A 112,775-nucleotide genomic window follows, 5' to 3' on the forward strand; every position below is an offset into this window, starting at 1 on the left:
ATTCTTGTCTACACATTAGCCTTTCTAAGATGCATGGTCAATTAGTGAACAACAGTTCACTAACTTGTATTAGTTGTTGTAACAAATGAAGCAAAATATTAATTGTTTGTAACTGTGTTGAAACTGAAGGTGCAAGTAGAAGAATAGGAAACCCTGTTCAAGTGGTTGCTTTGTAACTTAACGCCTCTATCTTTTGGGCGTAGTGGAAGTATAAAATTATGTTTTGACTGTTGATCCTTAGACATTGTGCGGCGACACCTTGTCTCCAAAAGCTTTTGTAATAAACGGAATATACGGTACTATAATTGACCTGACTCCTGGTGTTTTATTCTCCTTTCCAATAAACCAACTCGGGGAAGTGTTAGACTTCAACAATAGCTAGGATTTACCTGGCTAAGTAACGCGAGCCGGTTCGCTAACCTTACCTCTATGTGCTTGCGGAGGTATGATCAGTTTTTGAAAGCATAGATTGGTCAGAATAAAAAGACAACATTTCATGTTGACTCTGTTGCCTATTTTAAATTTAAATCGAAACATGTCGTGCAACTGTGGCCAGGGATTGGAATTTCCCTCGTCAACGTGCTCCAGTTCACAACTTTAAATGTCGGTGTCTGTCATTTCATTAGCTACGTCCGTGCTCGCACTCCGACGCAGATTTAACGGAGCGGGTGGGAACACCCAAAATCAAATCAAGAAACTCATTTTTTGACACACGACTGAAGAAAAATTTGTTAAGAAGGAATAGATTAAATGAAACTGAGTAAAGAGTACGATTTATTTAAAAAAAAAATACTTGAGTAAGAGTAAAGAGTACAGCCCCTAGAAAGTAACTAGAAAAGTACTCGTTCCTCTGAAACTGTACTCTTTTACTCATTTGCATTATTTGTAACGCATTACTACCCACCCCTTGCTAGTGGTAACAGAAAACGTTATTTGTGCCAAAATGTTTAGCTGTTCCGCATAGGGACGTATTCCTAAAATGTGCCATGAGAGTCAGAGTGTTTGGGTTTCTCTCTAGCCATAGCTTTTTTTTTTTTTTTTAAATAAGAGAGATTTATAAATTCTTCTCCCATTTCTGTAGTGGGACTGTAAGGATTGGCACACTTAAAAAAACTAGTGACAAAAGGAAACACATTGTGCAGTTCCACAACAGAGATGGGAGAAGAATGCTGTGGACGCCTCCACCTCCCTGCACTGTATCACTGTTGAATTTTCTTGCCTTTTGTCAGAATTGTAATCTAGCTAAATCACTATGAAAAATACAACGTGGACAGATGGCGGAAATGATGGCTTATCTTTCGGAAAATTGTATTTCTGGTCGAATATACCAGAAAGAACCCACCAGAGGCCACTGGTGGCCCGCGGGCCGTACATTGAAGAACACTGTGTTAGAGCAATGAGAGAAGACAGAGGGTGAGCCTGTCCAGGGTGGTGGGCAAAAACTCAGTACACCTGAGTAGTGTCGGCTGCGGAGCCAAACCATGCAGAGGTGAAGTCTACACCCATGTTGATAAATACAGGGCAGATGCATTTCTTGTTAATTCCTCCCCATCCCATTTTTGAGTATGTTTTACAGCATGTTGTTTCAAGTCGGAGATGGTTGGTTAATGCTGTACACAGTACAGCAGCAACTTGGATTACAGTTCTGAGGTGGCGGGATGCCGTTTTCCGATTAGTCTCTCTGTGGTAGATGGCCGGTTGGTGTGACTTGGACGTTAGGATGATGATGGACCTGAACTGCCCCCCACCACAATGGAGTATTTTTGGAGGAGGGTCTGACCGGGTTGGGGTGGGGTTTGGCCGTCGTCTCCCAGAGATACCGGCTAATACTTGCTCCTCTGCAACCTTCTGCATGGACTGGTTTAAAAGAAGGCTTGTTGTTTCAGCAACAACACATGCAGGTTCCATTGCATGAATTTCAAACTAATGATCAACTCCAGTTATTTTCTGCGTGCTGTGTGAAATTCAATTGACTAGAATACATACAGTACTATATCCAATAAGACAATGGAGACACCGATTGTCGGTTTTGTATTCACGCATGTAACTATCGCGTGAATAGAAATAGCACACGATGAACTTCATCACGTGCCACTCCACTGACACATCAGGTAAATTATAAGGGATGAGGAAAACGCTCTTTGTCATTATTGTGGTGGATTATCTGGCGATTTCCTGACATCTTGGATTTCTTTTGTTTAACCTTTTATTCATCCAGGAACTTCTATTGAGCTCAGCAAACCTCATTTACAAGGAAGACTGGTCTCATGTCCTGAGAACTTCACTCTGCTTGTATGGCTGCTTTTAGTCCATATTATTATGCTGATGAGAGCTTTGCTGAGAACATCGAAGATAAGCGGTTTTGTGTTACCTCACTTCTTGTTGAATAGATCACTGAGGTTGAATGTAAGTACCCAAAATCTAAATTGACCATCCTGGGGGATTTTGACTAAACAAGCCTCTAAACTAGATCTTCATAGATAAAACTAGCTACTGTGAGGGCAAAGTGTTCAACAGGACAAGAGCCAATCCTGGACAATGTTCACAGCACTATTAAAGGGGCATACTGCCCTAACATACACAACACCCCAGGAGAACCCAGACCATGTGATGCTCCAAAACCCTCCCTGCGTACAGACACAAAACTTCAAAGCCTGTCCAACAAATGTGCTGATGAGGTCATCGGGGAGCTACAGATGGCCTCGATCCCGGATCGGCTCATACATTGCCAACGTGCAAGACTACACACACAGGGTCCCACTCTACATGGATGACTGTGCAGAAGCATCCCGTCATCAACATTTGCATCGCAGCAAGCAAAAGCCGTGGTTCACTGGGGAGCAAAGGACGTTGAAAAGCCTCTCTGGTCGAAAAGACAATGAAGAATGACTTTCTAATTATTTTTTATCAGTGGGAGGGTTTTCCGTAGTGCCACCCAGGAGAGCAGGCCTGGAAAAGCAGAAATCAGGAATTAGGCCTGCCAAACACAACTTACCCGGTAAAATAAGGGTCAAACAAACAATCAGAAGTTCATAGCTAGGCTGGGAAATGATGACTGCTTTTCTGTCTGAAAGGCACCAGACAGATTACAAAGTATAAACTAGCTGTTATTGTAGTGAGACCCGGCACGGCAAAACAGTTACTAGTGCAGATTTGACCGACAGCATTGTCAGGCCTATCTTTTGGAATGACTATCTAAAGTAACCTATAGCAGAAAGGACATGTTAACACAATGAATTCCCTTTTTAGTTTGTCCATTTGATTACAATTGATAAAAAGTTGCTTATCATAACTAACCAACTTGCTGGTTCCCAATAAATTATTTTAATAACCCCTTGGCATAAGCCCAACTTCATGTAAATGTTTCACCATGATATTTACTTTTTGGAAAAAGGAAGATATTTTAAAGAGTTTAAATTGCTCAGTGAGATTTTTTGTAAAACATGGTGCTTTATCATGTCTTTGTTTGACGCTCCTTCAAACGATGTACATTTGTTTTAATTTATTTTTTACAAATAAATAAATCCATCACTCACAGAGTTTTTAGTAAAAGCCCACTGCACTGAACATCTCACACTGACAAGGCAAAATATCTCTCATGTCTTCGGATGGGAAGAGAAAAAGCCCTCCAAAGTTTTGATTCCTGCAGTATAAGGAGCTTTACATTATACTGCATAACTGCCAGGGATATGAGCCAGTCAGTATCACTCTTGAAGTTGAATTAAGCCCCAGTTATGCAAATTAACTGTAGAGTGGTAATTAGTTTGAAGTGTGAACACGTGCGATGTCTTTTCCCCCCCATCTCGGTTCCGCTAATAAAGGTAAAGCAAAAAACAGTAGTCTCTACTGCCAAGTTATTTTCACGGTGCCTTTCAGAGCACAAAAGGCAAAATGTCTTGTACCACATCACCGCCATCTGGTGATTCAGGGGAACCTCTGGAACTAGTTTTATCCTACGACTAGTGGATAACAAACCAGTTACTGAAGGTTTAACAAGATTGGATAACGGCTGTGTGGAAAAAAGTAGCGAGACTGAGCTAGCAACCTTTATTACAATCAACCAATTACAATTAACATTTTTTTTTATTCCTAACTAATTTTGAAAATTGTTTGTTTCAGCCTGATGTATCTGGTTAAACAATGGTTAAACAAATTTAAATTCACACATCTAATTAGCCTATCATATAATTATCATTATAATTGTTTGCACCAAATAATGTTTCCCGCTGACACTAATTAAAATACAGTAATTGTTGAAAAAGTCCATATCATGCAATATGTATCAGTTTAAACAAAATCTAACAATTTACTTACTTACTATGGAGATTTTATTAATAATATATAAGCTTTAATACAAATGATCATGCTATAACGACCTAAACTCTCCATAATCTATTTAGGTTCGTTATAGATCATGGTATTGTGAAATAATATAAAAGCAATATGCTAATTATGGAATATTAGTAATAAAAATAACATTATCATTAACCTATCAACAATTATTGTTGGGCAATTGGTACTGTTAAATGAATAACGATTAAGCTACATTTGTATAACGGGGAAAGTGATTTCCTTGGGCATGCGCGGTACGAGGCTACGCGCATCCTAGAGGCATTTGAATCTCAGTGTAAAAGCTATCCGAAAGTTTACAAGCTGACATTCTTTGCAGAACGCACTTACGTCCTTTGCGTAAAAATGATAGCATGGATAGCATGGATGTTTACAACCGTTTGTGCAGGTCTTTTTGCCCTTCTGATATTCCAAAGGATGACGTACCCATTCTTTTGGAAGGATTTGATTTATTACTTAAAGATTCGGAAGGTCGGAAAGGCGATAAAGTCTCGTATGCAGAGAGGAGTAATCACTTACCTCGACTGCTTTGTAAATCAGGCTAACAAGACGCCTGACAAGGCTTTCATAGTGTTTGAGGATCAAACACTTACATACCAGGACGTTGATAAAAGAAGCAACCAATTTGCGAAAGTCTTCAGAACTGAAGGTGGCTTGAAGAAGGGTGATCATGTCGCGCTTCTGATGAGGAATGAACCTGATTTTATTTGTGTGTGGTTCGGACTGAGTAAACTGGGCTGCGAAGTCGCATTACTCAACTTCAATATAAAATCCAAAGCGCTCCTACATTGTTTTGAAAGTTGTGGAGCGGAATCACTCGTCGTAGGCGCAGGTAGTTATTGGATACCTATTGTGGGTAATTTATGTCAATCAAGATAAGATAAAGTAGTCTGCGTGTTTGAATATCTCCTTGCCTTTCCCGACTTCGTACTGATCTGAAACTATGCACGTCTTGCAAAATTTTGTTTTTTCACGTTCACATTTGAAATACATAATTTAATATTCTGCAAGGAAGCTCCTGCATGTGTTTTTTCGTCCTTTCCGTTCCGTATTTCCGCGATCGGTGTGCTGTTGTCATTTAAATTCATTTAGGTTCATAATATTCATAATATGGTCAAGGCATGCTATTGTATTCAAGGTCTTACCGTCATCTCATGAATGTAAATAGGATTCTTATTGAATATTAGGGACAATTTATTTAGGATAAAACCTGCCACTATTGCCAATGGAACCCGCAATAATAGGTCTAAATTTCAGCGCTGCTGTTGAGTTATTTTGTCATTTGACACATGCGCGTGCCCAGACACAGTACAGGTTATTTGACCTATTTTTAAAAAATATCTATTTTTTTTTAAATAATATATAAATTAGCAGAGGACATATCGTGCCTTTACCAATTATACCTAACCATATGTGGCAAAATATTGATAACTTTCCCAGCATTCCCAAATTTTCCTGAAAACCTGGATTTATCTCCAATTGATTCCTTCTTCTGACCACGAATACTGTGTAGAATGTTAGTGAAAGTTACTGACATTTGACAACCGTACCCTGAACATCCCGTGTTCCTGCCCCACACGCAGATTTGGTCGGATCGCTGGCTGAGTTGTTACCCGTCCTGAAGGAAAAGAACATTGAGGTCTGGGTCACAGACGCCAGCTGCCCCTATGACGGAGTCAACACGCTACTGGACAAGGTGGAGCAGGCCTCAGGACTGGCCTTACCTGACTACCCTAGTGTGGACCTCACATCCAACTTCTTGTTCATCTTCACATCAGGAACGACAGGTATTACACAATGTTAATAACGTCGACAGCAACTTCCTGTTCATTTTTACTTTAGTAACATCAGGTAGTACCAACTGCAAGGTCATTAAACTCCATTATCAAATTCGTCCCAAGACAAAGTTTTGACAAAAATTATCCGTATTTCAATGCAAGTGTAGCGTTTGCAGAAGGAATTGAACTAGCCAACAGTCACGGTCAGACAACTCTGACTGCCAGCTATCGTCATACAATCTAAATCCAACAATCTCCTAGTTATTAGTCTGCCAGAACATTTGAACAGAGACCAGGTTAGTGGAAACAGCTAAGGGTACCATAATTCACCCTGGCCCAAAACGCTGTTTTTCTGAACCGACTTGCCCAAGTCAGCATTTCTCCTTACCAGCATGTCATCAGCATGTTCATTAAGCCGGACAGATTTGCCCTTTATTATAGGGTGGCATGACACATGTCCATTAAAACAGCCCTGTCCAACGCAATATGTCACTGAGGAGTTGTTTCCCCAGCCAACCAGGTTCTCAAAGGAGGACTTGTAATTCAGTGTCTGAAACAATCTACTTCATTTTAATGAGAAGGAAATGTGTTCCAGATTAACACCAAGCTTTCTTTTTGCAGCATGTAGTACTAGTGAATTTGTGGTAAATGTATGTAAATGGCTGCCAACGCAACTCTACCAAAGTTTTTTTTTTTTCTCAGTAGTTCAACAAGACCACACCCTGGCGAGAGGGAACCTTTAGTTTTACTGTGGGCTTCTTGAATCTTACCGTAGGGTTCCTAGATTTTGACCGTAGACTTGATGATTTTGCTCTTTGTCTTCCAGGACTTCCTAAGGCTGCCCGGGTGGGACATCTCAAAGCCATTATGTGCATGGCCTTCCTTCAGATGTGTGGAGTCCGATCTGATGACAACGTCTACATCACATTGCCACTGTATCACATGACCTCCTCTCTTCTGGGGGTTGGTGGATGTATACAGCTTGGTGAGGAACTCTTCTACACACAGTGTATATGTATATGTGTATATATGTGGGGGTGTTCAAATAAAAGACTGTAAAATCACAATTTATTCAGATATTAACATAGGAATTGTGTTCCTGTGTATTATGTGATTGTCTCAATGTGATCATTGTACGATTCATTTTTAATGTTACTTTTTCAGTTTACAATGACGGTTTTTATTAACCGGCAGCTTCAGTGTATATTTACACACCAACTAGTGGCTCCCAAATCACTTGCCTCTTCCAGTTCCTATTTTTGGGTTGGTGTTTCCGGCTTTTCAAGTCATGACTTCGGAAAAAAAGTTTCCGTTTTGTCTGGAGGATTCAACAGGTCCCAAGTTACAGTTACAGAACCAAAGAAAATCGGGAGCTACCAAGGTTGAAGTTTACAATATTTTCCTGGATCTTTCCCAATGGGATTGGTTAGGCCAGTTACCAGCTAGCATGATGGCTTTCCCACAGTGTAACTCGAGCACAGAGGGAGATGACATGGAAGTGGAGGAATTTAAAGGAAGTTGCACAATTCCTGGATGTGCACATACAGTAATGATCTTGATGATGAGGTTAGGAGCGGGAACACATGGTCGCAGCACAGGCGTCTGTATTGTCGTAGGCATTTCAACAATGCGTAAACACTGTTTGACAGCTACTCGTGCCGGCCATCTGCCCGTGAGGGAAAACAACTGTGTGACTTTTGGTGAAACGCTAACAAGTTGTTATTTTGATGTTTCCAGGGGCGACATGTGTGCTGAAGAAGAAGTTCTCCGCCAGTCAATTCTGGAAGGACTGCGTGAAGTACAATGTGACAGCATTTCAATACGTGGGGGAGCTCTGCCGCTACCTGGTCCACCAACCTGTAGTAAGTCTGTGTTAACATCATCATTCTTGTTCATATTTTTTATTATTATATGTATTTTTTTGGGATACTACAATGTCCTATTACATTAGAAGAGTGTGTGAAGTGTGCAAACAGTATAATATATGATTTATCGATGTCCGATTATATTTATTACTAGTTAATTCTCACAGATAGCACTGTGCAAACATTCCTTGTGTTACTATTTTCTGTATTATGATCAACATACCACTGGTAGTCTAAACCTGTCACTGGCCAAGGATGTGACCGTTAGTCTTACAACATTCTCCACAGGTCCCCGAGGAGAGGGCCCACCATGTGCGAGTGGCAGCGGGCAGTGGTCTGAGGGCAGATGTCTGGCGGGAGTTCATCAGGCGCTTCGGGAAGATCAACATCCGGGAGGCCTACGGTTTAACCGAGGCCAGTGTTGGCTTTGTCAACTACACGGATGAAATAGGACCCATCGGACGAGCAGGCTATTTCAACAAGGTCAGGCAAAGTGCACATGGGCTTTCGTAGCAATACTGTGTGTGAAGTTCACACTGGTCAGGCCACTGACGACAGCAATGACAGGCCTGCAGTGCAAGACTCTTACGGTGACCTTGAATGAAAGATTAGGTCAGAGATGCTCCCGTCCATTGACACATTCTCCGTCTGTACTCTTTTGTCTCGTGTCGTGCAGCTGAATGCGTCCTTTGAGTTCTTGCGATGTGATCCCCAAACTTATGAGCCAGTGCGGACGGCTTCAGGACGTTGCGTCAGAGCAAACAAAGGTAAACAAACATTTTATAGAAGTGGCTCTGAGGAACTATTCAAATACGTCCTCACGGTATTCCACGTTAGACCAACTAGGTTTGAACCAACGTTTTTTTCTTTGTCTAATAAAGCCTAGGGACACGCTCAGAGAGCTGGGTTTTTGGACTTCAGGTGTTGTGAGTCACCATGTCCATTATACTTGTGTGTGTTTCGGTGTCTTTGTTTGTGTCTTCAGGAGAGACTGGTATCCTGGTGGCCGCGGTGTCACAGAACAGCCCTTTCCTGGGGTACGCTGGGAATAAGATTCAGTCAGAGAAGAAGCTCCTCAGAGATGTGTTCAAGGAGGGAGATGTGTACTTCAACACAGGAGACCTCATGCTCCAGGACCACAGAGACTTTGTCTACTTCCGTGACCGTGTCGGAGATACCTTCAGGTAAAGAACGTGATACGAAGAACAGCATTCCTGATTTAAGGGATGTGTCACTGCTTTTTAGAACTGGGTTCCAATTGTTTCGGTGTTAATATTTAGTTCTGTTTACTGTATGTTATGGTTTCTGGGGGTTCCTCTTTTAGGGATATTCCTTTCATTCCACTGAGCCTGATTTTGAAAGGATTTAGAAGACAACTAAATGCTGTTTGAATACCGATGATTCAGTAGGACTTGAGGTATAAACAGCAGATTTGTGAAACCAATAATGTGGAGAGAGGACACATTTTGACATAACATCAGAAATTTCACATTTGGGAGTCAGCAAAACTGACTTGTCTATCAGTAGCTGTTCAATAGTAGCTGTCAATTAACTTGGCCCACCTAGCAGTAATAATGCAAAGTTTTAGATCATTTGCTTGAACAACGATCTATCTAGCCTGGGTACCTGGCCACTTTACAGGACATTCATTGCCACGCCACAATGACTAGTTACCTAAAGCAGAGTTTGGATGGTAACCTATAAGACTCAGTAATATCACAACCTATCAATCTATACGGCACCACCAGTGTTTTTTTGTTTTTTTTTAATCAGACTAAGTTTGGGTTCCCCGCTGAGCTCAGTCTTTCACACGATCGGCAGAGGCTCGTCCATCTCTGTTGAGTCTCTCCATTCAGGCGTTAAGTCTGGTGGCAGATTGCCCCGTCATTCATTACAATGGCCGCCTCTGTCCGTGGCTGTCCTACCGGGTCCCTCAGCAGAAGGACAGCCTCTCTGTCCGTGCCTGTCCTGCCGGGTCCCTCAGCAGAAGGACAGCCTCTCTGTCCGTGCCTGTCCTGCCGGGTCCCTCAGCAGAAGGACAGCCTCTCTGTCCGTGCCTGTCCTGCCGGGTCCCTCAGCAGAAGGACAGCCTCTCTGTCCGTGCCTGTCCTGCCGGGTCCCTCAGCAGAAGGACAGCCTCTCTGTCTGTGCCTGTCCTGCCGGGTCCCTCAGCAGAAGGACAGCCTCTCATCCCAACTCTCCAGACTTGGGATCAAGTGCCATTTAAAATCAGTCTAGATAACAAACTCAGACTTTATACGACCAATGAAATGTATATAATAACTTTAGTGCCAACTCTGTCCATCTGGCAAATGCTTTTGAAGTATTTGAAAGATACCAAATGGTATTTGAAGCCAGGTCGACTACTTCAGTGTAACTCATTGGGATTTTGACACAAGACCTGCTTGAGCCTAATCCAATTTGGCAGGGGCAGAACAGAGCAGTGGCCAAAGGAGAGACACCTTGACCTCCCTCCCCCCAGCTACCACCACAATCTTTTCATAAAACCCAGCTGGTTGACGCATAGCACTCTAGATCTGATGAGGAAGAATGCCTTTCAACTAGAGATTGGTTCAAATGTTATGTGAAATCACATACTTGAAGCATTTCTAAAGGGGATTGTTTTATTTGACAGAGACGGTAAGGGATGTTGGAGGTGAGAGCTTTTGGTGAAAGAACATTGGTCATTGCTCTTCTGATAATGCAACACTAGTCCCTGATCCCCCATTGCTCATAGAATTTCTTGTTTTTAGTAGATATATATATATTTTATTTAATTTTTTTTGAGCAATTTTGCAGATGTTGTTCCGAGTGTATGGATGTAGTTAGTTAAAAAAAAGTAACTGTAGTATAATGCAACAAAGTCCAGAGTACAATCACAAATGTAGAAATATCATGGAAAAATACAAAAACGTTGTAAACTGTTGCCAAATTGGATCTGACCTAGAGGTTTCATGTGTATTGGTTTCCATGACGAGGAGACCATAGGAAAGCTTTTTAGGGACCCTATTAGCTGGTTAAAAGCTTCACTTGTGTTTCAAGGAGCAGAACACCATTGTTTGTCTCCCCGGTTTCAGTGTTTTGGCAGTTTGAGTACTCCCCGAGTGCACCAACATGACTCAGGACTAGGCTATGGTCCACGCAACCGCTCTGTTGAGACCTGAAGTCTTATGGGAGTGCATTTTTGTTTTTTTCACCGTGTTTGTGTCGCACCATCTCTTCCCTCACAATTGCAAAGTGTTTGCCTGGCAAGAGTATGCGGAGAATTGGGACATTATGCAGTTCGGTGTAATTGCTTTCTTGCAGTGTGACTGCAGTCAAGTGGGTTGAACAGATGCATGGGTAAACTCCATAAATTCTGACACTGTAACATTTTCTCAGATATGTTGTACTAAAGGGGTAGTTCGCCCAAAGACTTATTCCATACACTGAGAGTTATCAAATCACGCTTTGTGTTGATTTCGGTTTTGTATTACCCTTCAAGTTGTTGCCATCTAGTGTTTAACATTAGAAGTGCTGAATGGACATCAATACTATGACTTTGTTCTTGGCCAGTTACTCTAGTGCTGCTTGCTATATGAGCCGCCATACTTTCCCCAGTCATTTCTTTCGGATCCCCTCTAGCTACTCACGTATGCAGTAGCTACTCCCCCTGGTGTCCACACATCACCTGCCTGTTAATGTTCTGTATTAAGACAGGACTAGCGACATGGACAGTGGGGGTTCATATAGTAGTAGGATGCTTTGTATTTTCTCCCCCCAGGTGGAAAGGAGAGAATGTGTCCACCACAGAGGTTTCTGAGATCATTGGAAGTCTGCATTTTCTGAAGGAGGTGAATGTCTATGGGGTTTCTGTGCCGGGTTAGTATTAAGTCCTTGCAAACGCACAGCGCCTGTCATACTGTGTCCTTACTTAAGTCATTATAATAGCTTATAACAAGTATTGTGTTCTACGTCAATAGGAATGTACATATGACATTTATAGATACCAGCCTATCAGTAATGCATCATACGTACAGCTTATAAGTAAACTGTACATATCAACGATGAAAGTCTGACAAGCTGGTGAGAAACACGCAGGGTGTGTGGGTGTGTGTAAATGTGTCCTTCCTGTTTGTATTCAGGTTATGAAGGCCGGGCAGGAATGGCAGCCGTTGTGTTGAAGCCAGGCTATAGCCTGGATGGGGAAAAGCTCTGCAGCCATTTGGTCCAGAGCCTGCCTGCCTATTCATGGCCCTGGTTTCTAAGGATCCAGGTAGGACCGTCCTTGAGAGCACACGCGTGTCCACGAAAGTGGAAATGTGTGTTACAGTATGTACTTTACGGTGGTACTGGAATGTTCTCCCATCTATAGATAATTCGGTTAACTTTTTTTAAAATTTTCTTTTGCGGAAACTGCACTTCATGCATTTAGTACATTATTTATTTTGAACAAGAAGGGATTCAAAAATAAATATCACAAAATAACTAGATCCCTTCAACTCCAACATTAGTAAATAGCGGAGTGTTTTGAATTGAGACGACCCCCCCCCCCCCCCCCCCCCCCCCCCGTCTCCAACAGACATCCATAGACGTTACAGAGACCTTCAAGCAGCAGAAGGGGAAGTTGGTGCAGGAAGGTTTCAGCCCTGAGGCGGTTCATGAACCTCTGTACTTCCTGGACCAATCCCAGAGAGACTACATCCCTCTTACTCCATCTCTGCATAATGACATCATCTCTGGAAAGGTCCGCCTTTAGATTGATGTAGAACGGGTTGGGGTCGGTTGCATTTCAATTGCGGTCAATAAGTTTTCTTTTTGTTAAGGAATTGACCTCATTGCCCTGAAACACTTTGGTGGTGTATTCTGCAGGGCTACAGTGTAAACGTAAAAGGTACGGGTTTATTATGACAGTAGCCTATTCTTTCCTGGAAATTCCCCAGAAAGCCCCACAGACTGAGTGCTATGCATCAGATTTACGGACCAGGTTTTAATAATATGATAGCAACCAGCAGTTAGCACATGTATTTATGTAGACAGAGTCTTCACAGCCACCTACTATGACTTATATACTGGCAAATGCATTAAGAAAATGAACTGTCTTCAAGCTAAAATTAACAGAAAAGTTAGGCAACATCTATTTTTATCTACTGTAAATTTAATTTAAATTCATTTTCATGTTCATTTGATGTGTTGTGTACTAACATGTTGTTTAGTAACAAAAAAGTTACTGTCATTTATGACCTTAAGTGAAGTGACTGTTTCCTGTCCAGGTGACAACTCTGCGAAAAAATCTGGCCTATAATTGTATCCCTTATTGGATGGAAAAATAACCAGGGAATTATCATAAATACTGATAATGGGGGAAGAAAGTCTATCTATGAAAGACCTGAAAGAATTTTTTGAAGACTGACCACAATGGCTTAGATATTTATAAATGCCATAGGGGGAAGATCTTTACCAGGAAACCTTTACTTTACCATTCCACTATTTTATTGCATTGATGCTTGTTTCTTTAACAGCAGACCTTTCAAACTGTAGTAGCTGTAACTGAAGCTAACATTAATGCTATGTGACATTATCATTTCAGGGCATATTGTGTATGGAGGCAAGTAATTCTACACACCCCCCTGGACAGTGTTCAGGTTTTGCCTGAAAATGTACCTTAAGAGATTTGATTTTCCAAAAGATCTGCATAACCCAACCCAGATTTACAAATCAAAAGAACATAATATAATTTTTGTCTGAATAACTCCAGTTGTAGCTAGGGTTGCACGGTATTGGAAATAACTGACATCGCAATATTTTGTTTTTCTGAGATATAAATTGCGATATGAAGAAACAGAGGATGTATTCAGAAAGAGCTTTGGCTATCAACCCGACAGTATCCTTCATTCTTCCCCAGCCCCATCCTCTATGATTAAAATGTATGAAACTTATGAAAATGTTTATATTTCAGAATAGGTTGCTAGGTAATATGTAATAGAATAGCAACAGTAGTAAAATATAATGCGCAATTGGGCAAAATGCAGTCTGTAGCCAAAGCACTGCAATCTGGTCCACTTGTTCAGGTGCAGCCTTCACCATGTTTGCGACATTGTCTGTTGTTATACAGACTAGACGACTCTCATCTAGGCCCCAGTCAGCTAAAGCTTCTCTCATCCCTGTTGCGACGTTCTCACTTGCATGATCCTCTGGGAAAAATCCAGTTTGCAAACAGCGACTTTTCAGGAGGAAGTCCTCATTATAAAGTGTACGGTCAGACTTATGTAGGGCTCTGTTGTCCAGCTGGACCACAAGTCTGTTGTTGCTGTATAATACTCCACTTGTGACAGCTCTGTTTCAACTTGTTTTGCATTTCTTGTACAGCTCTGGGATGGCAACTTGAGAAAAATAGTTGCATGATGGCATTACATACCGCTTGTCAAGCAAATGTCATGTAAATAAGTAATGTCGCAGGCAGGGACTGTGTAGTTTATTGGGATACAATAAAAATATTAAGAGGAAAGGTGATTAGAAATGAAGGAAAATTTCCCTCAGTTATGAAAACCTAATACTGGGGTGAAGAAGATATTTTTGTGGGACGATTGCACACATTCAAATGCACTATAATGGATTTCCTGGTGTGTTCCTGAATGCTCCAGTCTTTGTCCTGCTTAAAATATCAGACAGCATTTTAATGTTGCTATCTGTCCATGCTTTGCAACCAGATTTACTGAGCTCTCACAATTTCAACAAACACTCATTTTTTACATAGATCCATTGTTTAACTCCCAAATGTTTCTAATGTTATCTCTGGGGGGTGAAAACATGCATTACTATACTACATTTTATGTATACTGGAAACCAGTAAAACATTTGCTTTAATCAGAAAATGTTTCAGGGATCGGTAGTAAGATCATTCTAATGTAATCTCTTTAGATGTAATTCAAAGGCAATAAATTAAGCTTTGGCCATGGGGTGTTAAGTTTCCCCAGTGACTGTACAGTATATATCACATTTTTAAAAAGACTACATAACATTGTGCCTCATTCACCAACCGTTCTTAAGGAATACCTTCATATAACACACTTACACAGTTTCCACCAAGATTTTCACAAATGTTTCCTTATTTGCTTATTTGTAATCTATGCACACTCGAGAACACACTTAGGCGCATTTGACTGCATGTTTGTGGCAAATAATTAGTTATTGTGTTTAGTTCAATTGTACAGTTTTATAATATATAAGATTGAAATTACAATAATATGTAATTTATAATATTTTTTAATAATAATTAACATTATTCTTCTGTGTTTGGCAGGTTTGAGATCAAAAATGTTTTTACTTCCTCAGATTCCTCAGTTTTTACACCCATCTCTGGATACAGCGTTCCATGAACCAGTAATAGCATCCCATGAATCTCTTTTGTTGTTATTTTATAAGCACTACTGATGCTACTGAATATGACAGCTCGTTTGCTGGTCACTTCCTGCAGCAGTACCTCCACTTCAGAACTACGAAGTTTTTCCAGTGCACCACAGTCTTTAGATTTTGGTTTGGGCATTCTTGACCTCTCTCAACCTTTGAATTTCTGTGTGCACACGGCCCTGCAGTCTCATGCCCTTGTATGGGGATTGGCAGAGTATTTACCTATGCTAATTAGGAACAACTGGCATGCACTTTCAATTTTAGAAGGACAATGGGATTCATCATTATAAAAACATAGGTGCCAACAATTCTGCGGTTTAAGAACACATCATGAATCTGACATACACATTTCTAAGGACCTTTCTCAAGAATAAATTTAAGGAAAAACCTAGAAAGGTATTGGTGAATGAGGCACATTACAGTCGTTTTATTGTAAGAAGTTAGTTTAGAGTATAGATTTTGTGAATATATTTGATGCTGTATACAGTTTGTATATTAATAAACATTACAATAAGCTTAATTGGTTTTGTGCTTAATGTTAAATATTAAAAGCACACCGTTTACTCCATGAAGCTCCAGAGCTTCCTCGTTATTTCAGCTAGTAGGTATCTGACTGTGTCATTCAATTCTGTACTATTGTCATCCATTTAGTAGTATGTTGCACCCTGCAATTATTAGTGTTAACGAAAAATGCATTTCAAATTGTTAAACTGAATTAATACATTTTTATAAATTTGTGCTGCTTGGGATACCAAAAGGGATCAAGTGAGTTAAGGTTAGGTGCTTGATTCAGTGAGGTTAAGGTGAGGGTTGGGAGAAGGCAAACATTTTGATATTGGGTCATCATCCTGTTTGTAACTTTTTTTACCCTGTGTTACTCCCTTCCCCATTTCAAAATTAAATCATTGGCATCAATCACACCAAGCCTTTTGGCTTTAAAAGATGGTAAGGTCACTCCCACAATTACAAGCATACATGGGACCTACTAATATTGCAGAAAGTCCTAAAGCATGTCTCGAGTATTAACCTTCAAGTAAATTTGAGAAAAATGCCAGAAATGTTTGATTGGTATGAGAATGGAGGAACATACTGTATAACCTTCCATGAATCAGACTGTGCCTAAACCTTTCCCCAGGAAATTCATTAAGTAGAATCTAGTTTCCTATCTCCCCATTTCGTGTTATTTCAACAATTTAATTCTGACATTACCTCACGCTAACTAACTAGCTAGCTAGGCACAGCACAGTAATGTCATTCTTAACTGTCTTCATAGGATTTCAGGTGTCTCACAGAGTTACACGTTATGGCTATCGCATCAGTTATTTTAGTTTTGTATACTGCTGTCATTTTCCTCCCCACCTTGTCATTGTCCTCGAATCCAAACGTTACGACTTTCAGGGCCGATCCAGATGCCATTTTATAGCTAGTTCTCTATCACGTCCGAATTGACGACCGAACGGTGAGAGCTTGACGCTAGACCTATTCCGTTTGTGGGACATTGAGAAAAGTCAAATTAGAGTTGAGTATTGTTGAGTTGTCCCCCCCATCCTTAACCACAGGATGCCTATTAAGAACATGGAACACTAGGCCTGGAAGCTTGAGGCAGCGCAAACAGACAGGCATGAGAGACGAAGCAAGGAAGTCTCTCGAGTCGTACAGCTCAAGTTATGTCACACGTTACAGGAATCAAGTCGCAGTCGAGTTGCAAATGTTTTCTGTTTTTACCAGGTTAAGTCTGCAAAATATGCGACTTGAGTGTCGTACACGACTCTGTCATGTGTCTCGAGTCCTCAACTCTAACACTTATTTATAAAATAACTAACGCTACCTTCCTCTATGCACTGCTCGATTGCCACCACTAAGAGGCACTAAAACATCATTTTCTGTCCGTTCAATATTTGAAAATGGACCAGTGAACGTGACTCATACAATGTTAGTGACACGCATATTACCAACGTATCTTAATTATAGTTCAAGAACATGTAAGATGCACAACTGTCATTCATTTAGGCTAACAAATACATAAAATAATTATTTAGCATGAATCTATGGCCCGAAGCACTCTAATGCACTGGATGTTAACGCCATTGTTACTCAGGAAATTCCAGAGTATAGTGCTTTAATTTCAGATGCCAGAGGGGGACCAAACCACCTGCATGAAAGATTGGTAAATTACAGATTGCGCGATGAGCATGCAAGAACTCATCATGGCAGACCGCCGCTCCATGACAATTTGCCCACTAACCTAACAAACAATACAATGTATATTTAAATGGAGAAAACACAGCACGTAATAAACCTAATGACTTGAACAAATTATGTTTGCAAGTAGGCTAATTATTTATAAACTGTAGGCTAAATTGTAATGACAACATCATTTTCAATGCTGCAAATAAGTCATTAACAAGCTTAGACAGAAGTGAAAATCAGAATAGGCATGTCATTTTCAGCCAGCGAATAAACCGTTGCTACATGGGCAGACTATACCGCACAGAGGAAAATTAATATTTAGATAGGTATAGCTAGCAATGCTCAAGTGTGATTGTCAAATGAATAACGTTGTGTTTTACTTTTCACATGTCCAGTCAAACTTGTGTCCATGGATGGATACGGTGACAGCTGCCAACTGAATACAAGAATGTAAACAGCGCGTGCCCCGTATTCTCAAGGGACCACTCAAGTCGCAAAAGTGGGCTACGTCTCTTGGGCTTCGGGGGGGCGTAACGCAACACACCTTCAGTTGGAAGTGTTTCTTCAACTTTCCTTCAAACCTATCTGTGGGCGCTTCTCTGATCTGTCTTTCCTGATAGGAAATTACTGGACTGGCGTTATTAATCTCGAGAAGCGAACATTTTTCGTCCTTTTACCTTTGTTTTTTATATTTTGTATTTATTTCGATCACCTTATTTCATGTATTTGTGGTTAATTTATAGGCTGAAGTGGGAAATGTGTAGATATTTGTGAGAGATTAAATCCTGCGCATTAAATTTACATAGGAAAATTAGACAAAAGTTAGTTTAGAATGTGGACCAAGAGGCTTTTTCCGTACTTGATTGGACTGGTGGCGTTGGCGGATTTTCTTGTGGTAAAAGTAGTAGGACAAGAGCCTTCAACGCCCAGGGGGAAATCGCTTATCAAGGTGGATGGAGATGAAACGCCTGCCTCAAATCGAGTGAGGCGAAGAGGAAAGCAAGAATCCCTGCGAGGGTAAGAATTAAAGATTTGAAAGAAATTATCACTGTTCTTTATGAACCCAATTCTGCTAATCTCTTAGTAATTCACAATCACCTTTCATTAGTTAAATCTGAAAGTAGAAAATGCCTACCCACACATTTTCTTATTCATGACATTGTTAAAAAGAATGTACAGATGAACATAACATGTCTAGTGTTAGATTTAGAATTTTACTATTTTCATCTGATATTAATATGCAATATACTGAAGGTTTGATTGTTAACATGCAGTGTTTTAGACCTTAGCATTTTCTATGTTGACCTAAAATATGATACATTTTTTATCTATGTCCTAATAGTAGATTTTGCAAACCTGATTAAATGCTATCTCAAAAACACTTTCTAATTAAAAGTGAGATTTGTTTCCTAGTTGAGTTACCCAGTTAATATATACTGTTGTATAGGTCTGGAATAGACATGCATATGCCAACAGGTGACACATTGAAGGAAAAACCCACATAATGTGTCTCAGTAAAGTGTTGGGCCACAAGCCGCCAGAACAGCTTTAATGTGAATTGACTGATTCTACGAGTCTCTGCACCTCTACTGGAGGGATGTAACACCATTCTCCCACAAGATATTCAGTCATACATATGTACACTCACTCACACACACATACACACATATATATGTATGATAACACACACAAAATGCCCTCTTCCTTATTATTATATATATATGTATGTTACAACCAGACAATGCCCTCTTCTATAACCCTATATAACATATATATTTTGCACAAACAAAATGCCCTCATCTCTATTACCATTTAAATATAATATATATTTTACACACACACACAATGCCCTCTTCTCTATTGCTACATGCCCCAATTGTGAAATTGACTCCTGAATCCTTAACTCCTTAATTTCCCTCTGGGACGGTTCATAATTGAGGGTGGTTAATTCATTCCAACAGTGTCCTCTTTATATGTCCGCAGGCCCAATGTTTGTGGATCCCGTTTACACTCCTACTGCTGCCCTGGCTGGAAGACTCTGCCAGGGGGCAACCAGTGTGTTGTGCGTAAGTAGTGCAACAGATGCTGCCAGTAGTAATGTCTCTGATTCCAGCATAGAGGTGGATAGATGACACCACACAAATGTAACGCCTTTTCAGGGGGTCGCATTGATCTCACCAGTTCTTACACTTAAAGAGACTTGTGCCTCTTGGGTAAAATACGTATACAATACATGTATTTATGTCTAACAAAAGCCTCTGGTCTAATACCGTAGGCCTTTCTGGGGACCCAGAGCCCTCTAACAATTTCAGTGTAACCCTGAACTGTAGCTCAGGAGACCTGGTTTCAGGTGTGCTTGGTCTGGAATACATCTCGTACGTGAAACAGCTGGCGGTCCCCAGGAGGGGATTGAGAACCACTTTGACTCTGTCTTCAAGAAAAGCTTGCTGTTGGAGCAATAACAATCAGTGCTTTATTGGTGTGTCGTTAAGCCCTAAAAGCAGGCTTTGGCCACACTTGTCCGGGAGGGACGAAAAAAACCTGTTTTCCATCTTCTCCTTCTAATCAGAAACAAATTCAGACCTGAGACACCAGGCGAGTGTGGTTAAGTAGCAAGTAGAAACAAGCCCACCGGGACCATAGGTGTCTAATCTTGCCCTAAAACCATGCAGGGTGCCTGTAAAGTTACCAAAGCATTATTGGAGAATTGTTTTCACTATGCTAGTAAGTAACCTTAGGTTCACACTGCTTCCAATGCGTGGGCTATAACATCGGAGACCCATTCACTCTCAATGAAGGGTAGCGATTTGGGCGGGGGGGTCTGATTGGAGATGCGAGTGCTTGGTGGAAAGTGAAATTGGTCCTTGGAAAGGTGAGAAACCACACTGGAAGTTTTGATTTAGCAACCGCGTGACACGGCATGACAACCTGAATGTGATTGGTTGGCCATCTGCTGGCAGGAGTGCTATACCGGCCTATATTAATTGACGTCAGTAATGTCAACCTTTTTTCCAGGTATCTTGTGAACGTCATTTTGATATTTGCTCGTAAATATGACCGGCGTATCATGTGTTATGAGCAGAGGGCGATGTTGGATTCAGTGGAGTGGACCTTCTGACTCATGCTAACTTCAGATAGTCTGAACTCCAGATAGTCTGTTGACTCTGGAGAAGGTCCAGACGGTATTATCAGAGTTTAGGTTATCCTATTATTGCCTTATCAACTTCAGTCATCAGGTTCAGTTATGTTTCGCTCTAGTTGTGTTGTCTATTTTGGTTTAATTCCTTGGAGGACATAATGTTATTTATCAGTGCTAGGGTAACGTGGGACTTTCAAACTCAAGGCGTGGGGGCCACTGCTTCTTTTGCGACCGTAAAATGATTATTTATGAAGGCCATTGCATTTTAAGTGACTTACCACAGACCAACTACGCGGGCACGACAACTGAAATAACAGATGCAACTAACCTAACCACTACCCGAGTACGTTAAGAAACCTCTTGTTCAGCCCCTTGATTCAGCTCAATGTTTGTGATACTAATGCGTTGGATAATGTGTAAGTCCCAGACGTAGCCTACAGTTTTTCTCATTGTAGTCAACTGCTTGCATGTTTAGCACATGCTCATATTCGGGTCCACTTGCTGTGCTGATTTATTAACCTTCCGTTCTCAAATTAGGTCTTACGGACAAAGTTTGTTTGCGCTAACCTCTCGTGTCCACGTCGTCTCCCAGCCATATGCCGGAACAGCTGTGGAGATGGATTTTGCTCACGTCCCAACATGTGCACGTGTCCCAGCGGCCAGATTGCACCAACCTGTGGGACCAAGACCAGTAAGTGCTTCTCCATGTACATCCATGTAGCTTCCCTGTTCCTCAGTTATAATACAGCGCGGTGGAAACCTCTGTCAGGGGTTTGTCTGGCGTACTGGGCATTTTGATTTAATGTAAACACAGAAGGCAAAGAATCCCACGTCGACAGTGACGACAACAGTAGCAAGCCTTCCGTCAGGTTGACTCTCATGGCTGTCATCTACCCCTCACGGGCTTGCGTTGACCGGCACCCTCTGCTCTTGTTACTCCCGCAGCCCAGCAGTGTGACACCCGCTGTATGAACGGCGGCCACTGTGTCCAGGACCACTGCCAGTGTCTGAAGGGATACTCTGGCTCGTACTGTGGACAGCGTGAGTGTCACCTTCTAAATCACTGAAACCGTTTCCTGGGCTACAGTAACACCCACTGCATTTTGACCCGCACTGCGTGCCCCTAGAGTACTCCAGTGTGTGTATTTCACCAGCATTCCCCCCCAAGCATAGCTGTGGCGGGCCTTAGCTGTGGTATGTTGGCCTTATACCATAAAACCTGATTTTGCCTTATTACTGTTAGAAACTGGTTTTATCACAACAATAAAATCAGCTTGCAGGGCGTGAACCAGCCAGTTTATTATTACTTATTTGCTTTAGAGTAGAAAGGGTAAATACATTTTTGCTCTGCCATAAAGCAAAGCCCTGTAAACCGGGCACAACAAGGGTTTCACCAGGGTGTAACTTGGGCATTTCGTCACCACAAAGGTTCCAGCGCCATGCAGGGTGACCTAAAGGTTTTGAGGGGCCAACATGACCGCCCTCTGACCCCGAAGCAGCGGCCCTCACCTGGAAGGCTTGTAATCCCTGCCAGGGCCCACCACAGAGCAGTCAGAAGCACTTTGCTGCTTGAGTGGGATGGAAGGAGAAGAGGAGGGATAGAGTGATGGAATTGGCTAGATAGAGAGACTTAAGGGGAGAGGGACTGCAAAGGCAGCCGAGGGCCTGTTGACATAGCCAAGCGCTCCTGGGCCGGTGCTAGAAACGTTTGAGGAGATGGTGGGAGAAAATGCATAGAATGTGCGGGTAATATTTGGTTTACCCCTTCAAAGGGAGCCACAGAAGGCCAGTTTGGGTAGAGGGGGGCGGGGCTGGTGGCGGCCCTTGTAATGTGTTCCGTTGCTCGGGCTGTGTTGAAACTACTAGCATAGTGCTGGAGTAAATGAAGGAAGCAGGGGAAATGTGCCGCGAGCAGTTTGACAGCTTGAAGACTTCTCTCTCCGCCTCCTGCCTCAGGCTTTCTGGCTTATTTTCTGGCTGACTGAGATTTGGATAGCATCAGAAATACCATTGAATGTAATGGGGATTCTAGCCATTATGCTGCTTAGCCTTCACTGCCATTAGACAATTAGGAAAATACCCACGTCCCCCAAATCCGCTTCTGCGAAGTGCCAACATAATAAGTGCGGCGTCTGTTTCAAAGAAGAGAACAGGGAGACAATTGGAAACCGGTGGAATCCGAGCCACTTGTGTAATCACAGCTTGACAAAGAGCATGGAAAAATAAAGCCTTCAGATGTGTAGTCTTGTGTGGAGAGTGTGTGTGTGTGTGTGTGTGTGTGTGTGTGTCTGTTTTAGCTGTCAGCGAATATAATGTGCAAGGTGTGTGTGCCTATCTAACCGTGAGTTCCTGTGCCTCTCTGTCAGCTGTCTGTGATGGTAAGTGCCAAAATGGTGGACGCTGCATTGGACCCGACCGCTGTGCCTGTATCTACGGCTTCACCGGGCCCCTGTGTGAACGAGGTACGGGCCAAAGCCTATGGAAACTCTGCGTCACTCTGTCCATTCTCCCTTTCTTACTTTTTTTTTTTTCCTGCGGAGGAGAGGAAGAGTCTGGTGTCGCCTGGTGAGTCTCACTCCAGCACTCTGTTCACCTCTCAGAATGTGTGGCCGGCGGGGAAAGGAAGTGTAGTGTGTCTTTGTCACACTTGTGCCTTATTTTTATCTTTGTCTTGTCTATATATTCCTTTTTTCAGTTGTCTCTCTCAGTTGCCTCTCTCTTTTGCTCTCTTATTCTTTCCTTTTATCCTCCTGCCTTATCCTCAGAAATGTCTTCTTCTAGGAACTGACAGGAGTAATATTATGAGATTCTGGGACTGGACGGCCTGTATTGGGGTTTGTAGTGCCATTGATTTGATGGTCTGCATCATAATCAGTTGAGCATGACATGACTGTTTCGCCTAATGACCAGTTATGGTGCAGGAGCATAACTCATGGCATCATGGCATCTTCATAAGATATTATTTAATTACATTTTGTGATATGCAATTGTAGTGACACCTTAACAGGCGTTTATTGGCTGAACCTAGCCGAATCTCTGTGTCCACGTGAGACAACAAGCACTAGACTGCACAGGGAATCGTTGTCCCAGCTAAATAACAGTTGTATTGTTTTTGCAGTGTTTTGAAACCGGTAGGCTGCAGATGTAGATAAAACATTCTATTGCAGGGATGAAGGAAATTCGTTTTGAATGTGAACTGTTATTGTAATTCCGCTAGCTTCCACACTGATAACCAACATACTGCGCCTTTAAAATAGACTGTGGTTTTTCCTCATGCTACAATGGCGCTGGTCGATAAAACTGTCCTGCTGGCCTCTCCGATATCTTGGGGTAGGTCCAAGGTGATGACCTACATACAGTATTTCTTAGATTTCTATTAAATACTCCTCTCTGGAAGCTAAAAGGAATGAAAAACTGTATTGGACATTAATGGAACATTTGGCTTCTGTTTGTACTTCAGTCCTCTTTCCACTCAGTCGCTCCTTGTCCCGTTTCATTGTATTCTGCACTGGGAGCGTCAGGAAAGGGAGCTGATTGGAAACGGGAGAGTTTACTTCACTTCAGGGGGTTATGCTCTTTGCTGACACCCCTTCTGTGCAACTTTACATCGATTCTGGATTTACCGTCCCTGGTGAAGTTTTCCCTGGGCACAGATCTAGGATCAGCTTCCGATCCTTCAATGATTACAGTAACATTAACACGGGGGCAATTCTAAACAAGAACAGCATCTGGGGGCAAAGTCAACACACACTGCAGGACTTGTTTGTCATAGTCACCCATTCATTATAGTCCTGAGACTGTGGGAAAGTGTCTTAAAAACGAGGGGTGCCGTGGTTTGGTGGGAGAGCGTGTCTCCTTAGAGCAGCTGTAGCCTCTCCCACAACAGCAGTCTTGGCAGTAATCACTGGCTAACTTTTAGGACATAATTGCTCACACAATAGGTACTTGTGTTCTAAATAGTAGCCATTTTAGGTTTGTGAAAATAGAAAGCCCAGTGTAAGAAAAAATTGAGAGAGCCTGGCCACATAGGACAAGTTAGTTCCTACAGTGAGGGCCACCCGAGCTGAGGTGATGGTGCTTGTTGCACACATCCTGCAAAAAAAAGTCAATTTTAGATTATGTAATGCAATGTAATGCACTCTGTTGGTTATCCCACCAAGAGCTGAGTTTATGATTTTCATCAGGCTGGACTTGATAAGTATTGTTATAAAGGTGTTATAAAGGTGCCACACACGATATGAGATGCTACATTTTTCTATGTGTTTTAAACGTGCGTTTTGATGACTGCCTATGCGTAGGTCACTCTGACCTGGACGCGTTGCAATTCTCCGGCTTGTTCCTTTTCCTCTTCCCACTCCTTTTCTCCCTGAAGTGTAGTAGATGAGCGTTGGTTTGAACAGGTGTCTGCAAGATGTCTGGCCTATCAAACGCGTGTTTGACCGCAGATTTCTTTTGTCCATCAATCAACTGCCGCATAAGGACGGGATTAGGTCAGAAAACTGGAACGCACCATGAATTCCGATCAGGAAGCCCCAGCGCCAGTGTCTGCTATCATGCCAACTTTGTGTCAGTCACTGTCATGCTGAACATACTTGATAATAAGCAAGGCTTGGTTAGCACTCTGTCCCCTGCAAAAAACATGCTCCTTTCCCAGGTCAAACAGGCATGTCTGCTTCCTCTGCTCTGACCCTCAGCTCCTGTCACTGTCCTGTCATAAAAATAAATATAATTTCAGAGCTGATTTAAAATAATCTTGTATGACATAGGGAGGCAGATGTTTTTTTTCCCAAAGATGGAGAGGGACTTGGCTGTGCTAGGATCAGGGGGAGAACCTGGTTCCACCATGGGGGTGCGAACATGAAGGGTTTTGACAGGGACCTCTCGCCTCCAGTAGGGGGCGATGATCTGTCTGGGAGCCAAACCAGCAGAAAGTTGCAGTAGTCCAGATGGGATTTGATGAGGACGGATTAAGACCTGTCCTGGTTTCTACACGAGGAAAAATCATATTCTACATTTTTTTGTGGAGCATAAACCTGCTTTGACGTTAGGGTCTTGTCTAGGGTGATGACAAATGTTGTTGCACACTGGGAGGGAATCATTGTGGATGTGCAAACAGTGATGGAGAGGTCCTGGAGTAGGCAGGTCTTTCCCGGGAGGAAGAGCAGCTGAGTCTTGTCGTGGTTGAGCTTGTGATTATGGGCAGACATTCACACTGAGATATATGCCAGGCATATAGAGATGCATGTTGTCACCTGGGTGTTGCTGTACCTGCTTGGTGGGGGGAAGTATGCAGCGCATTGTAGGAAATAGGGGTCTCAGACAGCCTACTGACCAGGAAGCTTCTTCCTCTGGCTCAGTCCCATCCACTAAAGTAGACTTACAATTTCTATATCAGGAAAATGTGTGTGTGTGTCTGTTTATTTTCAGCAGGTGTGTGCCATTTTCTTTTTATCTTGCTCCAGTTTCTTTTTCCTTGAAAGGGAATTTCCTTTCAGGTTGCTATAAGAATTAAGCTTAATGACTCACATTCACTCAGCTGAATTCCTATATACAGTGGATGTAAAAAGTCTACACACCCCTTTTAAAATGCCATGTTCTTGTGATAAATCATGTCAGACATTTTTCCACCTTTAATGTGACCCTTAACGTGAACAATTCAATTGAAAAACAAACTGAAATCTTTAATAAAATAAAGAAAAACCCACAATAACCTGGTTGCATAAGTGTGCACACCCTTAAACTAATACTTTCTATTAGCATGGCACAGCTTGACCTGGCAATATTTGCCCACTCTTCTTAACAAAAGCGCTCCAAATCTGTCAGATTGCGAGGACATCTCCTGTGCACAGCCCTCTTCAGATCACCCCACAGATGTTCAATTGGATTCAGGTCTGGGCTCTGGCTGGGCCATTCCCAAACTTTGATCTTCTTCTGAGGAAGCCATGCTTTTGTGGATTTGGATGTGTGCTTTGGGTCGTTGTCATGCTTAAAGGTGAACTTCATCTTCAGCTTTCTAACATACGCCTGAAGGTTTTGTGCCAAAATTCCAACAGAACAGCTGAACTTTATTTGTGATTAATCAGGTCACTTTAAATGATGGCAGGTGTGTAATGACCTCTATTTAACATGAGTTTGAATGTGATTGATTTAAATCTGAACACAGCCACATGCCCAGTTATAAGAGTGTGGGCACACTTATGCAACCAGGTTATTGTAGGGTTTTTATTTTTCATTTTCCCCCCTCGAAGATTTCAGTTAGTTTTTCAATCACAAAAACATGGCATTTTAAGGGGTGTGTAGACTTTTTAGGGGTTTGTAGACTTTTTATATGCTTTTTATATGCTCCTGTTGATCATCCCACATAGGCCTGCATTTAACTTCATATAATTTCATTATTGTTTGTATTTATTTCTGTAGAAACACGTTCTGTTTTGCATCGCTTTTATAAAGTTTTGGGGGGTGTCCCCTTGGTGTTATGTCCCTTTAATCCTTCTGCTTTGAATAGTCCCTCTAATTAGATGTTTATCTTAGAGCAAGCTGCACAGGCTAGAATTCACATTGACACAACAGAGGGTCTAAGGAAGCCAGAATGCGTTATTGAAGTAAAAACAAACCACTTTTGTAACCTAATCCCCAACTGAATGCAAACAAACTCTTACTTTTAGGAATACTGAAATCCGCTGAAATTGGCTGTAGCATCTCACTGACGGCGACTAACTAAACAACAAAACCTGCTGCCTAACAAAAAAAGCAGAGACCTTGCAGTTTGTGTTACGATAACTACAGTCTCCATTGAAAACACATTTCCAGAACAAGACTAATTCACTTTGAGCTGTTTCTCTCTTGGTGACTCTCTGCGTCACCACAAAAAGGCCCCGTCTCTCAATAGCAACATTTTGGTCAGAAGGTCTGTCGTGTTATCAGTAGATCTGAAGGGGATCGGCAGGATTTTCTCGTCCCGTGCGTTCCTCTTCTGGGGCTGTTCTTTGCCAACGGTGTTGTGATGTATAACAGTTTAAGATATGTGCAGGGTCATCTGGACACTAAAGGAGAATTTGGGCTCACATTGACACCAGTAACCAGTATACGCAGTTTAGTTGTGCAGAATCCCCAGTTTCAATTCGAACTGGCCGTCTCTTCTCAGTAAGCCTACCTGTGCACTGTCTAAACCACTCTAATGTGATGGGTGTTTAGTCTGAATCTCAGACAGGGAACAGCTACAGGGACGAGCAGCTCCACTCACTGCGTAGACCTGCTTTGTAAATGTTTATAACCCAGCTAAAATGTTTTGGAATGAACTAGACTCATGTTTAGATGTTTTTTTTCAGTTTTTTCTGCTCGCCTTCCCTCTCAGTTCTGTCTCTCCTCTCTTCCCTCTCTCCTCTCTGTCTCTGTCTCCCGCAGTGCTGCTGGGTTTCCTGCCATGTACAATGCTACTGAAAATGACATGTTAGAAAGTAGATCTGGTGTTATGGGCGCATGTGTGTGTGAAGGGTGTCCATTTTGAGACAGGGTAAGGATTGGGGGAAAAGATGAAGGACACTGTGGCATTGTGAATTATTCCCTATTGACGAAAACTTTTCTGGCTAAAACCGAAACCAGAAATTGTATATGGTTATATAGCGACTGTTTCTGGCATGGAAAAGTTAATCTTCAGTCTCGCTAGCAATTGCTTATGATTATTCCTAAGATGTTTGTAGATACCCGTAAGCCTATTACTGGCTAATAAGCTGTTCAAACAACCAGTGGCAAAAGCTAACTGCTCATAGACGCTACTTTCTGGTGGAGGTAAAATTCATTAGAAACGTTAGTCAGTTTAACACACTGCTCAATAGTGTTTAGTGACTGGTGAAATGTAGACAGTACCTCTCACGTGGATGGCTCAAGTTCAAATCTATCTCGCTAGTAATTTCTCAATTCCTATGATTATGATTATTATTCCAGTAAGTTATTAGAAACTGGTAAAGCCTATTACTGGCTAATAAGCTGTTCAAATGGCCAGTGGCAAAAGAGGATTTGTTCAGGATAGAGGCTATACTGACACACCTGAACGTAGAGTTCTTTGGTGTAGTGGTTAGCAACACATCCTTTCATGTGGGCGACCCGGGTTTCGAATCTCAAGAACGCAATAATTTCTATTGCGGTCCGGCTGAACTTGGCTTGCCTGGTTTGTTGTTTAACAAGAAATGCATTTTCCCCGAATATAAGTTTGAATTTTAGAGTTTTTACTCCAAAGGAATGTCTCTTGTAGAGATGATATGTTTTTCTGTCTATGCCTGAGGAAATGTGGGATAGTGTCAGGTTGGATACATGCACATGCCCTGTTCAATGTCTGTTCCACTGCTCATTTCAATTTCCCCAAATCCTACAAATAAAAAGGAGTTGGGGGACAATCCACTTTCAAAATAAACACTGCTGATTAGTTAAACAGAAGAGGGTACAGAGCCTATCCCTGAAGAACTCCCATGCTGCTATCTTAGACTGTAGACCTGGTGTTACTCCATACTGCTATCTTAGACCATAGACCTGGTGTAACTCCCATACTGCTATCTTAGACCATAGACCTGGTGTAACTCCCATACTGCTATCTTAGACCATAGACCTGGTGTAACTCCATACTGCTATCTTAGACCATAGACCTGGTGTAAATGACCTCAAATGACCTCTCTTGCTTCTGATTCGGCGCTGCCTCTCTCTCCCTCCCAGACTACCGGACCGGGCCGTGCTTCACGCAGGTTGTCAACCAGATGTGCCAGGGCCAAGTGAGTGGCATCGTGTGCACCAAGGCCCTGTGCTGCGCCACGGTGGGTCGCGCCTGGGGACACCCCTGCGAGACGTGCCCCGCCCAGCCTCAGCCGTGCCGCCGCGGCTTCGTCCCCAACATACGCACCGGCGCCTGTCAGGGTGAGTGGGGGGCCTCCCGGTTTCACTGTTGCAGCCGCGTTTCGGGCAGTGCCTTTTTTTTTGGCACGGCAAACTAAGCCGTAAAGGGGCGCTTTTAAAATGGCGGTTCATGGGATGCCGTGCAGCAGCCATCCTCTTTACATGTCTTCCTGTAGCCTTTCATGCCTTGCTGATATTCTACTGTGGTAAATACACACCACGTAGCAGTGGTCTCATGTATGTAATTAATAAACGAGGTGTGACCGCGCCCCCCCCCCCCCCCCCCCCCCGCTCCCAACCTGCCCACCCACACACCACCACTCTCCAACGCACTGAAGCCACTGAAAGGGTCAAACATGGCAGCACTCTTTTCTGACCGTATCAACCGAACAGAAGCCCCATTCATGCACTTCATGATATCCCCTTTCCAGTGGTGGAACAGATCTCTGTGTAGGGAGTGCTTGGAAGTAATAGAGGAGGGATGGACAGTGAGACATGGGGAAAAGGCTACAACTCCCTTCTCTGTCTTTCCCCACTGTCTCTATCAGTAGAGCATATACAACTGACAAATATATTTTCCTAAAGAGCAGGAGTCAGTTCGTAGATGCTGAGAGAGAACGAAAGCGAGGAGAGATGGGGAACAGAGGTCATGTGAGGTTGGGGCTATATACAGCATTATTCCTGCTGCTGTTACTGTTGTTGGTGTGAATGTACAGCATTATCCCTGCTGCTGTTACTGTTGTTGGTGTGAATGTACAGCATTATTCCTGCTGCTGTTACTGTTGTTGGTGTGAATGTACAGCATTATCCCTGCTGCTGTCACTGTTATTGGAGTGAATGTACAGCATTATTCCTGCTGCTGTTACTGTTGTTGGTGTGAATGTACAGCATTATCCCTGCTGCTGTCACTGTCAATGGAGTGAATGTACAGCATTATTCCTGCTGCTGTTACTGTTGTTGGTGTGAATGTACAGCATTATTCCTGCTGCTGTTACTGTTTTTGGTGTGAATGTACAGCATTATCCCTGCTGCTGTCACTGTTATTGGAGTGAATGTACAGCATTATTCCTGCTGCTGTCACTGTTGTTGGTGTGAATGTACAGCATTATTCCTGCTGCTGTCACTGTTGTTGGTGTGAATGTACAGCATTATTCCTGCTGCTGTTACTGTTGTTGGTGTGAATGTACAGCATTATCCTTGCTGCTGTTACTGTTATAGGAGTGAATGTACAGCGTTATCCCTGCTGCCGGCTCTGGCGCACAAGTGATTATATTCTCCCTTCAGCTGTTTCTCTGAGACGGGTGAATGTACAGCTAGGTGTTAACCGTTCCCTAAAGCCCCCGTCCACAGCCTGATGCTATGGCAACCAGCGTCCTACTGCCACAGCAACAAGAAGGTGCCTGTGAATTCCCTGTCGATCAGTGACAGGAGGCCAGAGAGGGGGAGGGAGGGGAGAGAAAGGGGGAGAGTTGGACAGGGAGGTGTGCATCAGTCTTAGGACGGAGAGAGGCCCATAGATGGATGGGGGACACACTTTATCTTGACACAGAACTACCTATTAGTCTGAATTAGTTAAACAAAAAAAACAGTTTTATAGTAATAATAATAATATACAGTTTGATCTTCAAGTATTCAGTTTAGTGTGAAGGTGATGGTTGTGGGGTGAGAGAAATAAATACTTGAATAACTGTGTCTGAATGTACACTGATACACTACATTTTACTCCTTGTAGGTCTCTCCAGTGAAGAATAAAGAACACTAAGCCCCCTAATGAAATGTGTAGTGTGTTGTCCATAAAATCTCCGTCAGCCCCCTGCCAATGTGTTGGAAATTATACCAAGCCTTTCCAGATGACACACTGATATGGCCGGACTGGGGGGGGGGGGGGGGGTTGCCACGCTGAGGACAAAGACATCCGTGATTTATCTCAGACCAGGGACCAGCATGGGTTAACGCTATAAGATGAAGGATAAGCGTGGGTTAACTCGGTCAGAACAGGGACCAGCATGGGTTAACTCAGCAGTGTGAAGACCTCCTGGTTGTGTTTGAAAGCCCTGCCAAGGATTTTATGAGGAGCATCACAGGTCGGTGGCAGTCTCTGCCTGACTGGAACATCAAAACCAAGTGCAACCTAATAGGTTCACCATAGTCATCTCTTCCTGACTGGAACATCAAAACCAAGTGGTTTCTAATGTTTACCGTAATCATCTTAAGCTGAGTGGAACATCAAAATAGTGGAGGAATTGTCAGTCACAAGAACGATTGGTGAGAGAGGGAGTGAGAATTTGAATAGAGAGACGAGTGTGCCCTGACAGTCTTGTTGGTCAGAGTACATTTAAATGTAAACCAGCGGTTTTAATGGTAATGAGAGCAGTTATGACTCTTCTCTTAGCTGACTGGTCTGATATAAATTAGCACTGTGTTTAAAATTCATTGGTGTACCGGAATCCTTGCTGACAGTTAGGAGGGAATCTGCTGTAGGGGAACCGGTTCCACCCCACAGACGAACAAGGAACCAGATGTGTAAATCTGAAGCATCGGGTCGCTGTTTCCAGTTCCCATGGGGAGAGGAAGCCCAGTGGCCAGGCACTGGAGCCTGTAGGGCGATGTTGGACCTGGGCCCACATTCTGCCGATCTTCTCATAGATGAAACATCTGAACTCAATACAGTTTTTTTTTTTTTTCTCCAAAAGTTGCATATGTTATGAATGGAGGGGACTAGGTCCTTTTTAGACTTCACTCTGTGCCAAAGTAAAAGCTTTTTTCCCCCCAGAATTATTTTTCATGTGCAGAGTAGGTGTTTCCTTGCAAAAACATGCTAGGGATCAAGCTAATTTGTTTTTGGCTCTGGTTAACTCTTTTTTTGGTTCTGTACACTTGGGCTTTACTAGCATTGTGAATAACAGATTCTGGTTAGTTATACAGTTTCTAGCTGCTTTTTGCCTCACATCTGTCTTTCATTTTTTGATTTTGTTTAAATATGACACTGGGGCAAAAGACAGAAACACTGCATGCTGTTGTCCTGTGCTGCTACTTTTGGTTTTATGTTGTGTGATGTGTCTCTGCTAAGGATTTCCGCTTTAAACGTTTAGGGAAACTTTGGGAAATGGTCTTAGAACATTTCTGTTTTAACTGTTCAATGTTCAAATGCGGTGCATTTAGATTTTGTTTTATTCCCTTTTAATAGAACCAAGAATAATGCCTCTACATAACTGTGGATTTGTTTGTATTAATTGTGTTTTTATAGAGCTTGGAGTCTTTCAATTAAGAACATATGCAGTATGGTCCAAATGTGAGACTTTTTAAAAACAGAAATAGGATACATTTGATCTTTCTTAGTCTATAGCAGTGTTGTGAACACTCGTTACACATTTGATATAAGAAATGTGGCCCATTTTTTTATTCCTACAGAATCTGTTTTGATCTGCTGGCCATGTCAGTAGTGACACACACACACACACACACACACACACACACACATCTGCCTAACTATAATTATCGACTAATCCCTTTGGGGTTTATTAAAACAGCAAAACCTCATTACCTCACACTTTTGCGAACACTCGGGCCTTTACTTGACATCCAGTTTTGAAGCACTACTGGTGCACTGCACTAACAGTCCTTTTCACGCCAGTTACATCACAATCCAAACTGTTAGGCCGCCATTTAAAGTCACTGAACTACTAGAAGGTACCAACAGATGTATGGTAAACACTTTCCTCCGTGCTCCATTCACTTTCTCATTTTTACAACTGAGCCGCTGTGATTCATGCTGCTTCAGTATTTCATGACTTCCTGTTTGTGTCACACGTGGATCGGTGCCCATTTTTACACGGTGCACTAGTGACCCCCAACCGCACGTGTTGTTGTTGTTGTTGTTGTTGTTCATGTGCTCTGTCGTCCCGTGTCTAGACGTTGATGAGTGCCAGGCCATCCCGGGACTCTGCCAGGGAGGACATTGCATCAACACGGTGGGTTCGTACCAGTGTAAATGCCCGCCTGGACACCGGCAGAACGAGGTCTCCCAGAAGTGCCAGGGTGAGTAAGTGCAGGCCAGGGGTCTCAGTTGACGCCTGGTCCCCGTTTCTCCTATTCTTCTTTTCGTCCGTTTCGTCGTGCCACTACTGGATATACACCACATTTGAGATTAAAGTGAGAGAGTGCTTTGTTGGATTGTGTTACTTCTGTAAGGTAATCAAAGGGAATTTTGCGATTTACTTTCAGGTGTAGTAGGTGGAATTAAAACATTTATTGAATAGTTAGTGTGATTGAGGGCTTAAGGCAGGGCTGCCATTGCTCCCTTGAGACTAGATTTAGTCTTCAGCAGCATCCAGAGGGGGCTGTCCTTCACTAAAACAGCCTTGCCGTCAGAATAAAAAACTAAAAACATACCGTTCCAGTGTTGGTCGGTTTGTTTTTAGTCATTTCAAATATATTTAGTTTCTCTTCTCAGCCCCTAATATACTATAAATGTGTGTAAAGTTACAAAATAGCTTTAAATTACAGGATCTGGTCACATGGTGGTTTTTAAACTGCGATAACGTTTGACGGATGATTTCATAGGAGGGTGTTGATGTTCTCACCTATTGCTCACACTGCACCTCCCAAATCCTCCTGTTTAACTGGGAATTGTAGTTCCCTGGCCTTCGGGTTGGGTAACCTTTTTATTTTTGGTAATCACATTAAACTCTATTTTATGTAGATGCTGTGCTGCCATTTTTGTCCAGTGATACTCGACCTGGTTAAATATAGTTGAAGTAAAACGTCCCTACATTTCCTGTTGTGACAACCCGGCTCAGATTAAACCCCCTGTGTCAACATGTTCTCTGTGAATATGTCCTTTCACCTCCATTTCCCCCTCCAGGTGTTTTACTACTGAATTACTACTAATTCACCCCTAATTGCATCCTAATGAACAATTACCATATTGTCTTTGTGTTTATGCTTTTGAACCACAACTTGATATGCAGTTTAACTTCAAAAAGGTTGTGTAATGTGCAGCTCTGGTGGTCTGCTGCCTGCAGTGAATATGTACAGTACTGTTTTTTTTTGTCTTTCCAGCTCTCTTCATCTGTCCGATGTAGCAGTCATATGTAAAACCTTGTTCACTTTCTTATGTGTGCCACCTACTTCAAAATCACATCCAATTGAACTCTGTCTTCGGTGATAAAAAAAACTCCATATTTTATTTTTCAAAGGATTCGTATCATGTGAAACATTTTATGTTTCGAGCATAGTAGATCAATTAGCCGGAACTACTGTAACCAATGAACGCAAAGGGCAACAAGCACGCAACAGGACTAAAAACCCCAGAATCCTGAGATGGCTCCTTCCCTTTTAAGTCTCAAAATGGGCCTTTTCTCTCCCCCGGGCGTGTTCCCCCTGAGCGCAAGGCGTCGTCTGGCATGTGAGAGCCGCTGACTCTGTGCTAGTTTGGTGAGCGACAGTTCCGACACCAAGCGTGCTGCCTTAGACACGGGGGCGAATGGAGTCATTAGTCCTGTCATGCTCTTCCTGTCCATATACTGGCCCTTCCACTAGCTTGGCATCGGTATGGTGCCATTTTCTGTACGTGAACGAGCCTGTAGATACAGGCATTAAATACTGGGCATCCGTTCATCACTGCTGTTATATATTATGATTTATTGGTATATTTGATGATATGCTATCGTATTATATGTAACAGTATATGTTATGGTATATTATTATATATCAGTATGTTATGTCATTTTATATATGTTGTATATTTTATGGTATGTTAATGTATACCATTATGCTAATATATGTTATATTATGATGTATATATCTCTTACTGAATAGGACAGAATGAAGAATGCTCCGTGTCAGTAAAATGCCATAACAGCTGATATTTCCAGTTCACTGTAAGATAATAAAATACTTGAGTGTCTTGTGAGACAGTGGTTAATAAAAGGCGTGTCTTTCCCTGTGATTTCAGATGTGGATGAGTGTAACACCATTTCCCGTGTGTGTGACAGAGGGCAGTGTGTGAACTCTGCGGGCAGTTACTCCTGCGTCTGTCCCTCAGGCTTCATTACGTCCCCAGACAAAACTCGCTGCTTTGGTAAGTTGACACCAGGTAGACAAAAATTTGACCAGATGGTGTTATTTTCTCAGATTGTGTTCATGTCAAATTGCATTTTATCCCACTAAAATCTGGTCAATCAAAGGGTCAAATACAGGTTCACTTTAAGTCCTGTTCTTTTTGGTGGAAGCATATTGGTTGGTATATTTGGACTTTCATCCTACCCTTCATGTGAAGAGTTCCAAGAGTTGGATAGGCCTAGTGTACATTAACCACCAGAAGTCCAGCTAGTTCTTCTTAGGCTCTTCAAGATAAAAAAAAATTAAATAGAACATCCAAAATAGGATCTTAAAACAGCATGAAGGTCAAGTGACAAAACACAAACTACAGAGAAATGTAATATAGGTGACAGGAACTGGTGGGCAAATGTCACACACACACAAAAGTGAGTGTATGTGCTTTTTGTTGTCGCGCGAGTGTGCGCGCGTGCGCAAGGTTTTTTGTCAGTTGTGTGTGGGTGCATATCCGAATGTCTGTGTGTTCTTGTCATCTTTGCGTGCGTGCGTGTGTGTGTGGTTTCAGGTGCTGCGTTATCCCTGTGAAATCTGCATGGTGCTGAGTCTGTTACCCACCAGATGCTCTCGGCCTCGTTCCCACACTCAGGGGCTGGGCCTGAAGCGACTGTGTCGTTCTATGTGAGCGACCTTCCTGACTCGACCACCAGTCATCTTTTGACATCTCGGCCCTTTCAGTGGCTGTACATGACTGACACAGCCACCAGCATTCATGGCGGCCATGTTTAAATTTTCTCTGTAATGACTAGATTTCCCCTGCATGCTTTAGTCTCAGTCCGTTTGTTGCCTCCTTTAGGTGTTCTGCTGACCCTTCATTTTAAACATAGTACTTGGTGTGTGTAGTATTCTAAATTATTTATATATATATATATGTTTAGTACTAATTAAAAAAATATAGCATTTATTTCAAAAAAAAATATTGCCTTTAGTTCCAGAGATCTGATGTTCTCTGAGAAAAATCATTATTTGGGTATTTTTGGGTTCACATCCAGGGCCCAGGTCCAGAGGTTCTGATATAGGCCATGAATTGATTTCCTGCCTGTTGGGCCCTGTCCGGGGCCTCCCCCGGGTAGGGCCACAGTGTCACCGGACCCCCCCGTCTCAGTTTCCAAGGTGTTACGCTGCTATATTATTGTGCTGGGGACATGGGATGTACTACTAACTTTTTCTCAGTTTCCTCCAATTTTAAATTTTAGAAGGAGATGAGGTCCTGGTCCACACCTGCGGATTACCTGGTTTGGGGGGACCGTTGCTGTTCCTGTCCTTGTCCACCTGGTCATACTTCTGACCTAGTCTAAAATCAATATACTCTGGATTTAGCCAAGAGAAATTATTTATTATTCCAATTGGACTCTTAATATCTCACCCGGCACAGCCAGAAGAGGACTGGTCACCCCTCTGAGCCTGGGTCCTCTCTAGGTTTCTTCCTAAAATTCGACCTTCTTAGGGAGTTTTTCCTAGCCACTGAAATTCAACACTACTGTTGTTTGCTCCTTGGGGTTTAAGGCCGGGTGTCTCTGTGGGTTACTGTAGGTACTGGCCGGTTGTGGTCCTGAGTGTTTGTTGAGTTTTAAACGCTTGCAGTATCAAGCAAACATTGTTTTGCTCACTGGGCTTTTCGGTTGACAATGTTTTTAAAAATCTGTGTCGAAACAGTCATCTGTACTTTAAGTTTATTTGCCAATTTCCCATCTGCATCTCATCCCATCTGTATGAATGGTTTATGTCCAGCGTACTGGGCTGGGAATGTGTGTTTTTCTGTATGTCAGATGTTTTTAGCAACAAGGTTATTTGGCTCTGAGAAGACTGAGTGAATGAGTGGAGAGTGTCTAGTGGTTTAACAGTGAATGAGTGGAGAGTGTCTGTAATCATATCTCCAAATATGTCTACTAGGCTGTGACCAAGTGATAGCAGCTTCCTCCCGTACTCCTCTCTCTCTCTCACTCTCTCTACTCTCTCTCTCTACACTCCCTCTCTCTCCCTCTACTCTCTCTCTCTTCTCTCTCCTACCACTACCCTATCTCTACCTGTCTGTCACTTTCCATCTGTGTCTGAATCTCTCCGTCTGCCTCTCTGTCCGTCTCTGCTCACTCTTCCTGTTTGCGGATGTTGGATTTGGTGTTCTCCCTGTGGAAAGGCCCTGTTGGGACCTAGTCCCAGTCATTCCATCATAAAGGCTGTATGTTATATGTTATCTATCCACTGGCCCGAGGCTGGCTCCTAGTTAACAGGGAAACACTGGTGAATGTACAATTGCACTTTAGAAACCAAAATGTACTCTTGACCAGTGACTCTTGGAGAAGCAATGTTGATTGGTCTTATCGGAATAATAATACAAAATAATCGAAAACAATCACAGGTATCGGCCCATCATGATTTCAAATGCGGTACGGTTGTGGAAATAACCCATATGTTTCTGGCCAGCCTGTAGCATGAACCAAATGGCCATCCCTAGAATGGGGAGGGACCGAACATCCCGGTCTTTCCACTTCTGGCTCAGACAGAAAGGTGCAGGTCACTGCCCTCGGGTTTCCTGTTAACAACTATTGTCATTGACCTCGTTATGCGAGATCCTGCTCCATAACCCACAGCCTGCCCCATAACCTCCTCATTCCATCAGCACCTCTGGTTTTTTTTTTTGTGTGTTACTGGGGCCTCCCGGGAGCCTTATAGTATGTCTCTCTCGCATGGTCACATGTTCTTGCGTTGTCTCTCTCTATTTATCTCTGCCTCTGGCTGTCTTTCACACTCTGTCTCTCTCTCTCTTTTCACTCAGTGACATTCTTTTTCTCTCTCTAACTCTCATCTGTGCTGGGTCTTAGCCAGTGACAAGACTTCCATTCAACTTGAATGACCCCCAGGGTGATCCAGGGTAGAAAACAACCCTAGGCCAGGCCCCCTTTTACATGAGAAGCATGCTCCAACAAGCAGAGAATGAATGTTGCTGTCCCTCACGAGAACGAGTGTGAGTGTGTGTGTGTCTGCACGCGTGTGTTTTTATTTATGTGTGTGTGTGTTGGGTAGAGATCACTCCATGTCAGCAACTTGGCCTTAACACTTACCACCTGCTTGACATTCCGCGGATGAAAAGTTGTGTGAGGAAAGGAAACAAAGATACTGTCCACTTCATCATGGGTGGTTGTTGTTGAGGTATGGTACCTTTACACTGAACTCCTTTGGCATATGTTCTCTTCTTGAGCGATTCATAGGAGTGAGTGCAATAATTTTCCAATTTTTTCCTACTCGCTCAATCAGAATTACTTTTGGCTGCTATTTCAAAATGTCTTAGTCTTGAACAATGGGCCTGGTGTTATTGGACAAGTCTTTTTGTATGTGCTCATAGTGTAAGAAGTAAATACATTAAAATATATATAATATTTAACTTACATGAATGTAACTGAAGTCACTGTGATAATAGTACGCCATTTTAGTATTTTTTTTTTTTAATTAAATAATAAATAATTCTACCTCTAACTTCTATCATATTCACATTCAGGGTGTCCAGCTACACTAGCCCTGTGGTCCAGAGATTTAGTACAATGTGAATAACTAAAAAGACATCAACGTTAAATGTAATATAATTAGCACCAAGTTGGGCGATTTCAAGCTTCAACATTACATTTCAATAGGTGTTTGAAGAGTTATTTGATCATAGCGAAGAAAGAAACTCAAGATAAAGTCCGGAAAAAAGGAGAAGAAATTATGCCAGGTTTATAAACTGCTGGAAGCCCCCTGTGGGCAAGATTGCCCCAAATTGCCCCCTTTTTCACATCCAGAGCACTGCTTGAGGCCATTCTGGTTTGGGAAGCTGCAGAACTGAAGGCATCCGAATCTCTGGCTGGCTGCCTCATCTGTTACTCCTCTGGTTCTCCAGGCCAACCTTTAGCAGGGAGCCGCTTCAGCCCCTAGATAACCAGCTGCAGAGATTAAGTACATGGCCCCGCTCTCCTCAAGCCCAAGCCCTTATCCCACTCTCCTTCAGCCCTCCAAACGACCGACCCAAGAACACCAAACAAACTCTGTTAGGTTGGATCAGGCATCGCAATCTCCTGGTGTGCTGCAGTGTTGTCTGCTATTTCTTAGCTGTGAATGTTTACCTGCAGGAAGTTTGGTGTGTTGAATTCTTAGCCAATTAATGCAAAGGACCTACAGGGAAACCTGGAGGGTAGCTGGGCTCTGGGGGGTGGTCCGTTGTGTTTTTGAGTGTTCTGGGTGGGGGTTGTAGGATTACATTGCCTTTTAAGACAACATTTTTGTTAAGAAATTACCTTGTGGATCAGGGAACTGATTGGGTGCAACAGTTTTAATAAATCTCTTGAAGCTTAAAACAATTGTGTTGTTCAGTTGTCCTTCATTTTTAAAGTTCATAAGTTGGTGTATATGCTAAGCTAATTGAACTTCCAATGTTAGCAAAGTTGTCGAGCAGGATAAAGCCATATTGTTCAAGAATTGACTTTTACCCCAGTCTTGTCTGCCTTTCCAGTTTTCTATTTCCCACGAGCATGTGAAGCCAACACTAAATCTACGCCTAGGGAATGTGTTGCAAATGAGAAAAATTGAAGGTTGAACATTTATTTGTCCGTCTCAACTTAGTGGTGAAAGGCCAAATCGTCCCTCCCAGTGGACGACCAAATGAGACGGACACCTCTGCTCTCAGCGCTACATTACTATAAGCCGGAGGCCTTTACATTGTCTCAACGTTACATTACTATAAGCCGGAGGCCTTTACATTGTCTCAACGTTACATTACTATAAGCCGGAGGCCTTTACATTGTCTCAACGTTACATTACTATAAGCCGGAGGCCTTTACATTGTCTCAACGTTACATTACTATAAGCCGGAGGCCTTTACATTGTCTCAACGTTACATTACTATAAGCCGGAGGCCTTTACATTGTCTCAACGACTGACACCTCTGCTCTCTCTTGAGGCCCGCAGGTCATAGGTTGAGACTAAGACTAAGCCTGCGTTCTAAATTACACCCTATTCCCCATGAGGTGAATTGCCCTACAGGGCTCTGGTCAAACCTAATGCACTCTATAGGGAGTAGTGGCATTTGGGACACGCCCTGGTTCTTCAGAAGTTCCCTGCTGCCCTATATCCAGCTGAGCCGGGCTACTGTCGGAAACCCAGCCCCCTCTCTCCATCTCACCACACTGTCGAAATATGCAGCCAGAAGACGTTTGTGTAAAAAAGAAAAAAGAGGGGGATTGCCAGCTTTCTCAGTTCGACCCACAAGCTAGTGTGTCTGTGTGTTTATGTGGACGTGTATTTATGGCACTTCTGCAAATATTAAAACACACTCAAACACGTCTCCATGTTGTTACCAAGTAAACACCGGTAAGAGCAGGAAGGGGCCGCCGGGAGAGCGACTGTTGTGTTTTCAGAAACCGGAGAAGCAGAAATGCCAAACGCTAAATGGGTTTACACTCAACTGACACTGACAGGTTTTCTGCCAGATGTGTGAAGTCGTCAACCACTGGGAATCCTGTGGAAACGAAGGCAAAGTGTTCACCTGTATTTTCACGGCAGAATCTGAAACGTTGCCATAAATTGCTGGATTAAATGAACTACTTGTTAGCTGTGAGAAATGTTGAGTTAAACATAGAAATGTTTAGTTAAATATTGGAAGCTTGGTCTGTCTGTCCTTGTCTTTTTGTGTTGCCACTATTGCCTGAAAGTGACTGTGTGTGATGATATGTGATTCCTTGTCCCCTCTCTCTCAGACCAGCGGCCAGGCTCGTGTTTCGGGGGCCTGCTGAATGGACGCTGTGCACAAGAGCTTCCCGGCCTTTTCAGTAAATCTGCGTGTTGCTGTGACAGCGGACGCTGCTGGGCACGAGGGGCACTGCCCGAAATGTGCCCTGTCCGAGGGTCTGGTGAGTCCAGATCGTGATTATACAGTCCTGATAAAACTGCCCTGACCCTGGTTAGGCTGTCCTGACGCTGGTTAGGCTGTCCTGACGCTGGTTTGGCTGTCCTGACGCTGGTTTGGCTGTCCTGACCCTGGTTAGGCAGTCCTGACCCTGGTTAGGCTGTCCTGACCCTGGTTAGGCTGTCCTGACCCTGGTTAGGCTGCCCTGACCCTGGTTAGGCTGTCCTGACCCTGGTAAGACAGTCCTGAACCTTTGGTTTCATACCAATGTTTCTGTACCACACTTTTGCAAGTTCTGCCTGTAAAAGCCCCCAAAACGCAAATGCTCACCAAGCATCGTGGAGAACCGCTGAATATACTGCCGAGCACAATTCAAAGCGCCTGTTAGGCGGTACCAGATAATACGGCGTTTCGGCAGGCAGAAAGAGAACAGTACCTGGGTTACGTCTTTTGCAGGTTGGAAAGTTCTTAAAGCCCCTAGCACCCACCCCAATTTCCTCTGGCTCCTTCCCCAGACGGGGCTGTCCACACAGGATGCCTGCTGTTACACCGCCCACTTCACTGGAACGTGTTGTCTCGCCTCAAGCCTTGGGATAGGATGACCATCTAGGGCGTTGGTTTTCAAGCTTCTCCTTGACCAGCAGTTTCCAACCATTTTCCCACCAGGGTCCCTGTTTTACTTTTAGATACATTTCACTCCAAGCAATAATTGTATTCGTTTCATGATGTCTGCTCTTGCTAGAAATGCTTTGCTAGAGGTAATGGTCGATTGTGTTGGCATGGCGGTCATGGCATACGTGCAAAATCTGTGGTGATGTAAGAAAACTCCCATAGATTATCTGCAGCGAAAGTGGAATGACAGCGTTTAACAACGTTTACTCACCACACATTAAGTTGTACACCCAAACACATCCTAAAATGCAGAATTCACAACTCACAACTCATCCGAGCGTCCCCTCAAAAAAAAAACCCAGCAGAAATTTTTGCGAAGAGGGCGAGATTCAAACCCAGGTTGCAGAGTGTGTGTGCGCCAGAAGCAGCGGCTTAGACTGCTGGACCGTCCTAGGACACGAGCTGTGTGTGAGCTCTCAAGGCTACCAGTGGAGGTTCTGCTTTGATGTCGAAGGGAGATTTATGTTTCAGAATTTTAAGTATACAGCTTAGTGTTCTTTGAAAGGATCTGTTTCAGCACAGTAGAGTTGAGTTCACCCTCTGTTCTGACTGCTGTCTAACACATTGATGTCTGACCTTTCAACTCTGTCTCCCCGTCATCCAGACAGTGCCGGGGGCTACGTCTCCTCGGATATGATGCAGTAGGTGCATGACCCTCTGTTTGACCTCTCCTTGCTGCTGTCTAACCATTGACCTTTGACTTATCACCCAGAGGAGTACCGCAGACTATGTGTGGAAGGAGTCCCTGTCCGGCCTTACCCAGGGTACGACCCGTCCAGGCCCAGCGGAGGGTACGACCCGTCCAGGCCCAGCGGAGGGTACGACCCATCCAGGCCCAGCGGAGGGTACGACCCGTCCAGGCCCAACGGAGGGTACGACCCGTCCAGGCCCAGCGGAGGGTACGACCCGTCCAGGCCCAGCGGAGGGTACGACCCGTCCAGGCCCAGCGGAGGGTACGACCCGTCCAGGCCCAACGGAGGGTACGACCCGTCCAGGCCCAACGGAGGGTACGACCCGTCCCTGAATGGCCAAGGGATTCCCAACGGGGACAGACACAGGCCGACCTTTGAAGGTACGAGAACCTCTACGCTCTCGTGGCTGCAGAACATAAGACATACATGTCCACAGTGTCTGTATTATATGGATGAATGGAGTGAGGGGATGAGAGATGGATGAAGAGAGGGAAGGAGGAGTAGATGGAGGAAGGGAAGGCTAGGGAGGGATGAAAGCGTGATTGGATGGAGGGATGAAAAGAGGGAGGGATGTAGGGGTGATTGGACAGAGGGGTGATTGGATGAAGGGATGTAGGGGTGGTTGGACAGAGGGATGTAGGGGTGATTGGACAGAGGGGATATTGGATGAAGGGATGTAGGGGTGGTTGGACAGAGGGGTGTAGGGGTGGTTGGACAGAGGGATGTAGGGGTGGTTGGACAGAGGGATGTAGGGGTGATTGGACAGAGGGATGTAGGGGTGATTGGACAGAGGGATGTAGGGGTGATTGGACGGAGGGATGTAGGGGTGGTTGGACAGAGGGGTGATTGGATGAAGGGATGTAGGGGTGGTTGGACAGAGGGATGTAGGGGTGATTGGACAGAGGGGATATTGGATGAAGGGATGTAGGGGTGGTTGGACAGAGGGATGTAGGGGTGGTTGGACAGAGGGATGTAGGGGTGGTTGGACAGAGGGATGTAGGGGTGATTGGACAGAGGGATGTAGGGGTGATTGGACAGAGGGATGTAGGGGTGATTGGACGGAGGGATGTAGGGGTGGTTGGACGGAGGGATGTAGGGGTGATTGGACGGAGGGATGTAGGGGTGGTTGGACAGAGGGATGTAGGGGTGGTTGGACAGAGGGATGTAGGGGTGATTGGACAGAGGGGATATTGGATGAAGGGATGTAGGGGTGGTTGGACAGAGGGATGTAGGGGTGGTTGGACAGAGGGATGTAGGGGTGGTTGGACAGAGGGATGTAGGGGTGGTTGGACAGAGGGATGTAGGGGTGATTGGACAGAGGGATGTAGGGGTGATTGGACAGAGGGATGTAGGGGTGATTGGACGGAGGGATGTAGGGGTGGTTGGACGGAGGGATGTAGGGGTGATTGGACGGAGGGATGTAGGGGTGGTTGGACAGAGGGATGTAGGGGTGGTTGGACAGAGGGATGTAGGGGTGGTTGGACAGAGGGATGTAGGGGTGGTTGGACAGAGGGATGTAGGGGTGGTTGGACAGAGGGATGTAGGGGTGATTGGACAGAGGGATGTAGGGGTGGTTGGACAGAGGGATGTAGGGGTGGTTGGACAGAGGGATGTAGGGGTGGTTGGACAGAGGGATGTAGGGGTGATTGGACAGAGGGATGTAGGGGTGATTGGACAGAGGGATGTAGGGGTGATTGGACGGAGGGATGAAAAGAGGGAGGGCTGGAGCTCATCCCGGCTGTGTTGGTGCCCGTCAGACACGGCCGCCCTCAACCAGACGGTGGATGTCTGCAGGCAGCTGCCCAACCTGTGTCTGCATGGACGCTGCATCCCCGCTGGATCCAGCTACCGCTGTCAGTGCAACGTCGGCTACGCCGTGGACGCCCGCAGAGAATGTTCCGGTACGCTAGAGTTGGCATGCAGCAGAGCGCTGGCGTTTTGGGATACGAGCACTGTGAAGTGTTCTCCATGGGTTGCCTGTTAAAGATGGAAATGAACTCAGCCTGTGTATCGCACCTCACCGTGGTTCAGCATTCTTGTGTAGGCAAATTCATCAAAATGTACATCTAAAATGTAAATCTAAATAAGTCTTCACAAAATGAAATACCAGACGTTCTTTAGCAGTCACCAATTCAACAAACGTATTACTTCGTTACTGTTTTTCTTAGGAGAGATAAACAAAATTGCATGAACGTCCTATCATCTCTCTTTGAATTTCCTCTGCCTATTTTACTGAAGAGTAAGATTCTACAAATGTATTGGGCTAAATAATTATTCACAAAAAGAAATACCAACAATCACCAAATATCAAATCAACAAACCTGTTTTCTTTTTCTATTAGGGTGTGCGTTTCTATTAGGGTGTGCGTTTCTATTAGGGTGTGCGTTTTTATTAGGGTGGGCGTTTTTATTAGGGTGTGCGTTTTTATTAGGGTGTGCGTTTTTATTAGGGTGTGCGTTTCTATTAGGGTGTGCGTTTCTATTAGGGTGTGCTTAATAGTGTTCTGGAGTGTTCTGTGAATGCGAAGCTAACAGCCGGAGGCTGGCGTGATCACGGGAATAATTTCCTTTATTTATTTATCAAATGTATCGTGTTTATCAAGCCACCGTTCTTTAGGCCTATGTATGGCTATTCATGGGGATATCCTTTGGTTGTCCCAAACTGGTCGATAATGTCTGTTGTTTTACATTGTACATCGTCAAAATATTTATTTAGTCATTTTCATTTTGTACATATGTCGGGCCTAATAAACAAATGAAAATACTATAGCCTGTGTTCTTAGAAATAGCCCTTCTATGTATCCGTATCATAAGACCTTCAAAACATACACATTCCTGTGTTAAAAAAAATTATAATCCATTAACCATTTAAAACAAACAAATTCTGTGATTTGTAATTTTTTTAGCCTTTTCTGTGTAGTTTGACAGCGACCGAGTTGATGAACTCTCTGGCTGGATGGTGATGCGCGGGCGAGAATGTGTATGCTAATAGGGCCAAATTCGTTATGATAATGACGAGAAACGGCGTTGGGCTCTGGCTGTTAATGTTGGTCTGAAAGGCACGATGGTCCTATAGTGTTGAAAGGCAGTAGACAAAGCCATGGACCCCCCCCACTGGCTGTCCTCTCAGAACGTCCGTTCTTTCCGCAGATGTGGACGAGTGCTCGTCGGACCCGTGCCCACATGGGGACTGTGTCAACACAGCCGGGTCCTTCTACTGCAAGTGCCACACGGGGTTTCTCCGAATCCCAGGGAAGCAGGCTTGCATTGGTTAGTTGTTTTTTAATTATTCAGTTTTAGTGAACTTCAGTCCGTATTCTACTTCATCAGAGCTGTGTCAATGAGTCTATATATCATTTGACAGAGCTGTGTCAATGAGTCTATATATCATTTGACAGAGCTGTGTCAATGAGTCTATATATCATTTGACAGAGCTGTGTCATTGAGTCTATATATCATTTGACAGAGCTGTGTCATTGAGTCTGTATATCATTTGACAGAGCTGTGTCGGTGAGTCTATATATCATTTGACAGAGCTGTGTCGGTGAGTCTATATATCATTTGACAGAGCTGTGTCAGTGAGTCTATATATCATTTGACAGAGATGTGTCAGTGAGTCTATATATCATTTGACAGAGCTGTGTCATTGAGTCTATATATCATTTGACAGAGCTGTGTCAGTGAGTCTATATATCATTTGACAGAGTTGTGTCAGTGAGTCTATATATCATTTGACAGAGCTGTGTCGGTGAGTCTATATATCATTTGACAGAGCTGTGTCAGTGAGTCTATATATCATTTGACAGAGTTGTGTCAGTGAGTCTATATATCATTTGACAGAGCTGTGTCAGTGAGTCTATATATCATTTGACAGAGCTGTGTCAGTGAGTCTATATATCATTTGACAGAGCTGTGTCAGTGAGTCTATATATCATTTGACAGAGCTGTGTCAGTGAGTCTATATATCATTTGACAGAGCTGTGTCTTCGAGGCTATATATAATTTGACAGAGCTGTGTCAGTGTGTCTATATATAATTTGATAGAGCTGAGTCAGTCTGTATATAACTCGACAGAGCTGCGTCAGTCTGTATATAACTCTACAGAGCTGCGTCAGTCTGTATTTAACTCGACAGAGCTGTGTCACTGAGTTTGTATATAGTAAGTTGTCTTCACAAACATTAGTAGTGGACTTCAATGGCTCAGTCAGACGGTGAAAACACCCTTTTGCTGCTACAGTGACCTGACTACCTAACTTTAACGTTTAAAAGACTGGTACAAGCAGTACAAGCAGACTGCAAGTGGTTTTGCTAAGCCATTTAACTGAGTGCCAGGTAGAGCACACAGAAGTAGAAGGACAACACCAATGTCATTCTATTTATTTTACTTCTATGGTAGACCTACCTCATTACTCACTCAGACACTGTTTGACTTTGACAAGGGACCAAGAAGAAGTCCAGGCAAGGGGCCAGGGGCCAGGAAACCATTGCAGGGGTGTTGATATCGGACTAGGCAAGCATTTCTCTATGGAGGTGGCTATGAAAATGATCCAGAATGTGATTTTCTCACCAGACATTGACGAGTGCCTGCACAATGGGCTGCTGTGTAAAAACGGCCGCTGTCTGAACACGGAAGGCACTTTCCAGTGCATCTGTAATGCAGGTTTTCAGCTCACGCCAGATGCCAGGAACTGTGTCGGTGAGATCTTTTGAAATATATATATTTTTCTTACATTTGCTTTAGCTCGCTTGCGTTGCCAGATGTGCCAGGGGTTTGTTTATTTATTTAACCGTTACTAAACCAGGTACCAAGTCGGTTCAGAATCCCATCCTGGCCAAAGGCAAAAAACAGCAGGATGGGTAGACAACACACAGAACCACATAAGTACTGTAAAAATATGAATACTCCCTTGGCAAAAATATTATACTCCCTCGGCATATTGAACAGCTGTTTTGAAATAAATTAACTTTACGTTGTATAAATATTATTTTCAGCTAGTTAATTAGCAATGTAGCTAATAAATACGACCCCCCTAATTATCGGCCCCACTCCCCAGTTATAGGACACATTACTATTTTGTTCAGTTACTTTATATATATCATGTTATTTTTGTTATAAAACACATCATGGTCTTTTCCAAAGAGTTTACTAGAAAGCTAGCTTACCTTGCTTGCCTTCCGGTAAAGAAAAAAAAGACTGGCCAACAGGATATTAAATTATGTGTTTTTTTTTTACCTTTGTACATTTCTATTAAACATTTTGGTGGTCTAGCTTCAAGGTTATAGTTAGGAGAAACATTTATCTTTTTTTCCCAGGGCATTTAAATGTTGAGCTTGAGATAATTTAGTCCTCCAACTGTTAGAAACAGCCAATTAGAGGGGCTGATCAATGTAAGGGAGTCAGGGGAATAAAAGCCAATTAGAACATTGCATAATATCAGCAGAGATAATAGAGGCAAGGCTGTCTTAGGAGAAAAGGGTCCAGATTATGAAACTCCTTTTACTAGCAGTCGCCAGTACAGGCTGAACAGAGGAACAGAGCCATGCTCTGAGAGAGATCACTGCAGGGGGAAGAAGCAGCGTAGCTGACAGGAGGAGTGGGCAGATCAGGTTAAAATGCACGTCCAGCCCTGACAAAGTGACAGTCGAATCTCCAGTCCTAGCTTTGTCAGGAATGAATAGATCGTCACATTTGGGTAGGGCAGCCGTCTGACCTTACACATTTTTATGGTGTCCCAGAACTGTTCTGGGACAGAAACACTGGCGGTACATGGTTGTTTGTAAAATCCAGACTTTGATTTTCTAATTCCCTGATTCCCATTATTTGAGATTGGATTCCATTGCATCAGTCAAGCTCAAGCAAGCCCTGATGATTCATGTCGATGTATCATTTAGAAGAGAGATGGGAAGACACTTCAAACCTAGTGTGACAACTCTCCATCACATTATAGATTATTGTTCCTTAGATTTTATACAACACCTTCACTATTTACTGTGTTATTAGTGTGTTAGCTTTCTGAACGCAAGCCACTAATGGCTGTGAACACCATTTTTTGGGCTGAACTTTCAGATGCTGAACTTAACTGTTAACCTCTGTGTCGTTGACAGAGTTGCTGTTCTCTTGTTCGCGCTCTCTGTGGCAACAGTCAGAGAAAGTCACTGTCATTTCAGCTTAATGAGTAGAAACATTGCACTAAATCATATGAATGATCAAATACTCACAGTCACATTCATTTATGTAGAGCATTAAATAATTGCATCGGTCTATTGATTGAATGTTTATCGGCATTACTGTCTATGTCCGAGCCTGTAGTAAAGGACCTTTAACCTTTCGACCTCCACAGACCACGACGAATGCGCCACCGCCAACATGTGCCTGAACGGCATGTGCATCAACGAGGACGGCAGCTTCAAGTGCGTCTGCAAACCCGGGTTCACCCTGGCCCCCACCGGCCGCTACTGCACAGGTGAGCCCGTCGGCGGACCCAACCCGGGGCGCGGTCCCGGGACCAGCTCGGCCTGGTGTTTCATGCTGGTGCCTGCGCGTTCCAGGGCTCCCGTCTGTGTTCCACTCGGAACGCCTCCCGAGGTGCGGTGGCTAACAGCTGCTAGCCACGCGACCGTATTCAGGAACGTCGCCCTGCGCCATAAGGGCACTCTCACTGTGACCCGTCTCTTCCTTTGTTCTTTTAATTTCAATTGATCTCTCTATTCATCTCTCTCTTTATTTCTCCTTCTGCCCCCCCCCCCTCCTCTGTGTTTCTCTTCCTCTCCCTTCCTCTCCCCTTCCCTCTCCCCCCTCCTGTGTCTGTCTGGTAGATGTTGATGAGTGTCTGACTCCGGGGATGTGTATGAACGGCCACTGCATCAACAGTGAGGGGTCCTTTAGGTGTGAGTGCCTGGCCGGGTTGGCGGTGGGTGTGGATGGACGCTTCTGTGCAGGTAAAGAGGACGGGGTGATTACACACACACACACACACAGTCATACACGGACGGACGCCTATTCCTGCTCACGTGCACGCAGGCAAAATCTGCCCCGGAGCCCATTCTTCCCTGCTTCCGAGGGAGACAGAGTCTGTTTTAGATTCTGGGGTCATGGAGTATTATTTAGCTTATTGCCAGATTTCCCCTCGGCCCCCCTCTCCTGCCTCCTAAAAGGGAGCCTACGCCCTACGTTGTGTAGTCATGTTAAAAGGGACCCTACATTGTCTAGTCATTTACAAAGGGACCCTACACTCTATACTACCTAGTCATTTACCAAGGGTCCCTACACTCTATATTACTTAGTCATTTACAAAGGGTCCCTATGCCCTACATTGTCAAGTTATTTAAAACGGGACCCTACAATTTAAATAGTGTAGTCTTCTAAAATGGGACCCAACACACTGTAGTAATTTTAAAAGTGCTTTGGGATTAATTCCAGATTCAGGCCTTATTGCTCATTGTGAGTCACAGCTAGCCACGTAATCTGTCTTTAGGGGTACATTTCAGGAAATATGATTTGTCCGTCTGCAGGAAATTACAGCAAAAGAGGAGCGAAAGAGAGACGCTGACATGGGCTACAGTTTGCTGACAAATAGCTGACTTTTCCAACTCCACACCTCATGTGGGTTATGAGTAAATAGCCAAAGTGACCGTCAACGCCAATATTTTCCCACGACTGATGATTCAGCACTCCCAAAATGGCCGTCAACGCCAGTGTTTTCCCATGACTGATGATTCAGCCCTCCAAGGGGTTTTTCCCGATCGTTTCTGTTGTTCAGCGATGTCATGTACAGGACCTGCGTGTGTTTCTCTCCTCCAGACACGCACATGCGCAGCACCTGCTACGGGGCCATAAAGAAGGGTTCGTGTGTGCGGCCCTTCCAGGGCGCCGTCACCAAATCGGAGTGCTGCTGTGCCAACACGGACTACGGCTTTGGGGAGCCCTGTTCATCCTGCCCGGCCAAGAACTCCGGTACACGACATGTTAAACGCCGTCTGAAGGTCTTCCCTTGAAGGTCATGATGTCAATAAAGAGTCTGCGTTGTGAACAGGCCAATTGATTCATTATCTCTGAATAATATCTGGTCGGAAACTGGCATGATTAGTCAAAAGACCCGTTGTGGAGAAAAGGATCAGAATTGTACTGTCTAAACACAGCTGTAGTCATGTTTGTGATTCTTTTTGTGTGTCCAATATGTGACGTGGACTCCAGTTAATTAAAATCATGTACAGTTTTGTCCGAAACCTGCTTCTCTATTTACCCCAAAACGTTTTGTAAACCTTCTAAACATTCTATTTTAGTCAGTGACCCAGGATCAGTTAGACAACACTTATTTAATCAAGTCCTACATTACTAGAAATACTAAAAGGGTTATTTTGTTCTCTCGGTGGGGGAACACTTAGAATAACCCTTTTTGGGTTAGTAGAACGCTCTGTCAAAAGAAACTTTTAGAATTTAGGAACCTTTCAGAAACGTCGAGAACTCCACCCTCAAATGTTCCTCAAAGGTTCCTCATAGAGCATTGTGCCTACAGCCCCAGCCAGAGCATTAAAAGTACTGACATTTTTGTCTTGTGTTTCAGCCGAGTTCCAGGCTCTGTGTGGGAGTGGAATAGGCTTCTCAGTGGACGGCACAGGTAACGCAAACGACGCAGCGCATAGTACGAAACCCCGGGATTTCAATCGTTGTGGCGTTAAACGACACTCCCTCCCATGTCCTTCTGGTTTTCCCCTGGACAGACATTAACGAGTGCGCCCTGGACCCTGATATCTGTTCCAACGGTGCGTGTGAGAACATGAGAGGTGGCTTCCGCTGTGCCTGTGACATTGGCTACGAGTCCGACGGCACCGGAAAGAACTGCGTGGGTGAGTGAGCGCCGGTCGGTTCTTCTGCGCCGTCCACCTAAACGGGGCGCGGAGAAACACACAAAGCCGTCTGTGTTTTCCCGATCTCGCTTTCCTCCCACTAATGACGGGTTCAAAGGTGGGCCGGCTAGGAACATTTCACCCACTGCTCCCTCTGTCTACTGTCTGAACTCTTGAAACATCCGCATAAGAGACCCATCTAAGACGGTTCCCTCGTTAGTACACACCGTTTGACTGGGGCCTGGGGTGTCCAAGGGGTTTCATATACTTGTGGTGTGAGATGACCTTACGTGGCGGAACCGTCTGTGCCACCTGATATCCATACAGAGTGCCCTCTGTTCTTCCACCGTGTTCAGTTGCACTACATTTCACATCAGACAAACTGCCTCTCGTGTGTTTTGAAATGACATCATGGTGTAGCTGGCAGAAAAGGGCAGACAGGAAGAGCGGACACTATGGAGGGCGCAGCGTGGCCAAAAGACCTGCGGACCGCAGGATAGAGGGATGGTGAGAGTGAAGACGGGAAGGAGAGAAGGGGGAACGGAGAAAGGACGAGACTTGGCTTCTGAAACAAGCTTTTCCACCAGTCACTGTAAACTCAGAAGATGTGGCCCTTCCAAGCAGAGTGAAAGAAAAGCTGAAGCACACGCAGTAGATGCTGTAAGAGGTCAGCGTAAGTCGACCAAAACAATGGAAATGCCATGACAACGCACGGGAAAAAGATTCCAGTTGACCTGAAAGGGACTTGGAAATGTTATTCAGCGAAGACAACCGATATATCCAAATCAGCCTTGGGAAACCACAGTGTGGCATTGTTAAGATAAATAAATGCTTGGATGTCACACAATCACTTGGAAGTAAAACATTTTGAACAATGTGATACAGTATTCCTAATGGTAGCTAAATAATCATGCGCCGTGCATCAGTACAGTCACAAGTACTTTTAAAGCTTAAATACCACATGGGGAACAAACTGTACACACTTTACATGATAATTTAACAGCACAGCAACAGGGCAGGGAACAAAACTTGCTCTAACTTTTTTTCTGCATAAATATATACAATTAATGGTTAGATGATGAATCACATGTTCCTCCTGACCATTATGATATATCCCATCTTGTCTTGGCCCCCGAAAGTAAATGACATATCACATCAGGGACAACAGGGACAAGTAAATTCTGGGAGTCTTTTCCAGACGTCGTTCCAAGTGGCAACCTATTTTCCACGAGTCCTGGTCTAAAGAAGTGCGCTACAGATGCATTGGGGTGCTGTTTGGAACACAGACGCTGCTGTTCCTGGTAGTCACGTCAGCTTGAGAGCCAAGACCCCTTTGCCCCTCCATATGTCCTGTGAAAGAGTTTTACAGGATATTATTTCCACAGTGCAATTATAGCCAGCTTCATAAGCTCTCCCACTTCCCTTTCTGTCTGACTCTGAGGCAGACTTGGGCCCCTGGCAGTCAGTGGGCCCCTTGGGTGAGGGGGGATATACAGCTAACCGGGGGCTCGTCAGGAATACATCACAGAGAACAAATTGGATCAGGTTATCTTCACGACCTTTCACTAGAGGAAATAACCGTGTTTATTCATGTTTATGGGTGCGTGAAATCTGTAGTGATCAGATAATGATTTGGGCGTGGTATACACTCTAGGATTATTCTCAAGTAAAGTACTGGGTGGCCATGCTTTCACTTCAGCCGTTTCCCATACACAATTTAAATAATCAGAATGTGTGTTTTCAGGCTGAGCCGTAAACAGAATCTGTTTCTTTATGCGTAGGGCTGGAACTAAAACCTGCACTAGAGTTGGAGAATAATCAGGAGTTTTTTATAAGGTATTGTTTAAAGTTGCAACGCTTTATTATTTTTAAGCGCCAGTCCTATTCGAAAATTAAAGGTTCACACAACTTCTGACGTAAAAATTTACCTTTGACTTGTGTGGTGAAGTGTATGAAATGTAGAAAGAAATAAGAAACACTTCAAAATATTTGTCTTGGGTCTGACGGGTTCAATAATGGAAAGGAAATGTTTATGATCCCAACTTTTCACTTTCTGAGTAATACACTCAAATATAATGTTTCAGTAGCTGAAATAAAAGCTCCCAGGGTATGTAGTTCTATCTTGTTAAGTCCAAACATTAGAGCCAAATTCATGTGTTTCAACTGAATGATGTCCTTATATCAACTATAACACAGTAATATCTTTGAAATAGTTGCGTGTTGCATTCATATTTTGTTCACTGTACATCCATCTACATTGCTCTGCATCGATTTCAAACACTGATAATCGCGTGTCACACTCGCTCGCCACAAATGATTCTGCTCAAGACATTGACAAATGGAAAGAGAGCATTTCCATTACCTTTTCTAGATGCTGGCAGTCAGCTGTCACCTTTGTTTTTATTGACTGTTTGCGTGTTTGTTTTCCAGACATCGACGAGTGCCTTGTCAACCGGCTCCTCTGTGACAATGGACTGTGCCGGAACATTCCCGGCAGCTACAGCTGCACCTGCCCCAAGGGCTACGTCTTCAGGCCGGACTCGGAGACGTGTGAAGGTGAACGACAGCAAAAGGGAGAGATCGACAGAAACTGAGAAAAAGAGATGCTGTGTTTATTTTTGTCAATATTGAGAATCTCTTCTTTAGCGATTTCCACTAGAATGTTCTGCTAAGTTGCTGTCTTGCCTAGGACTGGTTCTAGGCATAAGTAACATAAGCGATCGCTTAAGGCCCCAGACTGCTTGTGGGCCCCCGATTGGTAGGGGAGAGGGAGGCTCAGGGCCCCAAAAGGTCCTGCCCAACTAGTAAATAATATCGACAGTGCCTGGGGGTCCAGGTTCGGGGGCCACAGTTGGTCTCAGCTCTGCCTGGACTGGAAGGGGGGAGGACGGAAAGGGCAACCTTGTCACGTCATGCTGTTTGCGGTAGGTTAGGCACCTGTGACCTCACTTGCGGTTGTTGACTGGGGACTGCCTTCCTCTCAGCCTGCGTGTGCCCGCAGCAACTTCCTGGCAGACGAGGGTTGAATGAGCGTAGATGACTATGCTGAGAAATAAGCGGGTATGAATCATACCTGGTACAAAGAGGTCTTCTTTTGAAAAGGCTTCATCGCAGTAATGCTGCAATAAATACAAAATATTTTCAGATTTCTTATTTATATTACCAATGTCTTAGTGTTTTTCTTTTTATGGTTTGAAAGGCGATAGAGAATTCCATTAATGTTTTATCTCAGGACAGACTATTTTTTTTTGTTTATGAGTCTATTTCCTCCTTATCTTGTCAGATGAAACAGATATAAGGCCAGTACAGTTTTGGCATTTCAATCATTCTGGGATCATATGTGAACCAGATGTGTTTTTTTAAGTCCTATTCCACTGCTTTACTCTGAGTTATTCTGCTCTATTCACATTGTCTATTTACCCCACTCCATTCCCATTCCCGAACTACAGAATGTCTTAGACATTTCTACAGAAAATACTGCCAATAACCTGGTGGTTCCTTGTTTATATTTAAATAGATTTTACTGTACAGTTTTCTTCTTGGATTTTAAGAAATACGTGTGGATGGTAAATCTGTTTGAATGTCACTTGATACAGTATACAGAAATGAAAGCACCCGGGTGGTGTCCATCAGAGTGCACTGAAATGGCATTTTGCCTTTCACAACACATCAGGGCCCTCTCTTTTCTCTTCTTCCGAATGCAGAGAAACGTGACACAATTAAGTTGGTTGATGACAAAGAAAAAGAGTTTCCACACACTAGGGGTAGCAGAAAACTTCTAACTAATATCAAAAAGGCTGGTTGCTCAAGCTTAGAATTACAGGTTTTTCACCAGAAAATTAGATAATTCTGTCTTTTGAGCAAGACTGCTAACTATAAAATGTCATCCTCCTGCATCTTTTCACCATGTGTTTTAATTTTAGTCTACTTCCTGTAGTATGCATTTGTATAAATCTTCCCTCTATTACATTTTCTAACAGTAGTCCACAATCTTTAAAATGATTGAGCTTTCAAAACAGTAAGTATAACTGAAACATCAGAGAGCTCCTAATACTCTTGAACCCGCTGACTCTAGCCCTTAATCAGCCCTGGATTCAAATACTATTTAAATTCTTTGAAATACTTTAAGCCTTGCCTGGAGTCCCAGATGAGTTCATTTTCTAGGTGTTCCGTTGTGCCAAGATCAATTAAGGCCAATGAAATTAGTTAAAATGGTGTCCAGACCCAGTTCTGTCCACATGGGTCCAAACCTTTGGCTTGTGACTAAGCCCTTCCATGCGTCCTAAATTGCACCACATTCCTTGTGTAGTGCAGAACTTTTAACCAGTGCCCATGTGTGATTTGGGATGCACGCTTTGTGGAGTGCACTAACCAACAGAGAGGAAATTAGTTAATGAGTTGTAATTGAGTGTAAAAGTTGGATCCCTTGGGGCTCTGGTCTCTCGCATGTGGGGTTATGTCCATAAAAATCTCCTATTACTCATGCCCAACAATCAGAATCCTCCATAATGATGGCGTTTCTCTATCCTAGAGTGCGGGTAAATTAGCAGATTTACCATTCATGGCTTGGGTCCCTAAATTTATTTTATTGTAAATATTTCTCATATATTTCTCATAATACCTAACAGATTACATAAATGTGTATTTTAAGTAGAATACTAATTTAAGGCAGGAGTAAGCTATGTGAATTTGTAGATGGAAAAACATACTTTGCAGTAATTTCCCACAGACAACTTCCTGAATGTGCATCTCGTTTTTATTACAGACCACTTTCAAAATGTAAAGCCTGTTTTTGTCACTGATATCTTCCTCAATTTACATCATGGCTGCACTGTTTTACAGCTCAGTTCTCTGCTAATGCATGACAGCATCCTTAAAAAGATATGTTTGTGTCAACCTGGACTAGATTCATTTCAGATTCATTTCTAGCAGACCGCCTTTCATTGCATATTTGCAGCATTTGGGGTGTGGGTAGAAGCTTGCCGGTCTCTCTGGATCGTGGTAGAAATTTGCAAGTTTTTCTGGGTCGTGAAAGACGCTTGCAGGTCTCTCTGGGTCATGGTAGCAGCTTGCAGGTCTCTCTGGGTCATGGTAGCAGCTTGCAGGTCTCTCGGGGTCATGGTAGCAGCTTGCAGGTCTCTCAGGGTCATGGTAGCAGCTTGCAGGTCTCTCAGGGTCATGGTAGCAGCTTGCAGGTTTCTCTGGGCCATGGTAGCAGCTTGCAGGTTTCTCCGGGCCATGGTAGCAGCTTGCAGGTTTCTCTGGGCCATGGTAGCAGCTTGCAGGTTTCTCTGGGCTATTGTAGCAGCTTGCAGGTTTCTCTGGGTCATGATAGCAGCTTGCAGGTCTTTCAGGGTATTGGTAGGAGTTTGCTGGTCTCTCTGGGTTATGATAGAAGCTTGCTGGTCTATCTGGGTATTGGTAGAAGTTTGCATGTCTCTCTGGGTCTTGGTAAAAACATGTGGGGGAAAATAAATGATGCCTCACAAATATGCTCCCTATTTAGTGTACAACTTTTGATTAGCGCCCTAAGGGGCCATTGGGAGGGCAGCCCATTTCTCTGGGGCCTCTTTAAACCGACTGGTTTATGGGGCTGGTAAATTAAGTGTGTGCACGGAGAGATGTGAGGACCGGAGCCTATACACCGCTGAAGTCGGCAAACAGGGAAGCTGCACACCACAGGATGTTTGGATGGATGGAGACTGTGTGGATCGAGCACACACACACAAATACACATGCAGGCGCACCCACACACACACACACACACACACACACACAAATGCACATGCACACAAATACATGTGCGCACACACACACTTCATTTTACAGTGACATCTGTTCCTTGTAAACTCCCTGGGAGGCGTGTCGCCAGTCACTGCACAGAGAGGCTCTTTAAGTCTTCTGCATACTTCTATTCCTGTCCCTTTAACGTCTTCACATGCTTCCATGCTGGAATGTCCTTTACTCCGACTCTTCCACAGCCGTTCCTTCTCTCTGTGGATAATTGCTTTCAGCTCCAAAATTCGCATTCCACGCGATCCCGTTTCAGAGCACATTTGATTTGAATGACACACTTTCCACGTGGTAATTACAGTTGCACTGCGTTCCAAAAGGTACCCTATTCTCTCTCTCAAATTGTTCTGTTAAAAATACAAATTAAATCAGAGGGGAATTGAACCGGAAATTAGGTGTGTGCTTACTTACATTAAAATAGAGAAGAGAAGAAAGATGAAAGATGTTTTTCCTAAAGTCAAACCAATTAGCTAGACGATGCCTAGGTAGCTGTAAATACTGAGGTGCATAGCATTCATATAAGTACATTTATCTGGGCCATAGAAAATGGGAGATCTCTTTACCGAGAGGGAACCTGTATCCATGCAAGAATTAGTTCGGTTTCAATTGATTAAGTTCAAATGGCATAGTGTACTAGGATTTCATTTGGGATGCAGCCATGGACGTGGAAACATCTGAATCACAAAGGATGTGGGTTCCAGTCAGTGATTAACCTGGGGACAGAGCCGAGCACGACAGACTGCTCCTTTCAGTCACCAAACCAAAGTTACCACTCAAACTCCGCCCTTTCTGCCTTCTTCCAAAACAACATTTTTTTGTCATCGTTTACTAGCTGTCTTAAAGCAATGACTAAAATAGCCATATCGGTTATTAGGAAACAGTGGCAATTTCCAGGCTCCCGCCTATAATTGGCACATTTGTAAGCACGTGTACTGTAGAAGTCAGATGTAAATTATCTACTCAGTGAAGCCTGGGTTCAAGGACTATTTTGTGTTTTCAGTGTTTGGTGTTTGCTGCACTGGATGCTGAAATTAATTCCAGTTGGCCATTAATATATGTTTTTTTTTTACAATGACATTGTTCCAGAAAAGTTTGATAAATGTTTGAACTCAAGAGTTTCACACTGCCCTTCTGCTGCTCAGTTGCTACTGCATTTCATTTCTCTGTCTGCATTGGTGCAATTTGTAGGTGTGGATTCTGAGAATGCAGTAAAAAAAAAAAAAATGCCGGCTAGCACAAACATTCCGACAAATTGTTTACCAGAGCCGGGAAAGTCACCAAATCTGTTGTTTTGTCCTGGAGCCTGACCAACGACCCCAATACCTCTCCGATGTGGATGCCCATATCCAATTTGGGGTTTGATTAAAAGTGGAAATCACATTTTGATTGGAACTTTTGTTAAATTGACTGCAAAAAGAGTATAATCCTTAAATTCAAAACATTTGTTAACTGTTGAAGCTGAAGTGGAAAAGAAATCGTGGTAAACAACCACTGTGTGCCAGTGGTTATAGTGATTGTGAACTGGCTGGGAGCTAACTACACATTCCAGGTATCTCCCGCTTCTTCTGGCCTTTATGTGAATTCCTGGACAAATAAAAACAAAAAGCCCCAATGTGTTATTGATAACGGTATTGATTTTAATGGTTTCCAGTTAGGGAGTTTCCCTGTTTCTTCCACTGAGATTAGTTTTTTAGCTGAGATTTGTTAATAGCTCTCGGTCCACACTAAGAGAACTGCAATCCCTCACAAGCTATGTTGCCCAAAATAATTTTGCCCAAAAGCCGGGTACAACTGTCATTTTCATGTGCTTGATAGCCAGGTGTTGTGTTTGTGGTTTCAGAGTGGTTACATGTCTACAGACCCACTCAGCTTTTTATCAAAACACAGCTTTACAGAAGTTTTCTACCACATATGCCTGTACACATATATATTTTCAGATCAGTGGTCGTGGAGGGAAGTGGATGTGTAAAGGAATGTCTAGAGCTCTGAGATGCTTCCCTCTCAGCTCAGCTCTGGTGTGGCCCTCTACTAACTGATCAAAATGTGCCCCCCCCCCCCCAACGTGACCCCCTGCCTCGTTTGCAGATGTGAACGAGTGTGAGAGCGCCCCCTGTCTCAACGGCCAGTGTAGAAACACAGCCGGCTCCTTCGCCTGCGAGTGCTCCCCTGAGAGCAGGCTGGACGCCACCGGACTCATCTGCATCGGTGAGTAAACACAAACAAAAACACTTCCGTCATTCTCCCTCCCATCGTTTGCTGACACTAGTCAGGCCTGATAAATACAACTGGACCGTGATGTGTTTTGAATCGTAGACAGCGTCAAGGGGACCTGCTGGCTGAATATCCAAGATGGCCGCTGTGAGGTCAACATCAATGGTGGAACGCTCAGGTCAGAGTGCTGTGCCACCCTGGGCGCCGCCTGGGGAAGTCCCTGTGAGCAGTGTGAGATAGGTAAGTCAGCTAGTCTGTGATTTGGACCAGCGCCGACTGGGGACCTCCCTCTGAGACAAATGATTTGGACCAGCTCCGACTGGGGACGTCCCTCTGAGACAAATGATTTGGACCAGCTCCGACTGGAGACCTCCCTCTGAGACAAATGATTTGGTCCAGCGCCGACTGGGGACGTCCCTCTGAGACAAATTATTTGGACCAGCTCCGACTGGGGACCTCCCTCTGAGACAAATTATTTGGACCAGCGCCGACTGGGGACCTCCCTCTGAGACAAATGATTTGGACCAGCGCCGACTGGGGACCTCCCTCTGAGACAAATGATTTGGACCAGCTCCGACTGGGGAAGTCCCTGTGAGACAAATCATTTGGATCAGTGGTTCCCAGCTCTGGTAATGGTTGACCACTCTGTATGTAGATGCCAGCGCTTAACTAGGTTTGACAACACAAGGCAACGTGAGGTAATAAAACCATTTATGAGGTTTTTGTCTGACCAATGACCTCTGCAGTCTTCCAGATGTGGATGCAGCGATTCTGTTTATAAATATTTTTTACTGCGACTTTTTATTCGGTCCGGAGTTTCTGTCATTTGGTAATGAACACTAATATTGTTTACAGTCAGCTTGCAAGGAAATAGCAGCTGATAAGGTCAAGCTTTCTTGGTGAGTTCTACATCTGTAGCTCCTCCGATCTGTAAGAAACGTTGGCTGTGGAAACCCTGGGCTGTGTGTGTTTCTGTTTGTGATATGGCCTTGGTATTGAGGCTGTGTCTTAAGTAAACTGGGCTTAGTGGTCCTTTTAGATTTTTAACTGGCTGGTTTCGTCATGCCAGTGGAATGAGCCTGGTTTCTTATTGGTGGACGTACGTTGCCCAATACAGCAAACACTTCACCACAGCAGTCCGCTCTAATTGGAGATTTTTTTTGTACTATTATTCCTTCGCAGCCAGCATTTCATGTTCTGTTTTCTTTCTGATTTTGTGGCCACATACAGTCTACCCACAATGCATTAGCTAGCAGTGAGTATAATGAAAATCCAAGCCACAAAAAGCTTTATTTAAATCTATTGTTTTTTTTTTCAAAAGGCCTTTTCCCTGGCACGGATTACCCATGTTGATGTTAGGCCCGTGTTAGGGTTGTTTCAGGCATTTATGGGTACATTATCACTCCATAAATCTTAGCGCTTACTGTAACTTAAGTTCATTCTCATATTTCTGTCAGAGCAGATAAGATATAAAAGCCAAAAATTGAATGCTCCTCTCCTTAACCCCGGCCTAATGCACCATCTAATAATCCCTTACACATGTTACTTAGTCTGCTGTCTCTACTGTAGAAGTGATATTCCAAGTCTGTTTGTCATAGTTTTCAGTGAGACAGGGTTCTAGTAGCCTGACAAATGGTGCCCTCGTTTTGACAAAACATCCGGGTTAAAACGAATGTGCTGTATGGGGAACGGGATGCCATTGGGCACCTAGCTCGCACTGTCCTCAAAGCGTGGGCCTTTTGCATCATGTCCTCAATTCCCAACGTTCCCATTCACAAAAACATTCCGACCTTCTCTTGCAGATCCTCTTTGCTCCAGAGGCTTTGCCAGGCCGCGAGGGCTCAAATGTGAAGGTAACTACGGCATCAGTTTGCATCTCTTTTTTGAAGAGCTGAAAGAGATGAAACCCATATTGGCCCATTGCAAAGGGCTGAATAAGTCATAGAGTTCCACACAGTGTTAGTATGGAGCACTGCCGCAATATGAGATTAGATCTTCAGGTAATTTAGTATGTCAGCAAGGGGAGCAGTAATTACCCATCAACCTTGACCTGCTGATAAGTGGATCTTTTTATTGCTGTGGGGTGGTATAAACACAAAAAAGACATTAGCTGGCCACAGAGGAAACATGTATATCTTCTTTCTGGATGATTTCATTTGTTAAATTTCATTTTGTTTTTATATTATGTAATTTACCATTAGCTGAGCCACTGGTATAGAATAATTTAGTTTATTTTCCAAATACAGAACATCAAGTAATTTTGATTGAATAGAATCCAATAGCTCTCAGCGCTGTACGCTTACTGTAGCAAAGCGCTTTGTTACACGCAATTCATATTGAACCTCTGCTCCTCTTGTCCCTGTTGTGCTTGCTGTAGATGTGAATGAGTGTGAGGTGTTCCCAGGTGTGTGTCCTAATGGACTCTGTGTGAACAACAAGGGTTCCTTTTCGTGCCAGTGTTCTGATGGTCTGACATTGGACTCCAGCGGCAGAGTGTGTGTGGGTGAGTGGACACACACTTTGGTTGCTAAAACAGTCATCTTCAGATATCTGGATAGAAGTATTTTGGAATAAGATGTGAGGGAATCCTCTAACCTGAAGTTCATCAACAAAGAATTCTGGGGGGATGTGGAACTGTTTCCAACCTTGTAGTCACAGTGATCCAATTACATTGCTGTGGTTCAAGCAAAGTGTAACCTAATGTAAAGTGTAACATTAACATAAAGTGTATCGTTAACTTGAAGTGTATCGTTAACTTGAAGTGTAACGTTCACGTTAAGTGTAACATTAATGTAAAGTGTAACGTTAATGTATAATGACACCTTAATTTTATATATTGACACTTAATCGTTAATGTACTTAGTATTTTTAGTGTTAATGTACCAGAAAAGGGTTGACTTGTATGCCCGTGGACCTCATTCTGGAATGTGTGGACCGCTGTGTGAATGAACTCTGGACAGACTTGCGCTCTGAACACTGCTTCCTGACGTGGGAGGAGGACTCGTGCGCCAAGCCCGTGCCCGGGCGCTTCCGCATGGATGCCTGCTGCTGCACGGTGGGCGCTGCCTGGGGGCGGGAGTGTGAGGCGTGCCCACTACCTGGCACCCCCGAGTACGATGCCCTCTGTCCCCGAGGACCGGGCTTTGCCAACCGCGGAGACGTCCTGACAGGAAGGCCATTCTACAAAGGTGAGTGGAGTGGGGATGGAACGTCCGTGTACGACCCTGGGTTTCCCGGGAGCCAAGGAAGTGTACCTCCTCGATACAACATGAATTAACAGTCAGGTTCCTGTTCAAGCCGTATGGCTCTGATACTCAACAGGTTTGTGTTGATGGATAGTCGTTCGGTATGTTTGTCATTGTAAATATTTGTGTGAGTTGATTTGAGTGTTTGTCATTGTTAAGTAGATAATTTGTGGATGTTTCTCTCCTTGGCGCAGACATCAATGAGTGTAAGGGTTTCCCCAGCTTGTGTGTGCATGGCACGTGCCGCAACACAATTGGCAGTTTCAGGTGCCACTGTCCCCAAGGATTTGCCCTGGACATGGAAGAACGCAACTGTACAGGTGAGACTATATGATCCGGTTATTGGGAACACGTTTCTAAGAACAGACAGTAGTGTATATATTGTTTTGTATTTTGTTTCAGAAGAAACAAACATGTATTTGTCAAGTGGTTTACACCTGGCTTAAACGTTGTAGGTAAATGCTTTCCGGCAGGTTCCCTCAGGTCCAGAACCACAATCGACATTATCAATACAATAGCATCTACTCTGCTGTCCTCACTGTGTGTGTACAGACATAGACGAGTGTCGCATCTCTCCGGATCTGTGTGGTCGTGGAGTCTGTGTCAACACTCTGGGTGATTTTGGGTGCGAGTGCTTCGAGGGCTACGAGAGCGGCTTCATGATGATGAAGAACTGCATGGGTGAGTCCAACCTCCCTGTTTTCCCCTCTAACCCTGATGACCCCGCTGTTCAGGTGGGACATACAAATGAAACAAAATCAGAGCGTTGATAGCTGTCACGCACTGCTTGCTACATAATAATAATAATAGCTTTATTTGTATAGCACTTCAAGTACAATTACACAGTGCTTTACACACAATAAAAATAGAAATACATGAAAATAATAATAAAATATTTATATTTAAAAAAGGTAAAGGAAGTAAAAAGAATAAACATAATATAAAATCCCAGTTAAAATATTGGTGAAAGCCATGGTAGAAAAATACGTTTTTAGGTAAGATTTAAAAGAATGCACTGATGTAGCATCTCAGTCTGTTGTAGGCTGTTCCAGACTCTAGGGGCCCATATAGCAAAGGCCCGGTTCCCTTTAGTTTTCAGTCGAGACTCCGGGACAGCCAGAAGTCCTTTTTCCGATCTGAGAGGCCTAACAGTGCAGTATGTGTTGAGCATGTCACTAATGTAACCAGGTGCCAGACCACGTAATGCCTACATAAAAAAATATATATATTTCATTTGGTTCAACTGTCCCTTAAACGCAACTGGTCATCTACGTTGGACAGGTTGTCACACCAAATTCAACCCAAGAGCGGACTGAAAGATGCTCATAGAAGCCTCTAAGAACCCCGGTGTTGCATCAAGGGGATCTACAGGCCTCTCTTGCCACAATCAGTGTTCTGGTGCGAGTCAACTTTCAGAAAGAAGCCTCTGTTCTCAAAAAGGAATATCAAGAGTCGACTGCCGTTTGCCAGACAACACCTGAGTAAAGACCGAAATGACTGGAACGATGACCTCCGGACAGATGAGTTAAAGTTGGAGTAGTGTGACCACAATGCTTGGCGATGTGTTTGGCAAAACCAAAACAATGCCTTTGAACAGAAGTGCTTCATTCCAACCTTAATGCATATAGTGGTGGAGGCATAATGGTCTGGGGCTGCTTTTCTGCCTCAGGGCTTGTCCAGTTTGCCATCATGTAAACAATTCATTTCATATTGTACCCAAGACTTATTGAGGAGAATGTGTGGCCAACAGTCAAAAAGCTGATGCTGAAAGGAATATGGATCTTGCAACAGGACAGTAATCCAAAACACGCAATCAAAGCTACAACAGAATGGCTCAAAAAGAAGAAATGGAGGGTTGTGGAATGACCGAGTCAATACCCAGATCTCATTCCTACCGATATGCTGTGGGGGACTTCAAGAGGGCAGTGAATGCAAGAAAGCCCTTGAACCAGACATGGTTAAAGCAGTACTCTGAAGAGGGGTCAACAATATGCTCACCTTCTAGAAGCTGTACTTACATTTTCACCAGACTGTATGTGTAGTACCACAAAAACAGGTTTAAGAAGTTAACTCGTACATCGGCGTAGTAAAACCACATGCTCCAAAGTGAACACAATCACACTTTAATTTTTCCAACCACAGCTTCTGATTTCACTGTCGAACTTCAAAGGAGTGGAGCCTTTACACCTTGTTCATCTCTTTTAAATGTGTTTTTATATAACTGGTGGGACCACAGAAAAGACAGGAGTCCATGGAGGAAATAAAGGGAAAGGCCGAATTCGTATCCCTGTCACCTTTGTACCCCTGTCACCTTTGTACCCCTGTCACCTTTGTACCCCTGTCACCTTTGTACCCCTGTCACCTTTGTACCCCTGTCACCTTTGTACCCCTGTCACCTTTGTACCCCTGTCACCTTTGTACCCCTGTCACCTTTGTACCCCTGTCACCTTTGTACCCCTGTCACCTTTGTACCCCTGTCACCTTTGTACCCCTGTCACCTTTGTACCCCTGTCACCTTTGTACCCCTGTCACCTTTGTACCCCTGTCACCTTTGTACCCCTGTCACCTTTGTACCCCTGTCACCTTTGTACCCCTGTCACCTTTGTACCCCTGTCACCTTTGTACCCCTGTCACCTTTGTACCCCTGTCACCTTTGTACCCCTGTCACCTTTGTACCCCTGTCACCTTTGTACCCCTGTCACCTTTGTACCCCTGTCACCTTTGTACCCCTGTCACCTTTGTACCCCTGTCACCTGCATTCAGTGGCCATAAACTTGTACATAAAGGACACCTGAACACATTTCAATATAGTGTTGGTGGCGAGTGTTAGAAAATGGTCTGTCATTCTGTCTGGTGCTGATCCTAAATTGCCTGTTTGTGTCGGGGTTGTGTGTTTTTGCAGACATTGACGAGTGTGAGCGTGACCCGTCCCTCTGCCATGGGGGTTCTTGTGAGAACACTGAGGGCAGCTATGAGTGCCTGTGCCCCCTGGGACACCAGCTGGCTGCAGACGGGGCAGCGTGCGAGGGTACGTTTTAGACCTCAAGATACCACACACAAGCCCCAATGATTGTCCCCATGTTAAAGATGGGCAAAAATTGTTAGTTTGCTCAGCATGATCAACATATTAGAGTGATGTAACTTTTAGTTAAGGTAAAATCTTTGAAAGAAAAAAATAAACTTATGATTACGGAATGTGTTTTTCTCAAAACGGTGTGAGTTGGTTTTAATTATGGTGACCAGGTTTCTTTGGTACAGAGTTAGCATGTTCTCTTCCCAAAGTTCTACTGTAAATGTTGATGATGACCAATCTAGTATTACTGAATAAATAAGACTTAAATTCACTATTGTTGAGTCAACCATTGCATAAGGCTTTCATACATTTTAGCTGTTATTGTGGGCTAATTACATTTTTCGGTCAAGGCTTGACTATCCTCTGTCTGTAGAACTGCTGAAGACTGTAACCTAATGCCCTAGATTGGCATAACCTACAAAGATTGTTGGATACAAAGTTACAAGCAGGGTCAGTGCTCTGTTAAAGGGCCCATCTGGGGTTGATACTTCTGTTTTTGGAATTGTTTCTTGTTAAAAAAAAAATATATGTTAAGCAAGTGTATATTTAACTGTCTTATTCCATCAGAACCCAAAATACAAGATTATTTTACCCCACTGTTCGTAATCCCCACTGTAAACAAAGTCTGTATAGCATTAAATCGTGGTTATGAACATGTCAGGAGTGGTTAGTTCTTACATCTGGAGCTGAACTTTGGATTTGAGTTGTTCATTTGGCAATGTGCCCCATTTGTTGTTGTTTTAATCCCACGTTGGGCCTTAGAAATGATCATATCTTCACCACTAGGCTTTTTGAAGAGATTTTGAAACGTTTTGGTATTTCAAATGGCCATTAGCCGGGTTTATGTTTTTCTTTTGGGACCTTTACTTATTATTTTTCCCAACACTCACTCTCCATCTTCTTGTAATGGCGTTCTTATCGTTGATGCAAGATAGTTTAAATCCTCCTTGTACACTGGAGAGATTTGTTTCTGACAGACTTTACAGACCTCACTTATGGTTCCCCTGGTCAGTCGACTGTTTAGTATGGAACTTGGCCTAAACTGGTCCGGGAAGCCAAGACAGTACATTTATTTCCTGGTTTACCTCAGAATCATTGAATGTGTCACAAATTTTGCATCACACAGATTACAACGAGTGTGAGCAGGGCGTCAGCCTGTGTCTGCACGGCCGGTGCGTTAACGTGCCTGGGACCTACCGCTGCTCGTGTGATTCTGGTTACCAAGCGACGCCTGACAAGCAGAGCTGCGTAGGTACGATGACTCGACACCGGTTAGCAACATAAGCAAACGGCTCATATCTTTAGAATGGCCCGATGAAATGAAAGTTATTCTCCAAATTGTGGTTCGGGCGGGCTAACTGTTTGTGTTTCAGACATTGACGAGTGCTCCATCGAGAACGGTGGCTGTGACTTGCACTGTACCAACTCCGAGGGGAGCTATGAGTGCAGCTGCAGCAAGGGCTACGAGCTGACGCCAGACGGGAGGAGCTGTTCTGGTAAACACTTGGCGTTTTCGACTCTCTCTGTACGGGATGTGAGCTAGGACCAGGCGGTTTAGGGTTCAGTGTTCACTGGATTTCCTTCTGACCCCACTGTTATACATCACGGTACTACATCAGGACATAACACAGCAGAAGCACTTCATTGTCTATCTGAATAGCACAGTGGGCTCCAGATATTTTGGGGCAGTGACACGTTCTTAGCGTTTTTTAGGTTTGGTGTTCCAGCCCAGGACTACAATGATAATGAGGTTAAAGTAGTTGTGTTTTCTTCCATTTCCCAAGGACCACTGGGAAATGACTGATTTGCACATGTACTGTACTATAGTGATTATAATGTACTACTCTGTACTGTATTATATGGTAATGTACTATACAGCATGTAAGTCAGACCTCGGTCAAGGGCAGCGAGTCAGATAGTCAGCCATGCAGTCAGCCAGTCAGTCAGCCATGCGTTCAGTCAGATAGTCAGCCAGTCAGTCAGACAGTAAATCAGCCAGTCAGATAGGCAGTTATCCAGTCAGTCAGTGATGTTGTTGACTGAGTGTGAGTCACAGTTTCTACTCAGCCTGTTCACCAGCTGTTCTGTCAACTGGGTTATTTTTCACTCGTTGGTTTTTCTGACCTTTTCTTCCCCTCCCTCCTGTGTCTCTGTGTTTCCTATCTCCTACCTGTGTCTGTGTGTTTCCTATCCCCTACCTGTGTCTGTGTGTTTCCTATCTCCTACCTGTGTCTGTGTGTTTCCTATCTCCTACCTGTGTCTGTGTGTTTCCTATCCCCTACCTGTCTTGTCCTCCAGATGTGGATGAGTGTGAACAGGAGCCTGACATTTGTGAAGGAGGACAGTGCACCAACGTCCCTGGCCAGTACCACTGTCTGTGTCACGATGGCTTTATGGCCGCCTTGGACTCCAGGTCCTGCATAGGTATCAACCCCACACACACACACACACACACAGTCACGTGTTACTGGAGTCACCTGAGTTGAATAGCTGAGCGTGGTATAGATGTGTTTCACGTATGTCGGTGGTCAGTAAATTCACCTGCCAGGTATGTTTTTTCCACTGTCAGCATGTCCCCCACGTGAGGATTCTTTTTCTCCTTTCCTCCCCTCGTCCTGCTCCTCTGTTTCTCGTCCTCCCTCCCTCCTCCTTCGCCAGATGTGAACGAGTGCGACCTGAATCCTAACATCTGTATGCAGGGAGAATGTGAGAACACCAAGGGTTCCTTCATCTGTCACTGTCAGCCTGGCTTCTCGGTCAGGAAAGGAACTTCTGGATGCACAGGTGAGGGAGGGAGGGACGGAGTGTGTGTGTGTGTGGTTTCAGCTTGTGTTTTTTGTGTGTAAGTGAAGCCCAATGCGCACAACAGGACACACATCATCACCTCCTGTTATATAACGAGACTGAACACAAGGGCTGGTTTTACAACCCTCTACCTTTTAATTTATTCCTAAAAATGACCCTGTGACCTTTCGCGATCCCCTCTCTGTTCCAAATGACCTCTTGACCTCACCTTTCCCTAAATAATCCTCACAATTATTACAGGATTAACTTAAGAAGCATGGATGCTTGTAAGTACTACATCATTACAGCAAGGAGGTACCGCTTGTTGATAACCTATAGGCCATCTGGCTTGTAGGAGTTTGGGAATTAAAATGTGTTGCTGGGAATAAAAGTAAATTAATGTTTTTTTGTAGAATGTGAAACATATTTGAAATACTAGGCAACTACTGTAAATATGTGCAGCGAGAAAGTCAGTCTTTCTATGTGTAATATATAATGGAATTAATAGAATATTATTATAAAAAATAATCATTCTTGAAATTCATGTAATAAAATGTTGTGAGTTGGTATCAAATGTAGAAAAAAATCCAGCTAATCCTATTTTCATTCAATGTTTTTCAAAGCGTTTTTTTGTAAAATAATTGTTTGAAACATTTACATAACATTTTGAATTGAACTGGAACTGGGCCCCAACCTGGCTGACATGAGTGTCACTCCTTCCTGGCCAGATGTGGACGAGTGTGAGTCCAGGGCCCACGACTGTCACGTCAACGGCATCTGTGTCAACACCCCGGGGAGCTTCCGCTGTTCCTGTGGAGACGGCTGGACAGGCAACGGAGTTAACTGTATAGGTAACTCCCCCCAGCCTCCGAACCTGTCTCCCCCTTCGCACCAACCTCCAAACCTGTCTCCCCATTCGCACCAACCTCCAAACCTGTCTCCCCCTCGTACCAACCTTCAAACCTGTCTCCCCCTCGTACCAACCTTCAAACCTGTCTCCCCCTCGTACCAACCTCCAAACCTGTCTCCCCCTCGTACCAACCTCCAAACCTGTCTCCCCCTCGTACCAACCTCCAAACCTGTCTCCCCCTCGTACCAACCTCCAAACCTGTCTCCCCCTCGTACCAACCTCCAAACCTGTCTCCCCCTCGTACCAACCTCCAAACCTGTCTCCCCCTCCGCACCAACCTCCCAACCTGTCTCCCCCTTCGCACCAACCTCCGAACCTGTCTCCCCCTCCTCCCAACCGCCAAACCTGTCTCCCCCTTCGCACCAACCTCCGAACCTGTCTCCCCCTCCTCCCAACCGCCAAACCTGTCTCCCCCTCCTCGTACCAACCTCCAAACCTGTCTCCCCCAGTCTCCAAACCTGTCTCCCCCAACCTCCAAACCTGTCCCCCCAGCCCACACACACACTTCATTCAACAGAATAGAACTGAATGTTCCACTGGCTCATTTGACAAAAGTGATGTAAGAATGTTGTTTTCAATCCATCTGCTTCTTGGTGACACAATAAATGCAAATGTGATCTCAGATCTTCATCAGAGACCCAGTGGGGTTTCTGAGATTTCACTTTATTCTTCTAGAATCTGTCGTATTAAAAACTTTCTTGGTCCACATATGTATTCCTTTGGTTTGAAGTTTAACACAACCAAAATGGCTCCTGTAGGAGGTTCTGCACTTAGAAATAATTCACGTGTTCCTTGTATTTGACTCACCTGAGCTGATATGAAAACCCCCAATTCCACCAGGTTTTAGCAGTTTACAGTAAAAGAGCGAGACAAACTTCCAGAGTTGCAGGAAGGTCATCCATGGCTATAAGAAGCACTTTATTGCACTAATAAATATTGATTCTTGGTTTGCCACTGCCATTTTTATTTTCTGAAAAAGATAGGTTGCCAAAAACAAAGTTTCTGTAATAGAAATAAAATACATAAAACAAAAACAGCGGAATAAAAGATTTTGGAGGAACAATTTCAGTTATTTGAAGAAAGGGTGCCAATACTTTTGGCTTGTTTGATATCTGTAATTTGTTTTGGTTTGATATCCATTGACTCGACAGATGTTTTGGATTTCACATTGTAGTTTGTGGCTTGACAAGAGTCTGTCCCTTACTAAATGTTATTTCTTGATTTAATTCACAATAATCTGATTTAATTTAGAGAGACAACAGATCTCTTGAGTAACGGCCCTGTAGTACAGTCTGGATATCTTCAGTTATAATTTTCCTCTCATTGGTTTCTTTATTTGCTGTTTAGTGAAGAAGCCCTGTTTTAAAACAGTATTCACTATCATGAATCTGTAGAGGTCTTCCTGCTGCCAGAGCAAGAAAGCAGAGGAGACTGGAAAGGACGCGAGAAGATATACTAAATGAAGACCAGACAAAGAAAGACAGAGAAGGAACGAGAGATAAAGAGATAAAAGATAAAAAGAGAGAGTGGGGAAGAGGGGACAAAAAAGAGTAAGAGACCGGGGGAGAATAGTGAGGGGGGGAGAAATAGTGAGGGGGGGAGAAATAGTGAGGGGGGGAGAAATAGTGAGGGGGGGAGAATAGTGAGGGGGGAGGAATAGTGAGGGGGGAGGAATAGTGAGGGGGGAGAGTGATTAAGGGAGGTAAGAGAGAGACAAAGATAGACAGAGAGCATGAGTGACTCGGAGAGCGAGACAGAGAGAGAGAAATGCAGATGTAGAGAACGAGAGAGAAAGATGGAGGTAGAGAACAAGAGAAAGATAGAGAGACTAACATAACAGAGACATTGGCCAGCTGGATATTGTCCGATATCAAAGGAAAATAAGATGTTGTCTGCCAGTATTATTATAACATTTGTAATCTAACTTCCATTTCTTCTGAGATTAGGAGGGGGTTCAACAAGTCAGAACACTTAATGAAAACATAGCTGTGTGACCTCCATGCACATCATTTGCTCAAAGTACAGATAGTATATAATGGATTAATTCCAATTATCTGTTCATAAATGATCAGTTCAAACATCCCCTTTGAGCAGCAGTTCTTCTGAACCGCAGGTCAAACACAGGTCAAACGTCAGAAGCATTTTGGAATAATCCTGCTCAGTGTTGAGAGGATTGGATTCAGTCCCATTTTGATAAGACGAAGAACACATTCATTATGCATTTTTCTTCCAGGTAAATGTATTTCAGGCTTCATCCCTAATCCCCCAAGACACTACGCCAGAGTTAAATAGGCCATGGTGCAGATAGAGGCCATTGGCATTGATACCCCACAATCCATCCTGGAAATAGATTCCGATTACCTCCTGCACAGACAATACAGCAAGATAAGACTATTTCTTTCTATTACAAAATGGATATTTTCTTAATGGAATTATTTTAAATCGGGTGGATTGCTGGTTGGAGTTAGTGTGTGTGTTGTAGATCTGGACGAGGGTTAGTTACTGTGTGTGTGTGTGTGTGTGTGTTGTAGATCTGAATGAGTGTGAGTTACTGTGTGTGTGTGTGTGTGTTGTAGATCTGAACGAGTGTGAGTTACTGTGTGTGTTGTAGATCTGAACAAGTGTGAGTTACTGTGTGTGTTGTATATCTGAACGAGTGGGAGTTACTGTGTGTGTGTGTTTGTGTTGTAGATCTGGACGAGTGCACCAATGGGACGAGACGCTGCAGTGACGACGCTAAGTGTCTGAACACGCCCGGTTCCTACAGCTGTGTCTGCTTAGAAGGGTTCACTGGAGACGGCGTCACCTGTTCAGGTAAATCTCATCACCATGGTAACAGGCACCTTGCCTCTGTTGGCTTTTTGTCCTTGTTATTGTTGATGATCCTGTTACATTGTTGCAGTCCGTGTTACAGTCCGTGTTACAATCCATGTTCAGGGGCTGTCTCTCTCAGTTCGTTTCCTGATTGCATCGTTGGTCACGAAATACGCATGTTTATTTTTTGTCATTTATCAGAGGCAACATAAGCCTCTGACTCATTTAAACCGTTGATGTTAGTCAAAGTAACTATTCAGTATTCCTAGAGATGGGCTGTTAATCCAGTTGGATCCCAATGCTGTTACAGACGAGGATGAGTGTGCAGAAAACGTGAACCTGTGTGAGAACGGCCAGTGTCTGAACACCCCAGGGGGTTACCGCTGCGAGTGTGAGATGGGCTTCAACCCCGCCCCGGACAGCCGTACCTGCCAAGGTGAGACGGTAAACCTCCCCCCTAGCCCGGCCGTACCTGGGAGAGCAGGTCCAAGGTTACCACCTACCTCACGTAATTTAAAGAACCACCTGAATACCCAGAAATCAAGACATTACAGTATATGTTTTTATTCAGTCAAACCTGCACCAGAATGTTTGTCACAAATACAGCGCATTACAGCACGCCTACAGCACTATGTCCTCAAGAACACAGGTTCAGTTATATACAGAACCAGTCAGACGCTGGGACACACCCACCCATTCAAGTGAACTACTGCTGTACATCCTTTTGAAATGGAAATATCATTTGCTTGGGTTCAGTTCTGTAAACGGAGGGAAAGGGTCTATGTTTTGACGGCGATGTCCCTTGCCTGGTCCACTGCAGATATTGACGAGTGCACCTTCCAGAACATCTGTGTGTTCGGGACCTGTAAGAACTTCCCCGGCATGTTCCGCTGTCTCTGTGAAGATGGCTATGAGCTGGACCGCTCTGGAGGAAACTGTACAGGTGCAATACTGTTGTCTCAGTGATTGGAGCTGGTTGGCTGGTTAGCTGGTGGGTTGGCCTGCTGGCTTAACTGGCTGGCTGGTTGCTTGATTGGCTGGCTGATTGATTGGTTGGCTGGTGGGTTGGCTGGTTAGCTGGTTGGTTGACCTGCTGGCTGGCTGGCTGGTTGGTTGGCTGGTGGGTTGTTTGACCTGCTGGCTGGCTGGTTAGCTGGTTGGTTGGCCTGCTGGCTGGCTGATTGGTTGGCTGGTGGGTTGGCTGGTGGCTGGCTGGCTGGTCAGTGGGCGCAGTTCCCAATATCACCCTATTCTCTATAATGCATTTCTCCTTTTATGTACGCGGGCCCATTAGGGAATTGTGCTCTGTAGGGAACAGGTGCCATTTGGAACTTATAGTATCTGCTCGGATTTAGGAACTATGAAATCACTTTAACCATGTGTTTAAAAAAAGTTCATACTTTGGTGCCTGTGTGTGTGTGTGCGCGCATGTGTGCGTGCGCGTGTGTGTGCACGCGCCACCCAGATGTGGACGAGTGCCTGGACCCGATCAACTGTGTGAACGGGTTGTGTGTGAACACAGACGGCTCCTACGAGTGCAACTGTCCTCCAGACTTTGAGCTCAACCCCACCAGAGTCGGATGTGTAGGTGAGGAGGGAGTCCTGGACAGTCCGTTCTGGCCAATCTAGAAGCACCCTGTAAATATGATCTAGTATACTGTAATATGATGCTTTACACACAGTTGTGTGTGTAGGTTTAGGATTCATAAGGAGTGAACTATGGTTGTAATACACTAGACAACCGCTTCAGGTCGTGTGTTCATTAAACGCACGTTGTAAAACATTCTCAACTGTGCTCCCTGACACTTAACGCGACCGCGCTGTCCCACTGACATCCACTGTCGCTGCTGCTTTCCTCGCCGACGTCGTTGACCACGCCCCCCTTTTCCCACCCCGTCCGCCCGTCCGTTCTCTCTCTGCCCAGACACGCGTATTGGGAACTGCTTCCTGGAGCATGGGCGCAGGGGGAAGGGGCTGGCCTGCAGCGTGGAGATCGGGGTGGCGGTGAGCCGCTCCGCCTGCTGTTGCTCCCTGGGCCGCGCCTGGGGAAACCCCTGCGAACACTGCCCCGCCACCAACTCCTGTAAGCCCCACTGTCGTTTCAACCTACATTCAGCTTCTTGTACCTTTTTTTTGTTTCCACATATGTCTGCATTTGTTGAATATTTACACTGTACATATACTGTTCCACGTGACTTCATACTTTGTCTTTATATGTCTGTATTCCCTGTGTATTTACACTGTAGGTATCTTCTTAGCACTTTATTTATTTTCTTTGTGATTTATTATTTTGAGTGTGTGTTATTCATCATCTACTGTAGGTTCAGGAACCGTTGTAGCATTCAGTTTCCATGGTGTTACCTCGCTTTTAGAAATGACAAATGACTGTCTGTGTGACCAGGCTTGACATGACACTTGTTTTATAGCGGACTATAATGCTCTGTGTCCCGGAGGAGAGGGCTTCAGACCCAACCCCATCACCATCATTCTGGAAGGTAACCATTGCTCTACTATTGACTCTACTTCTGCTCAGCTTTTAATGTTGTATACTGTGCCTCACAGACACAGGGAAAAAGTAAATAATCCTCCTTTAAAGTAAATGCCCTGTTTTTTTTTTTTTTTATCAACATTATGTAAGCGATATTTTACATGCAGCTGAAATTGTTTTGGTCATGTGTTATACCTCATTTTTGATCGAGAGAAAGACAGAATCCTAGACTGAGTTTGTGTCTGAGGTTTTCTGCGTCAGACACTCCATGACACTGACATGTGATTCTCCAACGGGTATTCTGGGGATCCTTGTGGAATCTTTGGGATCCTTGGGATCCTTGGGGTGCGTCGTATGGTTCTGGACTCTTGTCTTGTGTCTTCCCCGTCAGACATCAACGAGTGTCAGGACCTGCCGGGCCTGTGTCAGGGTGGCAACTGTGTCAACACCTTCGGCAGCTTCCTGTGTGACTGTCCACCTGGCTTCTACCTCAACGCAGACAGTCGCATCTGTGAAGGTGAGACCGCAAGCCCACTGTCACCCCAGCACTTTCGGCTGTAGACAGAGCGTCATTCAAACCTGACTGCTGATTTTCATACGGCTTGAATTGTCACTGACTCTAACTGGCAGAATATTCGCTAAACATTTTCTTACCAATATGACGAACAGACATTTATGAGTGTGAGGTGATTCCTGGATTATGCGGTCCTGGCACCTGCTACAACACACTGGGGAACTATACCTGTCTGTGTCCTCTGGATTACATGCAGGTCAATGGAGGTCACGGCTGCGTGGGTGAGTGCTGCATCACACAACATGTTAATGTTATGAATAAAGCTCCGGAGAAAATTAAGAGGCCACTGCTCCTTTTTCTTTCCTTTCCAAAAAAACTTGAAAAGGAAAGTTTTGTGTGAGGAACAGAGGCGTTCAATTTGCAGTGGTCTCTTAATTTTAACCCTTCTGTTCCTCACTCAAAACCTTCCTTTTGACCTTTTTGGAAAGGAAAGAAAAAGGTGCAGTGGTCTCTTCATTTTCTCCAGAGCTGTATTTATCCAATTTTATCTGAAGGGACATAGAATCACACATACTCGATCTTGGTTCTGATATTGTCAGAAATATTTCCAAATGTGTTTTTTGTTTGGTTAATTGAAATTGTGTTAACATTGTCTGGGTAAATTGGCGTAACCAATTCTACTTCAACCGACATCTGCTATCACCAACCCACTGTGTCAATGGCTTCCTTTGCCCAGACATGAGAAAGAGCCTGTGCTACAGGAATTTCAACGGCACGACGTGTGAGAACGAGCTGGCATTCAACCTCACCAACAAGATCTGCTGCTGTGCCTATAACGTAGGCCGGGCTTGGAATAGGCCCTGCGAGGCGTGTCCTATTCCCGGCACTGGTCAGTTGCACGCGCACAAACACACGCACACGCGCGCAACAAACACACAGACAGACGGACGGACACACGCACAAACACTTGTGTACACACAGCAATACTGATGACCAAACAGTATTTGATGAATGTCTTTGTTTTCTAGGTGAATACAAAACGCTCTGTGGAAACACCATCCCTGGATTCAAACTGGACATAGAAACTGGGAAGGCAGTGGGTGAGACTTGTACAGTTCTGCTATGCAGTGGTCTCCACGGGGATTAACTGGAGTGTAGACACTTTAACCACTTCGTTTTGTGTCACGGACAGCCAGACTAGCATTCTGGGAGCCGCAGAAGTGTTGTACACTGGGACATGTGGGTATGTCACAGTGGAGGAGGGCAGCAAGGCTGAGGGTTGTATGTGATGATTCCCAACCGGTGGTAAACCTCAGACTATCCATCAGGATGTGGTCTCTTAAGGGTGGTTGTCTTTTTCAATAGTTTCAAACCACGTTCCTGTTTGTGTGTTTTACATTTTTTTGCTGTAGTGTGGGGTGCCTGAACAAATGAGAAGTTTACAAAACTCAAAAATGTGAGGGCGTTTATGACATTTCTGTGCTTGCGTGGCCACTTCCTGTTTCAGATATTGATGAGTGCCGAGAGATTCCGGGCATCTGCGCCAACGGCGTGTGCATCAACCAACTGGGCAGCTTCCGCTGTGAGTGCCCGACCGGCTTCAGCTACAACGACCTGCTGCTCGTCTGTGAAGGTAACATTTAGCTGGAGCCAACGTTGAGGACATGGTCAGTCCGTGTTCAGTTCCCGTTTTAGTTTTTCACCCCAGTTCCTAAGGTTGTGAAGTCCAAGTCCCGATTATGGGCTTGACTCGTCTCTGCGACTCCACAGCTGGTGCTGGATGTTCCAAGATCGACTCTTGCTTCCTAGAGGCATATCTCACCAAGCCTCTCTGCTACTAATCACACCCCTCACTCAGCCAGAAAGCCTTTAGCTGTTGCCCGCACTCCAATGGAAACACATCTCCCAGCCATAACACAGGGAGTCACTAGAGCGCAACGTGACGAGGCATTCCAGTCCGACTGGCCCAATGCAAACCAGCGGCTTGGATCTCTGCGTCAGGGCCAGGGGCGCTAGTCCCCGTTTCCCATATTGGACTGATTGTTACCATGACATCAACTCTCCCCTTGGACGTGCTTTTCTAACAGGATGTAATTGAATGAACTCTGACCTGAAGAACCCGGGCAACAGCAAGTCTCGGTGAATGGAGTAAAACCGTTAGTTCCTAAATAAAAGAAAACACAATGCACGTTGCAAAGATACGCGATTAAAGGCTATTTTAATCGACCCGGCAACACAGGATCTCCCCTCAGATGGTCGCGGCCCCGTTGTGGTCGACCGTCTGACTGTCGAAGACAAAGAGCAGAGGCTGCGGTTCTGGTAGGTCCAGTTTGTGTGTGGTGGTCCTTCTGAAAGCTCTGGTGCCCCGTAACCACTAGTGGTTGGACTCTGGCCGAGGGCGAGCACACGACAAGCCAATTATGGGTCATTAGTGGACCGAAAGTTGACCTCAAACCCGAAATAAGAAAATGTTACTCTAGAGAAACGTGAGACAAACATAAGAGGCCAGCTAGTCAAGTTATGTGACTGAGGTGAAGTAAGTGCAGCTGGTTTTAAATGCTCGGGTGCAGTCCTGTAATGTGTTAAATCAAACAAGTTATTTGATTTCACTGCTTCATATTGCCATGTCTTCATCCCTCTCGTTGTTTACTACGCGTCCTTCAGTGGACTAGAAATGGGCTTCAAGCTTGAAAGAGGAGAATGTGCTTAAGATTGGATGGAGGGTGAAAGGCATACTAGTTCTTCTGAGGCTTCCTTGAAGTGATTCTGCTAACACTTCTCTGAACGTGTGAATGTGGCCTTGTTCACCAGGTTATAAATAGAGTTTGCTGCATCACTGTTTATCATGGCAAACATCACAACTTCTCTTTCCACGTGATACATTTATTTATAGGTTTTTAAATACATTTTAAATGCAAACAGATTCTTTTGGGGGACTTTTTGGAAACCCGATTCTTTTCTCATATGTGTTTCCTCAGTTTGCCATCACAGATATAGTTGACACCGGTCTTTATTTCGATAATTGAGGTGGCGGTTAGGCTGGAAAGCCCTAATAATGTCCTTCAAAATATACAGATTTCATATAAAGCCTTTGCTATTTCAATGTAAACAGTTCTGTTTTGACTGGAAATCTATATTTGGCCCACTCAATCATTTCAAGATGTTAAAGTAAATAATTTAGGTATTAACATGGAAAGTACTATGATTCAGAGGTGGTGTCAATCATTTTCCCCTGACTTGAAGCCCTTGGAAAAACACCTGCCTCGGTGACTTCATCGCGTCTGCCTGTTTCTCCGTCGATCTGTCTATTTTGTCTACGGTGTCTGTTTCGCTTCTAGTGAGGTTTTGTGTAGTTACGGTAAGTTGTTGTGTGCGTGTGTGTGTGCGTGCGTGCGTGTGTTCCAGACATTGACGAGTGCAGCAGTGAGGAGAACCTGTGTCAGAGGAACGCTGACTGCATCAACAGCCCGGGGAGCTACCGCTGCGAATGCTCAGAGGGCTTCAAACTCTCCCCCTCCGGAGCCTGTGTGGGTGAGACCCCTCGTCCGACACAAAAAGCCCCCCTGTTCCCTACAGAGTGCCCAGGGCTCTGGTCCAATGGGGGGGTGAGGTGATCTGTGGAAATTGCTTAAGTCCCCCCCCCCCCCCCCCCCCACGTGTGACGTATGGAGATGGAGAGGTCCAGACGTCATGTGGTCAGGCCGTGGCCAGCTGCCTGCCAACGCCGTATTTCCCCAGTGTGTGGTGTTGGGCTGACCCGGTCGTGGAGTTTCGGTTGTTTCCCGTGTTGTTGTTTTATTGTGTGATTACATTCTGTTTCTTCATGTTGCTTCTTGTCCTGCGTTTTCTTGGCCCTCATCACTCCCCACCTCTGCTCCACTCGGCAGACCGCAACGAGTGCCTGGAGACCCCCAACTTGTGCAGTCGCCATGGCGATTGCAGGGACCTCCGGGGTGGTTACGAGTGCCGGTGCCACCGGGGCTTCAAGGCCACGCCCAGCCGCAGGATGTGTGTAGGTGAGTGTGTCAGAGCGACGCCCACGTTTCAACCTAGTCCAATGTAATCAGTGTAAAATGGAGACAGCTCCTCCCTCTCACCCTCTGTTTGGGGGTTTTGTGTTTGCTGACGATCCTGGCGTTGTTCCACTCTGGCACCTTTTTTTGGCAACTTACGTTGTGCTTTCGTTCCTCTGACGGTATTCCTGTCGTCCCCTCCGGTTTCCTGCCAGACGTGGATGAGTGTGTGCGGTCTCCCTGTGGGAGAGGAGCCTGTAAGAACACCGTGGGCTCCTACAACTGCTTGTGTGACTCCGGCTTTCAGCTGTCCCTCAGCAACGACTGCGTGGGTGAGCACCTCTCTCCCCGCAGATTCCCGTTCCAGTCGTTCGGCCGACGCTCTCGCCAAGAGAACCTCACTTTGCTGTCTTCTTGTTACCAAGAGGAGGGGGGTTGAATGAGGTTATGGGAAGCCGGGGATGATTTGGTTCCCTTAATGCTACCAGGGCCAGATTGGAAGCATACTAACGACAATGGGGTTGACACACCTTCTCTTAAGATTAATCCAATGGGATCCAAAGATCACAGAGACTCAGGACACCCAGAAGTCCCCCCACCCCCTAAAGATCACAGAGACTCAGGACACCCAAATGTCCCCCCACCCCCTAAAGATCACAGAGACTCAGGACACCCAGACGTCCCCCCACCCCCTAAAGATCACAGACACTCAGGACACCCAGGAGTCCCCTCCACCCCCTAAAGATCACAGAGACTCAGGACATCCAGGAGTCCCCCCAACCCGTAAAGATCACAGAGGTATTTCTCTAATGATCTGTTTTGCCTGGTGGTTGACAGATATCGACGAGTGTCGGACGTCCAACGGTAAACTCTGCCGGAACGGCCAGTGCATCAACAGTGTGGGCTCTTTCCAGTGCCTGTGTGATGAGGGCTACGAGTTAACGCCTGACGCCAAGAACTGCATAGGTAAGCAAGCCCACCTGGGCTAGCGTCCATTTAGCGTGAGGAGTCTGCCACTGCTTCATAGTGGTGTATGGGGCTAAGGGTTTTATACTTTGGTGAAACGTAACGAAAACTTAATTGTAATGTGTTACAATGTTTTCCTTATTATTATGTAATCTGGGTCATTAGGCAAAAGGTATGTTAAAGTATGCCAGATGAAATGTTTTGATGAAACTTTTCAGTGCTACAAATCCTCCAACCTGTTTCACATTACTCAGTATCCTTCACCTCCTCTCCTCTTTCTGGACAGATGTGAACGAGTGTGTGATCCTCCCCAGGACGTGCTCTCCCGGGACATGCCAGAACTTGGACGGGTCCTTTCGTTGTCTCTGTCCTCCGGGCTATATAGTCCAGAATGAGCAGTGCATAGGTGAGGTCTTCTGTCTAAGGTGTAGTGATGTACACCTCCAGAATCCTCTGCTTTAACTGTCTTTTCCCTAGGTTCAGATGTGGAGCCTTCTAAATCTTCACACTTTGCCCTCTCTGGACCAAACCAGGGTTCAAAATAAAATTGTAAATCTTTCAAACACTTTGTGGGTGTGCCATGCTGTGGTCGACTGGCAATGAAGAATGAAGTAAAGTCAGTGTCTAGTCCCCTTACTCATTTTGTTTTGAGAATTTGCACTTTTGGTCCGTTGCTGTTGGTTTAACTTCAACAGATATGCCCCCAATTTTGAATGGTACTTAAACAAAAGCCGATCCAGACAGTCATTTGTTTTCTAAAGGTAATGAAAGCGTTGTGTTTTTTCCTTCCCCCTCAGATGTGAATGAGTGTGATGAAATACCAAACCTTTGCCTATTTGGCTCCTGTTTCAACCTCCTGGGGAGCTTCGAATGTGGGTGCCGACCGGGCTTTATACTGTCTGAGAATGGTCGCAGGTGTTTTGGTACGTACGGCCATCCACGACTGTATCGAAACGGTGGCGTAAGGTTCCCTGTGGCTGTAACACTTGTACAGTAAAAGCATGGACAGACCGATGCCTTCCAAACTTTGTACTTTGCATCAGTATTGTGGTGTTGCCTAGCAACTGCTGAATGTTTCATGTCCTCCTCTGATGGTTTTCTTGCGTTGCTGTCAAATAGTTCAGTAAACAGTTGAGAATAAATACCCAAGACAGATGTAGATGTTACCATTGGCCTGTAATTAACATCTGACCACACTATTTCTATCTCTTTCTCTCCCCCTTTCTCTCTCCCCCTTTCTCACTCCCCTTTTCGCTTTGTGTCCTCCCTCTGTTATTTTCTGTCCTCTTCTCCGTCTGTTTTCCCTCTCTCTCTCTCTCTCTCTCTACTTCCCTCCAGACACCAGGGAGAGTTACTGCTTTACCCGCTTTGAGAACGGCAAGTGTTCTCTGCCCCAGGCCTTTAACACCAGCAAGGCCAAGTGTTGCTGTAGCAACATGCCCAAGGAAGGCTGGGGTGACCCCTGTGAACTCTGCCCCAAGGAGCATGAAGGTAGGACATTTCGGACAATGAACTAATATTTCACATTGTCGATTTCATCATAGTTGACTATCTTGTTGTTAAACGAAACTTAAAGTGGGCCCAGCTGGTCTTTAAAAGACTCAGTAGTCAGACTGAACTCAGAATCATTAGGTTGGAAATATAAATTTTATTGTTGCTTTTCCCCATATAAGTGGCGTTCCAGGACCTGTGTCCGTATGGCTATGGAATAATCCCTGGGATTGGAGACACACGCGTTGGTATGTAGTCCGCATAAGTGGATGTGATTTATGTTCTCCGAGAGCATCATGTCACTCCATAGTGTTTTTTTCTCTAACACGTCGAGCCTTTGCCCTGAAATGCCACTAATGTGATTTGACCGAGACGTGGTTTGAACCGTGACCACGCGCTCAGTAGACGAATGGGCGACGCCGAGCGGGACAGTGACTCTCTGACACCTTGCCTCTCGGTGACCCTACAGACCTGAATGAGTGCGTGGAGAACCCGGGCGTCTGCAACAACGGTCACTGCATCAACACGGATGGATCCTTCCGCTGCGAGTGTCCGACAGGCTACACGCTTAACTACACGGGAGTGCACTGCATCGGTAGGACGCCGGCCCGTGACGTGTGATGACGGACATGGTTGACGTAGTCGTGTTTCTTCAGAACGGCGCCGTTGAACATGGTCGCACTCGACCAATGTTGAATTTACCACGGCCCTCTGAACACGAGGGAAGTTGTTAGGACCAAAGTATTTAAATTAATTGGTTAAATTAAACAACTTTTCAGTTTCTTAATAATTATATAATTGAATTACCTTATAAATCATGTCTTAAGCAAATATTTTTAGTAAAAGTATTTTTTTGGCAATATGACGTGAATATTACATCAATTGAATGACTTGCGTTTACTTTTATTGTCTATGTGTTTACTTAATTTTTCTTCACTCTCCTTCCTCGCCAGATATGGACGAGTGTTTGGTGGGAAACCCTTGTGGTAATGGGACATGTTCCAACGTCCTGGGAGGGTTTGAGTGTAGCTGTGTGGACGGCTTCGAGCCAGGACCCATGATGACCTGTGAAGGTGAGGGGAAACTGGGAACTTCCACATTTATAATGTAGTGTGTCGTAGAAAAAGTGTTGGCTGAAGTTGTCCTCTATGTGTGATGTGCTTCTTAACAGTGAGATGGGGCTATGGATAGGTGCTAACATTGCCGTCTGTCTATCAGAATGTCAATCTGTCAGTTTGTCTCTGGGTCAGATATAAATGAGTGCTCTACTAACCCCCTGCTCTGTCTGTCTCTGGGTCAGATATTAATGAGTGCTCTACCAACCCCCTGCTCTGTCTGTCTCTGGGTCAGATATAAATGAGTGCTCTACCAACCCCCTGCTCTGTCTGTATGTTTCTGGGTCAGATATAAATGAGTGCTCTACTAACCCCCTGCTCTGTCTGTCTCTGGGTCAGATATTAATGAGTGCTTTACCAAACCCCTGCTCTGTCTGTCTGTCTTTGGGTCAGATATTAATGAGTGCTCTACCAACCCCCTGCTGTCTGTCTGTCTCTGGGTCAGATATAAATGAGTGCTCTACTAACCCCCTGCTCTGTCTGTCTCTGGGTCAGATATGAATGAGTGCTCTACCAACCCCCTGCTCTGTCTGTCTCTGGGTCAGATATAAATGAGTGCTCTACCAACCCCCTGCTCTGTCTGTATGTATCTGGGTCAGATATTAATGAGTGCTCTACCAACCCCCTGCTGTCTGTTTGTCTCTGGGTCAGATATAAATGAGTGCTCTACCAACCCCCTGCTCTGTCTGTTTGTCTTTGGGTCAGATATTAATGAGTGCTCTACCAACCCCCTGCTCTGTCTGTCTGTCTTTGGGTTAGATATTAATGAGTGCTCTACCAACCCCCTGCTGTCTGTTTGTCTCTGGGTCAGATATAAATGAGTGCTCTACCAACCCCCTGCTGTCTGTTTGTCTCTGGGTCAGATATAAATGAGTGCTCTACCAACCCCCTGCTCTGTCTGTTTGTCTTTGGGTCAGATATTAATGAGTGCTCTACCAACCCCCTGCTCTGTCTGTCTGTCTTTGGGTTAGATATTAATGAGTGCTCTACCAACCCCCTGCTCTGTTTGTCTCTGGGTCAGATATAAATGAGTGCTCTACCAACCCCCTGCTCTGTCTGTCTGTCTTTGGGTCAGATATTAATGAGTGCTCTACCAACCCCCTGCTCTGTGCGTTTCGCTGCATCAACACCTTCGGAGGCTACGAGTGTGTGTGTCCCAGTGGCTATACCCTGAGAGAGGACCAGAGGATGTGTCAGGGTGAGACACACGTACACGCACACACACTGATTTACTACTCTCCTGACCTTAAAGGGGTAGTTTAATGAAACGAAAGAGCTATTCGGAAGCGTGCCGACTCCTAAACAAAATCACCTCTTCCTCTCCTCAGATCTGGATGAGTGTTACGAGGGGCTCCACGACTGTGACTCCAGAGGCATGTCCTGCAAGAACCTCATCGGCACCTTCATGTGTGTTTGTCCGCCGGGGATGGTACGTCGCCGGGACGATGAAGTGTGTGAGGGTGAGAACAGCGTCCGCGTCCATGAACGGTTTCAGAGGAGATGGGTTTTTACCATGGCCAAACGAGTTGGCAAATGCACAATGTAACGCCGGCCATCGTCTCTTCACTGATTTCCTCTACCTCTCGCTGTCTCTTTATCGTCTGACTGTTTTTCACTCTCCTTCGTCTTTTACTGTTTTACCCGTCACATTCTCTCCATCTTTCTATCCCTCTCACTGTTGCCTTTCAATCGCCTTCCCGCTCTCTCCCTCGTCCCACTGAGAAACATTTTGTTAATGTCTTTCCAACCAGGAAAATGCATTTTGCCATGCTGTCCTTCTGTCCTCTCATCCTGTAGATGAGAACGAGTGTCGTAGCAAGCCGACGATCTGTGAGAACGGCCGCTGTGTCAACACGGTTGGCAGCTACATGTGTGAGTGCGGAAGCGGCTTTGAACCCGACTCCACACGGACCCAATGTCTAGGTGAGAATCAAACTATTCCGAGTTTGGTTGTGTCGGGGTGTCCGTGCGGGATTGTGTACGTACGTGCGTGTGTCCATATTATGTCAGAATTGAGCCTTTATGTTTAGTATTTGGTTGCATATCCCTTGCATGCAATCATTCCCTGAAGTCTGGAGCCCACTGACCTCTGGAGATGCTGGGTTTCATCCCTGGTGAGAATCCGCCAGCATTGTGCCTCAGCCATCATCAGCATTTAATTAGGGCTGTTGGCTTGACCGGGGAAAACCGTTCCACTCGCTGCAGAAACCCCACAACGGCAAAACCTCGGGGGTCGTTGTCCAGCTGTGTGATCAGGAGTTCAGTGAGTTTGGAGGCATTCGCTTACAAACGGACGCATGTTTCTGTACACGTCAGAATTTATTCTGTGCTTGTTGAATAGCATTAAAGCCGAGACTGAAACTCTCTCCACTAGGAGTGCAAGGGTTCTTGCATTTGTGTCAAGCCGTGCTCACAGTGTACACTGAACCAAGCCGTCTGGTACCCGAGTCTGGTACAAATATACGTTAAACTGTTAAACCCTTATCCTCCACCATTAATGAGGGGGTATGCTGAGGATTGTAGGCCTTGAATATATTGAACATGTACTTAGTGTTTGTCCAAAAACCTTTGGAGTATACTGGGAAGCAAGAAGATCATAAAAAGATTTTTACATCCCTCAGGTGTTCAGTTATTTTGTTCCATGTCGGTCTGTTCTGTACGGAACCAGTGGTTTACATCTGAGGCTTCCGACTGGCTCCTTCCCCGTGGGGTTCCACGTCCTTCCGACTGGTTCTGCCCTTTATCCGTTTCATCGCCCTCATGAAACAAGGTCAACAACGGACACAGCATTTATGTATTTGAAGAAGCTCAGTGTATCCCCTCCGGTCTTCTGTCCAGACTACAGGGAGGGCTTCTGCTTCGCTGAGGTGCTCCTGACCATGTGTCAGATGTCTTCCAGTGGTCGCACCCCCACCACCAGGTCTCAGTGCTGCTGCCAGGGGGGGCGCGGCTGGGGCAACCAGTGTGACCTCTGCCCCCTGCCTGGCACGGCAGGCTACAAGAAGCTCTGCCCACACGGCCCAGGCTACTCCACCGATGGAATGGGTAAGAGGTCGAAGGCAGTCACATGGTTTGAACCTTGGAAGTGCCCATGGAGGCCCTGAGTTAAGGTGACCTATGTGGTTACAGGTCAGATGGTCAATATAGGTTTTTCTAATTGACTGCTAGGCACTTCTTAAGAGCATACATTATTAGATGGGTATGTGATATGGGGCAGACATTATTAGATGGGTAGGTGATATGGGGCAGACATTATTAGATGGGTAGGTGATATGGGGCAGACATTATTAGATGGGTAGGTGATATGGGGCAGACATTATTAGATGGGTAGGTGATATGGGGCAGACATTATTAGATGGGTAGGTGATATGGGGCACACATTATTAGATGGGTAGGTGATGTGGGGCAGACATTATTAGATTGGGTAGGTGATGTGGGGAAGACATTATTAGATGGGTAGGTGATATGGGGCAGACATTATTAGATGGGTAGGTGATATGGGGCAGACATTATTAGATGGGTAGGTGATATGGGGCAGACATTATTCGATGGGTAGGTGATGTGGGGCAGACATTATTAGATTGGGTAGGTGATTTGGGGCAGACATCATTAGTTGAAGTCAAATTATCGTATCACAGGCTCTTAGCAATTTAGGCAATTATTAAATAATAGTTTATAATAATAGACCTACAAAAACATAATACACATGAATCCCCAGAAGACAGAAAACATGGGTAAAACTTAAAGAATGAATTGTTTATATAAAGTTTTTGTTTCAAGTTCCTTACTAAAATGATTTTATATCAGAGTAAACTAGTGAAACTAACAAACTCTGGAATCTTTTCAAGATATGCGATCTGAAGAAGGACGGGTCTGGACCGTCTCATGTCAGGGTGGTTTTTAGGCCGTACAACAGTGGAAACATGAAAGTCAAACATGGCCCGAATTAGGAAATCTGTTGTCAAGTATACCCATGAAAAAAATACAGCCATAATGATGTGCTATTGTATTCAAAGTATGCAATAATTACAATATAAGTTTTTTGGTATAACAACTTGTGGGAAATCTCTAGTGAACATAGCTTACTGTAGGTTGGTTTAGTTGTCGGAACTGTTATCTCCATTGCAAATAAAATAATTGTTGTGGGGCTGAACAGATGTCCAATCCCGGTTTTAGACTATGAATGTGTTTCTGTGGGGGTAGCACAGCACAGCGCTTGCAACACTAGTGTTGTGTGTTCGAATCCCAGGTGAGGCTAGTGCAAGAAGGTCAGAAAATAAATGTATGCAGTCACTGCTGTAAGTCACACTTGATGAGAGCGTCGGTTGAACGACTTGGATGTAATGTAAATAGTTGAGCTAATTGCTGAATTCCGGTTCTCCAGATATAGATGAGTGCAAGGTCATCCCTGAAGCCTGTAAGAACGGACGCTGCATAAACACCATGGGATCCTATCGCTGCCACTGTAACCACGGCTACGTCATCACCATCACCGGGACGGCCTGCAGTGGTAAGGCCTTCTCCCGCTACACCTCTTCTGCTCACTTATAAATGTTGTGAGTTAACAGTCACAATGAAGGCCGCTGTGTAGGTCTCTGTGAAGGCCGCTGTGTAGGACTCTGTGAAGGCCGCTGTGTAGGTCTCTGTGAAGGCCGCTGTGTAGGTCTCTCTGAAGGCCGCTGTGTAGGTCTCTCTGAAGGCCGCTGTGCAGGTCTCTCTGAAGGCCGCTGTGCAGGTCTCTCTGAAGGCCGCTGTGCAGGTCTCTCTGAAGGCCGCTGTGCAGGTCTCTCTGAAGGCCGCTGTGCAGGTCTCTCTGAAGGCCGCTGTGTAGGTCTCTCTGAAGGCCGCTGTGTAGGGCTCTCTGAAGGCCGCTGTGTAGGTCTCTCTGAAGGCCACTGTCTAGGTCTCTGTGAAGGCCGCTGTGTAGGTCTCTGTGAAGGCCGCTGTGTAGGTCTCTCTGAAGGCCGCTGTGTAGGTCTCTCTGAAGGCCGCTGTGTAGGGCTCTCTGAAGGCCGCTGTGTAGGGCTCTCTGAAGGCCGCTGTGTAGGGCTCTCTGAAATCCAGCTGTGTAGGGCTCTCTGAAGGCCACTGTCTAGGTCTCTGTGAAGGCCGCAGTGAAGGATTACTGTTCTGCCAGTTTACCGTAGCTGATATTCTGTGTTCTGGTCCCCAACAGATGTGGATGAGTGTTCCATGTCCCCCAAGCCGTGTAACTTCATCTGTAAGAACACCGAGGGAAGCTACACATGCTCCTGTCCCCGTGGTTACCTTCTCCAAGAAGATGGCAGGACCTGCAAAGGTACCAACCACAATGCCCACTGATGGGTTTTGGAGATTGGTTACTTAAAGTCAATATGGAGAAACGCAAACTTAGTCTCTAAGTTAAAGTTGGAAATAATGAGGAGAGACTGGGAAAAGTAGGTCTAATAAAAAAGTTTACGTATACCTTCATCTGCATGTGGTCCTCCTGTAGTTTATTCAGTCTAGTGTGCAGAGGGTCCAGGAGAGGAATCATGAATGGTGGATGAGCTGACACAACAGGTCTGGCTTGGGTAACTGACACGTCTGTAACTAAGACCGTAACTAGCTCATAATAGCTCAGTCACTTACACATGGGTCAATAACTTCCTCATACAGCTCCGGAAAAAGTTAAGAGGCCACTGCACCTTTTTCTTTCCTTTCCAAAAAAAAGTCGAAAAGGAAGGTTTTGAGTGAGGAGCAGAAGGGTTCAAATTAAGAGACCACTGCAAATTGGACGGTTCTGTTCCTCACTCAAAACTTTCCTTTTCAACTCTTTTGGAAAGGAAAGAAAAAGGAGCAGTGGTCTCTCAGTTTTTTCCTGAGCTATATGAGGAAGTTATTGACCCATGTCAGTAGTGACCTCATACGTCAGTCATTAGTATAGGTGTGTTTTCAGGCCTAAAGTGTGGTGACTGAACACCCTGTCAGGGTGAGTCTGAAACTGAAAAATCGACATGGGGTATCTCGGTCCATTAATAAGAGGTCATCATGACATCATCTAATTGTGTATAATAGGGTGTGCGTTCGACTCAAGAGCTTCAGGTGGTGTGTGTGTGTGTCCATTTAGACTTGGACGAGTGCCAGTCCAAGAGGCATAACTGCCAGTTCCTGTGTGTCAACACCATGGGTGGATTTACCTGCAGATGTCCCCCTGGCTTCACCCAGCACCACACTGCCTGCATAGGTGAGAGTACTGGGCTTCCAGGGGTCTGTAGATGGTCTACACATTATCTACTGACTATAGGTAAAACTGTTACTGTCTTCTAACCCTGACCTTTATCTAAACCTTTACCCTCAACATCATTCTAACCCTGACCTTAGCAAGCAGTTGCTTATCAACAGATCATTTGTTGATAGTGTTATTATCTATAGAATGTCAACAAATGGAATTTTGGACTCTCAAAATATGTGTCTACAGCGCATTTTGTAAATAGTCCTCCTGTTTTAGGGAGCCACATGTATTTGGTCAGATAAAAATGAAATACAACCCAAAAAAAAGTTTCAAAAAAGTTGTGGAAAACATTTCTACAGAAACAGAATGCAATGATGCATAAATCATTTGAACCCTATATTCAATAGAAAAGTGAACAACATGTCAAATGTTCAAACGGAGACATTTTATTGTTTCTTTGAATTTGATTTGCCCACTTTGAATTTGATTCCAACAAAATGCTTCACAAAAGTTGGGACAGGGGCAACAAAAGACTGGAAAAGTTGTGTAATGTTAAAAAAAATAAACCTGGTGGAACATCTCACAACTAATTAGGTCAATTGGCAACAGGTCAGTAACATGATTGGGTAATCAAAGATCATTCCAGAGAGGAGGGGCCTATCAGAAGTGAGGATGGGGAGGGATTCACCACTCTGAAAGAAAGCACGGGCAAATAGTGCAACAATTTAAGAATAACATTTCTCAACGTAAAATCGCAAAATGTTTGGGAATTTCGAAGTTCAAAAGCCGGCATCTGTGATGGTATGGGGCTGCATTAGTGCACATGGCATGGGTGACTTTCACATCTGTGAAGGCACCATTACTGCTGAACAATATAGAGGTTTTGGAGCAACATATGCTGCCATCCAGATTACATCTTTCTTAGAGAAGACCTTGTTTATGTCAGCAAGACAATGCCAAACCACAATCTGCACATTCTACAACAGCATGGCTCCGTAGTAAAAGTCTGGGTGCTAAACAGGCCTGCCTGCAGTCCCCGAACAGCTGAAATCCTGTATCAAGCAAGAACGAGGTTACATCTCACTTTTGAAACTACAGCAATTGGTCACCTTAGTTCCCAAATGCTCACAGCATATTGTTAAAAGAAGAGTAGATGCAACACAGTAATAAACATGCCCTTCCCCAATTTTTTTAAACATGTTCCTGGCATCAAATTCATAATGGGCATATATCTTTCCAAAAACAATAGCATTTCAACATTTGATATGTTGCCTTTTTTCTATTTTCAATGAAGTTTTGGGATAAATGCACCTCATTGCGTTCTGTCTTTATTTGCATTTCATGGCGCGTCCCAACTTTCTGGAAACAGTGTGGTAGAATAAACATTCACGTGTTATGTCGTTGGTCACATAATTTACCCGCAGTGTTTGTCTGAAGCGTCTGGTCTAGATCATGAGGCCCAAATGGTAGAACTGTGACCCCCCCCCCCCCCCTTAAAAACCAAGAATCCTAAGCCCAACACCCTGTGCAAATACCTTCGGACACAGATGAAGCTAAAACACAAAATACAGAAATGCCGTGTTCTCCCTAACAGACAATAACGAGTGTTCTACTGACCCGCTGCTGTGTGGTGCCAAAGGCATCTGTCAGAACTCCCCTGGGAGCTTCACCTGTGAGTGCCAACACGGCTACCAACGGGACGCCGCGGGACTGAGCTGTGACGGTACCCTTTATATCATTTTAAAAATATTGTTTACAAATTATTACTGTGAAGAATCTGTTTACGTCAACATTTTTTTACATCAAACACCCTACAGTTGCCCTGCTTAATGTTTCAGTAACAGCATTATGGTGTTTTCATAATTATGTTTTCCTAAAACAAATAAAATAATTGGTTGCCTTCCTGAAAGCCAGTGACATTTTTGCCAGTGCCTTTTTTGAGTCTCTTACATTCAGAATAGCAGTTCTGTGATGGAGCCTGTGAACTCTCACATCAACCTTGACAAAACAGTTACCTAGTTTGCAAATAGGGAGATGTTGGATGTTTTTTTTTGGGGGGGGGGGGGGGGGGGAATTAAAATACTTTGTTTGAAATAGGCTTTTATACATTCAAGAGGGAGTACTAGAAACAGATGCTGATCCATTCCAGTCGGCATCGTGCTCTGGTTCAGAATTTCACTTCAAGATATTCGCAAACCGTGATAAAACTGCAATGGTGACACACACAGGAAGATGATGAATGTGACGCTAATTATGATGATGATGATGATGATGTTTACCAGAAAGATGACCACGATTATCATCCACCGGGAAGATGAGGAGGATTAAGACGATGAATAGAAGGATTTCCGCTGTGATTACTAGGATAGGACAGATCATGACGAATGACTACGATTGTTAACGGTGGGCATTGAAGCACAAGCGGCGTGTGATTGGTTAACGGAAATGCGTTGTTCTCCTTTTTTGGCCGTCAGACGTGGATGAATGCGGCAGCAGCCACAGGTGTCAGCACGGTTGCCAGAACATGCCGGGGAGTTACCGCTGCGGCTGTCCCCAGGGCTACACGCAGCACTACCAGTGGAACCAGTGTGTGGGTGAGTGCCCTGGTCTCCGGCAGACAACTAGTTACTAATAATTATGTCTGTCACATTCTTTGGTAACTGCCGGTGTGGGCTGCTACCGGATTTCAAGGAGCACAATTGCGTAGTGATCTCCGGAAGTGGGCTGTGACAGACGTTTGTTTCTTATGACTTTGAATTTGGAAGAGTACTATCAGGCCGAAGTGCGGAATGAGCGCTTTAGTCTGAGAGTGTTTTCTTCTGTTCGGGGTGTCGATCTAGTGACTGTTTGGTTTTCTGGTCAGATGCTTTAACCTTCAGCAGGGCCCGCTTCTAGGCATAAGCGACATACAGTAAGCGGTCGCAAGGGGGCCCCAACTGCTAGGGACCGCTAGGAGAGGGGGGGCCCCTAATAAAATCAATAAAGGCTAGAGCCGGCCCTGACCTCCAGGCTACCTGCCAACCGAAGTATGGATATTTAATAAATGTTATCAGATTGGCTCCTCAATATGATAAGGTGTTGTGTGGTTGTTAAGGTTGCTGCGCAGCTGCCCGTTACAACCATGCAGGGCTGTGGTTGGCTGGGCATGCAGAAAGACTGCCAATGTCGCATTCCAGCTTTAGTATGGGGCCTACACAAGCTTTTCAACAGCCCTTTAATACGTTGTTGTTTTTATTTGAGTGCACTTTAAAGGCGTTGCTTTGTGTATCTTTGTTCCTCGGTCTTTGTTATATGCCTGATAACCTTGTCTGTTGGGGGTATATACTGAGTGTTTTTTTTGGTCATGGACTGTTGTCTCTAGGGGATCGACAGAATGAAAGTTTGACTTGTGAAAAATGCATTTACAGTATAATGAGTTCACATTCATCTAAGGTCATTTGGATATTTGAGGTAGATTCTGTTTCCATGGACAGGTTTTTTTTCGGTCACAGAAAATGCTGTAAAAGGGTTGTTTGTGCATTGATAGGAGGGTACTTAAAGCTACTTACCACTTACAACAGCTGTTTTAAAACTTTTGGAGCAACTGTGTTATGGTGAGGATACCTACCCAGTCCTAGTAAATATAGCAGCGTTGCCCCCTAGAGGACAATAATATTCAGGTTAAGTTTCTAATTCCCTAACCACAGTGTAGTAGAACGTTTATATTATATCAGCTAACCATACCTCACTAACAATTCCCACAAACGGTCCTAAGCGCGGCTTCCGTCCTGAATCCCCTCCTCCCGTCAGATGAGAACGAGTGCTCCGACCCGGCCAGCTGCGGCTTGGCCTCCTGTTACAACACGCTGGGCAGCTTCAAGTGCGCCTGCCCCTCGGGCTTCAGCTTCAACCAGTTCAGCAGCAGCTGTGATGACGTCGACGAGTGCTCCGACAAGAACCCCTGCAGCTACGGCTGCTCCAACACCGAGGGGGGCTACCTGTGCGGCTGCCCGCCCGGCTACTTCAGAATGGGCCATGGGTAAGGGCGTGGGCTTTGGGGTTTTGGGAACAGGGCCCTTAGGAGCGATTTTCTGGAACGGCTCCGTCAGGCAGGTCTGCTGGACCGGTCCGTTTGATATTTTTAAGGTCAGACTTGTCAACGTGGCATGACCACACTCGGTCACGTTGGTAGGTTACCTTTGTATGTTCGTGCACAGGTTCAGGACAGAACGGCGCCCTCACCGTGTTCCTGCCGTCCTGTCTGAAACTCTCTAACCGGAGAAAGCAGACTAAGTAAGACTAGGACTAAGTAAGACTAGGACTAAGTAAGACTAGGACTAAGTAAGACTAGGACTAAGTAAGACTAAGACTAAGTGAGACTAAGACTAAGTAAGACTAAGACTAAGTAAGACTAGGACTAAGTAAGACTAGGACTAAGTAAGACTAGGACTAAGTAAGACTAGGACTAAGTAAGACTAAGTAAGACTAAGACTAAGTGAGACTAAGACTAAGTGAGACTAAGACTAAGTAAGACTAGGACTAAGTAAGACTAGGACTAAGTAAGACTAGGACTAAGTAAGACTAGGACTAAGTAAGACTAAGACTAAGTAAGACTAAGACTAAGTAAGACTTAGACTAAGTAAGACTTAGACTAAGTAAGACTTAGACTAAGTAAGACTAAGACTAAGTAAGACTTAGACTAAGTAAGACTAGGACTAAGTAAGACTAAGTAAGACTAAGACTAAGTAAGACTAAGACTAAGGGAAGTTACAGCTTTTTCTTGGGTCCACATAAAACATAACTAAACACTGTGACCTGAAAAGTTACAAAGTGAATACAAAATAATTATACTAAAAACAGTGTGTGTTTGTGGTGTTTAGTCACTGTGTGTGTTTGTGGTGTTTAGTCACTGTGTGTGTTTGTGGTGTTTAGTCACTGTGTGTGTTTGTGGTGTTTAGTCACTGTGTGTGTTTGTGGTGTTTAGTCACTGTGTGTGTTTGTGGTGTTTAGTCACTGTGTGTGTTTGTGATGTTTAGTCACTGTGGGTGTTTGTGGTGTTTAGTCTCTGTGTGTTTGTGGTGTTTAGTCACTGTGTATGTTTGTGTTTAGTCACTGTGTGTCAGGTCTAGGCTTTGGCCAGGACCAGTATGGGACCCCGGTGGCAGAAGGTCCAGCGATAGAAGAGGACAACGCCCTCTCCCCTGAAACCTGCTACGAGTGTAAGATCAACGGATATCCCAAAAAGCACGGACGCAAGGGACGCGACGCCAGCGGAACCCAAACCAGAGAGGTAGGAACCCAAACCAGAGAGGTAGGAACCCAAACCAGAGAGGTAGGAACCCAAACCAGAGAGGTAGGAACCCAAACCAGAGAGGAAGGAGGGGGTTGCACTGCCCCTTCAAACCACTGGGAGAAAATGTGCCCTTTTAAACCACTGTTGAGTCTCTGCGTTCTGTTTTAACGCCCCCAAGACATTTCTAGATTCATGTTAAGTGTTTCTGTTGATGTATCACTTCCAATAGTCATTTCCTATGATTCAGACAACTTTTCCAATTATTATTTCCAGTCATTAGTTTAGTTACAGTTGCTTTAAGGACAACCAGCAGGTTGGTTTCTCCACGGAGTAACTCCTCTTCACACAGTAGGTTTGTCACCTGACGGAGTAACCCTGTCAATTTCCTCATCAGGGCACCCAGGTGAGCCTGGCCAGTCTAGACATGGAGGTGCCCATCTCCCTGCTCCTCAATGTCTCCCAGCTCAAACACGAGCAGAACATCCTGGAACTGGTACCGGCCACTGAGGCCCTAGCCGGCCACGTACGCTACATCATCGCTGCCGGCAACCATGGCGGCCTGTTTCACATCCGGGAGCGTGACGGCCTGAGCTACCTGCATTGCACCCGGAGGAAGATGGCGCCGGGACAGGAGTACACGTTGGAGATTTCCAGTTCGTCGCTTTACGGTGAAGCCCAGCTCAGGGATCAGGAGGACCGCTGGGACCGAGACTACCTCACGGGGGAGGTGCTCGGGGAGAACCTACGCATGAGGCTGCACATCCGACTGCAATAAATGGCGGAGGGTTGAGGACAAACGGGTAAACAACCTAGTTTTTCTTACAAGTTGGCGCCATTCCAGTTCAGCGCCATTTCGAAGGCTGAAGTCCAGTGGGGGGGAGGGAATGTCGGTTTTTGACCTCAAAGTACTGTGAGGAGTCTCTGCGAGACAAGTAAATCTTGAACGCGAGACTTTACATCTCCGGTTCGTGGAGTGACCTTTGCTATTGCGCTGCGTACATGAGCGAATGACGTGATGTTCACATTTCCTCTATTGTTTAGTTTGGTTATGGTAAGGATCTGAGACCGGCATACTGATAGTAAGCAGGCAGATTTAGCAGTTAGTTTTCAGAAAGTACACGTTAGGAAATCTGTGTTTCATCTTGAGCTTATTGTGAATGTACAATGATACTTTGGTGCACGTTACATGACAATGTCATGGTGATCAGTTTGCTATAGGGATCACACTTTGTTTACCCTGACTCAGGTCTTGGTGAATTCATTTTAGGAAAACAAGGAGTTACATCATTATAAATAATAGTAATCAAACTGTGTATTCTTACATATGTACATATTAACAATCCGTATTTCAACTTTTGTCAACTGATTTTTTATATTTATTTTAGTACTCAAAAGACAGTATTTAAAAGAAAAATGTTAGTATTTAAAAGAAAGATGCACATTATTGGTCCAAAGAAATTCTACTTAAAGGGACATTTACATTTTTACATGCTCTAAATTTGTATTCTTTACTTTTATCTCAAGAACATTTGTCAGGTGGAACTAATGTTTTCCAACAGAATAAATAATATAATTTTTTAGAGACACTCAGCTACAGAAAAAGAAAATAAAGTAAAAGTACAAAGAGATTTGGATCTGTTAAATCAGTATTTTTATATTAATTATATTTTAATGCTTACTCATTCAAACCTTCAAACAAAAAGAGAAGTGTTTTACATAAAGAGTAAATCATTGCAAGTTGGATTTATTATTCTGGGTCATATACAATCAACTAAATTGAAAAAAATTATATAGATTTTTTTCTTCCATTACAAAGCTTCCCAAACCCTTCAACTTTTTAAAGAAACTGTCTTTTTGGTTGAATGACTTCTTTACCTGCTTATATTACCCATGATGCATTTTGCCATTGGGTTTACTTACCACATAGATGAAAACCCATCAAGCAGGACCTGTGCTCAAACATGCAATAATCCATGGTTGTCTAACTGCAGTGCAATAATATCCTTGTATCTGATTGTTAGTAGTGTGTATATTCTAATATGTGACACATAAAATACAATACAAATGAATGAACAAAGACCAACCAAAGACAAAATAATGAAATGTGCAATCAAGCAATATAAATTAGAGAGTTGAAGGAAAGAAGGGGTCATAAGAATTGAATCAGTCAGTCAAATAGATTTACTCTCCACTGTAAAATGAGGACATTATACCAGGCATATTCTTATGGTACTAACAGTGACAGAATTATCAGAGAAAAGGGGAACAGACTTGGAGGCCATGGCCCATAGCTGAGAGAGAGAAAGAGAGATGTAACTTTAATGGCTCAGAGCAGTACCTCTCGAGGAAGGCTTACCCACTACCCCGGCAGGTAGCTGTTGAGACGTGAGCTTTTCATAAATTTACACTTCAGTAGATACGCTGAAAATGCATTGAGAATCTCTCAGGAATGTCCCTAAGGTGGTGTGAATAGCCGAAGGTGTGTGCGTGCGATGGGGTTTGATAAGAACAGCACACATTTCTGAGAAACACACAACAATAATTATTGCATACAGATGACGAGGGACGGGTGTTGGTCTGCCCAAACGGAACACTTTTCCCTTGGGGGTTCGTTCTGTCCTCACCAAGGTTCAGAAGGCCAACGTGGAAATTGGTTATTTTAACAAAAATACTGTCCTCTATCAATGCTTTGTGGAATATTTGATGTCTAGCTTTAACTTCTCTGATTCTAAGTTTTTTTTTTTTGTCATTTAAAGTATATTGAGACTTTGTCAACCCAGAGAAAACGTTACAAATGATCCTGATCTGACCAGCAATTCAAACCCCTGCAATTCTCTTTACAAGATATACTACTTATGATATGTGATTGTCACACAATAATGTTTGATCGAAGGTAATTATAATTAGTGCAATTCAAATGTTTTTTAGCTAGAACTATTTAAATGAAACCACAATAGAGGAGACTGTGGCCATTCGTTTTTAACTGGTGCTCAATGATAACACACTACTGTCTATTGAAGTGATTCTTCAGAACCGGGACTTGCAAAATGGCCTTGTTGCAAACACTGAACATTTGTGCCAAAACAAATATATAAAAATCTGTTTATTGATTGTATTTTTGTATTTTTAACTGAAATCCTTTTTTACATTATATCATGCAGTTGCACACATACAGATATTTGTAAATGTCTGGGCTGTCCTGTTTTATTAATTGTGAATCATTTTACAGCAAAACATTTTTTTAATTTTTTTTTTTACGGTGACAAAGGTTAATTTCTCTGACTGTTTACTTCACTACATATGTTGGTGCTGCAGATGATATTACTACATTGTATAGAATAATAAATGTCAAAGCACCTGAATCTAAAAAATAAATTTTGCTGAACTATCCCTTTAACGTGTTTCTAGGTCAACTTCTCATGTCATTGGTGAATGTTTTGTTAAAATGAGTACAGGCACCTTTTTTCGGTTACATTTTGGGCCGGTCAGTCAATAAATCAACATGGGTGGGAGTATCGGGGAGGGGACTGGATGTCTGTGAGTCAGTGTTGTTTGGGTCTCAGATCTGTCAATCAATCACTGTGGCTGGCTGGGACTTTCAGAGGAGGCGAAAATAAATCCAGTCAGAAAAACACATTACATTTTCTTAATTAATTAATTGTCCCATTCCCCTGATTGAGAAATAAATACACCATAGAATTTCAGGATTTTTTTATTATTTTCTTCTCCACATCCAAACAGTAGATGGTGCCATAGAGCTTCTACTATTGTGAGAAACAAACCGTTGTAGAGACGGGCTGAGTCCATCGAAAGACATTTCTGAAGACCATCAACTATAGAGTAACTCAAAGTATCATCTGATGCAGGGGATGTTTTTTGGTGAGGTGGAGTTTAAGGTTCTTGCTGGTAGATTATCTCAAACACCGCGAGTCGTTTCCTCTGCCCTTAATTTAATGGTGCCCTGAAAAAAATTAAGTATCGAATCATCCCACGGTTATGCCTGTGGCATGTCATTGGTTCTGTTTAGGCACATTCGGTATGGCATAACCACCAGATGCAAATTCACATTAGCACATTAGCAGTTATCCCGTGTAGGTATGGCGCGAGTTCGAACGCTACCACCAGCGATGTACCCCGCGACTCACTTAGGCTGATCTGAACCTTTGTCATTCTTCCCCCGGCCAAAGCTGTGAAACAAAACAAGTGACCGGGTATGTGATTTTGCTGGTTGGAAACACAAATTCCAGAATGTGTCTTTAATTTCAATTCGGCGTCCTGTCACTGGGAAGTTGTGTCCTGGGACATTACGTATGCAGTCAAATCACTTTCAATACGTCTTGATTCATTAACAAGTGAACTATCATATAGTATTCTTCAAAGTACGGCTCGCCATTTTTGGTCATCTACGCTGTATTTAATTGTAACACCAACTTATTCAAAATGTGTTTGTGTTGGTTTTTAACCGACGCTGTTCTAAATAGAAACATGTGGTTAATCTCAACAGATATTGTAGCACGACGACTGTGTACCAGGTAGTTTAGTGTGAGTGTGAGAACCGTGTGTGAGGTATCTGTGTTATCACAGAGCTTGTGCCAAAGATGACAAAAGATGTCAGCAATGATGACACCAGAGAAAAGGATAACTTCATCATCTTTTTGAGTTGAGCCGGAAGCTTTTATTGCACAAAATTAAAATTGGGAGGACATTTTAAAGATCTCTCCGTCCTTCCCACAATGCAACAGTGAAAGATCTCCACTCATCCCAAGGGCAAACGTTCACCTATTCAAAACATTAAACAGTGCAACAACACCTTTAACCAAATTGTATCGTATGACCGTGGTTATAATACAGCCCTTTGTTTTGCTCATATCCACATAGTCCAGGGACCGAAGGAAGCTACAACCTGAGCACTGAGTCAAGGCTTTAATTTTTACTGGTTAAACTGTAGGATTTCGGAAACAACAGGGGTGTGAATAAAGCCCATCCAAGCAGGGGGATAACATCTCCCCCCCTTCACTCTTCCCCTCCCCCCTCTTCATTATGGTAATTATTTCATGTGTTGACACTCTTGGCCACTCCACCCTACCAGCATCACGAAACAGGGTCAAGTTATTATATCCGTCATGGTTCTGGTTGAGGATGGGTTTAAGGTTCTCGTGTTACTGCGATCCATTTAGGGTCAGAACCAATACTTGGCTGGAAATATGCCACAGGGACTGAATGTGAATAATGAGTGCACATCCACTCCAGCATTTATATATTGCGTTGTCATATTGTGGTATATTGGCGCCGTGTTTTTGTACGGTGCCGTGACGAAATGTTCATTCTATCCGCAAATGGACAATGAATTCATTGTATTGTGCCCTGTTTCCCCCTTTAGGGGTGCATTATGGGTAAACAACATGACTCTCATGCGTTATTGTTAGAGATCAATTTAGCTCTTGAAATGGACCTGTACCCCAGTTTAGCTCAGGGTGGTCTAGGATAATGAGCTACTGCCTCAGGTACGTTGGTTCAAATCAGAGGTGGGAATTGTCAGGGACCACACGTTAAAAGATTAACACAATATTGAGGTCACGTTGCAATATTATATTGATTCCTAATGTATTACCATTCTGTAAGTATTTCCCTTTTTCATTTGGCTGGGTGGGATGATTTAATCTAACCATACCAAGGACCAAATGGCCTATGGAAGCCTAAAGCAAAAGTAAATTTCTCAAAGCCCAAGCAGAAACATCCGATTTAAGTAGATGCATTATGAAAGCTGAGATCCCTAACTTGGTTTTGATGTGAAATTTAGCAGCAACGGCTCTGCAGTCACAGCCTTCACATACATAAAGAAGGTTAGAGGTATAGAAGGCTGAGCATCATGATTATGTAAGTATCTACAATCCAATAAAATGAAGGTATCAGAAAACCGGTAGTCAGGTTCAGAAATAGGACGGCGTGTGCTCAGAAAGCTTGGCATGCCACATATAGGTGTCAGGGAATACCCCATAGAGCTGAACATGTGAGGCAGCTCTATGGTCTTCAACATCTTGGTGTTCTAAATAATTAGGTTATAGGGAGGTGATCGTAGATTAGTGGGTTATTAAGGACTTCCTAAAATATAGCTTTTTGGTCTAAACCGGTCATATTCAAATCTGGCCCTCCCCTACATACCTTACATTGGGGGTGTAGTGAGCTATGCCCATTTGGACAGAGGGAGATGATCGTGGCCAAGATAGGGCCTGGTTGGGAATTCGAGTGGGAACATTCTTTTAACATCCAATGCTAAATATGGCACCCAGTGCTGGGCATTGTCCCAATTCCTGCCCCAGGGAGTGGGGTTTTAACAGAAGTGAAGATTGCTCTCTAACTGCCCCAAACATTCATGCGAGTCACATACTAAAGGCTGAGGAGTAAGGACATCTACAGGCGCTATACTCGCCAAACAATTCTGCGTTGTCTACCTTGACCTAAAAAAAATAAAATGGACACAGCCATTTTCGTCATGTCCCTTCACGCCGTGCCCAGTGACAGAGCAGTGGGAGGTGTGATGTCAATTCGGTGCTCGGCGGAACATTTGGTTGCCCTCTGGCCTAAGAGTCACTTCCTGAAGAGCTGATCAGTGTGACATGGAGTATTAGTCGAACTGGGCATCACCCCAAAACTGCCTGAGGTGAAATGTCAGTAGCCACTGCTTCACACGAGAGACACACACAAACACACACAATTGAGAATAAACTTACCATGCATTATACATTCTATATATAAACCACAGATCCCTGGTAGTGGGAGCAATTGGTCTTTCCATAAATGACACCAAAGCCATTTGGTTCTCACTTACCAAACCTAATTAAATGTAAACTGCACACCACGATCTATTAAATAGTAACAGAAATTGTTAGAGTACGTTAAATGCATTTTCTTTAGCTGCATTTGATTGACCTTACCAATGGATTGACCTAACAGTGCCAACCAAACCCAAACTGTACTCCAGACAGGCTCAGGCGAGTGCTCACGGGTACATTTCAGATCCTCCTTGATGCCAAATCGGGACAGCGAGAGGTGTTCCAGCTGCCCTGTGTTGACCTCGTTCAAGGGTCCTTGGAAGCGTCAGCTGAGACCCCCAGTCCCAAGGGTCTCAGCGTCACACAACACGCATCTTAAAATGACCACAGTAACGACACGTGTATAAGGAGACAAACCGCAACGTGATCTGTTTTTGTTTTTACTTTCAGCCACACAATGGACATCCAAGTGTGCCCATGTGATGCTATGGCGTTTCAGTTTAGAGAAAATGATTTGCAACGCTCGTGAGGAATTGCCTTTAAAGATGTTGCTAAAGCCACGGTAGATGTGGGTGTTTACTGATTACATATAGTGTAATACAATGTTGAAACACTTAATGTGGTTATTTAACTGTTAATATTTTGTGTGACGCTGTGGTTAAGTAGCCTTTCACATTTGCCTGTTCCTGGTGAACTTCCATGGCTATTACATTGCCCTCAGATATGTTGGTCCTTAACGTAATCGATTGAAAAGGAAAAACTGCTCGTTGCAAATAGCATTTACGGTTGAATATTAAGGCTAACTTAGGGTTAAGGTTGAGCATGACCATACTGGAGTTTGAGTTGGGATGAAGGTTAAGGTTACATAAAGAGAAAAATGCCTGACCCCCCCCCTGTTCTCTCCCAGTGGTAGTGTTAGTGATTTGGGGGCCCTAGGCTGAGACTGAGGCCCCAACATAATCTATTTTTTATCTTATGGTCCTCATCAGCCAGAAGAGGACTGGTCACCCCTCTGAGCCTGGGTACTCTCTAGGTTTCTTCCTAAAATTCAGCCTTCTTAGGGAGTTTTTCCTAGCCGCTGAAATCCAACACTACTGTTGTTTGCTCCTTGGGGTTTAAGGCCGGGTGTCTCTGTAAAGCACTTTGTGACAACTGCTGTTGTAAAAAGGGCTTTACAACTACATTTGATTGATTGATCAAAACCACATCGGCAACATATTGAACATACCTTTCTTTATTGTTGAATGCAAGTGCATTCATACACCTTTCTTCTCACTAGGCTGCACCTCTCCTTGTCTGTCAGCTGGGAGGGCCACATATACCTGGATCTGACATTGTATTCTGTGTCACTACACTGTCAGATTTTTCTTGGGGAGCCAGGGGAGGGTAAACGTCAACATCGCTAATTTGTCATCAATAGCACTGTCACTATCACCATCATAATCAGGACTGGCATCATTATAATTAAAATGCGTAATGTCAGTAGAACGACATGATGGAATTGAATCAATGTCTTCTTAAACTCTGGATAGCATTTTCTTATGTGACTGTGAAACCATCATATTCAGTTACAGCTGCAGCCGCTAAGCTATTCACGTTTATGACACAAGCAGTAGCCGCAGCCGCTATGAAACTACTGTTATGGACACTCAACTATGTTGCTTCCTGCTTCCTTATTCATTCATATTTTAAAAACTTTGCTGTCCATCTCTTGTGTAGTGCTGCAGGCTCAGGCTGACTGAGTAAACTACCTAACGTCTTTCGTGCTGCTGCTGTGAGAAACAATATGGGACCACTTGAGTAAGATGGGGGGTTCGGTCTCTTAAATAATGTATTACTAGGCATGATTTTATTTGAGAAGCATTTTGAGTAGCACAAATAGACCTAAAGACAAAAAATAAATATAAAAATACTATGTATTGTTATATTTTGTACACTTTTTATTTCAGTTAGAATTTTAACAGGGCCCTGGGCCTTCTGAGGTCATGGGCGGATGCCTACCTCGCCTAACGATAGCGACCGCATTTGTTATCTACCTCCTCGCATGCGCACTCCCTCTTGCTCTCTCTGCCTCACGCTGTCCTGTTGCACTATAAGCCAAAAAGGGCAGCGTTGTGCACTGCTCTGTTTCCAAAGGTTGTGAGTTCAATTCCACCAAGCGAAGTACTTCCCAAATCGCTCTGCGTCATAATTTGAAATTCTTATGAGTCATCAAAACACACACCACAGGCAGGACTTGAACTCAGAACCAGTGGCAACAGAGTCTGGAGTTTTACCCCCCAAGGCTACAGGGGATTGCTTACAGAAGCCTCAGACACCTTTCATGATATGCTGTGCTACATTTTGTAAGACCACTAGGGGCAGTGTGGCATACTGCTCGTTATAAGTAGCCTGCTGGTTCGTAAGGGCGTCGTGGTTGGGGATGGTGGATGGGCGACAAAGTTGCTGACTTTGGAGACAAAGGTTGCGAGTTCAACAAAGGTTGCAAGTTCAACTCAACCAAACGACAGAAGTACTTGCCACGTCTTTCTGCTTTATAATTTCAAACTCTTATGAGTCATCAAAACACACACCACAAGCAGGAATTGAACTCACAACCATTGGCAACCGAGACCGCAGATTTTACCCCAAGGCTACATGGGATTGCTTACCAAAGGCTCAGAAACTTGCCATGATATAGTGTGTTACAGCTGGCAGTGGTCAGGGACAGGCTACAAAGTCACTCACCTGGTCTTCAAAGGGTTACGAGTTGAATTCCACCTAGCAACATAGGTACTTACTAACTCATTCTACTTAATGATTTGAAACACTGATGTGTCCGCAGCCAGAATTTGAAGACTCAACCACTAGTATCAGAGGCAGCAGCCATAATCTCACAACTACACAGGATTGTTTCCCTAAGCGTTGCATGATCTGGTGTATTACATTTGGTTAGACTACCAGGGTCACTGTTGCCCATTATAAGTGTGTTTTATGGGGCTTTGGAAGTATGGCTTGTACATTATTTGTTTGCTTGAAGGTCGATCCAATTGTGTCCGAATTCACATTTTCTCAACACCCACAGGGAAAAACTCCATACCCAAATGGTTTAAGCCCGACCAGACTGATATTTGTGTAGCTTTTCAAGGCTGTTGTGCGAGGAATACAGGTTAAAGGCAATGTTTCTGTATTGGTGGAAAACACATCCACAGGCAACAGTGCATAATGTTGGCTGAACAGGAAATGACCTGGAACTGTCAATCACACCGTAACGTGAATCTTCTGAATGAATATAATCAATGCCGAAGACCAGCACAGTAGATGCTACCTGAGGACTGCAGGATATTCCAAGCTGGATGAACTGCAACTTCATCAACTTTGGGAGTTTAACCTCAGTGGAGGGTAGAGAGGGACAGGGAACAGATTTACTGTCGTAGTCACTTCAGAAGCCACTGAATCATCAGCCTCGTCCCGCTTATTTCCCGGGCTGGAAACTGACAGGTCGGCTCGTGTGTTAGAGCCCCCAGGAGCCCCATTCATTAAACATCACTTATACGACACACCGCCGTGAGGAGAGAAAAGCCCCACAGCCCACCTGGCCCCATCCTACGCGCACCTCCCAGATCGCTCCCTCTTACTAAGCATGGCAGTAACTCAGAAACAGATTTCATAGCTGGTTTGGGGTTTGCTTCAAGATGGAGGCTTGGAGTGGAGTTAAAAGCATTGCAGCCTGACACCTCCATTGTGTTCCCGGGTTTTTTGTCCTTTCGTTGTGTGCTGTGTGTCTATTTTCTGTCATTCCATGTTTTTGTACTAGCACACTGAAAGGGAAATGGAATGGAAATGTTTATTTTTTTTTGCACCTGTGAAATGTTTCATGCCACATGTGAAGTGTCATGGATTTTTCACTAATATTGGATTATTTATTATTCATCAGCAGATGTTACCAAAGAATTAATGATGCAGGCAGACAGTGCTAGGGTGGAAAGTGTTTAGCGATCTTCCTACGCACCCATCAGAGCCTGGTTCCTTTCTAGGTTTCCTCTCTAGATTTCTTGGACCCCATTAGGGAGTTTTTCCTGGCCACTGTGCATCAACCCTGTTTTTGCTGGCTTTTTTTGGGTTTCAGGCTGGGTGTTTGTAAAAGCACTTACAGCTGATGGAAAAAGGTCTCTATAAAGAGAGATTGATTTCATTGATCAGTAAGGTTTCCCCTGCTGTGAAACTTCTCAGCATAACCCAGGGGCCTCTGTTGCGGACAAAACAGACAGGGGAAAGAAGACGAGGGCAACGCCAATCCGAGCTGTATTTATATAATGTCATTGTATTAACAACGTCAACAAAATGCTGTAAAAATGTCATACATTCCCTAACTGTCTTATATCAGGACAGTCGAAACAAACATTATGATCTGTTTAACAGACAGTGCTTAATTAATTATCTTACAGTCCATAGATATACGATGCAGAAAAAAAATATTATAGGTCACAGTAAAAAGTACAGGTAAATAATTTATTTGTTTCAAATTATATAAATCTGTCAGGTCGTACCCCTTCCTAAACCACCTCTACCTTTGCCTTTAGGAAGCAAGGTTTGAGGTTTTTATTTTTTTCAGTCTTGAAAGTATAGAAATGCCTCCCTTCCATGGTTTTAAATCTTCTGTCAGCAGAACTGGCATTGACTGGTAGTGAGCCACTGTTTGAAAGGTTTCAGGCACTGAACATACTATGGCCAAAGCAAGTTTCATCATATAATTTTCTTAACCCTGAATGTAATCGCCATTTATATACAAATAAAAAATGCAAGGATGTTCCCTTTACATGTCAATGTACAACAGAATTCTGATTAAGTTTACATGTTTAAACACAGAAAAGAGTAGAAGCAGAGGATTACGTATTTCCATTGTCCCGATGGCTTCGTTGTGATTTATAGGCAGTGGATGAACAGGGTTAAATTGATTGACAGCGTCGTCCTCCAACCCGCCCAGAGTTAGTGAGGTTGATGACAATGGGGAGGGAGGGGGGGCTTTGTATTCCTTAATTTCATTCAGAAGAGGATTACAAGGAATTCTGCCTTTTCTTGTTTTCATGTGTGCTAATTTTTTCCAAAGACAAAACGTGTTGAGAACATTAAGCTGATATGAATGGAGACCCTTCGGTGAAAACACGGAGCATTTTATGTTCCAGACTTAAGCGGCTTCGGTCTCCCTCTCTATTGCATCTTCTCTCACTACACTCTGTGACTGGGGCTCTCCCTCCCTTTCCATCCCTCTCCTTTGACCTGCAGTCCCTGTGCTGTGTTCAGCCTCGCAGCGCCAGTGAGGTCAGCCAGGTTCCTGGGGTTTGTCTCCCTCCAGACAGTGGTTATAGGGCCTCTACAGACCAGACTTCTTCTCCTTCTGGAAGCTGAAACTGGTACGACGACTCAGTTTACGTTGCTTCTGGGCGAAGTAGTCGGCCCTCGAAGTACTGGCCCGGGACTCCAGGATGTAGTTCACCTGAGGACCCACCAGAGTTATGTGATCAGCCTAACATACAGAAACATGCACACGCTAAACCACATCACGTTCCGTTGCTTTCCAACATCAAAAGAGAGAGAGAGAGAAAAAACATTTATAGTTCCTAGTTTTTTGTTTGGAACCTCTAATATACGGTTGGATATATGTGAGACGAGTCACCATAACACGTTTCCGTCCAGTCACATCCAGGTGTCGTCACTAAATGGGGACATATGCCACCTTAAGGAAAACACGAGAACTCCACAGCCGGGCAGCTCATAAAAGACAGACTTATGAGCTGGGAGAGCCAAGGTGATGATAACATAGATAATTTTAATGGATGTTTAATGCACAGAGCAGCAGATAAAAAAAAACGAAGCCTTTGGCCTTGGAGGAGAGGGGAGTCTCCAGCAGACCTGTTATCGGGCCCTGTGGGGTCCTCGTGTCCCGTGGTGTTTTATGGGTAAAGGCGTAAAGAACGCTGTCAATAATTTCACGGCCTGTAAAATCTTGTACTTTCACATGGAAACCCTGTTCTTTGACCAAAACGTTCACACGTTTTTTTTTTCCTTTCCTTTTTTAATACGGTAGTCCTTTGGTTATAATGCACTTCGTGGGGGGGGGGGGGGGGGGGGGCTGTGATTTGTGTGTGACCAAGTCTTTTATGACGGCGGGAAGCGAGCGGGTGGCAGCGAACTCAAACAGGGGAGGTGAGCAGAATGAGTTTGACAAAGATAAACAGCATTCAAAGTAAGTAAGAAGGTACACATGTACTGCTCCGTAAAAACACAGAATTACGCTCAGTTATGTTTTTTCAAACCCTCACCTCATCTGCTTTATTACCCACAGTCTTCTTTTTCAACCCCCCGGGCCACATCAACTAGCAGTAATGAAATAATCATTCCCTGCGATGTGTGGTCACACTCGAAAGGAATACCCCAGGGGTCAAACCTGGGCCCGCTGAGATTTTGAGATGGAATCATCAGGAGAGGCAGAGTAGTTATTAAACCGCCGGCACACAGGTCACACCCGCCAACCCCGGTGACATGTCTCCACCGAGCCACGCCGGCGACACGCTGCTTAAAAATCGTTGTCCCATCAGAGTAGGGGACTGGAGTCCTCGCAATTACCCACAACCTTCACCCCAACTGCCCTGCCCTTCAGAGGGTGTTCTCCTGGGCTCCAGTTCCAAGAGTTACTGTGGAGGTCCTTTTAAGTCATAATTATTCATCATTAATGCTAATTAAAGCGGGTATCATTATTTTCCATATTCTGGCGGTTACCTGGTGAATTATCATAGGCAGAGATGGTAAAGATGCCTCACGGCATCAATCTACATTTTTTAATAGGATATTTAGTCTCTGCGTGTATACAATTAGGTTTACAACCACGTGGATGAATCGAAAACTGCACAGTAATATCTGTCAATATCTGGGAATGTCACCAATAATATCTGTCAATATCTGGGAATGTCACCAATAATATCTTTCTATATCTGGGAATAATGTCACCAATAATATCTGTCTATATCTGGGAATAATGTCACCAATAATATCTGGGAATAATGTCACCAATAATATCTGGGAATAATGTCACCAATAATATCTGTCAATATCTGGGAATAATGACACCAATAATATCTGTCAATATCTGGGAATAATGTCACCAATAATATCTGTCAATATCTGGGAATAATGTCACCAATAATATCTGTCAATATCTGGGAATAATGACACCAATAATATCTGTCAATATCTGGGAATAATGACACCAATAATATCTGTCAATATCTGGGAATAATGACACCAATAATATCTGTCAGCGAAGACATGACCTGCATGTGTTCCTGGCATGGAATTTGAACGTTGAAGGCGTCCCGCCATTTTAATGCGAATTCAAACTTCACTGGTGATAGGTTAGGTCAGTGCAGACAAGTTCGGCAGAACTCTTAACTGGGTCACCAAACGGTATTGTTTTTGTGTACACCACAGAGACCGCCTCAGGAGAGCTGCCCACGACGACACAGCTCCAAAGACGAGTCCTCTCTCCAATGGCCGTGGCGCTGGCCAGAACAACTTTCTGGGCGGCGTGTCTACTCACCTTGAGCACGATTTCGTTCACGGTAGCAGCATCGGACTCAAAGTACAGTGGCTTGTAGTCATGGTTGCTGAGATATGTGAGCTTGAATATGGCATGGCCTGCCGGACAAGGAGGAAAAGGCAGTTAAAAACAAGAGAGTGAAAGAAGGAATTCATACCAACCAAGACACAGTAAAATCATTAGCACCACAGTGTAAATATGTCTGAAGAGAGCATTAGTTCACCTTTATATTCGAGTCAAGGGCCTTGATGTGGGTGGTGCTGTGAAGTACCACATCTATTAATGGGGAAAAGTGCGCATTCAGCCGAATCAAAGGCTGTACATTAAACCCAATGCGACGGCGGCACTGTTAACCCCGTGCGATGCATTAAACCCCCAATGTGAGGCGGTAAACCCGACGCGCAAATCAATACCCCCACGGAGACATTAGGTCACCGCCGGCCCACCGGGAGTTCCACGCTCCTTACGGCTTGGCTAAAAAACACCTCGTCCTGCGCGCTGCAACATCAGATTCTATTAGGCGGGTTATCCAATCTGAGAGCCGCGGCTAGAAGTTCCTAATTGAACGAGCATTACTATGTTAATGCATTCATGCTATGTCGTCGCTGATTGAGTTGGGAGCCGGGAGTTCATTAAGGGGCGAGTACGCCCGGGAGAACACGGTGGGGGGAGGGGGGGGGGGGGGGTTTGAATTCAGCTTGTGGAAGCATCTCTGTGTAATCCACCACTTCGAAGGGTTACGTCGACGCAATCCGTCGTCCTGGTGCCACCTCGCCAACCTGCGGGATCTTCTGCCGCATGGCTGCATCCACTCGCCTCTTCATTTTGTCTTTAGGTGCCTCCGTGCCTCCTCCTTCCCTTGTCTTTTGGTGTCTCCACACCTCCTTCCCTAGTCTTTTGGTGCCTCCACGCCTCCTTGCCTTGTCTTTTGGTGTTTCCACGCCTCCTTTTTCCCTTGTCTTTTGGTGCCTCCACGCCTCCTTCTTCCCTTGTCTTTTGGTGCCTCCACGCCTCCTTCCCTTGTCTTTTGGTGCCTCCACGCCTCCTTCTTCCCTTGTCTTTTGGTGCCTCCACGCCTCCTCCTTCCCTTGTCTTTTGGTGTCTCCGTGCCTCCTCCTTCCCTTGTTTTTTGGGGTCTCTGTGCCTCCTTCTTCCCTTGTCTTTTGGGGTCTCTGTGCCTCCTTATTCCCTTGTCTTTTGGTGTCTTCTCGAGGCCTCTGTACTGTAGTGTTGTTATATTTCATGGCTAACCTTGTGCTCTGGACAACCCATTCATTACTGTTAATGCATCGCCGTCTGATGTAAATCAACCAGGAGGCTCAATAAGCAAGTGAAGGCTAACATATGCAAATTTAACAATTCCCAAAAGTATCCCCTCTCCTCCCTCTATATATCTCTGAGTCTAGCCAATTGGACGCAATCAATTATGGGGGATTTAAGTGGCTGGTATTAATTAATTTTTCTGCCTGCATCGTTCCTCAAAAAGAGGTCCGGCCTATGAAGAACCAGACCCTAGAATCATGCATCTTGAGCAATAAAAATCTGTGCAAAAACAACATGTCAAAGCCAGGGGAAAAATGGCTCTTGCTAATGGATTCTCAACAGAAAATAGCTTTTAAGCAATCAATCTTTTTGTATTTTTTTTATTCCACAAAAAAAAAATCATTTTCATCATTAAAGATGCTGGGTGTCACAGCCCTCTATGTGGCTGTACGGCTTAATGATAGAAAACCCTGTTAACATTGATCACAATTACAAAGGCTCTCATTGATATCGCTTTGATGACCACAACACGAAACATCTTTCATTCACTAACATCCAAGCGGAACTATTAGAAAATTCTCAAAGCCAACATTTTAACTCTAACCAAAATAAGGGAGTTCATTTCCTAAAGACACTTCCGGTCATTATGAATCAGAGGAATACTCTACATTCAAGCATTAAAAGATGTCCAGTAGATTAACCTACATGACCCACAATGCCATTTGTAGACAAGGCATGTGTAAGGACTGCCAGGTTTCATCCTTAGGAGCCGAGCGCTGCATTGTATCCATCCAACAATGGCGCCTCTTTTACATATCCGCGTCTCAAAAATGAAGATAGGGAAACGACTCCCCTTCCCGACAACACTACATTCACCAAGACTCCATTCTAACGGCCCGGTCATGTGGAACAAACATCTTGCCCAAAGTGGGGAAGGCAGGGTACAGGGGAACACAATAGAGGAGGCGCGCGGTCTCTGTCTTCCCTGGGCGTAGACGGTGCAGTGTGTCTGCAGAGAGCGGCAAGGCCCTCATTAACTCTGACACCAGGCTCTTATGTATCCCGTCATTAGGTGGGTAAGAATAGAGACTTGTTCCAGAGACAGGATCGCAGAGCCCTAACCGATGCAGTCATGTGGAAAATCTCCACAGGGGTGTCATGAGGCCGTCCGCGCCCCTTCTCACTTTCCACCTCATCTTCCTTCATGTGATACTAACGGCTAGATATCGGCGCTGAGGTGTATTGATGGTCCTTAATCTTGTGGTTCTCATATGGTGTTCCGAAATGCATTGGGCATTCTTCTGCTAAATCCAACGTGAGGGGCGTAATGTTGGCCCGGCAGTCTTGGTCTCCAGGGCACTTGTACTGCTACAGCCTGGACCTGAATCCGACCCATAGCTCCTTCAGCAAAAACTCTCATCTCAACTTTTACCACTTTCCAGTCCAATAAAGCATAACATGCCAGTGATGACTTCACCTAAAACAGGACACTGCTTCTGGTCTGTTAATTCCCTCCAACATGAGATCTTTGGGATACAGCGAATCCGCAGAGGTCCGATACAAAGACATCACCCTCTCCTCTCCCACCAACAACCCCCCGTCCCCATTACCACCAACACCCCCCCCCCCTCCCACAAACACCCCCCCCCCCCTTCTTGGAGCGGGGCCAGCCCATCCCCCCCACCTCATTGGAGGAGCATTTAATGAGTAGATCAAAGACGCGATGAGTACCTCTGGCGACGCGCAGTTCGGTACTCCCGCTCACCGTCTGCACCTCATCAATCACACCATTGTCTGATTTGAGAGGCAAGCCGTGTAAGTGTCATATCCACTCAGAGGCGAGAAGAGGCCTAGCCGAGGGGACGCGCACATGATCACAACAGACAGACTCTTACAGGGAACGCGCCACAGGGTCTCGGTGAGGTCCGGGGACGCCACGCTAATGAGACCAGGTAAGAGGGGACCTTTGGATAAACTGTCAGATGTTTTATTTTTTTTATATTATGAGCGTCAACATCATTCCAGTCCTGCACTTCATCTCCCGTAACTACGACAGCCAACAGAACAACAAATATATTTGTACGAGGCGATGTTCCCACGCGACATTGCCGTGTCCTTCGCTCGCCTGCTATGGCACTCGCAGACGAAGAGGGGCCTTGAGAAATCAGGACGTGGACATATTTCCCTGCGGGAGAGGCAGGCCGCCCCCGTCGGGCACCGTGGGGTGCAGACTAAAACATACACACGGGTCACGTCTGTCCAAAGGTTGCCTTCCAGATGAAGTCACTGAGTGGGGCCGGGGGGGCAGGGGGGGGCAGCCGGGGGCGAGGGGGGGGGGTGACTGCTTGTTTGGTGATTAAAAGAAACAACCCAAAGCGGTGTTCTGGCAGGACACTGATTATAGGAACACATGAGACATTCGGGGTCTTTCATACGCACACATGCTTCTCATTTAAACTCAATAACTGTTACCCCCCCTCCCCCC

The 112,775-nt window shown here is 44.4% G+C and overlaps 3 protein-coding genes across 4 annotated transcripts in view; 2 read left to right on the forward strand and 1 right to left on the reverse strand.

Annotated features, from left to right (window-relative positions):
* Positions 1–4,618: 4,618 nt before the first annotated feature.
* Positions 4,619–15,902, forward strand: LOC105024022 (long-chain fatty acid transport protein 6). 2 transcript variants are annotated; one of them, XM_013140225.4, is made up of 11 exons: positions 4,619–5,182; positions 5,934–6,137; positions 6,955–7,113; positions 7,866–7,990; positions 8,282–8,476; positions 8,670–8,760; positions 8,979–9,177; positions 11,757–11,854; positions 12,118–12,248; positions 12,555–12,719; positions 15,308–15,902. In XM_013140225.4, exons 1-11 carry the CDS (start codon positions 4,696–4,698, stop codon positions 15,404–15,406), a joined length of 1,953 nt encoding a protein of 650 aa, XP_012995679.3. In that variant the 5' UTR covers positions 4,619–4,695; the 3' UTR covers positions 15,407–15,902. The 2 variants fall into 2 exon arrangements, with proteins under 2 accessions (XP_012995679.3, XP_028973026.2); XM_029117193.2 differs by lacking the exon at positions 15,308–15,902 and having other exon boundaries at positions 4,620–5,182; positions 12,555–13,897.
* A 2,502-nt stretch (positions 15,903–18,404) lies between these two features.
* LOC105024021 (fibrillin-2) lies at positions 18,405–98,068 on the forward strand. Its single transcript, XM_034289946.1, has 65 exons — positions 18,405–18,589; positions 19,556–19,638; positions 21,304–21,402; positions 21,657–21,752; positions 23,078–23,173; positions 29,418–29,615; positions 33,507–33,632; positions 35,551–35,676; positions 41,438–41,590; positions 42,971–43,330; positions 44,708–44,851; positions 46,100–46,219; positions 47,520–47,645; positions 49,291–49,413; positions 49,766–49,888; positions 50,751–50,903; positions 51,514–51,567; positions 51,671–51,796; positions 54,227–54,352; positions 59,675–59,794; positions 59,903–60,040; positions 61,603–61,653; positions 62,178–62,303; positions 62,761–62,988; positions 63,240–63,365; positions 63,598–63,726; positions 65,948–66,073; positions 67,245–67,370; positions 67,492–67,614; positions 68,417–68,542; positions 68,777–68,902; positions 69,631–69,753; positions 72,504–72,626; positions 72,937–73,062; positions 73,447–73,569; positions 74,092–74,214; positions 74,551–74,709; positions 75,053–75,121; positions 75,506–75,631; positions 75,784–75,909; positions 76,365–76,517; positions 76,657–76,728; positions 77,136–77,261; positions 79,034–79,159; positions 79,516–79,644; positions 79,857–79,973; positions 80,479–80,607; positions 80,894–81,013; positions 81,405–81,530; positions 81,946–82,098; positions 82,281–82,346; positions 82,568–82,693; positions 83,052–83,171; positions 84,289–84,411; positions 84,542–84,673; positions 85,011–85,136; positions 86,052–86,258; positions 87,598–87,723; positions 88,390–88,512; positions 89,302–89,418; positions 91,001–91,129; positions 91,881–92,000; positions 93,196–93,424; positions 94,495–94,675; positions 95,073–98,068. The coding sequence occupies exons 1-65, from the start codon at positions 18,405–18,407 to the stop codon at positions 95,451–95,453; spliced, it is 8,817 nt and encodes a 2,938-aa protein (XP_034145837.1). The 3' UTR covers positions 95,454–98,068.
* Positions 98,069–105,722: 7,654 nt separating this feature from the next.
* The window catches only part of mapkap1 (MAPK associated protein 1), a 51,989-nt gene continuing 44,936 nt past the window's right edge, over positions 105,723–112,775 (reverse strand). Inside the window, exons 11-12 of the mRNA XM_034290013.1 lie at positions 109,028–109,125; positions 105,723–106,927 (exon numbers count right to left, since the gene is read on the reverse strand). Of these exons, the coding sequence (XP_034145904.1) occupies positions 106,805–106,927; positions 109,028–109,125 (221 nt within the window). The 3' untranslated portion in view covers positions 105,723–106,804. The remainder of the gene's footprint in view (positions 106,928–109,027; positions 109,126–112,775) is intronic.

The sequence above is a fragment of the Esox lucius genome, chromosome 23 (genome assembly GCF_011004845.1).
Source record: "Esox lucius isolate fEsoLuc1 chromosome 23, fEsoLuc1.pri, whole genome shotgun sequence".
Taxonomy (NCBI): Eukaryota; Metazoa; Chordata; class Actinopteri; order Esociformes; family Esocidae; genus Esox; species Esox lucius.

Coding starts and splice junctions, on each gene's coding strand:
- LOC105024022 (XM_013140225.4), top strand. CDS start 4,696: ATGATAGCATGGATAGCATGGATGTTTACAACCGTTTGTGCAGGTCTT. Junction 7,114..7,865: donor TGGTGGATGTATACAGCTTG/GTGAGGAACTCT, acceptor TGATGTTTCCAG/GGGCGACATGTGTGCTGAAG. Junction 7,991..8,281: donor ACCTGGTCCACCAACCTGTA/GTAAGTCTGTGT, acceptor CATTCTCCACAG/GTCCCCGAGGAGAGGGCCCA.
- LOC105024021 (XM_034289946.1), top strand. CDS start 18,405: ATGTGGACCAAGAGGCTTTTTCCGTACTTGATTGGACTGGTGGCGTTG. Junction 21,403..21,656: donor AACCTGTGGGACCAAGACCA/GTAAGTGCTTCT, acceptor TTACTCCCGCAG/CCCAGCAGTGTGACACCCGC. Junction 82,099..82,280: donor CTGCCCCAAGGAGCATGAAG/GTAGGACATTTC, acceptor TCCCCATATAAG/TGGCGTTCCAGGACCTGTGT.